At 30.9% G+C, this 144,179-nt stretch overlaps 13 protein-coding genes and 2 long non-coding RNA genes across 19 annotated transcripts; 7 read left to right on the forward strand and 8 right to left on the reverse strand.

Moving 5' to 3' along the window:
• The first annotated feature begins 4,709 nt into the window (after positions 1-4,709).
• On the forward strand, positions 4,710-6,418 carry LOC108487550 (uncharacterized acetyltransferase At3g50280-like). Its single transcript, XM_017791923.2, has one exon. It carries the CDS (start codon positions 4,785-4,787, stop codon positions 6,225-6,227), a length of 1,443 nt encoding a protein of 480 aa, XP_017647412.1. The 5' UTR covers positions 4,710-4,784; the 3' UTR covers positions 6,228-6,418.
• An 8,640-nt stretch (positions 6,419-15,058) lies between these two features.
• On the forward strand, positions 15,059-16,680 carry LOC108487220 (uncharacterized acetyltransferase At3g50280-like). The gene has a single exon (XM_017791514.2). The coding sequence runs from the start codon at positions 15,135-15,137 to the stop codon at positions 16,533-16,535; it is 1,401 nt and encodes a 466-aa protein (XP_017647003.2). The 5' UTR covers positions 15,059-15,134; the 3' UTR covers positions 16,536-16,680.
• A 15,910-nt stretch (positions 16,681-32,590) lies between these two features.
• Positions 32,591-34,129, reverse strand: LOC108488959 (WUSCHEL-related homeobox 5). Its single transcript, XM_017793213.2, has 2 exons — positions 33,669-34,129; positions 32,591-32,862 (listed from the first exon to the last, which is right to left on the reverse strand). The coding sequence occupies exons 1-2, from the start codon at positions 34,024-34,026 to the stop codon at positions 32,657-32,659; spliced, it is 564 nt and encodes a 187-aa protein (XP_017648702.1). The 5' UTR covers positions 34,027-34,129; the 3' UTR covers positions 32,591-32,656.
• A 7,210-nt stretch (positions 34,130-41,339) lies between these two features.
• LOC108487349 (eukaryotic translation initiation factor 3 subunit F-like) lies at positions 41,340-44,642 on the reverse strand. Its single transcript, XM_017791666.2, has 6 exons — positions 44,305-44,642; positions 43,248-43,327; positions 42,783-43,012; positions 41,872-41,993; positions 41,676-41,789; positions 41,340-41,590 (listed from the first exon to the last, which is right to left on the reverse strand). Exons 1-6 carry the CDS (start codon positions 44,527-44,529, stop codon positions 41,501-41,503), a joined length of 861 nt encoding a protein of 286 aa, XP_017647155.1. The 5' UTR covers positions 44,530-44,642; the 3' UTR covers positions 41,340-41,500.
• A 1,420-nt stretch (positions 44,643-46,062) lies between these two features.
• LOC128281629 (uncharacterized) lies at positions 46,063-47,854 on the reverse strand. The gene is made up of 4 exons (XR_008271880.1): positions 47,744-47,854; positions 47,119-47,196; positions 46,845-46,940; positions 46,063-46,363 (listed from the first exon to the last, which is right to left on the reverse strand). It is a non-coding gene; the product is annotated as an uncharacterized LOC128281629 (long non-coding RNA).
• Positions 47,855-52,601: 4,747 nt separating this feature from the next.
• Positions 52,602-54,148, forward strand: LOC108487155 (probable aquaporin PIP-type 7a). The gene is made up of 4 exons (XM_017791418.2): positions 52,602-53,068; positions 53,157-53,455; positions 53,538-53,678; positions 53,769-54,148. The coding sequence occupies exons 1-4, from the start codon at positions 52,735-52,737 to the stop codon at positions 53,859-53,861; spliced, it is 867 nt and encodes a 288-aa protein (XP_017646907.1). The 5' UTR covers positions 52,602-52,734; the 3' UTR covers positions 53,862-54,148.
• A 3,151-nt stretch (positions 54,149-57,299) lies between these two features.
• On the reverse strand, positions 57,300-58,717 carry LOC108487464 (probable aquaporin PIP-type 7a). Its single transcript, XM_017791819.2, has 4 exons — positions 58,242-58,717; positions 57,855-58,153; positions 57,632-57,772; positions 57,300-57,543 (listed from the first exon to the last, which is right to left on the reverse strand). Exons 1-4 carry the CDS (start codon positions 58,573-58,575, stop codon positions 57,451-57,453), a joined length of 867 nt encoding a protein of 288 aa, XP_017647308.1. The 5' UTR covers positions 58,576-58,717; the 3' UTR covers positions 57,300-57,450.
• An 8,020-nt stretch (positions 58,718-66,737) lies between these two features.
• Positions 66,738-68,465, reverse strand: LOC108487398 (probable aquaporin PIP-type 7a). The gene is made up of 4 exons (XM_017791729.2): positions 67,780-68,465; positions 67,392-67,690; positions 67,171-67,311; positions 66,738-67,082 (listed from the first exon to the last, which is right to left on the reverse strand). Exons 1-4 carry the CDS (start codon positions 68,111-68,113, stop codon positions 66,990-66,992), a joined length of 867 nt encoding a protein of 288 aa, XP_017647218.1. The 5' UTR covers positions 68,114-68,465; the 3' UTR covers positions 66,738-66,989.
• A 9,120-nt stretch (positions 68,466-77,585) lies between these two features.
• Positions 77,586-80,600, reverse strand: LOC108488685 (uncharacterized). Of its 5 annotated transcripts, none has more exons than XM_053020573.1 (3): positions 80,354-80,600; positions 78,231-79,270; positions 77,586-78,142 (listed from the first exon to the last, which is right to left on the reverse strand). In XM_053020573.1, the coding sequence occupies exons 2-3, from the start codon at positions 79,241-79,243 to the stop codon at positions 77,917-77,919; spliced, it is 1,239 nt and encodes a 412-aa protein (XP_052876533.1). In that variant the 5' UTR covers positions 79,244-79,270; positions 80,354-80,600; the 3' UTR covers positions 77,586-77,916. The 5 variants fall into 5 exon arrangements, with proteins under 5 accessions (XP_052876533.1, XP_017648461.1, XP_052876534.1 ...); XM_017792972.2 differs by having other exon boundaries at positions 78,231-79,267; positions 80,354-80,599; XM_053020574.1 differs by having other exon boundaries at positions 78,231-79,148; positions 80,354-80,598.
• A 2,726-nt stretch (positions 80,601-83,326) lies between these two features.
• Positions 83,327-84,972, forward strand: LOC128282633 (uncharacterized). Its single transcript, XR_008272974.1, has 3 exons — positions 83,327-83,405; positions 83,870-83,955; positions 84,770-84,972. It is a non-coding gene; the product is annotated as an uncharacterized LOC128282633 (long non-coding RNA).
• Positions 84,973-87,263: 2,291 nt separating this feature from the next.
• LOC108487555 (nematode resistance protein-like HSPRO2) lies at positions 87,264-88,995 on the reverse strand. The gene has a single exon (XM_017791927.2). The coding sequence runs from the start codon at positions 88,869-88,871 to the stop codon at positions 87,450-87,452; it is 1,422 nt and encodes a 473-aa protein (XP_017647416.1). The 5' UTR covers positions 88,872-88,995; the 3' UTR covers positions 87,264-87,449.
• An 11,687-nt stretch (positions 88,996-100,682) lies between these two features.
• LOC108489261 (60S acidic ribosomal protein P0) lies at positions 100,683-103,167 on the reverse strand. Its single transcript, XM_017793664.2, has 5 exons — positions 102,757-103,167; positions 102,588-102,656; positions 101,540-101,638; positions 101,057-101,449; positions 100,683-100,973 (listed from the first exon to the last, which is right to left on the reverse strand). The coding sequence occupies exons 1-5, from the start codon at positions 103,012-103,014 to the stop codon at positions 100,827-100,829; spliced, it is 966 nt and encodes a 321-aa protein (XP_017649153.1). The 5' UTR covers positions 103,015-103,167; the 3' UTR covers positions 100,683-100,826.
• A 2,027-nt stretch (positions 103,168-105,194) lies between these two features.
• Positions 105,195-107,694, forward strand: LOC108489260 (syntaxin-31). The gene is made up of 6 exons (XM_017793663.2): positions 105,195-105,614; positions 105,849-106,099; positions 106,185-106,330; positions 106,637-106,675; positions 106,954-107,151; positions 107,301-107,694. The coding sequence occupies exons 1-6, from the start codon at positions 105,203-105,205 to the stop codon at positions 107,458-107,460; spliced, it is 1,206 nt and encodes a 401-aa protein (XP_017649152.2). The 5' UTR covers positions 105,195-105,202; the 3' UTR covers positions 107,461-107,694.
• Positions 107,695-127,950: 20,256 nt separating this feature from the next.
• LOC108487480 (auxin transporter-like protein 2) lies at positions 127,951-132,153 on the forward strand. Its single transcript, XM_017791834.2, has 9 exons — positions 127,951-128,512; positions 128,597-128,763; positions 128,855-129,040; positions 129,141-129,253; positions 129,337-129,520; positions 129,592-129,689; positions 130,427-130,634; positions 130,713-130,970; positions 131,373-132,153. The coding sequence occupies exons 2-9, from the start codon at positions 128,599-128,601 to the stop codon at positions 131,577-131,579; spliced, it is 1,419 nt and encodes a 472-aa protein (XP_017647323.1). The 5' UTR covers positions 127,951-128,512; positions 128,597-128,598; the 3' UTR covers positions 131,580-132,153.
• A 2,457-nt stretch (positions 132,154-134,610) lies between these two features.
• LOC108487730 (uncharacterized mitochondrial protein AtMg00860-like) lies at positions 134,611-137,116 on the forward strand. The gene is made up of 2 exons (XM_017792098.2): positions 134,611-134,751; positions 136,763-137,116. Exons 1-2 carry the CDS (start codon positions 134,611-134,613, stop codon positions 137,114-137,116), a joined length of 495 nt encoding a protein of 164 aa, XP_017647587.2.
• Positions 137,117-144,179: the final 7,063 nt, after the last annotated feature.

Here is a 144,179-nt window from a genome sequence, read left to right on the forward strand (position 1 = left end):
GTGTTTTACTGGGCCACTAGGCTTCAAGTAGATGGATTTTTCACAATGTTCCAAGAATTGAGCCAATACTAATGGGTTCAGTAACCTCAATTTACTCAAACGATCACCTCGACTTGTTTTGTGCCCTTTGGTAACAGTTATATGCGCAAGCCATGATACATTCACGAAGCCTTTGTCAACAAATTTCTATCAACTTTCAACCAAGGGTAAAGTCAAAAAGTTACCTTTGAGGGGCCAGAGATGAAACATAAACTTTTAGAGTGGCAAATTGTAATTTTAGCTAACTTGTCTTTCATAAATTTCAAAAGTACAGACTGAAAAACATATTTACCATTTTGAGAATAGACAATTTGAGAGCCAAAACTAGTGCATGCCCGTTGTCTATTCCATTACTTTCAACATATCATTATCATCCAATGAATTTAATATTCAAATCTCACTTTTCATAACTATTTCTTCTATCCCCAAATTGCAACCTGTTGAATGTATTATAAAAAGAAAATGTATAAACATAGTTTTTAAATCAAATTACATTGAAATGCCTGTTAGTTAAAAGGTCGAAATCCTCACTCATTTCTTAAAGCTCCTCAAAAGGTTGGTACCCTGAACCAACACAAGGAGTAGGGCCGACCAGTCCCTAGTTCAAAGAACGTAAAAAGGGAATCCATGCAAAAAAGATAAAATAAAATTTATATGTTAGGTACATGAACGAAAGCTTACAGTGTAAACCCAATAATTATTGTGAACTAACATGAAAAGAAGTTGATACTTTGACTTCTGTTAGTAGTCGTGATAACAAATTAAATTAATTAATAAATTAAGCTATCAACATCAAAGTACAGGTACCATGAACAAAGGGGGCTTATTTGTTTTTGTTTTCATTTTGTAAAAGGGTTCACTGTCTCTCTTGCTTGTCATCTTCTCATGGGGGCAAACTCATTTCTCATTAATTTAATTTGGCCCATCACTGTTTTCTTCAATTTAAATACACATGTGTTGAGCTATTCATTCCAAATATTTTAAAAACCATTTTATTTACATTTTCATTGGGATGAGTCAAATTGGGTCGGGTCGAGTCAGGTCAAATGGGTCACTTAACCCATAGACAGGGTGAAGTTAGAACAATTTTTTAGGGTAGGTTAAATAAAATTTTAATTTTTTATAGTTTATATCTTTATAATTTTTAAATGATTAAATCGAATTTTTATAACTTTAGAGGGGCCAAAGTAAAATTTTACTTTTACTAATTAAAAATTTTAAAAAAATTTAAGGGCTTAAATAATAATTTTCCATTTTAGGGGAGGTCGGGACCCCTGCCAATTCCCTAGATTCGCCTTTGCCCATAGATAACTCTAATCAAGATCAAGCTTCGTAGACGTGCATATTTGCGACACGTAGAGCTCGTTCGATCTACCTTACTAAGGATAAGTGTGAACCCTCCTCTACATAGCTCACACGTAGAATCTTATCTAAGTTATTTCAATCTCATTATTGCTTATCTAGAACGTTATTGTACTACCTAAGCGATGAATCATAATGAGACCTATGCCAAACACGTGTCAAGATCTAACACTCTCTTACTACCTTTCTTCTTCATTGAACCCCACCATCCTAAAGCTTCTCATTCTTCCTCCCACAGCTCTAAATCGCCATTTCCTCCTCCTACCTCCTTTGTCCCCCAACATTGCCCTTTGACCATGGCAACTTGATATTTCTTTTAAATACATGATCAAATATTAAATAAAAATAAAGTGGGTCTTATACCATTATGTTGGAAGGAGCTCAACACATTCCAAAAATTTGAATGTTAGCCAAATTTAATGCACTTAGAAACATGTTTGAAATATGTATATGGCTGTTATTGAACTGTCATCTGCTGGTAATTTTGATGATGCCAAGGTTCACTGCTCAACTCTCTCACTCCATTAATAATCCCCCACCCTCTAGAACATAGTGATATAAAATATTTTAATATGACAGAACCAGTGAATCAAAGCAAGTGAAAATCCTTCATGGGTTGGTCTTGAACTGTCACACACGTGGCATATGTCAAAATGTCCTTCCAATTTTTAATAATTTAATTAGCTAATGAGTAAATTACCTTTAAAAGCACTCAATAATAAACTATAAATGAAATCCCACACGCGAGAAATAAAAAAAAGGGGTTAAATGGACCGACCATTTTTATAGAATAGTGGACTAAATTGAATAGTAAATTAAATGATTAGAGAAAAAGACACTAGTAATATAAATATTAAGGGTACTATAAAACAATAGATAATAAATAATTAAGGACCAAACTAAATCTGATGAGACAGTTCAAGATTAGCTAAAACAGTTGAGATTCTTAGCCGACTTTGCTTGGTATTAGGGGATGACAGCCAGTCCAATTTTTTCAACTTTAATTTAGTGGGATTCTTAATTTTTTCTTTATTTTTTATTTACTGTTTCGCATGAAAAGAAATTGATTTGCCATGGAATATGGAATCTATCTGAACTTGTGGATATAATATTTAAAAAAATTTTGTAGAGATAATAATATTTTTTAACTCGAGTTGATTGATTCTTAATTCGATTGATATAAGTATTGTTATCAATTCAAAAAGATTTGAGTTTAAGCACGTTGAAGCGTATTATCCTCTTATTTATGGATTGGGGAAGGGCTATAGATAGTCCAAGTTATTGTGTTAAAAAAAACAGATATAATCAGAACCTATAATAAAATTATTCAAAAATTATATTTTTTACTTTAAATTTACCAAATTTGGTTATCATATTGTACCAAAATATTGGTGAAAAACATATGAATTTTAAGTGCTTAATTTTACTAATTTGTTGTGTATAATTTATTAAACTGTTGACTTTTGTTAATTTCTTGTGTATATATATATTTCCTAAGTCAGTAATTTAAGAGTAGGATTTAATAGTATTACTTTAGTATATTAATTTTTCAAATTTCATAAAGTTTAAGGACCGAATCCTATAAATTAAAAGGACTAATTGCTTAGGTTTTATATAAGTAAAGGGAAAATTTAATGTATAAATCCTTGTGTTCGAAACTCATCATGTGTAATTATACGTGTAGGTTTTAAAGTCTCCCTATGTGTGGATTGTTGTTTGATTTAGCTGGTTTTGCCTGAATTTTTCCAATTTTTAATTTATTTGTACTGTAATAATTTGATTTTACTTGTTCGGACATCTTTATGCATGATTGTGTTGAAGTAGTTTAACTCTACTGTTTCGGGATTTATATTTATATTTTTTACTTTAATTTTACCAATACTATAAACTTTAAAAAAGACTCTTTCTTAAAATATATATACATAAATGTCGGTTAAGTTTTAACTCGATGGGCATGGGCATTGTTACCAATGTAGGAGCATGTAAGATTGAATGCATTGAAACATATTATTCTCTTTTTTATGAGTTGAGAAGGGGTTATAGGTAATTTTAGGTATTATGAGCCGATATATTCGAACTTATAATAAAATTATTTAAAATATATATTTATTTATGTGGTTCCTAAATATATATTGTAATATGATTATTTTAAAAACAAATTCTATGTTTTTTATATTGGGAAATGACGTCTTACTATATATGTTTTTTTTCTTAATTTCAAATATTGGCACAATTCATAATTCAATCTAACTTATGCAAATGAAATCTTAGTATGATTAAGGTTTTGAAAACAAAATAATTAATAAAATCTCATTAAACTATTATTAAATTTATGTTTTGGTTATTAAATTTTAAAAATTATAAAATGGTTATTAAACTATTCGAAAGTTTTCATTTATGTCATTGGGTTGTTAAAATGGTTGATATATAGTCTTTTCTGTTCAATCGTCTATACCAATCGAAAGCTCTCATTCCCTTTCTCTTCTACAATTCAATTTTTTTCATAAAAAAGTTTTGAATGTCACAATTCTATAAACCAAAATCCAAACAATTTTTTTCTCCAATTACCAACACTAACCATCAGATCGACTTGGATCTAATATATGTTTTTCTACTTGACAATAGGTACTAATCCATTGTACCGATTACCAAATAGTTACTTAAAGCTCACTAGCGCCAAATTTAAAAAAAAACACTTAACAGCCTAATAACTTACATAAAAAGTTTCAAATAATTGAGTAATCATTTTATAATTTTTTGAAATTGAGTGATTAAAACGTAAACTTACTAATAATGTTATAATGTTAGGTGCAGATTACCTTAAATATAATGCGTGAATTCTTTTCTAGATTTATTAAAAGTTTAATTCCTATTATACTAAATTCTATAAAATTTATTCTAATTTAAATTGAAATATATTTCAGTTTTCAATACGATTGTATTATGCTAATTTATTCAATTTTTTTGGATTTGCAGCTACATCTAAAACTTAATTTTAAAAAGAAATCTCATATAACCAAAATCCCATATTCACAAAATCACAAGTGATTTGAAATTATTGCAATTATTTGAGATAAAATCTTTTGATTAAATGGAAAAAATATTTCTTAAAAAAAAGATGGAGACAAGAGGATTGACTTAAACCTCAACTCACTTGCCAACTTACCCTACAAAAAAATATCCATTCTTTTTCCCCTGTCAAATTATAGAATAAAATAATCCATCTGATTTTTCAATCAATCAATTAAAAAAAAAAAACCAAACCCAAATCTACCATATTCATGCACCCAAATCTCTATAAATAGTTGCTCTCCATTCACAATCTTCAAATCCATAACCCAGTGAACTGAAAAAAGATAACCCAGAATTTTAAAGACAAAAAAATGCCTTCTTCTCCGTTGATTCTTATCTCAAAAACCATGATTTTCCCAGACCAAAAATCAAACCTTGAAGATCTCAAGCTTTCAGTTTCAGATCTTCCTATGCTATCTTGCCATTACATTCAAAAAGGTTGCCTCTTTACTCGCCCTTCAATCCCCATTAATTCACTGATTTCCCTTCTCAAACAATCCTTGTCCAAGACGCTGTCGTTTTTCCCTCCTCTCGCCGGCCGTTTTTACACAGACACAAATGGTTACATTTACATTTCTTGTAACGACGCCGGCGTTGAATTCCACCATGCCAAATGTGACACCAAGTTCATCCGTGACGTCATCGGTCCAGTTCATGTACCGGAGTTGGTTAAAGAGTTTTTCACCTTTGATAAAACGGTGAGTTATCAAGGACATTATAAACCGATCATGGCGGTCCAATTCACTGAGTTAGCTGATGGGGTTTTTATTGGGTGTTCAGTTAACCATGCGGTGACTGACGGTACGTCGTTTTGGAACTTTTTCAATACATTTGCTGAAATTTGCCGGAAAGTTAGTAACAACAATAATCAGAGTGTTGAAAAAATTTCCCGGCGGCCGGATTTTTCACGGGAATCGGTTTTGATTTCGTCGGCGGTTTTACGAGTACCGGAAGGAGGACCCAAAGTTACTTTTAACGAAAGCGAGCCATTACGTGAGAGAATTTTCAGTTTTAGCAGAGAAGCTATAATGGAACTTAAAGCCAAAGTTAACAACAAAAACGATGCGTTTCAACTCACCGCCGGCGATTTCAACTTCAACGCCTTTGAAATTATGGGGAAACAAAGTAACGACAAGTATTTACCGGGAATATTCGAAAATTTTTTCAAATGCGCCGCCGTTTCAACTACGCCCGAGATTTCATCGTTTCAGTCACTCTCAGCTCTTCTATGGCGAGCAGTCACACGAGCAAGGAAAATTCCGGCTACCAAAACGACGACGTTTAGGATGGCGGTGAATTGCCGTCACAGGTTGAACCCAAAAATGGATCCTTTATATTTCGGAAACGCAATTCAAAGCATTCCGACATACGCATCAGCCGGTGACGTCACGTCACGTGACATACGGTGGTGCGCCGAGCAATTGAACGAAAGCGTGAAAGCTCACGACGACGAGACAATTCGTCGTTTTATTCGTAATTGGGAAAAGGATCCACGGTGTTTTCCGTTGGGGAATTTCGACGGTGCGTCGATGACGATGGGGAGTTCACCGAGGTTTCCGATGTACGACAATGATTTTGGGTGGGGTCGGCCGTTGGCAGTTAGGAGTGGCGGAGCTAATAAATTTGATGGGAAGATCTCCGCCTTTCCAGGGCGGGAAGGGAACGGTAGCGTTGATTTAGAGGTGGTTTTGGCGCCAGAAACGATGGCCGGGATTGAGTCGGATCACGAGTTCATGCAATATGTAACCGTTTAAAATCGAACGGTGTAGATGTATTTTTATGTTATTACGTGTTATGTTTTAGACCGTTGGATGGGTTGGGTTTTAAGTAAAGATGGGTCCAGGATTATGAGATTGGTGGTTGTCATAACGGTCTTGATGTTTGTGATCTAATATATGTAACATAGTAATTATCGGTTAAATAAATAATAATTTTGGAATTAAAATTTCATATAATTATAATTATAAGTTATAATTAATCAAATGTGTATACAATAATCAAGTCTTTCAGAACTGGATTAATTGTTAAATCGATTAGATCACCAATTCTCGACATGTTCAATTTAATAAATTATTAAAAATAAAAAAAATTAATTCAGTTGGTTTGACTGTTGGTTCAACCGGTTCACGAGTAAACCAATTCAACACCTTATTTTAGACTGGTATTTTGATCGTTCCAATTTTGAAAACAATGATGAAAATTAAATCTATTCATGAGTTAGATTATTTGTTTAAATCTAAAATTAAATTTGATATTCAGAAAAGGTAGAAAAAATTACTAAGCTCAAAAAATAAGTTCAACAAGAAAATTTAGGCCTGTTTAAAATATTACTTGGGGTTAGATTCCATCATTCAATGTTCAACTTCTTGACTCGATTTTCTAATTATGTATTTTTATATATATAATGTAATTTATATAAAATAAAAAGTAGATCTATACTATTATATAACACTATAATATAAACTAGATTACACGTGGGTGAAAAAACTTACATAAATATATATATATATATAAAGAGTTTATATTTACAAAACGTGACCTTGATTAAAATGGTTAAATTTTAAAATTAGTGTTTTAGGTTCAAAATTCATCATAATAATATATATTTTTAAGTGTGATAAGTTATAAATACATGTTTGAGTACCCACAAGTATCAAACAATTACAAGAAGACTATTTGAGTAATCACAAAATAGAAACAAAAACACCTTCATATTAATATCGGTTACTTTATAACGTAAGGGGCTTTTAATCATTTTCCTACTGAATTGGTATCCAGTTGACTCCGGACACCAACTCAATCAATACCTTCAATAATAGTTTAAATATTAAAAATAATAAGCATTTACATTAAAAAATTTAATACCCAACAAAATAAATTATTAAATATTAAATTTAAATACCACCTTAGGTGCAGCGGCAAATCACATAAATCTCAAGAAAATAACACAGTTTCAAATTTTAGAGACGAAATTGTTGGAATGGGCAGCTACAAGTCCAAACATAAACAATAAAACGAATATAAAAAAACAAACTTAAATTAATCATTTGTAAATACAAACAAACTTTATTTTGAATCCCACCGAACTTAAACAACTATAAAATGTGTTAATTTTGTACCTAAAATTTTGGTTTTTCTTTCTCTTTGGGTGTAAATTAATTAGTGAGTCAATTGTTGGACAAAAGTTGGCATGCATTATTAGAATATTCTTCTAAAAAAGTGACTTGGTTCATTGATCATTTATACGTACGTAGTATATAGCTCAAAAATATAGGTTTAATTATATGATAAGTTGAATTAAGGGACTAGTTTGGTGAACAAACATATATAATTACAACAACCCTTCATTATTTGTCAACAAATAAATCATTACTTATTAAAATTTACGTGTGACATATGTTAAATTAAAGAAATTCAGAAAACATATATAATCAGGAAATTTTATATTTTGTTTGGTAAAATTCCACTTTCAATTGAATCAATTAGAGTCCATATTAAATTTAGGAAAAATAATGGTTGATTCGAGTTTAATCTAATTTTATTTTTAGAATTTCAGTTCAATTTTATAGGGTTTACTCGATTATACTTCATTAAACTCTTTAATTATTGTTGATTGAGTTTTAATTCGATTAACATTATTATTATTATCAGTGCAAGCGGATATAGATTCGATCATAGGTGAATCCAGAAGGGTTGGTAGGGCCCCGACCCCCCTAAAATAGAAAATTATTGTTTTGGTCATTTAGAAAATTTTAAAATTTTAAATTAGTAAAGGTAAAATTGCACTTCGGCCCCCCTAAAATTATGAAAATTTAATGTAATCCTTTAAAAATTATAAAGATATATACTATTAAAAATTAAAATTTCATTTCGGCCCCCCTAAAAAGAATTTCTAGCTTCGCACCTAGATTCGATTGCACTAAAGTACATTATTAAGGGTGAGCATTCGATTGAATCGAGTGAAAAAATTTCGAGTTAATCGAGTTCACGGGTCCTATTTATCATCCTAACTCAATTTGATTTTTTTTTCAAATAGAGTCGAATCGAGTGAAATTAAAAAATAAACATATCAAATAAAAATATTGTTATAATATAACTAATTACATGTTAGAGCACATAAATTTGAAACTAAATATATTTAAAAAATTTCAAAACAAAATAATAATAAAAATACTTGAGTATGATGAATTTGAATCATTAATTAGGTCCCAAAATTATTATTTTAGAATTTTTTAAATTTTTATTTTATATTTTTTAAAAATATAATTTTGAATTTTGAAAATTATATTGATCCTTTTTTTTGTAATTTTTGTTTGAGAGAAACCAATTTGCTTGTTTTCAAAGCTAACATGGACCAAAAGGATATTTACACCAATCTATTATTTGAATTGTGAAATTCAAATTGATTCGAACTCGAAACTCGAATCAAGTTATTCGATTTGATTCGAATAATTCAATTCGATTAACTCAAAATTCATTTTTTTTTTATTTTTTCGAATCAAATCGAGTTTTGCTCACCCCTATGCATTATCATATTATTTAAGGATTAGGAATATGGTATGGGTAGTTCTAGGCATTTATATAAAAAAGAGCAGATATGATAAAAACCTATAATTAGATAATATTAAAAAAAAAAAGGGTAATCTAGTGAAAAAATCTCAACCAACATATATTTGACTTTATACTTGATCATTTATGTTAGTGCTCGAGTTCAGATTGAGACTTTTCAATCTTAATTAAAGCGGAAGAAAAAACATAATAATAAATCTAATCCTCAACATTGACAAGATTCTTTTTAGTTAAATTTGACTATTAATATTTTAAATCGAAATGTTGTTTAGAAATTTTAATTTTTTTAACAATATTGGCGTAGTAACTCACATGATTGTTTCGAATACTTAATATTAACATGATATTATTTATTTTATATGCCATATTAATAAATATTCAAATTATTTAAATTAAGTATTAAGATACTAAACTTTACTACAATCAAATGAAATTTAATTTTTTAAAATCGAATTCGAATACATCATTAGAAAATTAAATGGTCATGGAAAAAAGAAAGATTAAAATTTTATTGCATGAACCTTTACATTAAAATTCCAGCAGATACCTGAATGTACCCAACATTATATGTTCACCGACTAAATAGTTGTTCTTGAACTGTCTAGCCAAGGTTCAGTGCAACAACACTCACTTAAATGTACTAATTAAACTATATATTAAAATAAACACCAATAATTAAATCATAAAATTCTTTATGGTCGGTATATATTGAACTGTCATACACGTGGCAAATTGTCAAGGCCTTTTTGTTTATGATTAAAATGACCCCTCCTCTCTTTTGGCATTCCATACCAATCTTTAATTTATTATTTCTTCAAGTCAAACAATTAAGTAAGCTACAAACATACAATTGGACTTCAATTAAAGCTTTTTGAATCACATGGTTTTATTATGCCCTTTGGTATTTCTACCTTTGGGGTTTTTTAAATTTAGTCCCTTTGTTTTTAATTCCATAAGTTCGCATTCATGGGACAGGCCAGTTGCTCGATATTTTGAAGGGTTTGGACAAAAATATTAGATCTAGGTCTAACATGAATTCTAACATTCAAGGCATCAAATCTGGCCTCAGGTCCGGACTTGGGGTTTGTTTGAGAGTGCAGTCATTCGAGACTCAAGCCTGAAAGGGGTCCAAAGATTATTATTTTTTCAGTTTTTAATGTGGGAAAAAAATTCAAACTAAAACAAATTAATTAAATGCCTAGAGTTTTCAATTTTTCACCTTAAATGCTTCATCTCCTAGGGCCCCCAAAACTTTTCAGCTTTTATTGTATTGCATTTTATAATCTTTTTAAAAACGGGGCTCAATTTATTATTTTGTCTATGGCCCCAAAAATGTCAAGAACAAGCTTGCTTGACCTTGCGTGTTTTTTAATTATATTATTTTGATATATTATGTAACTTATACCAGATAAAATATACAATAGTATTATAAAAAATGTTAAGTTGTCTATATTTGAAATTTTTATAAAAAATATTAAATTAAAAATAGCCTTTTATGTAAAAGAAATGAAAAATAATATGAGCTGGTATAAAATTAATTTGGGTTAGTCATTTATAAATATGAGCAGGTTTGGACAAAATTTTAAGTTCATATTTCGGGTTAGACCAGATTTGGGCAAGTATAAATGTTGCTAATACAATGCATAGATCCAAACCGAACCTGTCCTAACCTAACCTACAGACACTATACTCTACTTATCTGATTTAAAAATTAAAGTCCAGTTAATGATATTGCTAATGGAATTTAGTTAAATTTTAATTATTGACATTCTGATATTCGAAGGTCTGATTTAAAGATCAAATTCCAATTGATAACACATATTTAAATTTAATAGAAATTAATTAACAGTGTTATTAAAAGTAGAGGACTAAATTGCAAAGGTCCAAAGAGTACAAGGAGTGGGGCAAAATTAGACCTAAAAATAAAATAATAATCTCAGACGCCGACAAATCAGAAATGGCTGGATTTAAAGATTCTTCTTAACTTAATTAACCGACTTTTAACTGTAGATCAAACAATAATGAGCTAATAATTAAGAGTATATAAGATATTGTAATTATCAACATCATATTTTAAGAAAATTTTGATTAAAATCATTAGAGACAGTTCAAGATTAGCTAAAAACAACTGAGATTCTTTCTAATGTCTTGGGATTTGAAAAGAGTGACAACCAACATAGATAATTATGTTATTAAGACACAAGTGGGTGAGGGTGGATTCTTAGTATTTTGTATGAAAATATTTTGATTTTTGTTTTTATGGAATCTTTGAGAATGTTATGGAGATTTGGATTGTGCTTATTTTAAACCAAATTATTGTGAGTGTTTTTTTTTTTTTTAATTTACAAAATAGAATGATTCAAATCAATGCTTTACAAATAATATATATTCAGTGTTATTTAACCAAATATTAATGAGCTAATTTAATTGGTAAGAAGAAGGGATTGTCGAGATTTGAATTTCGATTATGGTGCCAACATATTAAAGTGTGTGCCCTTTAAATGGTCTTCAAAGGCGAGTCAAGTTAGTTTTGGATTCGGGATTTTATTATTTGAGTTCTGATTATTTTAGATTTAAATTATTCGAGTTTAATTTATTTGTAGTTCAGGTCATTTTTAACATGATCAAATCAGGTTGAGTTGAATTTGAAATTGATTTTTTTTTAGTTATTTTGAGTTCAACGTTTGTGAATTTTGTGAATTTGGTCATTATTCCTTTTTTTTTTAAATTAAATTTGACCATCAACCTTTCAAAAATAGTTAAATTGTTATTTTTTAACGGAAATACTAGCTAAAACATTAAATTTTTTAACATGATAGCTCGAATGGTAATCAGATTTACTTCATGCTTTTTGTTTTTTATGAATTTTTAAATTATTTGTTGGTGTGATATATAATGCAAATAAAGTCCTGTCACTCTAAAAGTGCAATTGAATTGCCATGTGGATTGTTACACCAATATCGTTAAAAATTAATATTTTAATAAACATTTTTGTTTAAAAAAGCGATTTAAATTTTTAAAGGTTAATAGTCAAATTTACAAAAAAAAAAAATACAACTTGTAAACGTTGAGAGCTAAATTTGACATTATGTATATATCAAATACATAAGTCCAATATGAGAAAGTATGTACCCTTAAAATCATCCCAAAAAAAAAAACAAGATTTAATTGTACAAGAAACTGGGCGAGTCGAGTTGGTTTTGGTTTGATTTAATTTTGGGTTTTTTTTTTTGTATGACTTTTGGGTTTTTGTCATTTCGGGTTTTAATTGTTTTGAGTTCAAGTGATTCAAGTTTACCAATTGAATCTTTTGAGTGAAATTATCTCAATTTTAAGTCATTTTGAATTCAACTCGTTTCGAATTCAGATCATCTCTATTATAACTAAATCAGGTTAGGTCAAATTTAAATTCAAATTAATTAAATTGAATTCTTGAATTCGAATCAAAATTGACCGATATAATTATGTTATAAAAACAAATATATATATATATATGTATGATGGGGATACCCCTAGCTATTACCGACCAAATCAGTTTAAAATCTATATAAGATGTAATCTAAAACAGATATATGAGTCAAATCTTTGAGCAAAATGGCAAATTAGAAGAGATTTGGTATATGGATTTGGATGGATGGGGAGGAGGCATGCATATCTCGCATATGTGGGCTTTCTTTATGTATAAATCCAAGATTTATATAGTCTTTGATAGATTCCTCAAATATGAAGTAAAAATCTCCTCCCCATTACTATATCTATTTTTCTTTTTTCTAGTCAATCTAGAAGGAAGTGTTTAAAATATTCAAGATTCCAACTTGAATGTCATTTAATTTTAGAAAATGATTTCATAAATTAATTGAATTAAATTTTAAGTTTTATATATAAAATATAATATCTTAAATCTTATCCTTCGAACTTTGAAATTTAATACTCTTTTCGTCTCGTTAAAGTTGACACATTTTGATTTTGAGTGGTCAAAATTTTCTATCTTCGTCTTCAATTATTTCTAATATTTTAAAATTATTTTTAAAATTTTATTTTTAATAAAATTTAAAAATAAGATGCCGAAGTTAAAAATATTAGCTATTAAAAGTCAAAATATGACCAATTTAGTTTAATAGAAAGATTTATCAAATAGCTATAGCTTCCTTCAATTTTGAGAATTCTTTTCATTACCCACTAGCTACTCCCACTTGTTGAATAAGAAGCAAACTTGTAAAATCAAAAGCTTAAATTAATAACAACTTGAACTTCAACATTGAAAGAAAAAAGGGTAATGATCCTTTTTTACTAATTAAAAAAAATAATGAAACCTCGTGTATTAGCCTGATGATCAGGATGATCATTGTTTAAGGTGTGGCCTGGATTTGAGTCGTGTTGTTGTTAGTGTTCTACCCTCTTTCTATAATTCACCAAAATAAAAGTAACTCGACTAATATTATTATAGGTTCTTAATCGTATCTGCTTTTTTTGATACAACGTCTCGAACTACCCATAGCCCCTCCTCAACCGTTAACGCTCTCCTACACTAATAATAATGTCAGTACCAATACAATTTAACTTTTTTAATTATTTTAGATTAATTAATGATAATTTGGAAATGATTTGGACAAATATTATCTCTAAACTTAGCTTAAAGTGCATTTAATTAGTCTTGATAAAATCATCATTACTTTACAAATAGTGGGGATGAACCTTTCCATTATAGGCAGGCCAATACTACTATAAGTTTCAAATTCATGAACCATATTAACATTTGATAAAAAAAGAACATATTGATTTCAACTTTCTTAATTAGTAGAAAAAAAAAATTGATGAAGGATAGGCTAATAAAGGTCTTCATTAGCTGAGCGGTTCATCCAGCTAGGCCGGCCTAGTTCGCACGTCCTGGTCGAGATCGAGTTTAGTATCTGATTTGACTTATTTTACTATTTAAAGAAAAAGAATATAAAGAATTTTCAAGAAATTATTTATTTATATTGATTTTTTTCATTTTTTATATGATTAATATTTTAATTATTGAATTGTTGAATTTATTATTTAATTCATATAAATTATGCGTGTTAAATTTGACACAAACTAAAAGTCTCTAACTATTTATTTTATATAAAAAAATTTAACTGTTCAATAACTTTTCTTATATATATTAATATTTAGATTGGTATGATATAAGTATCGATCAGTTCGAAAATTTACATGCATGACAAGGATAATTACATTAATAAATTTAACGATATTCTTAAAATATTAATTGTACAAAAATAGAAAAAGAGAATAAAATTGCTTTAGACCTTATACAATAAACAAATTTTAATTATAGACGCCTTTGTAGAAATTATTGATATATCATTAATATTCTGAAAACTAATACCCTAACTTTTTCTTGAATCAACTAAAAATGATTGAGAAATTCATTCACAATAATGAAGCAAATCAAGGAAGAATTAATAATTCATGTTATTTCAACTATAATATTAACTTAGTGTAAATAGATCCTTCCTTATAATTTTAATATGATTTTTTTAAATAGAGAAAAGGGTTATTTGGGCGAACTAAATTAGCTAAACCCGAGTTTTAGATTAAAATTTTTTAAATCAAACTTAGACTCAAGTCGATTTATAAATACCACTAAATAAATTAATATTAACTAAAACTTAAACACAAATCCGATATCAATAACTATGATTGGGTCAACCAATTTTACAAGTATCTCAACTTGAGAATATCTTTTAAGAGATCAATAAACAAATATTTTAGTAAGATATTAAATAAAAAAATAAAAAGATCTGATTGAATTATTGTGATTAACATTATTTTATGAATATTATTATGAAAAACAGATAAGAAAATATTTAGCCACATGAGACAAAGAAGAACATCTAAAAGAAATATAAAAAAGCCAAACACCCATTAACATACAATTTAATACAAGAAATCAAAAAACAAAACAACATAAGCTTATATGTAAAAATGTATAAATGCATGCACCCCCTTCACAATTCCCTATAAATACTCTTTCTATTCACTTCAATTTTCCCTCACTTTCTATCCTTCCCAATCAAAAAAGAGTCAAATTTTCCCTTAAAACAAACATGCCTTCATCTTCTTCAACTTTCCCTGTTACTTTAGTTTCAAAAACCATGATTTTTCCAGACCAAAAATCAAACCTTGGCGAACTTAAGCTTTCAGTTTCGGATCTACCCATGTTGTCTTGTCATTATATTCAGAAAGGTTGTCTTTTTACTCGTCCTTCAATCCCTATTAACTCACTCATTTCGATTCTGAAACAAGCCCTTTCTAAGACGCTGTCGTTTTTCTCACCTCTCGCCGGTCGTCTTTATACTGATCGGAATGGGTATATTTATATTACATGCAACGACGCCGGCGTTGAGTTTCACCATGCAAAAGGTACCACTTTGTTCATCAGAGACGTCATTAGTCCACTTGATGTTCCATGGTTTGTGAAAGGGTTCTTTTGTTATGATAAAACAGTGAGTTATCAAGGACATTATATGCCGATCATGGCGGTCCAACTCACTGAGTTGGCTGATGGGGTTTTCATCGGATGTTCGGTTAATCATGCAGTGACTGACGGTACGTCGTTTTGGAATTTCTTCAATAGTTTCGCTGAAATTTGTAAAAGAATTAGTGATAGTTGTTGTAATCAGAGTATTGAAAAGATTACACGGCGACCGGATTTTACAAGGGAAACGGTGTTGAATTCGCCGGCGGTTTTACGATTACCGGAAGGAGGACCCAAAGTTACTTTCAACGAAAACGAACCGTTACGTGAAAGAATTTTCAGTTTCAGTAAAGAAGCAATAATGGAACTTAAAGCTAAAGCTAACAACTTTCAACTCAACGCCGGCGATTTCAACGCCGCCGGTGAACTTATGGGGAAACAAAGTAACGACAAATATAAACCCATACCGGAGATTTCATCTTTTCAGTCACTTTCCGCTCTACTCTGGCGAGCCGTCACGCGTGGGAGGAAGTTACCGGCTTCCCAAACGACGACGTTTCGCATGGCGGTGAATTGTCGTCACCGATTAAACCCAAAGCTTAATCCATTATACTTTGGAAACGCTATTCAAAGCATCCCAACATACGCGTCAGCAGGTGACGTCACGTCACGTGATCTACGCTGGTGTGCGCAACGATTGAATGAGAACGTGAAGGCCCACGACGATGAAACGGTGCGTCGTTTTATTAAAGAATGGGAAAAGGATCCACGGTGTTTTCCGTTAGGGAATTTCGACGGAGCGTCGATGACGATGGGGAGTTCACCGAGGTTTCCGATGTATGACAATGATTTTGGGTGGGGACGGCCGTTGGCAGTTAGGAGTGGCGGAGCTAATAAATTTGATGGGAAGATCTCCGCCTTTCCAGGGCGGGAAGGGAACGGTAGCGTTGATTTAGAGGTGGTTTTGGCGCCGGAAACTATGGCAGCTATTGAATCGGACGGTGAATTTATACGATATGTGTCGAATTAAATTTGGGTTTTTGGGTTTGTGTGTGTGGGTTTGTAATTTTGTAATATTTTTCAGTTTCTGTTTTGTTGGGAATAGCTTTGTGCTTTGAAGTTTGTACCTTTTAATCAGTAAATTTAATCTTTTATATGTTTTTTTAGTAAATAAATTATTATCATTTATTATTACTATTATTATTAGGGTAAACTAAGTGGAAGGTATCTAACAATGAAAATTTATAAAAATGATTATTCAGCTACTTAATTTTATTTTATTTTTATCACTAATTGGTTAACATAAAATTAAAAATAAAAATTCAAAAATTTAATATAATTCGATGACCAAAAAGATAAAATTGAATAGTTGAGTAACTAAAAAGAAATTTACTAATAATTAAATAATAGTTTTTGTAACTTTTCATAATTGAGTGATCAACAAAGAGAAAAAATTTCATAATTGAGTGTCATCTATTGTACTTTACCCAACATTAACCCCAACCCTTACATAGGAGGATAATGTACTTTAACGTACTTGAACTCATGTCTTCTTACACCGATAACAATGTTGATTCTAATTGAGCTAAAACTCAATTAGTGTTAATTTAATATTTCTTAAATGTTACTTAATTTATATCACTATTTTTTAAGGTTGGATATACTAAGCTATGGCTTTCGATTTTTCACTAAATTAAAGTAATTGATGAGAGAACCGGTTGAAAAAGTTAACACAAGGCATAATTTTAAAGTATGCTTGGACCAATAGTTCAAAAAGTGTTTCTCATGCAATAGAAGCAAGAGTCAAGCATATACACATGTATTTCTCTCCCCCACCTAGTAATAATTTATGTGTCATCATGAACAGACATATACATTTGTCCCAATCAAATTAATCAATAAATACAACAAGAAAGATATAAAGTGTGGTGCCTGAGCTATATTTTAATCACTGTTGGATCGTTGGTACGTTTTTTGACACAATGAAAATTTATTCTGTCAATCACAAGTCATGGATTCATGTATGAGAATAAAAAAATCAATCTGATTTTTTTTTCGCATCCTTCATTCGATAAGAAAATAGGTTAAATTCTATAAGATCAAACTTATGAGACTTAGGGAATGACGGAAGAGAATAAAATAAAATAAAATAAAAACAAAAAAGGGGGAAAATAATAAAAACAGTAAATAAAAATGAAGTAGAAGAACCTAGATACAAATGAACAAATTCAAACTTGAAAAGGATCTTTCTAATTATCGAAAAATGAGGAGCAAAGGGATTGATCGAGAAAGATATTTTGTTTTTATTATAAGATCGTGTAATTAGATTCGCAGATGTTTGGTGAAAATAATCTTCTCTTTTGAGAATAATAAAAAATACAAAATATTCAATTGGAACATGAAAACATGATTGAATTTGTCCTAGTTACCCTTCGGAGTAGAGTGAAAGAAAGGAGGAGATTCTCAAACATGGAAAAGGGCTCAATGACTTTGAAAGAATTGAATGAGGAGCCATATGAGGTGAAAATCTCATGCACAGTTCTACAGAGTGGCAGTAAGGATGACTTATCTATCATTTTTTCGCTATCACCCTAAAAAACTTATCTATCATTTTTTTGCTATCACCCTAAAAACCCAAACTCTGCCTTACATAAAGTTGATAGAGTATGATTAACCTCTACGTTTAAAATCACTACTTACATGTTAGATTTGTAAAATAAATCTAAAATAAAACTGAATAAATCTAAAATCGCTATAATGAATTTGTCCCAATGTGCTCTATAAATATTTGACCAATTTGCACTCTTTCTTTTACAACTAGGAACTTTATGTCAATATGCTTTGACTTAGATAAACTCTTATTGTTAATGGAATACAATACTACTGACTTATTGTCACAAAATAATTTGAGTGGTCTTTCTACATTCTCAAAAATGCGCAACCCTATGACAAAGTTCGGCAACTATATTCCACGGTTTGATGCCTCATAGCATGCTACAAACTCTGCTGCCATAGTGGACAAAGCTACAAGTGTCTGATTGACACCTTTCCAAGATAGAGCTTCTCCAGCTAACAAGTAAATATAGCTTGATGTAGATTTCCTACTATCTTGGCATCCAGCGAAATCAGAATCAGAATACCCTATGACCTCCAAAAGATCTGATCTCTTATAAGTAAGCATGTAGTCTTTTGTTCTCTAAAGATATGTCATAACCCTTTTGGCTGCTATCCAATGGTCTATACCAGGGTTGCTTAAATATCTGCTTAACATCCCAACAATGTAGGCAATGTCCGGACGAGTACAAAGTTGAGCATACATTAAACTCTGAACAGCTGATGCATAGGGAATCTTTTGCATTTCTCGAATTTCAAGGTTACTTTTAGGGTATTGAGTAATACTAAATTTGTCTCCTTTTTGCGACAAGGGTATCACTTGGTCTACAACTCTGTATGCCAAATCTTTTGACTACTTTATCGATATAGCTCTTTTGTGATAATCCAAGAATACATCGAGGTCGATCTCGATGTATCTGAATTCCTAAAACAAAAGAGGCGTTCCCAAGATCTTTCATCTCAAAATGTTAAGATAAAAACCTTTTGGTTTCGTACAATAAGCCTATATCATTAGTGACAAGCAAAATGTCATCAACATATAGAACTAGAAATATGTACTTACTCCAATTGAATTTGTAATACACACAATCATCAACAATATTCATCTCAAAACCGAACAAAACAATTATCTGATGAAACTTGTGCTACCATTGACGAGAAGCTTGTTTGAGTTCATAGATGGATTTTGTCAGTTTGCAAACCATATTCTTTGAGTCTTCTGACTCAAAATTTTCTAGTTGCACCATATAAATTGTTTCTTTAATGCCACTATAGAGAAACGTAGTCTTAACATCCATCTGATGTAATTCAAGATCAAAATAAGCAACAAGAACCATGATTATCCTAAAGGAGTCTTTTGATGAAACTAGAGAAAAAGTTTCTATAAAATCAATACCTTTTTTATGAGTATATCCTTTAGCTACAAGATGAGCCTTATACCTCTTCACATTACCATTTGCATCCCTCTTGGTTTTAAATATCCATTTACAACCAATTGATTTTGCACCTTCAAGTAATGGGACAAGTTCCCAAACTCTATGTCTTGCATAGATTATACTCATCTTTCATGGCATCAATCCATTTTTGAGAATTAGAACTTTTCATGGCTTGACGAAAGTTGATTGGATCATCTTCCATCATTCTATTATCATCCTTATGTTCTTGGAGAAATACAATATAATTATCTGGAATAGCATTTCTCCTTTCTCTTGTGGACCTCCTTAATGGCACTTGTTCTTGAGTTTGTTGAGTTTGTTTTTCTGGAACAATTACCTCATTTTGAATGGGGAGTTATTCAACATCATCTTGTAGAGGTTCTGGATTCACTTCTTGATCAATGATAGGTATAAGAGCCTAAACATCGTCAAAAGTGATAGTAGGAACTGAGTTAGAATCCAATTCCTTCTCAAAAGCAATGTCTCTAACTTTATTTCTCCCCCCCAAACTCAACATCCTCAAAAAGTGTTGCAGTTTCCGTTTCAAAAATATTCCTTATTATGGAATCATAAAATTTATAGCCTCTAGATTGCTCAGAATAGCTAATAAAGTAACTGCTTACTGTTTTGGAGTCCAATCTCTTTTCATGTGGCCTATAAGACATTGCCTCAATTGGACATCCCCGAATTTGAAAGTGCTTTAGATTAGGTTTTTGACTTGTCCAAAGCTCATAAGGTGTTTTTGCAACTGCTTTATTAGGTACTCTATTCAGAATGTAAGCTATTGTCTTTAATGCTTCTCCCTAGAGGGACTCAGGTAAGGTAGCATGAGCAATCGTGCTCCTTACATATCTTTAAGAGTTTTGTTTCGTCTTTCAGCTAAACCATTCATACTAGGTGATCCTGGCATGGTGTATTATGGGACAATACCGCATTTCTCTAGGAATTTCGCAAATGGTCTTGGACATTATTCACCTGAGCCATCATATCTACTGTAGTACTCACCACCACGATCAAATATGATGTTTTTAATCCTTTTGTTGAGTTGATTCTCAACTTTAGCTTTATAAGCTTTGAACATATCCAAAGACTGAGATTTCTCATGAATGAGATATAGGTACCTATAACGTGAGTAATTGTCTATGAATGATATGAAATATTATTGACCATTCCAATATGCCATAGCGAATGGCCCACAAATATCTGTATGAATTAATTCTAAGACATCTGAAAATCTGTTGGCACTCAATCTCTTAGTTTTGGTCTGTTTCCCTTAATGCAATCGACACAGACATCAAAGTCTGTAAAGTCAAGGGACTCTAAAATACCATCAGACACAAGGCGATTGACTCTAACTTTTGAGATATGACCTAAGCGCCTATGACATAATGATACTGAATTTTCCTTATTTAATTTACGTTTAACACCACGTGATTCCACATGCAAGGTTTCATTATAGGATGCAACTGTTTCTAGCAAATAAAGGTTGTCATAAGTATTTAAATAACCAGCTCCAATAACATTTGAATTTAAAGACAAATTAAATTGATTGTTTTCGAATGAACAATAATATCCAAATTTGTCCAACGAAGAAATAGAAACTAAATTCCGCCTAAATGACAGTACAATAAAATTGTCTTTTAAATCCAAATAAAAAGCAGTTCCTAATAACAACCTAAAATGCCCAATCGCTTCCACTTTTACCGATTTTCCATCACCGACAAAGATATGTCTTTCACCATCACTTGGCTTTCGGTAACTCAGGCAACCCTGCATAGAAACACTTATGTGAGTAGTAGCACCAGAATCTATCCACCAAGTGTTTCTAGGTACTAAAGCTAAATTAATCTCAGAACATACCAAATTAAGAATTATACCTATCTTTGCACGCCAAGCATGATATTTGGTAAAATCTTTCTTTACGTGTCCAGATTTGTTACAAAAGAAATAACTCTTTGTAGCTTGTTGTTGTTTCTTTTAAGCTGGACCCTTAGCAGCTTCATTCTGATATTTTGTTTTCTTACCTTGTCTTTAGGGGCATTGGCCAAATGAGTACTTTCAGAATTATCATACTTCAACCTTTCTTCCTCTTGCACACAATGATAATTGAGCTCATTTAGGATCCATTTCTCTTTTTGACAGTTATAACTAATTTTAAATTGGTTAAACTGTGCAGGAAACGATACCAAAACCATAAGAACAAACAATTCCTTAGGAAGTTCAATCTTAAGTGCCTTAAGCCTTGAAGCAATATAGAACATCTCCATAATGTACTCCATTACGTTTAGGCATCAAATAAGTCAAAAGTGATGTCATCTCAACCTTATCGTTTTAGCAAAACATTTTTCAATTTCATCAAGGTAACCCTTCGCCTGAGTAATCTCTTCAGATTCTGTGCCCCTAAAGGCTTCTAGAATGATATGTTTCATGATCATTAGACTCATGCGATTTGAACGATCCCGCCTCTCAAAATCTCTCTTAACATCAGGGGTGCTTTCCACAGTGAGAGGTGCAGGTTGTTCTTCCCTTGGTGCAAGGTCTATATCCATACAGCCAAGCACTATAAGTAAGTGCCTTTTCCATTCCTTAAAATTAGTCCCATTAAGCATGGGTATAGAATTTATATTAGTAGATATTGTGACAACAAAAAAATGAATTAGTTGAATATAGAACAAAAACAAGCTTAAATCAATATTCATAAGTAAACAATAAATTCAAGATAATGGCTAATCCCATCTCAAGATACCAAACACAATATTAATATCAAGTCTTTGGACAGTAATATTAACAGTAAGCGGTACTCTTATTATAGCAATCAAACATTGACGATAAATTATGTCAAACAATGAATTAATCTTTGGACTAACTTATTGCTCACATAAAATACCTTATAATTGTCACACATTTATCACCACAGATGTTTCGTTGAAATTCTGCCAAATATTAGCTTACCTTTGGGTCAATCAATAGACGCATGAATTACAAAAACATATAATCATCTTAATATTTCAAATAAACTAATCTACACAAAAGAAGTCACTTTGGCAACATTTTATTTCAACTAAATTAGACATCCTTAATTAAAAGAAAAATCTGAATTTATTTGTTTCAAAATATTTACCTTAATTTCATCTTTCAATCAAATTAAAAGATAATTATATATATTTATATAAATTTCCAAAACAACATGCATTAAACCAATCAAAACAGATATATATTATATATTTATATATAAACAAAACATATATATATGAATCAATTTCTATACTTAGAATTTTTTAAATGCCTTATATGATTAATAATAATAATAATAATAATAATAATAATAATAATAATAATAATAATAATAATAATAACTACATGTTTTGCAATTATATATGTATATATACATACAACAAATCGAAGCATAAATTAAAAAAATTAAAACAAAACCCTAAAATTTTTAATATGAATTCAAGATAATAAAGATCTAAAAAAAATACTTTAATATAAATCTTCAAAGATCAACATATATATCTGAAATATGAAACCAATGAAATTTCATGAATCAATCGTTTAAATGAAGAACCTTAATCAATTCTCAATGATTTGATATGACGAGGCTCGGATGCCACTTGTTTGATTTTTAAAATAAATCTAAAATAAAACTGAATAAACCAGGATCTATCATGTCAAGTCATCAAAAATAAATCAAGAACAAAACTAAATGCGAAAGCGTACTTTAATCCATGAATTCATGAATTCCTTGAAGTTTTACCGAATTTTGGGGATTTGATCTTCGAAATTAGCACACAAGAAATTCAGAGTATATCTTCTCTCTCTTCCCTAATGATGGGATATTAGAAAAGATATCTTGTGTATAATTTGGGGACCATAACCCTAATATTTATAACCTTGGCATATTAGTTTGTATCAAATTCTAATTAGCCTATCATTAATTAGAATTTTATTAGAACTCAATTACTAGAGTACCTACACATATTTGACCCATATTTTATTTAATAATTAAAGTCCAATAAAATTCTAACCAAATTAGATTGCTTTTAATTTGGGCTAACCTATCATGATAGTAAATAATAACATGTAATTATCCTTACTATATATGTGATGTCCATATTTTCCAACATTATATACTTGGTATTGGTCATAATTCACAAGAACATTATGTAGTCTTAGTAAGAGGGGGAAGAGTTAATGATTTAACCGGAGATATCACATTGTTCGAGGAACCCTAGATGTTGTCGGAGTAAAGGGTCAACAAGGGAGTTCTAGTGCATTGTAGATTCTTATCCAAGGCTTGTATCATTTGATGATGCCATGTGAACCAATAGAAACATGTGAAGTGTATGGCTAACCCAATAACAAAAGTTTCGTAAGGGGATTGGAGCAGGCTACCATGAGACAAAAGGTATTCTTTCTAAAGAGATTCAATTCTGAACTATTATGTGTCCAAGGTCCAATATTAAAATAATTTTAGAAGTTTTCCTTGACTTTGTTCGTGTCAATAAACAATTTGAAATGCCTCGACTCTTTTAAAACAAGTTTGGTTCAAATAGAAATGATTTGAAACACTTTTTTTACACTATTTCGAAAATCCAGTAACTCAATCATATGGATATGTAAAATACATGATTTCCAATCCTAGCAAGAAAGAGAGGGAAATGGATACTCAATTTAAAGTGAGAAAATAGAATTCCATACTAAACTTCATAGATACATATGGAATTAATTGGAAATTTGTATTCGATGAAAGGTGTATGTACGACTTAGAGGGAGATCTTTCATGTGTTTCGAGATCCACCCTACAATGTGGGGTCAAAAGGTCAAAATAAATTATTTTAGCCATGAACTAGGGTTGAGAAAAGGTAAAAAATATACCTTATGCAATCTGAAAACAACACAACAACAGGGTGGATTCCATTACTAGTGTCATAAGCCTCAACCACAGTGAAAAATTCTTGACTTCTATGTGATCCACTTGGCAGAGAATGATCAGAAAAACTTTTAAAAATTTTAAGAGAGAAACGAACTTTGCTACTAGTTAAAGTTTTTATTCGGGTAACCTTATTTGGATTAGTCTTTCCTTTTATTCAAAACAATTTTGAATAGTCATTAACCACAGAGAGGAAAAAAAGGATCTATATTAAAATGAGATTTTCTTTTACTTAAGGAGATATCGATTAAATTTAAATCCTAACATCTTTTTCTTTTCTTTTCTTAAACAAATTTTTTTATTAAATACAATATTTAATAAATTTGAAAAGCTAGATTTATGAATTAAAATATGTGAAACATATTTTCACATTATTTTAATTTAATCCTTTATATGTATGTGCATCAAGTATGTACATATATTATGATTAGTTTTAACATGTCAAATTAAATTAATTATTTGAATATTTCTATAATTAATTTAATTTTTATGACATGTTAAACATAATCTCAATTTTCATTACATTCTGGTCGTCCCAACCAAATAGTGTGAACTTGTAGGATTCTGTAACGTTAGTAATAACATTAAACTAAAATATTAATGCATCTTTGAATAGCACAACTAGCAATGTTGAAGTTGGCGATGTTGCCCATGATCATTGAGATTGTTGGGTTTGGGGATTCACCAAGTTTATTGGTTCATGTCCTATTCTGGAAGTTAAGTTGTGGGGGACTCTTGAAGGTTTGATGCTAGCTTAAGAGAAAGGCACTAGCTAGGCGCATCATCTTGGAAATGGATTGTTTGGAGGCAGTTGAGCTGATGACTAGCCAATACGATGAAAGGTAGTTGATTACCAAAAGAATTAAAGCTCTTATGTCATACCCTTGGGAAGTTAGGACTACTCATATGGCAATAAGCATAAACCAAATAGTCGATGGAATGGTTAGGCTAGCGATGAAACTCCGACCTGACCGACATGTTTTCAATGTTCCTCCTTGTTCTATCTCTAATATTTTGTTAGTTGAGTGTATTGATCCTTTAGATTCCATATTTTAATCATTACTGTGAAAAAAATTAACATTTTGAATTTAGGAGTTACTTGAATACTATCCTCTGTTTGAACAAGACTAGTTTTAGACCATAAAATAAATGATGACACGTGTGGTTATACAAAAAAAAATATTTTGAATTGAAAAATTGCAAAATAACACTCTTAATAAGATGATACATAAATTGCAGGCCAAGGGTGAGGGTGTTGGAAAAATTGTAATTTTTGAAAACTTTAAAGCATATTCTTGATTGATAAATATAGAGAGTTGAGTAATAAAATTATAATTTTATCATATGTTAAAAATAGTTGAGTGATGAATGAGAAATTGATGCTCAAAGTAAATTACTTGTGAATATTTATTGAAAAAAATTTAAATTTTATATTAATTAAATATCAAGTATAAGATACATATATATATATAAAAATTCACTTAAAAATTATTGAATAACTAAGCTTGAAATTCAAACCCATTGAGATTGGGGACTGGGCATGACACATAATTGATGACATAACAAATACAATTTTTTTTTCTTCTATTATTCTCTTCAAGCATTCATTTCTTTTTCATTTTCTAATATCAAACCCTAGTGCCGCCACCTTCTCCACCGGTGCCTGTTACTTTTTTCGGTGACAAGTGACACCATGGCTAACCTCTTTCACTTTATCAGTCCAGATTAGCCAGAAACGGCTAGAAATCCCTGAAAATAAGGCCCACTTTCGAACTCTTCTTTCGCTAGATCTCTGCCACCGACGGTTAGATCGCCTTGGTTTTCCGGTATGTGATTCTCCTTGTTAGTGGGTACCTTTCGACCGTTCAGATCTCCAAACAGAGACCCTAAACCCCAAGTCAATCGGTGCTTGAACCTGGTAATCTGCCCAGCGACGCTTGATTGGGCGACGAGAATATCAAAAGCCATGAGCTCGTGGCAGGTGGGGTTGCTAAAGCTGAAAGAAGAGCGGAGCTTTAGTCGGCACCCGTGGTTGGCGTATGAGATGAGGAAGAGGATTAGAAGAGCTAAAGTAATGAGTACAAGGCTGTAACTTTCCCCATATCTGGAAAGTACCCAAAATTACCATGTAATTGGTTATGTGTTATGCCATGTCATCCATATCAGCAACTAAGGTGGCATGCCATGTGACCCAAAAATGTAGACCTTATTTGAATTTTTTTGCAACATTGTGGGTGAGATTGCAAAAAAAAAAAATTAAGGGCTGAAATGAAAAAGCCCCAAAATATTGAGGGTGGATTTTGTAATTCTGCCAAATATTTGTATTGCTTCAGTGATTGTAAATGAGGAGTTTATAACTTTCTTGATTATTAAGACAAAGGTTTGATTATTCAATTAATATGTAATAAATAATTATGTTCGTTTTTAATGTATGTGATTGTCCAAATAGGTAACTATTGAATAGTTATGCCTTTATGAAATACACGGAAAAATTGTATAAATAAAAGTGAAATTTCATTTGCATAATACATCAAAAAACTTAGAAATTTTTTTTCGTTCTTCTCTTCTAACGTTCAAAAATTATTCTATAAAGAATGATTGTAGAAAATTTTTATAGAATTTGATATTCTTACTATACTCCACTTAATACTCAGTGGACTATTTTAGTCAATGCAAAACACAGTCAAATTATTGAGCTTCATTATATCCTCGAAGTTCATTTATCGATAAATATTTTACACATAAAAATATAGGTAACAGTGAATAGAACTTTTAAAAAATAATACAATGATTACACATCTTGAAGTATTCATTAATTTTTCATGAATTTAATTTTATCTCCACGCACCAACAATTTTAAATTTAAGAATTACAAATTTACACTCCCAATAAAATGATACATAAATTGGAGTACTAGAATTGAGTTGTTAAGAATGGAAATCAACAATATAATAAAAATTTATTTATAAAAATTGAGAACTTGAAACCTCTAAGGGGTTAACAATAAAATGAATGTTAGAATTCCTATTTGAATAAGTTATTGTTAATGTTATAAGTATTCATAGGTCGGGTGAATAACTTTTTGATCTAAACTCTTTTTTTAATAATTTTATTTTAGTTTCGGATCATAGCCGCTATTTTTGACACAATATTAAGAATTATTCATAGTCTCTCTCTAACTCATAAATAAGAGAATAATGTGCTTTAACGCATTTGAACCCACACTCCTACATTGATAATAATATCTATACCAATCGAATTAAGACTCAACCGACTGATCCAAACCCTTTTTATAAAATTTAATATTTTGTTGAATTCCTGATTTTTTTTTTGTTCCAGATTCAATTATGAAACAACTCTTACTTTTGTATTTATTTAAAAAAAAAATATCCTTCTGTGTTATCACTGAATCTCAAATCCCAAATTAAGTTTGTTATTCAGTCACTAATTCCCAAAAGGAGTGAAAAAGAAATTGGGTGAGCAGAGGGAGCATTTTGGAAAAGAACAGTCACATGGTTTGATGATGCAATCAACAACAACAGAAATTGTTGCTTCTACAATGGGACTGACTCAATGGCACATGAATATAATTTATTGCTTTTGGCCTACTCTTGCTATGCCATCTCACCACCATTTCAATTACCAATAACTTTCAAATATTGTTGGAAAAGGTTTATTGGTTTCATGTCATTATTTATAGCTTTCATTGTGTCATGTGTTACGTAGTAAAAAATTCGATATCTTTTAAAAAAAAATGTAAGTTCAAAATGGAATAAAAATAGCATCAAGTTGATTTAATGAGAACCTTTGTAGTCATGGAAATTAAAAATGTTTATGAGTTGAGTAAGGTTTAAAAGTAATATTAACACATTTGATATTTATTCAAGCCTAATCTGATTCGATAACCGATTTAAAATTTATTTAATTTATTTCTAGATGATTAATTTAAAATTATTTTAGGTTCAATTGTATTATTTTTAAAAATATTTATATCATTTTTAATTTAACATTTAATAATTTTATATACAAACAATTTAATATTTTTTATTTGTTATAATTTATATAATATATAAATATAGGGATGAATCCACTTACATCGGTGTAAAACTAATGATGCTTTACACCCTTTCTTATATTTTTATACCACTAATATTTTAATGATTTAACCTCTGAGTTTATCGATATAATTATACTTATTTTGCATGTAAGTTTTCGAACTGGTCGATGTCTTTATCGATTGGTCGAAAATTTTATTATATTAATATTTATTGAATGATTAAATTTTTTATATAAAAAAGTTAAAAATTTACATCAAATTTAACATACATAATCTATATTAAAATATTCATAATACAAAATATACGAAAAGATGTAAAACAATATTAATTTTACATGGTGTAGGTGGATTACCCTCATAAATATAATATAATATATTACAAATTTAAAAAAAAAAGTTAAATCGAGTCAAGTTCGAGCATTGAATGCTAGAGCCTAAACTCAACTGTATTTTAAACATATTTAAAAAATGTTTTATCTGAATTCATTTTTCTAACCTAATATTTTCACTAAAATTTCAAATAGACATTTAAAATTAGACTAATAGTCGGAGTTTGGGATAATTCTAACACCCACTAGACAAAACTACATCTGATGCAGAGCAAATGATATTTTGGGCCCAACAGAATTAAAGATAATGGACATTTATTCCCAAATTGGTTCTTTTGTGATGAGCCTAAAATGGAATTGGACACGAACCTCCTTTGGGCTGCTTTGGTATTTAAAACAATGTTGCCTAAAATAATTTTTTTTGGTGGACATAAATGTATCCCTATCCCCAAGTGAACAAACAAGTGTTTTTATTAAAAAGTTGGACCGACCAAGTTTTTACATTTGAAACGTAAATTATTAAAATTTTGATTATAATGCTAACAGCATGGGTATTTTTAAACCTTTCGGTGAGCTATTAATCTTACTTTAAAAAATTATTTTTGAAAAATTATATTAATAATGTTTATATAATATTAGTAATGTTTGTAAGAATGTCGGATATTTACTTTTTAGTTGCAGTTCTTTTTTCTTATAAATGTCACTGTTGTTTTTTGATTAATGGCCATTAAATGTTTTTTTTTTTTTGGCGGCATTTCAAGTAACAACATCGCTAATGCTAAATTGATATGCTCCTAATATATATGGTGACAATTTTGCGTAAAATGCCACAATAAGTTTTATTTGGAACTAGATCTATTTAAGGATCGGATGGCTTGACTTGGATAAAATTTTTTTTACTTTGGTCTGACCCAACTCGAATTCAATTTAAAGAGTAAAAAATTATTTTCAATTAAAATTTAATTATAAAATATATAAAATAACAACTACATGTATATATATATATATTTATATTTTATTGATTTTTGAATAAAAAAAGCTTTTTGGATGGTCTGACCCAGCCTGAAAACAGGCTTGGGCTTGAAAATATTTTGACACTGAGCCTTGACCAGACCAAGTCTGGCCCATAGACATTTCTACTTCGAAGTGATTCCTCTGGAAATTCTTTCACCTTTGTATATTGATTTTGCAATATAATTTTATGCACCGAAACTGAACTATACACTACTATGTCTTTAAAATCCATTGAAAATAAATTTAGATAATTAAATTTTTTAACACATGAAATCACATAATTTATTATTAGTATATAAATTTATACTAAAGATGTTCATGGGCCAAGTCAGATCAGGTTCGAGTCTGGTTTAAGTATGATATTAATGTACTTTATAATTGTTCAAGGTCGGCCTAACATCAAATATGAGTCTAAAATTGTCTAAACCCACTCATATTTTTAAATAATTAATCCGAACCTATTTCAAACCTAATCATGTTTTTTTGAAAGTTTTTAAAAATATTTATATTAGTTTTACTTTAATATTTAATAATTTTGTTTTTTTTCATTTGTTAAAAGTTTGTATATACTGAATCTTAATGTTATTTTAATATTTACATTATAGTATTATAGATTATTATAGATTTAATTTTTATGTGTTATAAAGTATATAATATATTATAAAAAAATATGTCAGTATTAGGCCTTAAATATTTGAACTAGAGCTAAACTCATATTTTAAACGGATCTATTACAATGTGACATACTTTGATCTTCGAGGTATATCAACCAATGACCTAGCTTTCGATCAGAGATGAAAATGCAGCAATGTGATTGGTTGCACTAACATAGAAATGCAAATTTCCAACTTTTTCACCAGGTGTTCATTCTTCTACAACAATACTCATGAAACTGCCTCTGCATCAGATCCTTGCGTTCCATGCTTGTCTTGAATTTCTTTGACAATCCCTACCATAGCAATGCCTTTTGGGCTTATGATCTTGGCATGGAATGTGTTTTTTGGCCGTTTTCTCATGTTTAAGTTCTCTGCTCATGCTCAGGGGTCTTTATGGTTTCTTTATACTATGAAGTGTTTCTTGTTGTTGATTGGATATTGCCTTAGCAATGTTTCCTTTCGTTTTTTAATAAAAGACTTTCATAAAAAAAAATGTTCAAACTTTCTCAAATTTCGAATAGATCTTTGAACTTGATCAAATAACCCATATCATAAATAATTCTAATTTGTTCACTGAAAACACATTAAATGTAAAACTTATAAATATTTTTTTCAGCTAAATCAAAGTTTTATTGCAAAATTAACTGATAACAATAAATTGAAACATATTCTTACAGTTTTTGGAATTAAATTAAAATTTTATTAATCTTGGAGAGGGTCTGCTAACTTAAATATTTTCAATTTTAAGAAGACGGGATCTTGGTATTATGTTTTGAGGTAAAACGCGACGAAATTAATAATTTAAGTATAATTTTTGACAAAAAGAATTGTAGGTATCTAAATGAGAAAAATGGTATGACCACCGTTTGACGGAATTTTCGAAATTATCCTTGATCGCAACAATGTCTTATGTTTAATATGGTACCAGTGCACTTTTCTTTATTAATAAAATGTATTTTCTGAGAAAAAATAAAAAAAAAATGTATTTGCTGAGAAAAAATCAAAATAGTGTCACAAAGCCAAAGAGCATCAAACAATGACATCTCTTAAAACAATTTAGTTAAGGGTTAAAAAATTAATTTTTTTTTATTAGTTTTAATGATTTTTAATGAGATGTCCAAGTGTAGTACTATTTGTTAATGTCACATCGCTAGAACTTTATGCTAATAATTTATGCTATCTTATGAGATTTTTTTGCTTTAAATCTATTTAAGTTAGTCTAATTCTCAAGAAGTGAGAATACACAAAGGAAATTTTATAAAGCACTGAAATAATATAGAAGCAAACTCTCAAGAAAGAAACTAAGGACAAATAGAAAAGTCACAAGAAACCAAATGCTCATAAATGTTTGAGTAAATGCTTTCAAAGTGTTTCTATTACTTTGAAAAATTACAACTGAATGATTACAAATAAGGAGAAAGGCCTGTATTTATAGTTGAGCTCCGCTAAATCTAACACAGTACATTTTAAATTACATTGACGATTGAGATTAATGCCTATCTACAAGATGAGATTCTTAAGAAATTTAAGCACTATACAATCTTATTCCTTAAGATTTATAATATTCACCACGATAACACTAGTTTTACTGAAGTGCTACATTAAACTATTAAAACTTCAAATAGATTTATGAAATTAAAAAACTATATTACTAGAATACCAAAACAAAATTTAAATATATATTAATGGATGTACACATACATGAAATTCAAAGATTGGAAGCAAAACCAAGGCAGAATCTAATCTTATAGAATACATTTTTATGCATCTCAAGGAAAGACAAACATTTTTTTTTTTTTTGTATGAGAGGAAGCAAAATTCCAATTTCCAAGCAATTAAAATTTCATTGAAAACTAAATCTAAACATTATAAAACATGGAGAGAAAAAAGTAAAAAGAACTAAATCATTTTATGAGCATATAGAGGAGGAATGTCTTAGCATTGATATAATTTTCAATATTTAACATAATTTTTTTTTAAAAAAAAGAGGAGAAATTACCATTACAAACGTAAAAATTTCCAAATTACAACATAAAAATTAATTCTACCCCTAATTTCATCATTGCATAAACCTAAAATTACTTTTTTTTTAAACATTTTTATGATTTTTTTTTCACAGGGAACTTAAACGAAGATCCAATGGTGGATGATCCATTTCTGGGTTATTGATTGTGTATGGAAATGATGATGTTTCCCTACATTCGTTTGCATGGAATCTCAGCTTCTCTTGCTCATTTTCATCAAAGGAATTTAATGGAAATAGTTGTAATGTCTCAATAACCCTTTGATCTGATTGATATTCCTTAACCTCAAAAAACCCTGCAAAAATTTAAAGAAAAAAAACCCATTAAATCAAATGAAATATGTGTTATAATAATATATTTTTAAAGTCCTCTTAAAGATTTGTCATCCAATAATGCATTTTCCTTAAGTTCGAACTTAAGAACTCTTTATATTCTAGTCATTTTCACTACTATATAGAACTCTTATATGAGGAGTTCCTGTATTTGAATCTAACATGCATTTTCGAGTGAGAAAACCTTAAAGAATCAGTAAGTACATAAAAAGAACAATATCATCTTATAAACATGACTTAAGTTGACCCAATTTTAAAAAAAACTCATCAAATCAAATGAAATATGTATTATAATGCCACTTTTAAGTTCTTCAAGGATTTGTTATCCAATAATGTACTTCCCCAAATTCAAACCCAATACCTTTTCATATACGAGTCATTTTTACTACCACATAAAACTCTTATATTTGATTATGAAGTGCAACTTCAAGTGAGAAAACCTTAAAGAGTTAGTGAGTACACAAAGATAACAATATCATTTTACAATCACGACACAACATGATCTGACCCCCAAAAAGAGAAAACTATAGTAGAGGCTATTAAATTATGAAAAATTATAAAATAATCTCTCAATTATTTAATTTTATCTATTTTGATCATCAAATAGCTATGGTAAAAATAAAAACACCAAAAATCAAAGATAGTTGAGTGAAAAAAAAATTGAGAATTATTATTCTATAACTTTTTGTAATTGTATAACAAAAAAGAATTCACAGTTGAGTGACTATTAATATAGTTTAAAAGAAGAAGAAGAAGAAGAGAAACCTACGTTTCGAAGAAGAAATCTTGTTGTTGTTATTGAAGATGTTGTCTCTAGAAATGAAATCATTTTCATCAATAGAGACCTTTCTACGCTTTTGTCTTTCCCTAGCTTTATGATTCTGGAACCAATAAAACACATTCTTACTTTCAATCTTCCCATAAAAGCTAAGCTGTGTAGAAATCTTCTGGATTTGATCAGTACTCGGTGTTCGGAGTCCAGACCTAAACAGTTCGGTTAACACCTTAACCTGTTCAGTCGTAGGGTTCCATCTCCCACACTTAGTTCCACTACCACCATTGTTGTTCCCATTATTACCACGAACATGACTCCCTTTAATACAAAACCCCGACAACCCTTCTTCCATATTTTCAAATAAAAACACCCCCCAAAATTAAATCTAGAAAATACCCAGAAATTTTCTTTGTTTTTTTCTCACAAGTCTGAACAAATCTGAACTGAAATGACAGTAGTTCGTTTATTACACACATATATATATATATATATATATGAAGGAAAATAAAATGAACAGAACAACATACATTAAATAAACCTTTTATTTGTTTTTTTTAAAACACGTAATTTATTTGATTATTTAAATCAGTTGTGCTTTGATGTTAGGGTTCATGAGGTTGATTTTTATGAAAATGTTTGATATGATCGTCTGGTTTTTTGTGCAAAGAGTGAGACATGCGTAAAAGCTGCCACTGTTCATAACACTCTGCACGTATAAAAATAGGGTTTAATTTTTTGTGTGTGTTTTTCAGTAAAGTGAACACTTTCCACTATAAATAAATATTAAATTATGGCTTTTTTTTTCAATTTAATTTAATTTTTGTTGTGTTTGTGTGCATGCTTTTTCTTTTAATTAATGGAGATCTCTATTAAGGTGTAATAAGTCCAAAACCCACCACGACATGTGAATAATCCAAGATTTAAGATTAATTTAATAAATGTGTTGCTAAAGAATGCAATAATTAATGTGTTTTCAACATTTGTTAATACTTCAAGTGGTGACTTTAGATAGCTAAACAAGTAATTTGTTTTAATTAGGTAAGGGGGGAAACAAATCAAAGTGGTATACTTGTCAATGAGTTATACAATTATTCCTTTTGATAAGAATTAGTATAATAATATTTGAATATTTATATATATTCGATTATACCATATCAATAATGTGGGTGAAAAAATTATGTAAAAACATATATATTAAATCTGGTTGAAATAGATGATTGAGTCTTAATTTGATTGGGGAAGGATTATGGGTAGTTCTAGACATTGTGTAAAAAGAGATGTGATCAGAACCTATAATGAGATTGTTCTATAAAAAATATAATTTACTTTGTAAAAATCTTAATTTTTTAGTCATTTTTAACTGAATTGGTATCAAGTTGACTCATGACACCAAATTCTATCAAACTCAAACAAAAACTTTATTATAGTATAGATTATAAAGTTTTATTTTATTGTTATGAAATAAACCTTATACATTCTTCAACTATGGGAAGAAAGGGAGAAGGGTTTTCACACTCAAAGTTGGAACCTTGGGCAGGAATGAAGCCATGAACTTTGTATAAAAGCTTGACGGAGTTAAAGTTAAAAAATTTATTTTAAAAGGGTTTGAATTAAATAATTAATTTTTTAGGGTAAAAGATTTTAATTATATCCAAAGGATGAAAATACTTAAAATTAAATTATTAATATGTGAAAGGGACTAAAACTGAAGTTGGCCAACTTAGTTAGGAAGCTAACGCACTTGCTTACCCCTACGTTTCGTCCCTCAACATCAACAAGCCTGAAACCCACACGAAATCTTACCACTAAATTAATTAGTAGTTTATTAACATTCATTTTGTACTGTTAAATTAAAAAGTAAATTAATTTTTTCTATTAAAAATTTTATCTATTTTGTACTATTAAAAACTAACGTGACTGATGAAATAACTAAGTAGTGGCGTGCCACATGTACCTTATGTTGACATATAGGAACTAATTTTTAATAATAGAAATGAATGAATTTTTAATAGAATAACTAATTTACTCTTTAATCTAATATACATGAACTAATTTACCCATTTTTATAAAATAAACAAAATATAATCTAATTTTTAATACCAGAACCTTCATAATAACTCTACCTCAAATCTAACATTCATACTTCTGGTATGAGTATAGTTTAATATTTATGTTTCATGAGAGACAAAGAATATAGATGTAAGTGAAAGTCAAAGTTCACATTGTTTGGATCCTATTTGGAGGGTTGTGATCGAAACTACTGACAAAGATAGACTGAGTTAGGTTGACTCAATGAGTAGTACATTAACTTGTCAGTAAAAAAAACATAAATAAAAGGTTGTTTTCTAAGATGGATTGTAGTAATTTGTAAATATTTGTAATAAAGAAAAACCTTCTTTTAAGGGAGTGGGAACACCAACTATAAGACAGTAAAGCCTACCAAAATTGAGATTCGGGAGGGACAGACAACTCATGACCAGCCAAAAAGTTTAACAAAAAATTTATTTATATACATACGTACATACATATACATATATATACATATACATATACATATCAACCACTTGGGTTTTTCTTATGTCATTGTGCTTCCTGTCTTTAGGCAACTAATCTTTAGTTTCTTTAAAAATAACCTCATTTAGGGATTAAAGAGGGGTTGTGAAGAATTATATTCGAATTTCATATAAAAAAAATCACCTTTGATTTTATAATTGATTGAGTTTAGTTTAGGATTAAACTACTTCTTCATTTATTTGTTTATTATTTTTTAATTTTTAATATAAAGTTCAGAGGCTAATTCAAAAATTTATTTAGTGGAGGAATTGAATTGTAAAATTTTTAGCGATTAAAACATAATTTTATCATAGATGAACTTATGATTTCATTATTTTTAAAAAATTAAATAAAATTCTTTTTATTTTAACAGGATAGTACAATCCGATTATTTATAAACTTTTAATTTCATTATTTATGAAAGTACTAAAAACCAATTTTTCATTTTTAAGAGTAAAGATTTAAATTTCGTTCCTTTGGAAATTTTAAAAGAAAGTTGATGAGTTTAATTGTAGGCAAGAGGAGAGAATGGTATAATAGTAATAATCAAAAAAGAAGAGTGATTGGTTTGTAATTTAGGTTTTGTCCTCATGCAAGGTTTTGAAAACTTACCAAGTTTTGAAAGAAAATTGGAGATTTTTGCATGGCATGGGAATTGAAAATCATTTTTTTTAAAAATTGTCATATCTTTTTAATTGAGATTTTTAAAAAAAATTAGGCATGCGATTAATTCTTAACTCCAGCTCGTTAAAAAATTTCATTATCAATGTATCAACTAATAATCCTTTCGAAATATGATATAAATTAAGATGAGTTTTTAATATTTGTCGAAATTCATTTTGGAAGAGATCCCCCTTAAGACGAGTGTAGACAAGAAGGGAGCAGACAACGAGTTTAGACCCCTAAAAATGACAAATCTATCATTTAACCCTTTTAGAATGATAAAATTATGCTTTATTCCCTCGTAAAATTATGATTCATTATTGTCTCCTAAACAATTTTCTAATTTCACCTACTTTAAGATAAAAAAAAGGGATTACATATTCAAAAACCAATTTTTTTAGTTTTACCTCGGTAACATTCATCAAGATTAAACTTAGATCAAAGTCTAGCTAGATTGAGATCACATCTTGATTCAGTCAAGGACTAGAGGGCAAAGAAAATTATTTATTGGGTTTTTTTTTTTTTTTGGGTCTACAATTCCCAAAGGTGTTTGATAAACAAATTGAACATAAAAAACTTTTGTCCCATAGCACTTGACAGTGTTCTAACTTCAAGGCATCATGTTGAAAGTAATTTAATAAGATGTTTGTATATATATAATTTAGAGTTAGAAACCTAATCCTTTTCTTTGAATTTCCCATCCCTTCTTTAGACTTTCTACCCCTTTTGCTTTGAGCACTGCCGTCACTTTCTCACTCCAACATAATTTAAACCACTTCGTTTTAGCCTTTTTCAATTCATTACTTGTGTTGGATATAATTTAATGAGTTGCATTTTAATAGTATAACATTATTTCATCCATTCACCTTATCTATCTTTTTTTTTTTACATTTATTCTATAATTTTAAATTTAGATGTACCAATTGAGTTTTAACTCAGTTGATATTAGTACTATTGTCAATTTATTCTATAATTTCACTTAGGAGTAGAACTAATTTTACTCAAATTTAAGACGAGGTTATTATAAAGAACTAATTTAGTAAATAGTGTACTTCATACTTTAGGGATGTTGCTGTTGTAAATGGAAAGCTGTTATAAAAGGTAAAAATAAAATATAAAAGATTAGTTTTGCAACAAACTTGACTGTTTTAACGGAATACTGTTATAGAGGGCGGTTGTTATAAAGAGAATTGGTTGTATAAGATTTAACCTTTAGAACTAAAAATTTAACATTTTATCAATAGATCACATTACAATGTTTGGATTCGAATATTTGATTTAATATATAAATTTGATATATGATCTTTGATCATGTTCAAGGATAAAAAAGAAAGGTCAAATTTTGGTATCAATTCTTCTGTAACTTCTAAATTTAATCTTTATATTTTAATTTGATTATATTTTAATTCTTATATCTTTTGAATTTTAAAACTTCAATTCCAATCCATACAGCAGCCATGAAATCTTTTATGCAAACAAAATATTACATTTGTAATATCATATCATCTTTCTATTTCCACTTACTCACAATAAACTTACATTATTTTACTTAATAGATTTAACAATTATTGAACTGAAATTTGAAAATTCAAAACTGTAAATACTAAAATGATCAAATTAAAAACAGATTAAATCCACGACTTACATATAATTAACCTAATATAAATTAATAGCATATTTAACCTAATAAATTTAATCATTCATCGAATGAATTAGAACTGAAATTTTAAAATTCAAAAATTTAGTAAGGATGAAATTAAGTATATAAACTAAATACTCAATTCAAACCTAATACAAACACTAAAAGTGAGATTTGGTCAATATAAATATATTGAATAAAACTAAACAAGCAAGCCAAAGGAGTGAGATTGGAAAAAGAGCTAAAATGTGTATGGTATGAATGTCGGGTATTGATGTAATCTGATCCTAAGCAAGTAAATCCAACCTCCAAAGACAAAATGGGTCTAAAAAGAAAATGTTAATCAGTGAGAAACTTAACCCTAAACCCCTAGACCTAACCCCTATAAGCCCTATAAAGAGATTTTACGTAGAAACAGAAAGAGCAATAGAGGGTGGGGGGCACGCGTGAAATCTAGGTCATCCCCGAACCCAAGTTTTTTGCCACTTCTTTAAATTTTGTTTTGGCATTTTTTCAATTGTCTCCACTCATGTTTGTCGGTAAATACATGAATGAGTTCTTTCTCCCCCCACTAAAAGGAAGATTGTATTTTGGAAGATGATTAAAAAGGTGATTTCAAGTAAAAGACAAAAAAGAAGTGGGTTGATCAATCTGATATCCGGCAGTGTAATCAGGGGCAAAAAGAAAACATTTTTTATATATTGGGTTAATTGCGCTTGAAGTCCTCAATTGGCTTAGATTTCAAACTTGTTCAAAAACTTCAAAATGTTCGAATTGAGTTCTAAAAGTATCAGTAATGTTGAGTAGTTCATATTTAAAGCATGCAGGTCAAATAGGGAAAACGTTAGGGGGCGAGCAAGGACCTCCCTCCAAAATGGTAAAATTTAGTCCTTTTAAATCATGCAATTATAAGTTAATACAATGATATAATTGTAGTTTGACCTCTTCAAAAATTTATAATTCAATTTTATCAGCTCCTAAAAGAAAATTCTAGATTTGTCCCTGCATTCAAATTGTATACACAAGTGTATCTATTTTTTAATGATATTATATGTTTTTTAAACATGTCAAATATAAGTTATATGTATAGCAAGTAAACACATGACTACAATTTAATCCACATGTTTTAAAAATAGTTCATGTCAAAGCCGAGCTGGAATTCAATGGCTAAACTACCCGCTAGAGTGATACAATAATTTGACTGTTATGATATTGAATTTTGAGGACTCAATTAAGAGGCTTTGAAGTTTAGGGGACAATAATTTAGAATTTGGGTCATAATTTGGGGACGTTTAGTGAATTAACCCATAGATATTTACGCGTGTGTATTTTATTGTAGTTGATCACCCAATCATGGAAAGGAAGCATTGTTGTAAAGCAATAACAAAGCTTAAATGGTGGGAATGAATGTGTAATGGGGACATAGGTAAACATGGGATGTTGATGATGACCATTTACAAGACAACTTCCCCCATGCTTCTTTTTTTAGCTCGAGGCCTTGTTTCATGGATTTAAGTGCTCTTTTTTATTTTTTTGGGTTGGTCATCGAGCACTTTAGGAGAGTAGATATGGTGTGGAATGAATCAAAAGGCAAAGTATGGTTAATTTGTTTGTTTGTTGAAACTTTCCATCTATAATTGAGCTAAGTCATCATATATTATTAGGTTATGCTATTTACAAATTATTCAAAAATATTTATTTAGAATAACGGTTAAAATTTATCTAATATTTAAAAAAAATATTTTTTAATTCTTTGAAACAACTCAGACGCCATTAATAAGAATAAATCACTATCACGCATACATATCATAAACAAATAATTCTATAATTCGAACCCATGATATAAAATGCCAAATGGATATATATGATTAACAAACCAAAGATTAAGGTTTTTTTTTTTTATCATTATCCACGCTTAACGACCCATCCATTGTTATCCAAATTTAATCACTCATCCATCTTTTAAAATATATTATTCATGTAATCTTAAATTTAGATGTTGAAAATAAATTATAATAAAATATAAATTTTTTTTAAAGTGCAAAACAGGACAACCGGCCCATGAAAAAATTGCATATATTAAAATTGAATTCCTTACCTTGAATTCCCAGTGATTTATATCATGTTTATATCAACTCAAAGTTTGGTTTAATAATTAGAGCGTTTACCTCATGGATTCGTATTTAGCTTAATAGTTATGAGCTACAATTCACATCGTGAATTCGAATTGCAATATATAAACAGTGATTTGTTCTTGTCAAAAGTACGTAAATTGCAAGAAATACATTATATTTATATATACCTTTTGTGTCATAATGATAATAAATTATTTTATACCTATATAATTTTAACAAGTTAATAATCTAAATATATTTGTATAATTATCGATTGAATCTTAACTCAATTAAATTATACTAAAACGTATTATCCTCCTATTTAAAAATTAAAATAAATATGATAAAATTTATAATATAATTAATGTTAAAAAATATATTTATTTTATACGTTCATAATTAATTAATACAATAAATGTTTATAATTCTTCATTAAGAAAATTGTCACTCCATTTCATTTTTGTCATAATTGAAACATGCCTAATTATTTTTCCCAAGTTTGAGTTCATATAATATTATCATCTATTTTTAAATATTTTTATATCTATTTTACGATTCACACTTGAAATTTGTAATTGTTTCTTTCAACAATAACACTAATAATATTTGGTAAGAAACTTTTAGTTCAGCCTTAAAAAGATTATCCCATTTTGCAATGAATAGAAAACTTTACAGCAAATACTAAACAAAGAGGAATTTAAAAAAAAAAAAAACAATATATGGTAATTTAGACTCGCTGAAACAAAGGTTATTCGTTAAAGGAAAAGAAGCATCTTAGCAAAACTACAGGCTATTAGTTAAAAATAAATAAAAAACTGAAAATGCCAGATCCAAAAATTAATCACTTGGAAGTAAGTTTACAGAATCTGAGCTGCCGTATTCAACTTTTCGGCTAACCCGAGTTGAGTCCTAGCGATGCTCGATAAGTATAGTAACAGCAATTGATCCTGCATGAGAGGGCAAGAGTCACAAGAATTAGAGTCAAACATCATTTCGAGATCATTGGCGCTGAAATTTGAAACTTGAACTTACCTGTAGGCTATCATTCATGAGTTTATCGAAAGCTGGGGGAGATAGTTTAGGTAAGGAAGCTACTGTTTCTGCTATAAATCTACCTATGTTGTTATCGGCTGGAACACGGCCTTCCTGAGAATGAAACAAAACCAACATTATATATAAGGCGGCAGTTGAAAATAAGGTAATGAAGATGGAGAAATGTTTTACGTACCACAACATCGTCAACGTATTTGTAGACATCGTCTATCAAAGCCAATAGCCTTCCCATTGTGACTTCCATTCCTTCCAAATCATTTGGAAGTTTGTCGACTGCTGTTTTCTTGAGGATGTCAACTGTTTTTACAATGAATTAATTTAATCAGATTGTCAACACAAAATTGTCGATGTTACATTGCACCAAGATTACTCAACAAGTAACATATACACACTCCTCTTCACTGAACACACACTAGAGGGTAAAAGTACCTTAGAGGCAGATGTACTAAGAGTTAGTTTGCATTTTGCTTCCTTTACAAAAAAAATGGACAATTTAGTCCCTATATGTTAAATTTTAAAAAATAAACTTGATCATTTCTATTAAAAATTTCATCAATTTCTATTGTTAAAAACAAGCATGGCTGACAAAATAATAAGACAATTACACGTGACATGCAGCGTGTACCTCATTTTGAGGTATATGGACCAATTTTTAACTGAAGAAATGGATGAAATTTTTAACAATGACCAGGCTGCTTTTTAATCTAATGTATAGGGACTACTTTTCCCATTTGTTGAGTAGAAAGGGTAAAATACAATCTAACTCCTAGTATAAGAGCCTCCATGATACTTTTACCCACTCTAGAGTTGAAGAAATGTCTAACTTCGGTACCGAGGCAGTTTAGTTATCATTCTAAACACCCAAAGAGGAAAAAAAAAACAACATAATTCAAATCACCTGACTGATCTCAAACATTAGGCATTCCATTGCCAATTGCATCCACATACATTCTTAAACATGCATTGAACTAGGGGTGAAAATGTGCTAAGTGAACATGCATGTGTTTGTGTTTTGTTAAGAGAAAGAGAGGACAATATATTAATGGAAATAAGGTTGTATATATAATATGGTTTGCGTATACATACATCCAACTCGCTCAGCTTCAACCATACATAGATCAAGAGGAATTTCTTGAAATTGAGCAGCAAGTTGTCTGTCTCCAAGAGCTAAATTGACAGAAACAAAAGCCTTTACGGTACCCTCTCCATTCCTAAACCCCGTATCCACCGTCAAATGAATAGGGTTAGATACTTCCCTAGAATAAAAATCATGGATCAATGCACTGCCGCCTGTGACTCCTAGCCCGGTAGAATACCTGCGAAGTTCAACAGAATCAAAGGCTAAGTTGGTACTAGTATGGAAATATGCACACTAGCAAAGATAGTCAATAAGTTCAACTGTGACAGTGTAAGATAGAACAGATAGAAGAGACGATTTTAATACTAGTATTACGTTTGCACAAAACATAAAAGACTGATGAGCATCAAGAACTATTAATTTTTACTTTTCCAAGAGAAAACAATAAAACTCAGTAGAACTATGAGAATTACCATCCAACAATGACTTCTTTAGGATTCACTTTTTGGTGGGAGACTAACATATTATGATGGTATTCAATATCCAAAGCAACCTGCAGCCATACCAAACTGAAATTACCCAAAGCAATTAAAAAGAAGAAAACTGAGTGATGCCATTGCCAATAAAAACACATAACCTATAGTCTTACTTAGGCTTTGTTTACCATTGAGGTTGAAAAGCACTTTTGAACACAATCCTTAATTTTAAACTGAGATTTGAATCCAAGCCAAAAAAGACAATTTTTAGCTTTTGGCTTTCAGATAAGTGCTTTTCAATGAAGTTACCTTTTTATCCCCCATTAAATCTTCTACTTTACAATGTTATGTCTAAAATTGATAGTTTTATCTTCTCAAAAGCGCTTTTTGACAGCAGTGGTAAACATTATCAAACATTTCAAAAGCACTTTTCAACCTCAATGGTAAACTAGCGCTTAAAAGACTTGAGAGTTAACATAACCATACCAGATCACTAAGAAAAAATGAGCAGTGAATAACATGAATACAAATCAAACAAGCAGATTACCAAATGTAAAAGATTCTAACTTCATCAGTCAGCAAATGCTAAGACAAAATAACTTAACACTTTGATTTCGGTACAAGACCCACCAGTTTCAATCCACTAAACCCGAATTCATATCACCATAGAATGAAAACCTAGCTGGAAATTTCAATTATACAAAGCCTTCATATTATTTATGAAATTATTTCAATCCAAAGTAATTTACATCATACTGCAATTGAAGCCTATCCTTAACATTCATATTTCTAATAATATTAAGTATTAAGAAACAAATTCAATGTACAAAGAACAATTAAAAAGTTAAAGACATTAAATTCTTATAATTCACTTAAAAATACCTCAATATTTGCACCATTAATTTGTTGTTCTTTTCCTAAATTTCAGCATATTGTTCTAACAATAATACCTAATAATGAGATGAAACATCCACATTCACTCACAAGCTATACAGATCTTAAGCCAAATTAATCTAAAAAATATACAATTTTTCAACGGAAAAATTCAAGAGACCTGTTCAGCGGACTCCGTGTGAGGAACTGCATAGGAGTTACGGATATCAACGGTTCCGTCAGGGAGGACGGAGCCGAGAAGCGTGCCGATGACGCGCTCGGCTTGGTCGGGACGCCTGACGTAGCAATCACAGATGTTAAATATGACGAGAGGGTGAACTTTCGCTGACAGGCTCGCCGATGACGGTGAGTTAAACTGCAAAACGGTGCGATCGCCGGCCGCCATATTTTCTCTCCGATCTTCTCCTTACGGTTTCAGTGAACTGAGTGAAGAAGAGCAAAGAATTTAGGGTTTTGGAGTGGAATTTTAATATAATTTGTATACCTTAGCCGAATTCTGGTCCCTTTTATATTGGCCTAATAATAGGCCTAATATTATCCATCTCAGCCCAATTATAACCCATTCTCTGGCCCAAATATTATTCAAAATATAAGGGTAAACTACACCCAAGGTCTACTAAATTATTAGTAAGTTTACGTTTTGATCACTGAACTTCAAAATGCTATAAAATAGTCACTGAACTATTTGAAAGTTTTTATTTAAGTCACTGAATTTTTAATTATTATTATTTTTTATAAATTTGGCTAGCAAGATTCGAGCGATTATTCGATTATCAGTATGGTGGATCACTACCCATTAATGAGTAGAAGTACATACCTTAGATCCAAGTCAATCTAACAATCAGTGCTGAAAATCGAAGAAAAAAGTTATTCAAATTTTAGCCCGTAGATTCATGACGTTTAAAGTTGTTTCATAAAAAGAAAACTAAACTGTAGAAGATAAGAGGAAGGACAGATTTCAACTGATACAGGTGGTGTGTGAACAGAAAAGGCTATACAAAAACAATTTTAACAACCCAATGACTTAAATGAAAACTTTGAATAGTTTAGTGACCATTTTGTAACTTTTTGAAGTTGAGCGACCAAAACGTAAACTTACTCATAATTTAGTGACCTTAAATGTAATTTGCCCAGATTGTAATTTGAGTAAAATTTTATAATTTAAAATTTAAATTGAATAGTGGCAAATAATGTAACACCCCCAAATCTTTCTCTGTCACCAGATTAGGTTGCAAGCATTACTGTACAATTGGAACATTTATAATTAATTTCATTCAAAAATCATAAAATAACTTAAATCATTCCTACATACACATATCGTCCCTAAATCGAGCCCTTGATGCCTTAAAAATACTTTAGAAAGAAGTTGGGACCAATTTGAAATAATTTGGAAAGCCTAGGAAAAATTCACAAATCTTGAAAACAGGGTTCACACGGCCGTGTAGCCAGGCCGTGTGCCTTACACGACCGAGACACATGCCTGTGTCTTAGGCCATGTAACCTTCGAACTAGGGACACACGACCGTGTCTCAGCTTGTGTAACTCACTGAGTAGGGTCATACGGTCGTGTCATATACTCATGTACCAGGCTGTGTAACTCTCGAAATAACCCACACGCCCGTGTGTTAGGCCGTGTAACTAACTGACTTGCACCTTAAGCATTCAACAAGTGACATACGATTGTGTCGCCAAACCATGTGTCTTACACGACCGAGTCATACGCCCGTGTGGACCTAAAATGTACCTTAAACAACAAGTTTACCATTTCAAGCTTACTTGGGCCTTAAGAAATTCAAATATAAATCATTTAACCTATTCAAAATACGATTAAACATGCTCAAAACATGCCAAAACAATCATCCTAAGTGCCTAGCCAATGTACCCTCATTGGTACCACATCTTATATCATCAAAACACATCAACAATGCATTATCCAAATCAAAGTTTAAAGTATGTCAAAATCACTCAATTTAGCTTAACATAAAGCTACTTAAGACATCAAGCTTTAAGTTTCATACACATATCAAGCCTTTGGTCAAAACACATACTAAAATTTAGCTTCAAATATAAACATATACTTATAACTCAAATTACACCACATTCACAAAACAACTAACAACCAAAGACACCCTAGGTATATGCCATTACAAAATTAAACATCACCTCACTTGAGATTGGGATTGTTGTTGGATGCTGAGTCAGTGATCAAAAGAGGGTACCTAACCTCCGCACGGAAAACAAAACAACACGCTGAGTAAACTCAGTGATATTCCTATAATCCGAACATTTTAAGATATAATATGATACATGAATGCTCAAATTGAATTATATCATTATACTACTATTTAAACATACAATTACAAGATATCACCATTTCAATTTCATGCATTTCATCACATGATTTCATGCTCTACTAAATTTTCACAAGTATTCACATTTAGTTAGTTTGAACAAATATCTCAATTCACATCACTTGCTATATAAATAGCTTTGCATAGATCAATCAACAATTTACTTATATTATGGCACAAAGCAATCCATATTAAGCAACTTCACTTATTCGAATAACCACAAGTATATCTAAAGCATTTGAATTTATTTCACAACTTTAATAATCTAACTCAAGAATATATCATATCTTCTAATGAATAAATATATATAAGTAAATACAATTCTTCCTTAGTAATATCTATAACCAACCTTTTTCAATGGTTCATATAACTTTGATGTATAGTCCAATCGATACATGACACCTGATGCGTAGCGGATAAATCGTGGAATAGTTTGCACCTAGCGCTAGTCAGATAAACCGACGAATAAATAATTATTTATTTATTTTCAATTTCCTTATTCATTAATTAACATCATCATTCAAATATGACCGTAAGATTGTATATCGAGTATTTAAATAACATCTAATTATCAATTAAATAAATGATTAATAAAAATATTAAGTTTGAGACTACGAACTTACCAAAATACGACAGATGCTACGAATTGAAGACGTCTTCTTAGTAATCTTTTCCTTGCCACGGTTGATGCTCGATCTATTCTTCTCATTATCAAATTAACAAATTAATTCCATTATTTAATTTAAATACCATACTTATTTTTATTTAAATCAATTAACCTTATATCATAATTTATACTTTTACGCTCAACAATTGACATTTATATATACATATAATTTATAACAATCCCTAAATTTTTTAATTTTATAACTTAACACCATGCTAGTTTAATTTATAACATTTAACTCTTTGAAAGCTAATACTAATAAAACTCATAATACTAAATATTTTACTTGCTCACTAACCTTAGTAATTCAACTCAAATTTCCAGCACAAAGAACAATCCACAAAAGCAGTCCCTAGACTTTCACAAAAATTAACAATTTAACCCCTAATTCTATCAAAACAACTTCAAACATTAGAGTTTTTCAACAATGGCAACTTGCACAAATATCACAATTTCTCTAAATTTCCACATAAGTAATCTACTACTTGGTTCCAAAAATATAAAGTTTAATTGAAAATAATCAAATCATACCAACAAAATTAAACTTCAAAAATGGAACTTAAAGCCCGAATGGTACTGACCTTTTTCTTCTCCCAATCGGCATGCAAAAGAGATGAAGCTTTAATTTTGTTTCTCTTTCCTTTTTCTTTCCCCGCTACTCTATTTGTTTCTTTTCTTTTATTCATATTTTTATTTCATTTTCATTTTATTATAACCTAACACATATAATACTTATAATATTTACCAAAACCGTCCACCAGTACACACTTATATAAATAATGGCTTATTTCTTTAATAAGTCCCTTAATATAGATTCACCTTATACTTTAGTATTAATTCTTACTTTTATCACTTATTTGATTTAGCCTTTTTACTTTGATTAAACACTCATTCGTCAAAATTACATAACTAAAAATTTAATTCACTTCTAATGTAACTCGGTAAATATTTATAGTCTGGTTCAGGAAAACGAGGTCCCAATACCTCAATTTTCAAAACCATCAACTTTAGAACCGATACACTTGTACCTTGCCTAACTTTCTAATAATTAAAATTATTAGATCAACCTCAATATAATATATTGTAATACCTTCGTAACTATGAATAAATAATATCCACTAATTCTATCTTTGAAAAATAACATTCCGAAACCAGCATTTTCGACTCCACTAACTTTTAGGTCGTTACAACAAACTAGTATTGCATTGATGTAAGTCATAATTCTTCTGTTGTGTGTAGAAAAATTATGTACTAATTAAATTTGCTTATAATTATATGTGTGAAAATCATTGTAATTAGACAACACTTTTTTTTTGGGGGGTATAATGAGAAAAAAGGATTATTACCGTTTACACCTCTTAGCATTTTTTTGAAGTAATTAGATTGGATATAAGTCTAGAATAGTATTCAAATGGTTAGATAATAAATCGACATGAATCAATTGAACTGGCTAAGAGACTTGTTGAATCAACGATTGAATAATGTTTTTAATTTTTTTTTTTTGTTTATGATTTTTAATTGAATCGATGAACCGATAATTTGATTGGTTCGATCACTAATCTAATTCTAAAAATATTGATTAAAATTTCTTTCATTTCCATTTGCGTGCATACCCTAATCTCCTTCCTTTTCATTTATTGAGGCATCGAAGGTAAATTGTAAAGAGGTTTTCACTTACTTGAATCATGTACACTACACTTTTAAGAAGAGAATTTAGATTTAAATTTCAGTGACAACATTATTAAGAGTAATAATTACGAATTTAATAAAATAATCTTTATAAACTATAAAAACCTACATGAATAATATGGTAATGCCTAAATTTTATATAATGATGCCTCTAACCTAAAGGTTTTGCCAGCTTATATACATAAAATGATGCAAGCTAAAATATTATGAACTTGATTAATATGTTACAGTAGATGCCCATTATTTTATGTTATCCTTTATGTCATTACAATGACATAAACTATTTAAATAAATGGGATTAGGTTAAATAATTAAATATTAATCCCCAATTAGTCCATCATTATCTTCCAAAAACGATCTAGCCTGGATTACATGTTGCCATCTTTTCTGCATTATTTTGGCACGTTTAGGTCAAAATCATTAGCTCATATAAAACCAAATGATCACGTAAACAACAAAAAAATTTGTTAATTTTGATAAGAGCATGATCGAAATTTTTATATCACTTTTATCTTATTTATTTTTAAAAAATAAGTAAATTAAATTATATATATATATATTAAATCAAAAAGTAAATTAGTTATTTCTATTAAAAATTTAATCTATTTTTACTGTTAAAATCCGGTCCCTGTATGTCTACATGAGGAACACATGGCATGTCATGCGTCACTGTTTTGTTATTTTGTTAGCCATGCCGGTTTTTAACAGTAAAAATGAATAAAATTTTTGATAAAAATGATCGATTTGCTCTTTGATCTAATGTATAATAAATAATTTTTCCATTTTTTAATAAAGAGGGCAAAATATAATTTAACACCTAATACATAAGCTTCTATGATTTTTTTACCATTAATTAAATAACCAAGTATAAATTGATCTGTGGACAACCCTAGGGTGGTAAAAATGGTAAAAGTATTAACATCGAAGAAGCTGGAAGTATATTTTTAATTAGAGATGTATATTTGATTTGAGTTAAATCAGGTTTCAAAACTTTTAGATTATTTCGAGTTGATAAATTTTGAGTTTAGATTGTTTTAAGTTCAAGTTATTTTGAGTTCAAATTATTTTAGTCGGGTTATTACAAATTCAAATAATTGTGTCCTAATCACTTCAAGCAGTAAGGATGACAATTCAGATTGCAGATTTAGATATATGTATATATTTAATCCCTCTTTTTTTGTAAACTCATATATTACAGTTCAGATTTTAAAATTATTATCTACTTTAAATTCAAAACCGATGCGGATAGATACCCCATAATCCATTATTCAAATCCACATTGCTTATTTGAATAATGGTTGTGAATTTAGATATTTGAATCCATTAGTTATACAAAATATTTATAATTTTGATTATATATATAAATTTTGGGTAAACTACACCTAAAGTCACTAAACTAATAGTAAGTTTATATTTTGATCAATTAAATTTAAAAAGTTACAATATGGGCGCTTAATTATTCAAAAGTTTTCATTTAAGTCACTAAACTATTTGAAATTTTTTATTCAAGTCATAAGATTGTTAAGCTTTTTAAAAAAAAGTCTGACTAGTGAGTTCCAAGCGACAGTTCGATGATTGGTACAGTGGATCAATATCAATTGAGGAGTAGAAGAACATACCATAGGTTTAAGTTGATCTAACGGTCAATGTTGGAGATCAAAGAAGAAAATTGTTTAGATTTTAGTTTGCAGATTGGTGACGTTCAAAGCTGTTTCATGAAAAAAAATTGAATTGTAGAAGAGAAGGGGAATGATAGCTCTCAATTAGTGCAAGCAATACGAATAGAGAAAGCCATACACTAGAAATTTTAAATAGCCCAATGACTTAAATGAAAACTTTCAAATAGTTCAATGACCATTTTGTAACTTTTTGAAGTTGAGTAACCTAAACGTAAACTTTATTTTTTGCTCAGCAATAATAATATATTTAGAAGCTACCTAAATGTAAACTCACTAATAGTTTAATAACTTTGGATGTAGTTTACCCAAAATTTTTAATAGATTCAAATTTGAAAACTTATATCCAAAGATTATCGAAAAATTTAAAAATTCGAATATTTCAAGTTTCGACTATTTCAAATTTAGATCGTTGCCGAATTGAGATGTTTGAGTTCGACTTAATTTGAATTTGAGTAAATTGATGTTGAAATTAAGCATATTTAAATTATTAATTTTTATGATTCAATAAATTGAATTAAATTTGAATTAAATTTTGTCGAATGGAATTTTGGAATTTTCAAATTACTAACAAAATTCTAAAATCTATCACAAGGCATTGAAATTAAGGAAGGTGGTGAAATGAAAAAGACATAGGACAAAATCATAACCATAAAAATAGGAGTCAAATCGAAAATACACGCCAGTTCTTCACCACCCCCACGAGCTAACCATGGCGATTTCAACACAGCCGAAAAACTTGACCATCTTTCAATGGAACTATAATGGCAATTATCCTATTCTCACCATTGTTCACTTCTCAATTAATTGTCCTTTAACATTTTCACCTGTCTCCCCAATCCCATGGTAATGCTGCAAAGGAAAAAACACACAAGGTTTTTATTATCTATAGTTTATTTATGGTATTTATATTTAGTATTTGTGTTTATATAAAGGGTAAATTACTCATATTAATATTTAGGTTGTTATTATTTTGGTCATCGAAATTTTTTTTTTGTTAATTCCGTCCCGTATTAGGTTACTCTCAAATTTTAATCATTCTATTATATTAAAATGCATTTAGTCACTAAACGGAATATAAAAGTATTGTTTTTCCTTTGGTATAATAGCAAATTTAATGCTTAATGCTTATATGTTTGTTTAATTTGGTTTTTTTAATCAACAAATTTAACTTTTAATGCTTATACATTCAACCAATTTAGTCCTAGTTCTAAAAATTCAAAAAGAGTTATAAATAAAATTTTTATTTTTAAAAAGTATATATTATAAATTTTTATAATTAATCAAATTGATAGAATGTGTAAATAATGAGAGTTAAATCTATTAATTTTTTAAAATTTAGGACTAAGTTAACAAAAATATGTAAACATTTAATACTAATTAATTTGTTACTTTAGCAACAAAAGGTAATGTCAACGTTCTCTTTGAAGATCAAAACATTTTAACCATAGAGTGATTAGAATTTAAAATTGATCAAATAGAGATGAAATTATCAAAATAAAAAAATTTGATGACTAAAATAGGAACATCCAATTCAAATAACCTAAATACAACTCTCTTTATTTTAGCCAAAATTAAAGTATTCGTTTTCAGTAACAATGACTAATTCATTCATCGTGGATATTTTTAAAAAAATTAAACAACTAAACACGAAAATATTTCATTCCCATGAACAAAGATAAAAGGAAGTGAGTTACCACATAGTGTTTAAACACAGCTAACTTAAACTATATTGTAAGTTTCCAATTTTTTGACATGATTTTTATTCAAGCTTTCATCATTTTTAAACACACAAAAAACACTGTCCAATCATTTACCCTTCCCTCGGTCTGGCAATGGGGCGGTAGCTATAAAAATCGTCAGCTCACAAATTTGTGGCCAAATTTAAGCCAACTAAACAAAGGTGTCTCACTAGCCACCCCACCATTGTCTCATTCACATATAATAAGCACTCCAATGAATTTTATTCATGTCATTTTCCCTTAAACAAAAAAATGCCAGAAAACAATTGGTCGGCCATAATTCATTGTATTTAAATATCCCAAAAAATTAAAATTTCAACAATTAATTTATTCATTTATACTCATCCATTTTCCTATATAAAAAACACCCCATTAACTCACAAAAGCCATAGGGAATCTGGTTTCTTTTAGCTTACAGCTTCCATTGTTTTTCAGTAGTGAAGAGCTAAAAAAGAAGGGAAACCAATGGAGGGGAAAGAAGAAGATGTTAGATTGGGAGCGAACAAGTTCTCAGAGAGGCAACCTATTGGGACAGCAGCCCAGTCCCAAGATGATAAGGATTACACTGAGCCACCCCCAGCACCCTTGTTTGAGCCCAGTGAGTTGACTTCATGGTCGTTTTACCGAGCTGGTATCGCTGAGTTCGTTGCTACTTTCCTATTCTTGTACATCTCGGTGTTGACTGTGATGGGAGTCCTTAAGGACAAAACCAAGTGTACAACTGTTGGGATTCAAGGGATTGCTTGGGCTTTTGGTGGTATGATCTTTGCTCTTGTTTACTGCACTGCTGGGATCTCAGGTAACTATATGATCTTCTTTATCACTCGTTTGTTTCTCCGGAAAATGATAGAAAAGTTTAGTATTGATGAGTTATGGTGGTGTTGTAGGTGGTCATATCAATCCAGCGGTGACATTTGGGCTGTTCTTGGGAAGGAAATTGTCGTTGACAAGGGCAATATACTACATGGTGATGCAGTGCTTGGGAGCCATATGTGGGGCTGGTGTGGTTAAAGGGTTCATGGGGAAGACAAGGTATGGTGCTTTGGGTGGTGGAGCTAACTCTGTGAATCATGGCTACACCAAGGGAGATGGGCTTGGTGCTGAAATTGTTGGCACCTTTGTGCTTGTTTACACTGTGTTCTCAGCCACTGATGCCAAGCGCAGTGCCAGAGACTCTCACGTCCCTGTAAGTTCAATTTTCTTCAATTGAATCATTCGATTGTCTAAACCATATATGAGATTTTTAACCATAACCATGTGTTTGGTAGATTCTGGCACCATTGCCAATTGGGTTCGCAGTGTTCTTGGTGCACTTAGCCACCATCCCAATCACAGGAACCGGTATTAACCCAGCTCGTAGTCTTGGTGCAGCCATCATTTTCAACAAGGACAAGGGCTGGGATGACCATGTAAGCCCAAATTCTTTCGCCATCTTCACTATTATTTTTTTCTAACTATGAATGATGTACTTATCTACTTTGGGTCATGTTTTGCTGCAGTGGATTTTCTGGGTGGGTCCATTCATTGGAGCAGCACTAGCAGCACTCTACCACGTTGTTGTTATCAGGGCCATTCCTTTCAAGTCAAAATGATCAAAATCAACGGTCCAAATGATCATATGATCTCAAAAAAATGAAAAATTTCACCCATGCACCCTTTCAGTTTGTGTATTTCCCATTTTATCCTTTTGTTTTGTATATGTAAGAATGTGTGTAATATATATTATTTACTTCAATGGGGGAAGAGCCTTTGTGTCCTTTTTTTACTTGCTTTTTTTTTTTAAGCTAAAAAAAGGAGAGGGTGCTGATGGCAAATATTGGACCCATTTGTAATTTGTATGGCTATGATTTGTGAAAAAAAAATGTCATTTTCATAATAACACCGACCAATACCTACTTTCAATGGCTTTTTGTTGTAAATTATGGATTTGACTTGGCATGATTTCTGTGTTCCTTGTATTATATTTGCTGCACTGAGGTGTGACAATGATATAATTATATGGTAATAATTGAGATAAGGAAAGGGACTGCTTTGCTATACTTTTTATATAAAAATATTGTCACTATTTTCTTGGTTAAGATTGTTAATAGTCATATCAATTTTATAAGTAAATCAAATCATTATATCAAATACATTTGATCTTAAAAGTGATAATCACTTGAACAAACTGCATTTTCACATAAATTTCGCATTTTTTATTAATTTATTAATTAAGTTTTTATTAATTGGGTATTTAAAATTTTAAAGTATTATACAAATTGCCCCAAAACATTAATGGTGTTATTTTTTTTATGAGAGGCGAAATAATTAATGTATGATCAATGTGTAATGAGATGATGTGAAATTTAATAGTAGAAACGATTACATTTATTTGAAGTTTCTTTTGTTTAGCTAAAAACACGTTCAAAATTTACTTCTCGTAAGAGTTAAAATTATTTTGACGATTAATGGCACGGACGCTCAAAATACATTTTATAGAGTTACCTCACCAAAGCATGTTGGTACAAGAGAAATTATTAAGTAGATCTTTCCTACCACATCAACCATGTTCCCATCCAATAATTTAATGGCACTTAAAAGTATTTTTCATTGGTACAATGTACTAGTGTACCTAAACCCCAATAGTAACTCGGCATGTGGTGTCTTGGAATTAAGGGAACTCATGTATAAAAGCTAAAGCCCCTAATGAGAGAGGCAAGCAACCTAACACTAAAAACTTATTTCCCAAAATCCTCACATCTAACTTGAAGGATGTGCTTGGTTGGATAGAGAAAGAGAAGGTTGGGAGGATGAAATGGAAAAGTGAAAAGAAAATAAATTTTGAGTGTGCAAAGTGAGAGAAAAGAAAATAAAAAAGATGATCATTTTCCATCTTAATGTATAAAAATTAATCCTTCTAAATTAGAAAATAAGAAAGATGTGAATGTTTGTTCAAAATTAAACATTTTTCAAATCTTCTATTTTATTTTATTTTATTTTTCAACTCTATCAAGCAATGGAAGGAAAGAAATTTTTCCTACCAAGCACACCAATTGAAAGAAAATTTATGCTTTTCATCCTTCTAGCTTTCTACCACTTCAATTTTCCATCCTTCTAAGTTTTTTTTTACCCTACCAAGTAAAGCCTAAGCTAATTATATACATCCAACCACCATACGACTCTTCTACCAATCCTCTGTGCATAAACAGAGTGTGATAATATTTCAATGGTAGTATGATACATATTATTTTTTTCAAGGAAATTTTATTTATAAATTAGAGTTCTTATTTCAAACATAATTGATAAAAAGTATTACATTGTTGAAATTAGGGGTGAGCAAAATCCGATTCGATTAAAAAAATTCAATAAAAAATTTAAAATTTGAATTAAATAGTTCCAGTTATTTGAGTTAATCAAGTTATTCAGATCAACTCGAATAAAAAATTAAATTTTTCGGTTTAACTCAAATATGAATTACACAATTTGAGTTATCCGAAAATCCGAATAAGAAAAGACAAAACTACGTCGTTTTGATAAATGTTCACCTTTTCTAAAATTAAAAGTCAAAATTATTAAGTTAAAAGACAAAACTATGTTATTTTGATAAATGTTTACTCATTAAGTTAAAAGGCAAAACCATTTTATTGTTTATGTAGTTAAATAATCTTGTAATTCATCTACTAGTTAAATAATCGGTCCATGTAAACGCAACATTGGGTATAAATAATAGGATTCATTAATTCGACTCGACTCGACTCGAAATTTTTTGACTCGATTCGATTCGATTCGAAAATAATTCTATTCGAGTTCGGTTGCTAAAATAGGATTCGTCAACTCGATTAACTCGAAATTTTTTGACTCGATTCAATTCAATTCGATCAAATACTCATCCCTAGTTGAAATACTAAAAGTATGATATCAAATGTATAAATATATTATCTTAAAAGAAAATATTATTTTTTGGAAGAAAAAAACAACTATGGCTATAATTTTGGTCCAATCAATTTGATTAAAAATATATTAAAAAATAAAAAAATTAATAAAAATAATAAATCCGATTTAATTGGGTTTTTAGCCGGTTCAACTAATTAGTACCGGTTTTCGACCTAATGGGTTCTATTGAGAAAGCTGCTGCTACTCGTTCCATGTCCTGTTATAACAAAACTGTTTCTCTACTTGAGTCATCAACTTAGGCTTTAAATAGGTTTCGTTTGTATTGAGTTCAGTCCATTTGAATGTAACATATTTGACAAAACTAGAAGCAAGGGTTGACTAGGTACTAAACCTTCAACCTAATCGCTTGAAATGATTGGATAAGTATGAAAGTCTTATTATTAAAATGCTATTTTTTAGAGATGAATATTAGATTTATTCAAGAGAGTTTTTGAACAGTTGAAGATAGATTTATGAAGACTTTATGTGATAAATACTCAAGATAATTAATATGATAATTTTAGGTTTAAATAGGAGTTTAAAGCCTATCAAAATATTGTTGATTGACCACTTGAAAAGCCCTATGAATAGGCTGTTTTGTGCGCATATTTAGGAGTGTAATTGTTGATAGCTATGAATATTGAATAGGCTTGAAAATTATGGGATAATTTCAGGATAAATTAGGCTTAAGCTAACAAGTAATCTGGATGATTGTTGAATAAAATCATTTACTAGGCAATACTCCACAAATGTAGGAGCATTGTACATGTTTGAATTACGTTAATAAATATCAATTGTGTTACACTGCCTATTTTCATTTTAATAATAATTTTTTTAAGTACAAAATCATTCTCCGAACTAATATCCTGATTGCTTTCCAATTTGACCAGTTGGTTTAATCGGTTCAAACATCCTTGGCTCTGGTACAGTAATGGGGGTATTTGCATGGCATGGTTCTCCCGCATGAAATTAAATTTTCCAAAAAGTTGTGTGACAGCCATTGAAGCTAAAGCTTAAAGGTGTTCCATATGTTTAGCTTATTGTGGTTGTCTTAAACTAGGGTTCATATTCTTCAAAAGAGAATATATATATATATATATATATATATATATATTGCATTTCACTTAAATTGGAGCAATATATTACAAATTCTTACACACAAATACAAAGGGAAACAAACAAAAGAAAAATGGTGAAAATAAACAAACTCAAAGGGTGCATGAGTGGAATTTTTCATTTTGTTCAGATCATATGGACCGTTTATTTTGATCATTTTGATTTGAAAGGAATGGCTCTGATCACAACAACATGGTAGAGTGCTGCTAGTGCTGCTCCAATGAATGGACCCACCCAGAAGATCCACTGCAGTAAAACATGACCCAAAGTAGATAAATATCATTCATAGTTAGAAAAAAATAATAGTGAAGATGGCGAAAGAATTGGGGCTTACATGGTCATCCCAGCCCTTGTCCTTGTTGAAAATGATGGCTGCACCAAGACTACGAGCTGGGTTAATACCGGTTCCTGTGATTGGGATGGTGGCTAAGTGCACCAAGAACACTGCGAACCCAATTGGCAATGGTGCCAGAATCTACCAAACACATGGTTATGGTTAAAAATCTCATTTATGGTTTAGACAATCGAATGATTCAATTGAAGAAAATTGAACTTACAGGGACGTGAGAGTCTCTGGCACTGCGCTTGGCATCAGTGGCTGAGAACACAGTGTAAACAAGCACAAAGGTGCCAACAATTTCAGCACCAAGCCCGTCTCCCTTGGTGTAGCCATGATTCACAGAGTTAGCTCCACCACCCAAAGCACCATACCTTGTCTTCCCCATGAACCCTTTAACCACACCAGCCCCACATATGGCTCCCAAGCACTGCATCACCATGTAGTATATTGCCCTTGTCAACGACAATTTCCTTCCCAAGAACAGCCCAAATGTCACCGCTGGATTGATATGACCACCTACAACACCACCATAACTCATCAATACTAAACTTTTCTATCATTTTCCGGAGAAACAAACAAGGGATAAAGAAGATCATATAGTTACCTGAGATACCAGCAGTGCAGTAAACAAGAGCAAAGATCATACCACCAAAAGCCCAAGCAATCCCTTGAATCCCAACAGTTGTACACTTGGTTTTGTCCTTAAGGACTCCCATCACAGTCAATACCGAGATATACAAGAAAAGGAAAGTAGCAACGAACTCAGCGATTCCAGCTCGGTAAAAAGACCATGAGGTCAACTCACTAGGCTCAAACAAGGGTGCTGGTGGTGGCTCAGTGTAATCCTTATCATCTTGGGACTGAGCTGCTGTCCCAATAGGCTGCCTTTCTGAGAACTTGTTAGCTCCCAATCTAACATCTTCTTCTTTCCCTTCCATTGATTTCCCTTCTGTTTTTTGCTCTTTACTACTGAAAAACAATGGAACCTGTGAGCTAAAAGAAACTAAATTCTCCGTGGTTTTTATGAGTTAATGGGGTGCGTATTTTATATACTATGTTTGGATGAGTAAAATGAATAAATTATTTGTTAGAATTCAATATTTGGATATTTAAATATAATGAATTATGACCGACCAATCGTTTTTGGAAAAATGACATGAAATAAACACAATTGGAATAATTATGATTAGTGAAGGACAATGGTGGGGTGGCTGCTGGGAGACCTTAGTTGGCTTAATTTTGGCCACAAATTTGTGAGCTGACGATGATCACAGCCACCGCCCCATTGCCAGAACGAAGGGAGTGTAAATGATTGGATTGGTGTTTCTGTGTTTCAAAAATGGCGAAAGCTTAGTCAAAAATTGAATAACAGAATTCCAAGGTTTAGTTCGATATAATTTTTTGGAAGAAAATTTTTTAAGTAAAAATATAATATAAGTGTAAGTCTAATATAATAATTACAAGTACTGAGTAAGTAAATGTTGGAGTAACTTTAAAATAGTAATGTTTTTTAAATGGATTGATGGTTGAATTGGTTAGATTATTGATTTATTGATTTAATCGGTTTGATTGGTTTAATTAAAAAATATTAAAAAAATTTAAAAATTCTTATTAAGCCGATTCAACTATCGGTTCAATCGATTTATACTAATTTTTAATCTAAGCAATTCAAAACCACTTTTTAAACCGATCCGATTCAAACAAAACTGAAAAATAGAATCAAATCATTATTAGTTTACTACACACAGACAGACGAAGAACATCTAGGCTAAAACTCACTGATGGGATTAGAGACTTACACATGCACAGTTATAGGTGATAGGACTTAAATATTTAGGATTCAGGGCCTTGGCCTTTTCCAACAATGAGAAGACTTCATTGACTTAATTTAATATAAATTGGTTTTATTTTATTGAAAAAATATTTGACACACTATGAGACTATGAGTAGAGTTTTTAGACTCCAAATGAAAAGTCAGGATGATAATAAGTGTACTATGAGTAGAGTTTTTAGACTCCAAATGAAAAGTCAGGATGATAATAAGTGTACTACAAATTTTAGTAAAATATTAAAAATACATATAAAATAAATAAGACACATAACAATTTTTAAATCTATTTGTGAACTGAGTGAATCAAATATTAATCTTTATTTTATTACTAATATATATTTTAAAAGATTTATTATTAATATTATACCTTACCATAACTAACACTTTTAAAAAAAAAATCCAAATATTGAGATTATAGGGAAAATCTTGGCTTTATATGAGCCAATGATTTTCACCTAAAATTGGAAAAGGAAAAATGCAGAAAAGTGAGAATCTGTAATCCAGGCTATACTGTTTTTGGAAGATAATGATGGAGTAATTGGGAATTTATTTATAATTAATTTCCTTAACCTAATCTTGTTTGTTTAATTTTGTCATTCTAAAATAATGGCTTCTAATGACTAATGTAACATATTAATCATATTCAGAATCTTTCAGCTTTCATCATTACATATATATATATATATATATATATATAAAAGCTGGCAAAACCTTTAGGTTAGAGGCATCATTATTATCATCTTATAGTTTATATTTAAGGTTTATAATCAAGATTTATAATCAAGAATGAAAAGAGAAAAGTTATCTTCATTTTAGAGTTTATATTTAAGGTTTATGATCAGAGGTGGAGGAAGGGGGCTAGAAGGGGCCTTGACCCTCTTAAAATATAAATTTAATTTTTAGTTTTTTTAATTTTATATAATTTTAAGTTGATAAATAGTTAAATTACACTTTGCCCCAAAAAAGATAAAAGATAAATTTTAATTTAGTCCTTTAAAAATTGGAAAGGTATGAGCTATTAAAATAGTAAAAATGCATTTTAGTCTTTATTCGTGATTGTTTTTTTCAACAATATTATTTTCAAAGTTTAAACCTGTATTTCTCTCCTTCAAAGAGCAATGTCCCTTACCATTACAACCAACACTTGTTAATAGAACACTTTAATTTTGAAAATGCCTAAGAAAATTAATATCATAAATCATAGTTTGAAAATCAATTCATATGTTTGAATATATATATATATATATATTATATTTGAAATTTGAAAATATGTAAGAAAATTAATATCATAACTTTCAAATTCAATCCATATGTTTGAATACATGTGTTTGAATTAATCAAATTCTAATATATGAAACTTTTTAATAAAAAGAAATGTTATATTAAAAAAATTAAAAACTATAAAACATAAAAAAATTCAAAATTTCTTAAAATTATAGAAAATAAAATCATAAATTAAAAATCATAAAATTTTTTAAAATAAACAAAATTTTCCTAGATTTGAAATTTAGTCTCTCTACTTTTATTTCGAGGAATTCAATCACTATTTAAGTCTATTTTTAGCACCATTAAAAATTTTAAGCTAAATTCACTGGTTTGACATTTTAGGATAAACAAAATATTCATTTGGTAATCATGTAACAAAAAATGATGTTGTAATGAATCTAAATTTAACAAAAGAATTTTTAACGATGTTAACAATTAGAGTTGCATTTTATAATTTGAAAAGTGAAGGGACTAAATTTCAAATGTATAACTATATTGTCTTAAAAGAAAATATGATTTTCAAAAAAAAAAAAGAATCATGTTCACATTAATTATTACGTGTTAATGTAATGTCTACAATTGTGACATCATAATTGCAATTGGATACTATGGTTCCAACACAATAATAGGGGGAGCCATATTGCATGGTTCTTCGACATGAGTTTTGTGGAAAGAGAAAATATGATAGAGGTAGATGTAGTGATTCACCCTATAGGCGGAGAGTTGCAAAGTAAAGATGTTGAAGCTGGTTATAGAGGAATGAAGAACCGATGAAAGGAAGGCTTGGAGAAGACGAGGAGAGAGAAGTTGAGAACTTGAACCAAAAATGAGAGAGAGGTTCCCCATCATCGAGGAGTAAGAGGAGTATATGAATAGGTTGGCCCCCTTACCATGTGGCGTGTTTTGATTGGTCGACTTGTCATTCAATGGTTAATTGTTAGGTCAACAAGATGATCTGATGTTTTTAAATTGCAAGGTGCATGGATGATAAGTGATAGGTGGGTTGTTAGAGTGGTTAGGCTATCAGGGGTAGCTAACTTATCTACTCCTAATAACCTTGTGGAATAGTTCTATTGGTGAAGGATGAGGACATGGCGAACTAGGTCAGACGACGAAGGTGGTGGTCTAATGGAGTTCAGTGTCATTCACCTTTTTGGCGAGGGAGTCAGTCGTGGAGAATGAGGCCTTAACAAGGTATATATAACAATTTTCCCTAGTCGAAAAAAAGGTTGCAAAATGGCCTTCCTTGATACATGAATGCATGTAAGGCAAATATTACTTACCCATTTTTGTGGGACATTTTCATCAATGCAGAGTACAAATATTCATAATTTTCAAATTTTTAAATTTCAAACTTTGTAACAGATGACTTAAGTGTTAACTTGATGATTAAGAGTGATCTAAGGACGCACTATTTAAGACATTGCTTGAGTCGTGTGCATTTTTAGGATGATGATAAAATGTAGGAGACAAGGCAATTCTTGTATTGGTATTGCAATGGTTTCTTGAGAAATATGTACACAAGTGATGTGTTTAGCAATAGTATTTTGAGAAACATGCATGTAATTTATGTATTTGACAAATGGAGGTTAGCTAGGTTCTTTTGGAAATAAGGTAACAATTTTACCTTATTGGTTCTTCGATGTGAGTTTCTTTTTCACTTTCCTTTTTTGATTCTTTAGTTTCTTTATTTGTTTTAATGTTGGGAGTTTTTGAGATTCTTTACTTTGTAGAATGGTCAACGATAATAGGTATAAGCATATTGTTAAGAAGAAAGGTAGTAGGAAGAAGAAGTCAATTGACATATTTGTCAGTATTGACAATTTTGAGTGCACACAATGGAGGAGATGAGGGTGTTATTAAAATGTTGTGGTTTGCAATTGGACAACTACCAATATGAATTTTTGATTCCAACCAAGGAGAAAACTTTGAGTATGATGTTCATAAAGGGTAAACGTAAGCTAGCCTTTTTATACCATTATACATGTTTGAGGCTGGATTCCATCTTCCTTGCATCCATTTTTTTGTGAAGGTTTTGAGCTCTTATGGAATTGCATGGGGTAGTTAGTGGGGACCTTGTGGTAGGATCTTATAACATATTTCCTTTATTGTTAATGGTGAGGTGAATAACTTTTGGTGGGAGTGTTCTGGAAGATTTATATTATGTCTCCCATTAGTGGAAGGTATTAGATAGGGTTTGTATTCTTCATGGCACATAAAGGTTGTCAGGTCATGTTGGATAACACTAAGAGTAACATGCATTTAACGAAGGAAAAGAATATTCTGAGAAAGGATTGTATGAAACTGTGATTCCACATCATCCTTATCCTTTTCCAATAGGAGAATGAAAAATTAGATTTTTCCTCCTAATTTTTAACATTTTTAGTTGAATTTGAAATTTTTCAAGAGGAAAAATCTGATTTTTCATTCTCTTATTGGAAAGGGATAGGGATGACATGAAATCACAGTTTTATACAATCCCTTGTCGTATATCCTAGTCTACCACTACTTTGTTAGGAACTTTCATTTCCTCAAAAGGTAGGTGTTACCATCGAGTGATATGTATACGACTAACCCTAATCCACTCTCGAAAAATGCTCGTCAACGATACCTACACCTTAAAAAAAGTTTTTTATTAAAGGTTAAAGGGACAATTGCCCTTCATAAATTAATGCTATTATTTGGAAGAGAAGAGTTCTAACAAGTTTTGAAGAGTTAACTTATGTTTGGACCTTCAAACAAGCGAAGGTTTAAAATCATGTGGAGAAAGTTGGATGCATAGGGGCATTGATGTTGTTGGAAAGATTTTCCCGGGGCAGAAAAATAACTTGAAGATATTGTAACGCTCTAAAAATCTAAGCAACAATTTTTGTATGTTTTGTTGCATAAATACATGTCTGCTTCAGTGGTTGAGTGTCTTGAGGAGTGTTGGAGAAGTCCTGAGTTCAAGCCTTAGCTTGTACAAAATTTTATTTTTGCCCCATTATGCTAATTCGGTCATAGGCTTGTGGGTGCCGAAATTGTGTGGTTTTTTATTCCCACTTTTGTTAGCTATTGTTTCTTTTGTTACTTTCCTCTCTATTTTCCTTTCTTTCGGGTTTTTTCAATCGAGGTTCTTTTCTTTTGTTTCTGAAGCCGAGTTGTGTTTTTGAAAGTACCTTTCAGTCCTAGTTGCTTGAGATTTTTCTTCTCCCTCATATCTTTTCTCAAACGGCTTCTCTTTTGGCCGAACACCTATTGCTTTCCTATCTCTCAAATCATTTCGATTTAGCCTGGAGTGATCAAGTCTTTCCTTTTCTTCTTCCTTCTTCTCTCAAGTGCAATTTACTCTTTGTTGGCTGAATATTGCTCTTACATTTATCCTTTGTATGCCGACTCTTTCTTGTGCTTATTCTCTGTTGATCTTGGTGGTAAGTGCTGCTATTTTGATTTTGTTTTTGTTCACCATTTTTTTCCCTTTCTGCCGAATCTGTAGTTCTCTTTTAACACTTTCTTCTCTGGTTGGCGATTGTTAGTAGAGTGATTGCGCTAGTTCTGCCTTGTTGTAGTGGCATTTTTGGGGAATTGTAAACTGATTACTTCCCTTCCCTAGTTTCGGTTCTACAATTTCGGTAAGTGGTTGTGCGATTGGTTAAATTTATGTATGTGTATTATGTTAGTTATATGTTCGTTTGAAACGTAGGTATCTCTAAAGGAGTTTGTAATCGGGTTCGTGTATCGGTTTAAGGGTGGAATCTTTATTAGTTCAGTAAAGGCAAGTGTTAGTGAGTTGGTTGTGATAAAGTATAAGAAGGGATGTTAATCCTATTGTTATTGATTAAATGGAGTATTTTGGTTGAATGTAGGCTTTGGGCTCGTGGGCTACTTGCGCATCTTCGTTTAAGGTGTGTAATCACACTGCTATTAGTATAGATCAGCAAAAGCTGGAAACGTATGACTATTAACGCTACACGAGTGTACGCTCACTCGTGTGGTGATCCAAACGCATAAAACGTGGGCGTTTGACAGTAAAGGCCACCATGAGCGATTTCATGGGCTTAGGCCGGTTTAGGCCACATTGGGCAGAAATGGCCATGTGGGCCCCACGGGCATGTGGAGATTATTGGGCTAGGCTGTGTAGTTTGCACGGCCAAGGCCATGTTGGGCTTATTGGGCCACATGGGTGTATGGCCCACATGGGCCGTGTTATAGGTTTTGAGACCATTTTCACTATTTGACCATTATGGTTGCACGGGTCGCCTGAGACGATTGTGGACCTGCTGTTGGGTCGATAAGTATACTTGGACCTCATACTAATGAAATGACTGTTATACCCCTAAGAGGTAAAATGACTGATATACCCCTATGATATGTTATACTGTATTTGAGCATGACATGTTGCATACACGTATGATAATATGACATGACACATTGCATGGGGGATGGGTTTGATATATTTGGAGGAAGTGTATTGTACTGGCAGCTCTGTTGCAAATACTGTTTAGTGTCGCAACCGGTACTATATTTTGGAGTGTAAGGATAGGTGGGTCGATTTTATCCCCACATGGAGTGTATGGCTAGACGGAGTGGAGTGTAGAGGATGGATGGGTAGGACTTTTGATTGCATTTACATTCTTTATTCTTGTAATGGGCTAAGGCCCACACTCGCCATCGACATCAGTATTGGGCTAAGGCCATAACTGTTATTGGACTGTTACTAAAATGGGCTTCGGCCCAAACTGTATTTGTCTATGGTGTGACTGATTGTTTGCTTAATAAGGGATTACACACTAAGTTTTCATAAACTCGCCCTTCTGTTCCCTGTGCAGGTAATCCTTAGGTGGGTCGGTGCTGCGAGGGACTCGATGGAGGCCACGCAACAGCTATTGCTATTGTTTAAAAACTTTTAATCCTCAAGCTATTTAATTTTGGTTTTGTTATGTAATAAGGCCTCTTTAAAATTTTACTTTGGTGTGGGGTTTTACTATTTTGATTTATATTTGCTAGTAATAAGTCGCAGATTTTCAAAAAGATAAATGTTTTCAAAACACCACGCTATTACAACATATCTTTCCGCAACAAACTTTAATTTTAAAATGTAATAACAATCTTAAACAATTAAACTCTTGCTAAACCTACTTGAATTCTTAACAACAATCAAGATACTTAAAAGTTTTGCAAAAAGATCTCTACGAGGGATTTAGTAAAGTATGAACTTTTCAAACAGAACGATGAATTTCAAAATACACTTTAATGTGACATCGTAGATTCGGCGATAACGTCTAGGCCGGGTTTGGGGTGTTATAGATATGTTGGTGAAATATGACCATTGCCCCTACCGAAAATGAGAGTGTAGGAGGAAGAAGGAGCCAATCTAGAAAAGGAAAAAAGAAAGTTGGAACCTCTAGTTTGTAGAAAGAGAAAAGAGAGGTATGTGAAAGCTTGAACCAAAATACAAGAGGTCCCTCTTGTTGAGGAGTAAAATGAGTACATGAAGAGGTTAGCCCCTTACACGTGGTGCATTCTGATTGGCCAACTTGATATTCAATTATTCTTAGCTATGTCAACAACATGATGTGTTATTACTAAGATATAAGATATGTGGGTGACCAATGATAAGTGTCTTGTCAGAGTGGTTAGGTTGTCATCGTAGGAGTACATAAATAGGTTAGCCCCTTACACGTGGTGCATTCTGATTGGCCAACTCGATATTCAATTATTCCTAGCTATGTTAACACAATGATGTGATATTACTAAGATACAAGGTATGTGGGTGACCAATGATAAGTGTCTTGTCAGAGTGGTTAGGTTGTCATGGTAGCTAACTTGCGTACTCTTGGAGGAATAGTTCTCCTAGCAAAGGATGGATTCCTTGGTGAATTAGGTTATGTAGTGAAGATGGTGGTCTATCAAAGTTCAATGTCGTGCATCCTTTTGGTGAGGGTGTTAGCCATGGTGAAGGAAGTCCTTGCATGTGATTTGTAACAAGTTTAAACTTCAAAAAAGAAAATTGTGAGTCAACCATTGAAGTTCAACCTCAAAGTTGTTCCATTTGTTGTTTAACTTCTCAAGGCTGCCTTAAACTATGCTTCAAATTTTTTGAAAGAGAGCACATTTATATTGGACTTTACTTAAATTTGGAGCAATATATTACAGATTCTTACATCCAAATACAAAAGGCATGCAAACAAAAAAAAATGGAAAAACAAACTGAAAGGGTGCATGAGTGGAACTTTCACTTTCTTGAAATCATATGATCATGACCATTGATGTAGATCATTTTGATTTGAAAGGAATGGCTCTGATCACAACAACGTGGTAAAGTGCTGCTAGTGCTGCACCAATGAATGGACCCACCCAGAAAATCCACTGCAATCAAACCAGACCCAAAGTAGATAAGTATATTATTCATGATTAAAAATAATAATAGTGAAAAATGGTGAAACAATTGACTTACATGGTCATCCCAGCCCTTGTCCTTGTTGAAAATGATGGCCGCACCAAGGCTACGAGCTGGGTTAATACCAGTTCCTGTGATTGGGATGGTGGCTAAGTGTACCAAGAACACTGCGAACCCAATTGGCAATGGTGCCAAAATCTACCAAACACATGGTCATGGTTAAAAATCTGGGTTTTTAATGGTTTAAACAATTCAATCATTCATTTGATGAAACTTACAGGGACGTGAGAGTCTCTGGCACTGCGCTTGGCGTCAGTGGCTGAGAACACAGTGTAAACAAGAACAAAGGTACCAACAATTTCAGCACCAAGCCCATCTCCCTTGGTGTAGCCATGATTCACAGAGTTAGCTCCACCACCCAAAGCACCATACCTTGTCTTCCCCATGAACCCTTTAACCACACCAGCCCCACATATAGCTCCCAAGCACTGCATCACCATGTAGAATATTGCCCTTGTCAAAGACAATTTCCTTCCCAAGAACAGCCCAAATGTCACCGCCGGATTTATATGACCACCTATAACATCACCATAACTCATCAATACTATACTTTTCTATCATTTTCTTGAGAAACAAACAAGGAATAAAGCTGATCATATAGTTTACCTGAGATACCAGCAGTGCAGTAAACAAGAGCAAAGATCATACCACCAAAAGCCCAAGCAATCCCTTGAATCCCAACAGTTGTACACTTGGTTTTGTCCTTAAGGACTCCCATCACAGTCAACACCGAGATGTACAAGAATAGGAAAGTAGCAACGAACTCAGCGATTCCAGCTCGGTAAAACGACCATGAAGTCAACTCACTAGGCTCAAACAAGGGTGCTGGGGGTGGCTCAGTGTAATCCTTATCATCTTGGGACTGAGCTGCTGTCCCAATAGGTTGCCTTTCTGAGAACTTGTTAGCTCCCAATCTAACATCTTCTTCTTTCCCTTCCATTTTCCCTTCTTTTTCTTGCTCTGATAAACAATGAAACTTGTAAGCCAAGGGAAGAAAACTCTATGGTTTTGGTGAGTTAATGGGGCCGTTTTTTATATCCCAAGTAGGATAAGTATAAATGAATAAATTAGTTGTTGAAATTTTAATTTCCAGGATATTTAAATATAATGAATTATGGCCGACCAATTGTTTTCTGGCATGGGAAAATGACATGAATAAAACCCATTGGAATGAGGTTGGCTATTGAGACACCTTAGTTTAGTTGGCTTAAATTTTGGCCACATATTTGTGAGCCAAAGATTTTTAGCTACCGCCCCATTGCAACAACGAAGGGAGAGCTAATGATTATAGTGTTTTTGTGTTATTTTAAAATGATTTCTCTTTAACCAATAAATAAAGGATAGTATATTTTCACATATTTGAGTTTATATTTATTTATCTTGATAATAATATTCATTTCAATTGAATTAAAACTCAATCGACAATAATTTATGTATTTTAAAATGATGAAATCTTAATAAATTTAATCATATATAAATATTTAAGGTTAAATTTTATTATTATATCAATTTAAAAAGTTTACAATTTTTCTTGAATGATTAAAAATATATTAAGAGTGAAAAATTTTGAATGAAACCTGTGTAGAATATTTGTTAGGGAAATTAATTGAGAAGACGACAATGATGGAACCGATCCCAAGTATAGAACAGTTGCCATTAATGTTGGAGCAAAGTTCCATGAATTTGGCTGTGTTGAGAAACTGGGAAATCAACCATGTTTAGCTCGTGGGGCGGTGAAGTAGTACTGTAAAATTCAAAGTATCAATTCTTGATTTAAATCAATGCATAACTTAATCGGTTTAATTTTTTATTTCAATTTAATACTTCAATTAACTTTTAATTTAATTAATAAATTGACTGATTCAATTCAATTCTTAAAATTAGTGATGAAATTATGATTTTTATCTCTTAAATTCAAAATTTTATTTCAACTGATTGACTCAATAATTAAAGTATCACAATAAAAATACCACATTATATTAAATCAAAATATATATAAATACTAAATTCTCCAATTAATATAACACAAGGACTAAACTATTAACTTTTTAATTTTAAAGGAGATAAAACTAAATTTGAAATTTAAAGAGATAAAATTATTTTTATCATTGAATTAAATTAAAATTTTATAATTTTAAAAGAATTTAAAAGAACAATTCTTATTTTGGGAGCAAAGTCTCCTGAGAGCAACTCTAGTGTTACGCTTAAAATCTTAAGACTTCACTTTTTTCAATAATGTCAAGGATTTATTGACATCATGCAGGGACGAAGGCGGAAGAGGCAGTAGCTTAATTTTATAATAGTAAAATTACATTTATCTCTAATAATTTATGATTCATTTTAATTTTTTTAGAATAATTTTTTAATTTCGCGATTGACGTTATGATCAAATTTTATTTGATTATTTAATTAACGAAATTTTGATTAGGTTTTATATGAGCTAATGATTTTCACCTAAAAGGGCAAAAGAAATGCAGAAAACTGACAATCTGGAATCCAGACTATATTGTTTTTAGAAGATAATGATGGACTAATTGGGATATATTTTATTAATATTTACTTTCGTTAACCTAATCTCATTTATTTAAATAATTCCTGTCATTGTAATACATGTAAAAGGATAACATAAAATAATGGCATCTAATGTAACATATTAATCAAATTCAGAATCTTTCATCATTTTATATATATATATATATGCTGGAAAAACCCTTTAGGTTAGAGACATCATCATATTTTATAATTTTTGGATTTATATAATTTGTTTGTAAACATGCAAATTTGGTCCCCACTCACCCACCCTTTGCAAAATTTTAAAGTTGAGGGATTGATTTGAACATTAAGCTTAATGATATTAAGCATTCATTCTAAAAGTTTACATTGTAGGTTCGAATCATAGTGGCAACCCTATTTATTGTTGTGAGTTAACTATGATTTACTTTCTCGTCAGGAGTGTAAGTAAATTGCAATTGATTTTCCTTAGTAATTAGTCACAAGTGTAGCGATAAATAATTTATTTTACTTAAATCTTGGTTAACATTAGATTTTGGGTTTAAACTTCGACAACCCTTTCTTTATTTCTCTCGATAAAATAAACTGATAATAAATTTAATTTGAATTCAACATTTAACTTGAACTCTTTTTTTTTTCGATTTTATTACATTCACTAAACTCAGTATCACTATCAATTTTTAATTCAACATTCTGATTTTTTTTTTTGATTCAATGAGTGTTGTTGAAGCATTTGGGTTGTATGAGAGGATTTTTTTGCATTTCATGGTCCTCCAACATGAAATATGTTTCAAAAAAAGTGGTGGGTCACCTTGAAGCTCAAGGTTGTTCTCTCTTGTTTAGCTTCTTCTCAATGTCTTAATCTAGGGTTTCAAATTCTTTCAAAGATATTATATATATAAGTTTTTTTTTTGAATAACCTCATTATAAATTTTGATCAATATCTTCTTTTTTTATACAATATTTAAAATTATCCATAACCCTTCTCTAACTCTTAAATAGGAGGATAATATATTTCAACGCATTAAAACCCACATCCTCCTGACAACAATATTCATACCAATCGAATATTTCTCTTAAAAAAAAGACTTTTTTTTTTAAATATTGTATCTTTCACTTACGTTTGGTTGATAATGGCCACTAATTAAAGTAAAAAAAAATTATTAATTTCTATCTATCTTATTATTGAGTAGGATACAAGCTAAGACTATAAGAGTATGTACTTAATAATTGAGAACATGCACTTTATTTATGTTAATCTACTAATTAAAGTGCTACCATTTCTAAATAAATTAGTAAAAGAAATGGACCAAATAAATCAGCCCCAAAAATGTATGTAAAGAAATATTTGGGTGGCTAGGTGTTCATTCTTCAATGATGATTTCATACCTAAAATCATATTATATACAAAAGAAATTTAAAATTGTTTAAAAAATAGGATAAGATTAAATATCAAACCCCAACCGCCCATTTAATTAAGACCACAGTTTATGTTGATGGTATGTCCCAATCGTAGAGCCTCACAAAATGGCTGCTGATGATTTAATACTTTCATCACAAAAAAAGCTAAAAAATTAAATAATTAGAAAAAGGTGTTCAAGTCCTTTTCATTTCAATAAATAAAGCCTTTTGAGAAAACGATAGGTTTGAAGCTTAAATGGAATTTAATTATTCTGGAATAAATGTAGTTTTGTACCACAACTTTAGATTGAAATTCCATTTGTCAATGGGTCACATTGTTTCCTCATCATGATGGGTTAAAGGAAATTATAATTCGATTATATGAGTATTGTATTTAATGTAAAATGACATGAGTTTAAATGCGTTAAAACGTATTATCATCTTATTTATGGTCAGATATGGTCAGAAGTTATAAATTTAGTAAATTGGGTTTTTTAAATTTTTGAAAAATAACAAATGATAACATATTATCTGAAACTATGTTAAGTGAATTTACATTTAAATATTTTAAATGATGTGTCATCATCGATTCTAACCTTTCAAAGAATCATACACTATTAGTGTGACATGTTTACATTTTATTTCAAATAAATTCTTCATATCGATTGTTAGAATTAAGTGACCCAAATTCTTATTTAAATAAAATACGATGGAAAATAAAATAAAAGTAAAATCCATATAGAACTAGACTTCTTTTATTTTATTTTAGAATAAGGTTTTAAACCTTATTAAACTCCATCTATTTTATATTGATTAGGATAAGGTGTTTCAATCCTACTAGAATATGGCTTTGCAAGCCTATAAATAGACATAGTCTATTCCTCTTGTATTTGAGTAAAAAAATTTTTCGACATAGTGAATTTTCTTCTCCTCTTTGCGTGGTTTTTTCCGAAAGGGTTTCCACGTAAAATTTATGTGTTCTTTATTTTTATTTATTTTATTCTATTTTATTTTTCACAAATTGGTATCGAGCTTAGGGTTATTCATCTCGATCACGGTAATGGCGTCTTTGAAGTATGAAATTCATTGTTGGATCGCAACACCGATTTGCGTTGTGGCAAATTAAGATGCAAGCGATTCTTGCACGATGGATCTAGAGGATGCCCGCTAGGATAGATAAGATGCCTTCGACATTAACAGATGAAGAGAAGAAGCGTAAGGATCGAAAGGCATTAACACAATTACATCTGCATTTGTCCAACGAAATTTTGCAGGATGTGATGAAAGAGAAAACTGCCGCTGCATTATGGAAGAGGCTAGAACAAATATGTATGTCGAAAACTCTAACAAGCAAGTTGCATATGAAGCAGCGTCTTTATGCTCATCGTTTGGAGGAAGGTGCGTCATACACGAACACTTAACAGTGTTTAAAGAAATTCTCTCAAACTTGGAGGCCATGGAGGTTCAGTATGATAAGGAAGATCTAGGGTTGATTCTACTTTGTTCGTTGCCCCCGTCTTATTCAACCTTTAGAGACACGATTTTATATAGCCGCGAGTCTCTCACAGTTGATGAGGTTTATGATTCTTTAACCTCGTATGATAAGATGAAGCATCTTGTGGTTAAACCCAACTCTCAGGGAGAGGGTCTCATTGTTCGTGGGAGACAAAACCGGAATGTTGATGATGATCGTGGTAGAACACGAGGCGGAATCCTCGTGGTAAATCTAAGGGTAGATCGAAATCTTCAAACAGAGGTAAAACTTGCAACTTCGCAAGAAGAAAGGGCACATTAAATCGAGTGCTATAAGCTACAAAATAAGATTAAAAGGAGGCTGCGAATCAAAAGGAAAACAAACGGAAAATTCGGTGAAGTGATGTTGTAGAAGACTACGACGATGGTGAACTTCTAGTTGCTTCATCAATGATTCTAAAGTGGCGAGAGTGGATACTTGATTCAGTTGCACCTTCCACATGAGTCCCAATCGGGATTGGTTTACAACTTATGAAACGATGATCTGAAGGTGTTGTTTTGATGGGAAATAATGCTTCATGTAAAATCGCGGTGTTGGAACAATTAAAGTTAAGATGTTTGATGGAGTTGTCGAATACTTAGTGACGTGCGGCATGTTCCGAATTGAAAAGAAATTTAATTTCGTTGAGTACTCTTGATTCAAAAGGGCAGATACACAAATTGAAAGTGGGGTTTTAAAGATTTCAAAGGGTCCCTTGTTGTGATGAAAGGGCAAAGAAAGATTGCCAAGTTATATGTTTCTGAGGTTCTCTTATTCGGTGATGCAATTGTCGCTTCCTCTTCCTTGTCGATGATGATATTACTAAACTTTGGCATATCGCCTAGGGCATATGAGTGAGAATGGCATGGCGAAATTAAGCAAAGAGGACTTCTTAATGGGCAAGGAATTTGCAAACCGAATTTCGTGAGCACGTGTTTTTGGGAAGCAAAGAGAGTTCGATTCACTAGAGGAATCCATAACACGAAGGAAACGTTGGAGTATATCCATTCGATCTGTGGGGGCCGTCCAGAGTGCCTTGAGAGGTGGAGCTAATTATATGCTAACCTTTATTGATGATTTTCCGAAAAAGTTTGGGCGTTCTTCACAAGCGAAAAGCGATGTGTTTTCCACATTTAAGTCTTGGAAAATTATGATTGAAAAAGCAGACGGAAAAGCAGATAAAATACCTCCGTCATGACAATGGCTTAGAGTTACATTACGATGAGTTTAATAGATTGTGCAAGTCGAAGGATCATGAGACACTTGACGTTCGTCATACTCCACAAAGAAAGCGGCGTTGCGAACGAATGAACGAACGATCATGGAGAAGGTTCGATGTATGTTGTCAAATGCCAACTTACAAGTCATTTTAGGCGAAGCGACCTCTCTTGCATGTTTTTGATCAACCGATCTCCATCCGTTGCCATTGAGAAAAGACTCCACAAGAGGTATGGTCCGTAATCCCGCTAATTATTACGATTTAAAGATTTTTGGGTGTCTGCGATGCTCATGTTGATAATGGAAAATTGGAACCAAGATCCATTAAATGCGTTTTCTTGGTTATAAAGTGGTGTAAAAGGCTATAAGTTATGGTGTCCTGAAAATAGAAAAGTTGTGATTAGCAGAGATGTTGTTTTTGATGAAACTACTATGCTACCTAACTTATCTCTTAAAGACTCTTCCAATAAAGAAAACCAAAAGCGGTGGAGCATCGATTAATACGAATCAACTCCTCAAGCCAAGACAAAATTGAGAATAGAGTTACTTCTTCACCGCAATACTCTATCGCCAAAAACAGGACAAGAAGAGAAATTAAACCTCCAAAGAAGTATGCCGAGGTTGATCTAGTTGCTTATGCTTTAAATGTGGTGAAGATATAGATGCGAATCAAGAGCCATTTAATTATTCGAGGCGATTAGTGTGAAGACTCGAAAAGTGGATGTTTGCTATGCAAGAGGAGATGGAATCACTCCACAAAAAGCGAACATGGGATCTTGTAAAACTTCCTAAAGGTAAAAAGGCATTCGTTGTAAATGGGTGTTTAAAAAGAAAGAAGGGACTCAGAGTTGAAGAACCGGATATAAAGCAAGGCTTGTTGCAAAGGGTGACGGTCAGTGCCATCTTTCTTACAAAAGATCAAATGTTTCATGAGAGAACAAAACACATTGATATTCGGTATCATTTTGTTCGTGATATTATTGCTCGTGGTGATATTGTTGTGAGCAAAATTAGCACTCATGAAAATCCTGCAGATATGATGACTAAGTCACTTCCTATAACCAAGTTTGAGCATTGCTTAGACTTGGTTGGTGTTCATTGTTGAAGTTAAACCCTTAAGGGGTTTTTTGGAAGAGGTGAAGAACTTGTTTATTGAAAGTTCGCGATGAAGAACTTGTTCATTGAGAATTTGTGTCAAGGTGGAGATTGTTAGAATTAAGTGACCCAAATTCTTATTTAAATAAAATACGATGGAAAATAAAATAAAAGTAAAATCCATATAGAACTAGACTTCTTTTATTTTATTTTAGAATAAGGTTTTAAACATTATTAAACTCCATCTATTTTATATTGATTAGGATAAGGTGTTTCAATCCTACTAGAATATGGCTTTGCAAGCCTATAAATAGACATAGTCTATTCCTCTTGTATTTGAGTAAAAAAAAATTTTTCGACATAGTGAATTTTCTTCTCCTCTGCCCGTGGTTTTTTTCCCGAAAGGGTTTCCACGTAAAATTTATGTGTTCTTTATTTTTATTTATTTTATTCTATTTTATTTTTCACATCGATTTAATACATAATTTTATATTTGACGGAATATAGATAAGGGGTAAGGCCACTGCTTGCAAAAAAAAAAACTTTTTTGTACTTTTGAAATTTATGAAATTATAAGTTCACATAACGATAAATTTACAATTTGGTCACCAAAAATTTATAATTCATTTTTAGTCCATTTAAAACAGTTTTTTAACTTCAGCCCTAATTTGATGTGCATAATTCTATGCAATATCAATGACTAGATTATGACATCATCAAAAAAAATTTAAAACTCCAATTTCATTTTTAATGATGTCTTCATCATCTAATTCATTAACATTGCATCAAATATTAATTAATTTTGAGATTTTATGATAGAAATGCTGTTGGTGACAAAGCAATGCAATAAGATGAGTAAAAACTTTATATATTTCATTTCTCCAGCTTTTGCTTGCTATATTTGTCCCTTCTATAAATCCCAGTTTGAAGTAACCTTGCTTTAGTTTCCATGGAGTTCAATGATGGTATCTTTGATATCTCAATCTCTCTGCAGCCATTTATATATACAGGAAAATGGCTAATCCAAAATCCGAGACGTGTACGACCAAGACATCGTCGAGAAGGACGTTGGAAAAGCTTTAGATCGTGAGACGAACAATCGTTGTCTCGCAAACATGATGAAGGTAATCTATAGCAATGTCTTTAACCTTTAAGAACAAAGTTCAAACACTTTGATTGATCATGTAACTAGCTTTCTAAGCTTCCATTAGGCATGAATTTGGAAACTAAAGCCTTGAATTCATTGCCTTGTAATCAATGCTTAAGCAACAAGTTACGACTCGAGAAGATTCCGATGTCAAACTTTTCCGTAAAGCATTATATTTCGTTAACGAAGCTCTTTGAACAATAAATGCAAGTTACCGTCGACATACAAAGCTAAGGGAATATAATTAAGTTTTTGATCGGCAGATATATGGTGCTGATTAATTTTAAGCTACGTTCAAAAAGACTATTCTAAGGTGCCAACAACCATATTGGCCACCAAGGGCGAGTGCTAGAAATTTTTTTCGAGGGAGGGGCGGAATTAAGTTACATATTTTTAGGAGAGCTAAAATGTAATTTTACCATTTTATTAATTTATATTTTATAAGTTTTAAAGGACTAAATTAAAATTCTATCATTTTTGGAAGGTTAAAGTGTCATTTTACTATATACTAAATTATAATCTTATAGATTTTAAAGGACTAAAAATGCAATTTCACATTTTAGAGGCTAAGGCCCTTAACAATCCTGGTTGCCACTGTTGACTACCTTGCTATTGTCAGTAATGGAGGGAAGCCCAAAAAAAAGTAAAATGGGTACTTTTTTATCCACAAGCCCAATCCGCCCAAATTTAAATTAAATAATTTTTAAAATATTTTATTTAAATTTAATTATAAAATATATAAATATTAATCTATTTTCTTCATATTTTATTTTTAAAAAATAAAACAAGCCACTTGGCTAATCGGTATGGACCAAACTTGAGCTTTTGATGTGAAATTTTTTTTTAGAATCGAGTTATAGCTCACCTATGGATACTTATACTACAAATTCTTTTAAGTTTTTACCACCTTTTTGTATTTTTATAAGTTTCGGACCTTAAACATAACGCTCAATTTTGTGTGCTTCTATATGTTTTGAACACTAAATTTAACTCATAAATTAACGTACTCTGCGAAAATAATATTATTTAATAGATCAATAGGTTACCGTTCAATAAAAGTATGTTTGAATATGTGAGTTCGAATCTATAAAAACGAATCGGAAGCATTCAAAAGAAACAATTTACATTATGCTCTCATGAATGTGTTCAACGAGTTGAATCGAACTATAATATAATTTGAAAACCATGTGTATCTACATATAAGTCAACACCTAAAACTAACTAACTTGCATGATATTCGCTTTACCTATAATTAACTCAAAGCTACAATTAAATAATATTCAAAACTTTTATTTCATTTAAAATATTTGTATTAAACATACACAAAGAATTCTTTAAATATATGTAGAAACTTAAAAAGATTAATGCTCATATTGAATATATACTCGATTCGACACTCACCCAAATTGAAGTGTATATATATATATTATCATCAACACAAACAAAAACAAATTGAAGTGTATATATATATATATATTATCATCAACACAAACAAAAAAATTTAAGGAAAGTTTCAATATTGCCAGATTTTATCCCAATTAGACATCTGATATCTCCTTGTTTTATTAGTTCCAAAAGCATCAAAGTACACAAATTTCTTTTGGAAATTTCTATCTTTTTCTTACATATTTGGCTAACTACATTTAAATCTAAAGGATATGTTTTATGGGCATTTGTCTGATGCATACACTAATATGAAATAAACAAAACAACCCATGAAAAAAAAAACACTTAGTAAAGGGTAGAAGTTATCCACGGATTGAACCTGAGACTGGTAAAATCATTTGTTGCTTCAACTATGATTTAGTCGACACTTACCATAATTTGTAGTTGTCCCTTAGATTAAACTTTATTATAACTATCTAAGAGGATAACAAGTTTCTTCACCACCAGTGCTCCTTAGGAAATTAGCATACTTCGATGCACGAAAAGGGTTTTCTATATCAACGGCGGTTGCTTGTAAGTACCATTCTTCGGCCTCAGGGAGGTCGTTCCTCACCTTCCATAAGAACTCCGCGTATAGCTCTAATGCCTCCACCTCTTGCGGTTCAACCCGAACGGCACGTTTGAAGTATTCCTCCGCCCTATCGAGTTCCAAACATTGATAGCCGAACAAAATTAGCAAACTTTTTTCTATCAATTAGGCCATCATATGCAATGTAATCAAGTTACCTATCATGGTTCTTGATAACGAAGGAAAGAAACTGAGCATAATTCGAGAGCAGAAAAGGATTATACGGCTCCTCGGCGATACGCATCTGATAAATGAGGTTCATTCTCAAACGCATCCCATGGTTATCATCTAGTTTCAACCGCATGTTTAGAGGAGACACCATTACCTTATAATATACCCCTCCTTGCATCCTTGAAGCTTCAACCACCATTGATTTCCATAACCCTAATTCATCGATCTCCGCCACGACCACATTCTCGTAGAGTCTCGGATATGGGAAAACGCCGATGAAGGCCTTGTTAGTCATCGAATGGACCGAATAATTAGCCAAAAGGAGCATCACATAAACCATGAGAGTAGGTGTTGTGGAAAACACTTGTTGAAATAGCCACACAAATGTTATTGTCATGTCCCTTTGCATTTTATTCATAAGATCTATTAAATCTTCACAATTTAGTCCTTCCTTTATAACCAATGTGTAACTTTGAAGCTCTCTAATGATCAACACAAGTGAAGAAAAAGCCTTTTTAACAGAGCAATATGCAAACTCCCCTGCATCAACAAACCCTTCTTTCCATCTTTGCTTCCGCTTTATCATCTGCAACGAATGGGGAATACCGAAACTGTTCGCTTTCTGCTCGATACTAATCTGGCAAACCTTGTCTTTTTCAGGCCAATCCGGCCATATTCCAAGCAAATTAGGGTCAAGTAACTCAACTTGCAATGAAGAATCCATTCTTTGTTCATCATTGGCATTGGTATTGGCATCATCGAATGGATGAACATCGGCTCCATCAGAGAAACCGTTGAATTGGGCATGGCGAACGAGTTTCAGGGGATGCCATTCGAAGTTTCTTGAGCTAAAAAGAGTTGAATGATGAACCAAGCTATAGGTCAAACGTTGTTGGTTGAATCCACTATGAGTTGCTAACCATAGACCAGAGATTAAAGAAGCTGATTTTAGTGGATCTTTGATTATGAACATACTTTTTGGTGCAAAATTTAGTGTCATATTTTATAAAATATGGTCTTTTATCTGCTAAAACAAGATCAAAAACCAAAAAAAGAAAACACCATTAAAGCTATGAAGGGATTTAAGCTAGCAAATAATAAGAAATTGATATATCAATTTTTGTATCAATCAATTTCTTCCATTAATTTATGTCAGTTTAAGCATTAATTTTCATTATAAATCTAACCTGAAACTTTCTTAAAATTTATTGATCAAATTGTAAATATAAATTCATGTGTTTAAGAAAACATACCTTATTTTTAAAATTTAGTAAGACTACTTCTTTTACACCTTAATTATATTTAGACTATACAAATATTTACAATTTTGATCCGTTTCAGATTTGAGCTAATATTTAATACTTTAAACTATTATATGATTGATATACTATTAGAATACCTTAAATATTTAATTAAAATATTTTAAATATTGAAATCAATTTAAAATTTAAACTATAATATAGAGACGGAATTAACCCTATGATATAATATCAACCTACAACATCAAATGATATTAACAAGACATATATGGAGAAGTCTCCATTGTTTTTCTTTCATAGTTGTCATTGCTTTTCATGCAATCCAAACCTAAAAGTTGTGATTGTTAAGGAAGTAAATTTTTTCGTGAATAGCTTACGAAATATGTTTGCTGAGTGGTCAATCAATTTCCAGTAATCGAAGATATTGTTTTTTGGTAGAGGATTTGCCTCCCGTACCCTATCGAGAGTCAATATGTTGTGAGCAATTATCTTGAAATTTTGGTTCATAAAGTCGAGAGCACCTCAATTGTATATGGGCATATGACCACCTATAAGGAGATATGCACTCTTAACGCTGTGAACCATGCTATCAGGGCAGTCACTCATGACACGCTAACTTTTGATAGAGCACGAAAGATAAAACCCTCCAACAAGAGATAAACCTTCGAATATAAGAGAGTGATCAATTGCCTAACCGATGCCACTTAAAAGATTTGTTCAAAAAAACTAACCCTTCAACATTGATAAAAAAACAACACATCACAATCTTCAAATCAGACATTTTCGAATCAGATCAATTCAAACAAATCGAGCATTTATTCAAAAACGTTCAATAGAGTTGAAAAGCTTACCAGAATGTGAAGATTAAAAACCAAACGAACATCGGGTTTCAATTATCAAAATAACAGATGGGATTAAAGAATCACATCAAAAGGATGAATAGGGAGTTTCCATATCTAGCAGTGGTTGTCCAAGGTCGTGAAATTCGGTGGTTTGAGAATTTACACCACGTGGGTTGAGTTCATGCTTTGCTGATATATGTGCTAGAAAGTCGCAGGAAAAAAAGCTTTGAACTTTGCAATCAAATAAATAAAAAAATTAGGATTTTGATGTGTTGACACTTGGCATTTTACCAAAGACATGTTGTTGTTGGATTTTTATGTATTTGATTACAAAAATTTGGGATTTAACCCAAGTAGGGTAAGTGGCGTTGTAATGAAACCTACGCTGTGTGACTCGAGCGATGATGACCCGTCAATCAAGAGAAGTACGTGACTTGTCGACATTTTAAATACATCTATGGAATTAATGAAACCGATAACTCTCCCAACTACCATCTTCCTCCTCTTTAAAACGTTTTTTTTTATGATTCTCAATTCATTGAATACAGTTGCGAAGTCATAAAATTTTTAGAGAAATTAAAATTAAATTATAGTTTTCACGATAATAAAAAATATAATTTTATTATTTTAATAGTGATTATTTTTATAATTTTTAAAAATTAAATCAAATGTTTATCATTAGACGGGTTAAAATATAATTTTATTTTTATTAATTTAAAATTTTAAAAATTTAAATAAAAATTTTCCATTTTAAGGGGTCGAGACCCTACTAGCCCTTTAACTACACTCCTGATTGAGTGAATTGTTTCTCTGAACTCTTTCATTTATGATATATAGTAGAAGTTTTAGCAAATTTAGATCTTGAAATTTTGGAACATCCATCTTTCTTTTTTTTTTTGAAAATTATTTCGGGTCTAGTTTAGTCTATGAATAAATCTACTTTCTATTAGAGGTGTTAATGAGTTGAGTCTAAACATGACATCAATATATTTTATACTTGTCTAAGCTAGCTCAACCTAAAATATAAGCCTAAAATTTTACTTAAACTTACTCATATCTGTCAAACCCGAATCCAACTCATATTTTAAATAAATTTAATTTTTGTCCAAACCTATTTTTCAAACTTTCAAAATGAGTAACTTGAAATAAATCAGGGTTAGGATTATACTAAATTCATATATAATATCAATACTCAAATTTTGATAAGTCCATCTAAATTTGTGAATTATTTTCTTTTTCACGCGTTCAATTTTTTAATCTAATATTTTCATTCAAATCTTATTAAATATTAAACTCAAATAATTTTGAAATGGGCAAACCACGTTTATATCTGACAAGAAAAGCAATGTTCTTTGGAGAAAGTTGTGTTGAGGATTACCATTTTGATCCTATTTTTTCAATACCATAATGTTTGCGTGCTTTAATGTGATGTCTTTTAAGCTGTTTTATTATCCATTTATAGTAATTGGTGGAAAACTACTGCCAAAAATTTAAAATTTCACATGCAACAAGATACCTTGTTTAGCTCTTCGAGTTGGAAAATAGGCCAAAGGAAATTCAATGTACATTACTATGATAAATGGTATTAGGAAATAAAACGTTTTTTAAAAAAATTAGCCACGTGAGTTGAATTCTAAGGAAATATCACATGAAAATAGTCACATTTATCTAAAATTCAAAAGTTTTTATTTAAGGGTGAGTTTGGATGAGTGGTGCATTTATCTGTGATTAGAGTAAAAACAATGGTGGTGGAAAGATTAGATACTGTAGTTAAACGCACCCCACTGTTAATCCAAACCTACCCTAAGTTACTATACTATTAAAATCGTTGTTATCTAGTTTCTATGCTCGCACTATTTGTACCAATTGAAAGCTCACATTCAACTTCTTTTCTACAATTCAATTCTTTTCATAAAACAATTTTGAACATTGCAAATCTGTAAATTAAAATCTAAACAATTTTCTTTTTTTAATTTACGACATTGACCGTTAGACCGACTTTATCTAAAGTATCTTCTTCTACTCATTAATAGATATTGATCCACCATACCAGTCATTGAACTGTCTTTTGAAGTTTGCTAGTCAAATTTAAAAAAAAAATTAACAGTTTAGTGACTTAAATAATTTTTTTTGAATAGTTCAATAACTTAAATGAAAGTTTTCTAATAGTTCAGTAATAGCTTTATAACTTTTTTAAGTTGAGTGACCAAAATAAAAATATATTAATAATTTAGTGACCATGAGTGTAATTTACCAAAATTCTATTATAGTGATATTTGTGGGATCTTTTTAAATCAATCGTTGAAATAAAATAAAAAGAAAAAGAAACAACAATCCACCCTTAATCATGCTATGTAGTATTTGCATTGAGAAATGTGAGTATATCTTTTAACTAATTCAACCTGTTTCCACACTAAAAGAGGAGAAATTATTTTTTAGAGAAAAGCAATGTATTCGGTAATCGATTTAACAGGTTTCAGGTCACCCGCACAATTTTCTAATTTCTAAAGTGGCTTAGGCTTCCTTTGGTTCACCATTTAAAGCCAGTGAGGTGCAGTTGGACTCCCAACCTCACTGGGAAGCTGTTTGGTTGAGTGTTTCTGTAATATCCCGAATTAGGGCCTAATCGGAATAGTGGTTTCGTGACCATAAATCCAAGATAGAAATAATTATTTTATAATTATTTTGAGGTTTATGATATGATTGCATGATTGTGTGAAAATTTCGTGATGAAATTCTATGCCTAAAGTGCTTAAATTGAAAGTAGGGACTAAATCGAATAAGTTGCAAAACTTGCATTCTAGAAGTTTTTAGTATGAAATTGTTTTGGAATATTAATGAGGAGGTCTTAAATAGCAATTTGACCAATTTTAAGTTCATGGACAAAATTAGGACATGGAAGGAATTTTTGGAAAGTTTAGTAGTAAGGGTATTTTGGTCATTTAGTTATTAAAATGAATTAAAACAAAATTAAAAGCCAATTTTGTCCATCTTCTTCATTAGGCCGAAATTTCAAGGGTTCTCCATAGCTAGGGTTTGTTTCAAGCTTCCAAGCTCCATAGTAAGTGATTCCAAGCCCGCTTTTAATGATCTTTACGTTTTGAGATCCCGATAACTCGATAAAGCTTATGTTAGCAATAATTTAACCTAGGGTTTATATTTGAAAAAATACCCATAGGTGAAATTTGTGTATTTTGATGTTTTATGATAGAATATGAAGTTTTAAATTATGTTAGACAACTTGTACTACTCGATTTTAAGCAAAAACGAGTAAAAGGGCTTAATCGGTAAAAATACCTAATAGTCACAAGTACATGTTAGAGTGAGAATTTGATGTTGCCATAGAAGAGAAAAGTGATCAGCATGTTGTAAAACATAAGAATAAGGAATAAAGTTTAATCCAGAGCCTAGGGGCAAAATGTAAATATGTAAAAGTTTAGGGGTAAAATTGTAATTTTGCCAAAATTTGAGTTAAGGATTAATTTGATAATGTGAGTATTAAATAAGCTAAATGTGTTATTTTAGATCAAGAAAGACGTGGAATCAACCTCAATCGAGGAAAAGAAAAGATTGTGGACTAAATTGCAAAATCTTTGTATTTTGGCACCAAGGTAAGTTCATGTGTAAATAATGTAGCATAATGGTTATTTTTAAGTTATTGATGTTAATTATATGTTATGCTGAATTTTATTATGAAATGTATGCTTTGTGTTTAATTTCAAATAATATGTAAATTATGTGAACTACTTGTTAAATATAATTGTTACCGAGTATTGATTTCGGCATTCTACGGAAGACGGCAAGGATAAGTGTTCGAGGAAAAAGCCCGTTTGAACCTTAGGAATAGATTAGGATACAAGTGACATGTCACTAGGATGGTTGAGCATCCGAACTCGTTGAGTTGAGTCCGAGTTCACTTATGGATGCGAATGTCCGAACTCATTGAGTTGAGTCCGAGTTCGTGAGATGTAACTAGGCATCCGAACTCGTTGAGTTGAGTCCGAGTTCACTTATGGATCTGAACGCCGAGCTTGTTGAGTTGAGTCCGAGTTCGCTATGGGCGGGTTACATGATTGCTTGATTGCATATATGGCACTTATGTGCAAGTTATCCATGTATCCGAATTATATTCGATGTGTTCAACGGGTAAAGTTCTACTCAAATGGAGGAATATTCGAGATGTAAAGAGACGTATTGGTAAGTGATGTGAAATGGATATTTTGGACAGGTATGTATTTAACCCTCGGGTTAAGTATTGATACAACCACGATAAGGTAATAAGATGATGAAAATGATTAAAATGTGATATGTGTTTTAGTGATACATGCTAATGTTGATTGGTATGACTGTTTGTTATGTTACTTATTATTTGCATATGAACTTACTAAGCATTTATGCTTACTCCCTCCTTCTTACTCATTGTAGTTTTGGACAAGCCAGCTCAGGAGTCGGGATAGGTCGAAGGCTCAGTCACACTATCCGGAAGACTTTTGGTAATGGCTTGTAAATTTAAGTATGGCATGTATAGCAATATACCTTTTTTGTGTAAATGATCTTATGGTATGGTGATGGAATGGTTGAGGAAATGCTTGATAATGATAAATTATGAAAATAGTTAGTTTAGATTATATTTGATGTTAAGGAAAATTATTAAGATACTTAGTGCATAAAAACTCATAAAAGGGATGAAATTTGCCATAAACAGAATACTGCAGCAACACTGACGCGAGTTTAAAAATTTACTAAAAATCATAGAAATTGAAATTGGTGATGAACTACATATAAAATTGAAGCTTATTATGTCTAGTTTCACATGAAACAAATGAAACAGGTAAAGGAATTATATGTTACAAGATATTTGAATTTTAGTGAAACAGGGTCATAGCAGTTTCTGAATCCCCTATTCCAACTTTAGAAATTCACCATAAATTGTAAAGATATAATTAGGTAGTTTATTTTATATTCTCAGAATCCTTATTGAGTCTAGTTTCAGTAGAAATAAACCTCATAGTCATATGGATTTTTTACAGAGAGAAATGTGGTTCGTAGTAAACAGAGGTCAGACCAGTCAAGTCCTGAAACAGGGGTAACTTTAACTAATAAACTGTACTAATTGGCCCAACCAAAAATTCTAGAAAAAAATTAGTATATAGGTATATGAGTCTAGATTTAGGGAAAATTTACGGATCTTGATTTCGAGTTTTGTAACTCGAGATATTATTTTTCTTGTGACTGTGATGCAAGTAGCTTAAAAGCTGTGAATGTAGAAATAAATAATCCAAAGTTCTAAATATGTTAAATTAAGCTTAGTAACACCTCATACTCGACTCCGGCGACGGTCTCGGGCGTGGGGGCATTACAGTTTCAGTGCAACCAAAATCAATTCTCACCACACTGCTATCCCAAAAAGCAACTGGAGCTTTCAGCAGCAGTAAGCTCACTGGTTGAACTTCCATTTATTATTTTACCATTTTATCCTTAAAGTTTCTTTATCAATCATTATTTTTTCAGATTTGGCGGCCAAATTCTGCTATCTATGTTGGAGTTTCAACACACTTTAACCGGGTAAAGTAAGAATTTCAAAGCGAGCACCAAAGACAACGAATTATACCGGGTAAAATATGAAGGAAAAATGCTTGAAGTTCAAACTTTTAGCTCTTGTCAAGAATGGAGAATGAACTTAGAATTTTTAGAAGGCAAAGGAAGAATGGAGCATATGGAAGAAAATCGATGATTTCATTCGTTTTAAACATTGGTTATATAATAAAAATTAAAAATTAAAATTATTATCATTTTATCTAATAAATAATTTAAATTGATTATATAATTCATTAAAATATTTATAATAAAATATTAAAAGATACATTTTAATATTTTATTAAATAAATTTATAAATTCACATATTTTAATAATTTTATATAAGTAAAATAATTTAAAACTTCTATTATATATCAATTCTAATATGATGTCCTTAATAGTCATTTTCATTTTCACCTCACTGCTACAATTGCGTTTGAATCCAAACACACACTCCACCATTGTTTCTAATCTCACCGCTACAGTATCCAATCTCACCGCTACAGTAACTAATCTCACCGCCACCGCTGTTTTTAACCTCACCAGAGGTAAACACACCGCCCATCCAAACTAAGCCTTAATCAAATAACTACCCAAAAATAGATTCCCTAAATATTTTTCATATCAAAGAGAAGCTCAACCAATTACGAAATTTGATACTTATTATACCAAATCATGATTAAAATAAACATGTTTAATAAACAATATACTATGTTATACTCACAATATAAGTGAAAGAAAAAAAAAGTTAAATTATAGGTGGAGTGGTAAAGTCTTCGTCAATTTGGGATACAATCTTTAGATGTTTTGTTTATATATTTGATACGATGATATGTGTGGGGGATGGGAGTAAAATGATTCAAACCCATGCTAAATGAGTATTTAACAAAAGTTTTAACCATCGCTCTATATTAGTCAAGATAAAAATATCAAAACAAGGAGAAGAGAGCCACCTTAAAGGGTATTCCAAGCTGAGATGAAATTAAGGTAAAGTAAGAAGGTTGAAGGTAAGGAGAGAGAGAGTCCCTTTTTTGTGGAAGTTAAAGATTTTATACTCTTAGCTCTTTAAGTACCACATGTCACTTCCTTATTAATGGGGTAAGGGACAAATAACTATGTGGTGCCATTGTGGATTTAGATAGGGTAAAGATTGAACGTGCTTTCAATCATTTCAGATGAAACATGACAATTGAGGAGGTCAAAAGTGATGATTGTTGAATGGAATTCACATGAACCTACATAAATGTTAAATTGAGTATTTTCGAAGAATGTGCTTTAAGAGCAAGTCCAAGAAATATGTTCGAAATGATGTATATGAGGATTGAAGATATAACAATAACAATTTTCTAGTAATTTAAGTTGAATTTTCCATTTTAATTGTACAAAAATTTTATGATATACACAATAATTGACTCCCAAACATCAACACTACAAAGAATAATTAATTTTTTTTTAATTTTTGTTTTATCTCTTAAACCAAATTAAAATTTTAAACTTTCCAAAATCAAAATGAGAATGCCAAAGCAACTCACTTCTTAATCCACCGAGTCAACCCAGACCCACCCTGCCCACGACTCCAAAACTCGCCCAAAAACGTCTTGGCCGCATCCAAACTAGGGAAATAAGTAGGCTCCAAGAATATCTGACTCAACGAGTCACCCGAGTCAGAACTCGTCACGACTCGGTTCCCTTTAGCTTCCAAGCTCCCCATAACCACCACCAGCACTTGCTTGTACCCATAAAAGAACCGTTTCAAGGCTCCTTCGATGGCTTGCAAGGCTTGTACCAAAAACACCTTATTACCCTCCTGCTTCTCTGCGTACAGTTTCATTGCAGCTTCTTGAATCCTGGGTCCACCTTTAGGGTCTACTTCCACGCCCAAAATAAACGGAACCTTATGTTTCAATTCCTTGGACATTTTGGTAATTTCAACTAACCCTTTCGATCTGAAACAAAGCGCTTCCGTTTCGTTCACCGATTTTATCATTAATTGGCTTTTGAGACGAAGGAAATCGTCAGGGTCCATTAACAAGTGGAGATCTTCGATTTCCGATAGAAGCTTCCAGATCTTTTCTGTTAAGTAACCGTCGTTCGCGGCGGTTTCGAAGTTACCGGCGTCGATTCTCAAAACGATGCGTTTCAACACTTGTTTCGCCGTTTGGATCCACGCTTCGAGGATCTGGTGTACGGTGTAAAGCGTCGCGTTCTCGTGGTTGTCGACGTGATCGTACGGACTCTTCTTCACCGCGTGGAGTTCGTTCGGCTTGCAAACGGCGTCGTAATCCAAGTTGGGTTTACCGGATAAGTTCGGTTCTCCTAATCCGAGAGTGTACGGACACCGCCTCATCTCACACTCAATGGAGTAAAGGATTTTCTCCGCCACATCCTCGGATTTCTGCCACGTGGCGAGCCGCGGTAGCAAGCTGGATTCGCTGGTCCGGTTCACCACCGTGGTTTCTCCATGGACCTTCCAAACCTCGGTGGAGCTACACTCACGAGCAAGCACACCGTTCGACGATGTCAAATCAACGATCGGAGCCGTTCCCGCCGTCGTTTTATCTTCGTTTTCATCTTCACATATCATAGCGATGAGTTCGATCTGACTCGTGGCAAGCGACTCAAGTCGACGCGTCCACTCCCGGCGATTCGAATACGGTCTTGGATCCGATAAAACGATCGAAATGAACCGGAAGGTAATCTCCAAAGCATGCAAAGCCGGTTTCAAAACGACCTCGTTCTGCCAAGCTGGAAACTCCTTTGCCTCCCATAACATCCTCAGCTCCGGTAAACGAAGATAGTACTCATAAGCCGATGAAGCCGAAGCCGAAGTCGAAAGCGGAGACGACATATTCAACAACCGAAGCGGCGTCGGAATGGACAATTTCGAGGATTTGTTGCTAATATCTGAAGAAACCATCTTTGCTTTCCAATCTAAATCAACCATTTTCATCAGACGAACAAAAAATGGAAATTTTTAGAAAATTAATTATTTGTGATTTTAAGGTTTTGTATTTTTTTGACTTAAAGAGATGAAGAGAGATTGGGTATTTATAAGGCAAGCAAAAAAGACAAGGCGTGTGGAATGCCAGAAGAACAAGGATTTCTCCAATTTATTTTAATTTTTAATTAATTTTAATTTAATTTTTGAAATGAAGCTTATCCAAAATTGAATTTTCAGACCGAACCTTGGAACTGAACAGTGGCCGTGTTAGAAAGTGATGTCATGAGGTGTGTTCGGAAAAGTGGAAGCGAACGGTTCCAAATTGGACTTTGGTCGTTTTATTTTGTTTATTTTTAATTAATTAATTAAAAGTCCGCCTTAATGGCCAAGAAATTCAAAGAGTCAGGCTTTTTGGGCTAGTCGATCAACTACATTTCTACTTGGCTTATCTCATTTGTCTCTCCACCAATTTTCTTTTGCCACTTGGTCTTTATTATTTCAATTGATAATAAAGATTTAGTTCGGTTGACACAACTATTATTACGATAGAAAAGATATAATTTCATCATTCTAAAAGCCTACATCTTTATAAATTTTAAAGGATTAAATTAAATTTTTATCATTTTAAGGACGATCAAGTGTAATTTTATTTTTATTAATTTAAAATTTTAAAAGGCCTAAGTAAAAAAATTTTCATTTTAAAAAAGGTCCGGCCCTTGCCATAACTACGCCCTTCTTTGAGGTTTTAAGGGTTTATGAATAGTTTCGTAAATATATCGAAAAATAACTTATTTCTTTAACTAATAATGTTTTGCTCAACGAGAAGTTTGAGGCCGTAAAAATTTAGTTTCACCCTTTTGTTTTAAGTTCAATCACGTGAGTCGTGTCAATATTTATATTTCTAACTTTTTTTTTCGTTGTTGCAAACAATAACTTAAGTTTCATCCCTACAATTGAATAACTTAATTTCTTCTACAAACTTAAAGTTTTTATAAAAAATTAATTTTAAAAATAAATAAGTGATCAAAATAAAATTTATTAAAATTGGACAATTAAAATGAAAATGATTATTAGCCGAAATTGCCCAAAATGGAAGTTATAAAGTTGAATAAAAATTGTATAATTTATCTCAAAACAAAAACGTGGGACTAACAATTATTTTCAGAAAAGCAAAGAGGATTACAAACACATATTTCGCATTTTGTAACTTGATTTTTTTTTTTCAATTTTGAAATGTTTTGATATTACATCAAATCCAATTAGAAGTTCTATATTTGTATAGTTATATTATTTGAGTCTAATATTATTGATATAATTAGTCAAAAATTTGTACATTTGAATATTTTCTTATGCTTTATATGAAATATCCACATTTGTTGGAAAACCCCAAATTAACATTCAAAAGAAGAGTCAAAGTAATAATTCCCAAAACATATAATTCAATTAGATATTATTTTTTAAAAAAATAAAAAAATTATTATGATAAGCATATATGAAAAATATTCGGTATTAAGAAAAAGTTAAAAGGTTGACAGATGCCGAGTATAATAAAAATGAGGATAAGTTACTAGGAGGCATAACTTCGCCTCATCACTAGTTGTTCTTGGTATGTATCAGTAAATACTGCTTAACCACCTACCATGGTGGTCTTGAATGATTATGCTTGATCATGCTATACTTGGATTTTCAATCGACAATTTATCAGAGTTTAGTTTTGTCCAACCTTGATACCTACATCAATTGTGATAAATAAATCTACCGATAAAGTTATAAAAGTAGAAAAATTAAAATAAGAGGATTAAATTTCATATTTTAGGATAGTAAAAGGACTAAAACCAGAATAAGACCAAACATTTATTCCTAAGCAATTCATGGGATTGCTTCCTCAATCTTCGGTCAGTGTTCTCGCAAACAGACACGTCCTCCTTTGAGTCAAATGTCAACCACTTACCTGCTGACTTATCCAAAAATCATCCAATCTTCATCAACTATTTACGACTATGCCATTGCCTACCTTATTTATTGACTTGAAAGCTGCCTAATAAATAACACAGTTCATATTTTTGTTTTTCTGGCAAACGAACAAAGTTTTTGTAGCTAATATTGGACCAAATAAATGATGAAAAGTCAAATTCATAGAAGATTTAATTGAAAGGTTTAATTGAAGGCCAAATTAGTCAAATAAGATTTAACTCGCAAGTTGATGTTGGCAAACTTGGAGACATTTGTAGCATGGATTATGACATTGTAATTCATCAAATATTGCATGGATTAAGAACTAGTGTGTTGACCTGATAATCAAAGTCTTTACCGTCTCATGTATAGTTTGGGTTTGAATCGCGTTACTGTTAAAGTTTTACCCTCCTCTTATAATTCGTCAAAAAAATATTACATGCATTTAATTCATCTGTATAACACAAATAATTTTTTAATTCCAATTTGATTCTAAATTAGCACAGATAATAATTATTTTTGAAAGTTTTTTTTTTGAAGAATAATAAAATCGAACAAAATCCATCCATGATAGTAAAATTAGAATCTCAACTTTTTTTCCCTCAAGTTATCTGTCGGAGTGAGTCTAGTAACTAGTTATCTACATTTTGTAGGCCCATTAAAGGGTAAATGCTAACCACGAATTTTAAAACTACTTTATACTCAGAGCGAGGATCGAACTTTCAAATTAATATTCGACCCAAAAAATATATTATACAAGCTTAGGAGAATCTAAAACTAATCCAATGCATTCAAAATTCTAACATGTGATTTTTTATTCATAAATGGATTGGATATGAAACAATTTGTTTATCTACTAATTTTGGCTTATTTTCCCATTTTAGCTCGAAGAAAAGAAGAATAATGAAATAGCCTTAAAAGCATGGACCAACCCCCACACTATTTTGTAGTGTATTAGTTGAATTGCATTTGGAATATGTAAATATTCTATGATGTATATGTTTGTAAATGGTGTTCAACCACCATAATGACTTGCCCAATTTTTATCTACAAATTCCCATACATCCTAATATTCTTGTGTGATAAGTTATGCAAATAAATTACTTGATGCTCATTGTTACCATGTGTTGCACGTTTAATAAGTTTGACATGATTTTGTTCATTCATAGTGTTAGAAGGGAATTTTGATTCTTTACAATGTATTAAAAAGAGTTAAAAAAAAATTCTATTTCTAACCATTGGTTTAAAAGTAGGATGAATGATTTAATTTTGATAGATAATAATTTTTTGTTTTGAATAATTTCATTATAGTTTTTGATCATATCTGTTATTTCTAACATATTAATATTAAGAACTACCTATAATCCCTCCCCAACGCATAAATAAGAGGATAATGTATTTCAGCGCACTCAAACCCACGTCCTTCTACATTGGCGACAATGTCTCTGCCAATCGAACTAAAACTCAATCAACAATAATACTTAAATACAGCAGTGAATGTAAAAGAGATAAGCAGAAGCTCTGGCCCCTTAAAAATGGAAATTTTCGGTTAAGTCTCTTTAAGAATTATTAAATTTATAAATTTATATATGGTAAATTTATACTTTGAGCTCGAAAATGAAACAATTATGTTTAGACATTTTTGAAAATGATAAAATCATAAACTAATACATGATAGAAATATATTTTAACCTCTTAAAACTTATAATTTAATTTCGGTTCCTACTAAAATAATTTCTAAATTTGCCCTACTTAAATAAGATTTATATGGTAAAAATTAGTTATATATATTAATTTTGTCAAATGTTTATTAGTCATTAAAGATATTTAAAATTTTAATCTTTTAGCTTTGTATTAAAATTATTCAATTTGCAAAGGTGTCTTGAATGTCAAGTTCGAGTCTTATTATATTATGTGTGAGGTTTTTTAGGTTATTCTAAGTTTATGATATATTTTAATTTTTAATTCATTATATTTTTGCATTGAGTTTATTTTAATCTAATTAAATTTGCTTTAAAATAAAATTTCATTTATTATCTATCCAAATTAATTAAATTATCCTTTAAATATTAGAACGTGCTAAATATTTGTATTTGCTAAATAAAATTTATTTAAATAAATATTTTAAAAGTGAAATAAATAAGCATTTAACTTTTAGTTCAATTGACACTATTGTAGTATCTTAGAAAACATGGGTCAAAGGTTTCTGAACTGAAACAGTGATTGAACCGTCAGTTTACCGGTTCGATTAAATAAATTATTAACAATTTAAAATATTAAAAAATAAAAATATCTGATTCAATTAATTTTTTTCCTATTCAATTAATATATATAAATTTTCAAATCAACTTATCTAATAACTTTCTTCAGATCGATATCCAATCCCAATAATTGATTTCATCTGATTCAAACATTGATTTGAAATATGGTGGATAAATCATCCACCATTCCATTAGTTTATTTGCCCAGTGAAGCTTCCATTAATTAGACTCAATCTCCGCGTTTACCGCCTCAAAACAGCCATATCCGCCCAAAAGCCACCGCCTTTTACTCAAAACACGTGTCTTTTTCTTATTGCCCTTTCAGGAGCCGACTCGGCCCCGTATTGCCCTCCAACTCAGCCACGCTTTGTTTCCCAAATTACCACGCGCCGCACTACACGCGGTCGCCGTTTATATACAATGGGGGGCAACGTTTGATAGAAAAATATGTGAACGCACCGCCCACTTTTTCTTCAATTATCCACTTTAAAATTTTAAAAGAGAAATCTGTGGACTATTACCGCATTCTTTTCTATAATAACTAAATGGATAATATTTCGATTAATTTTTAGCACAATTAAATTTTAGTACGATTGATAACCTTTAGGGTGAAATCAAAAAAAATTTTTAGAGGAGTTCGAAATTAAATTATAATTTTTATGATAATAAAATATAATTTTACTTTTTGAATAGCCTATATTTTATAATGTTTAAAGGATTAAATAATTATTTTAGTATTTTTAGGGGATAAAGCGTAATTTTATATTTATTAATTCAAAATTTAAAGGACTTAAATGAAAAAAAATTCTATCTTAGGGGCCCCTGTCAGCACCCTTAGATATACCCCTGAATAACGTTATTGTACTTACGTCTTAATTTAATTAGTATTCTTGTTATTTTAATGGTTAAAAGAATACGAGTATAAACATATTTAAGCACACACTATCCTTTAATTTAAATGTTGGGACAATATCAAAGATAGAAACTTTATACAGAAGGATGAGATATTAAAATTTTGAGAAACGGAAATAAAAAATTTATTCTAAAAAAACTTAAATTATATTATTTATTTTTGGAAAGACCAAAATTACTATTTTTTTCATTTATTTGAATGGTTAAAACATGCAAAATGAAAAATCAATACTCGAAAAGGATTATTAGTTAAATTATAAGCATCGATTATATATGTTTTTTTGACACAATACCTATAATCACTCGTAGTCTCTCCCAACCTATAAAGAGGATAATGCGTTTCATCACACTCAAACCCACATCTTCTTACATTGACAACAATACATATATATATATACCAATTAAACTAATACTCAATTCGAAATACATAATTAAACTTAAATCAAAAGAATTCTAAATTAAAAACCTTCATCTTATTCAAATTTAGATGAGGAAGAATAAAAAAAGAGGGGTTATAATTCACTTATTTATAGATGCTTTGCTGTGAGGTTAAGCAAAGGCTCCAATTTATGGAAATTCATATTTATTAACTTTTAAAAAAATTGTCTGAAAAAACACAAAGATTTGGCTTAGCCGTCATTACATTTTTTTAAAAGAAAAGAATTTGAATCTTCTCACCTTTAATAAAAAAAAGAAATTACAAATAATAATAATAATAATCTGAAAATTGGTTTGCAATAAAATAACATTATGATGAAAAAGACTTAAAAGCAGAACGGCTAAAAGAGCAACATGATTATCAACTCAAATGTTTTGCTTTACTTTTATTGTTATTTTTATTAAATTTAATGTTGTTATTATTATAATAATATAAGAGAATTTTATGTTTCATGTTTTATCGATTTTCTGTCTGATTTAGTTCCCATTCTTGCTAACCTGTCTCCTTTATCCAAAATTAACTTTGTCGTGTTAAAGTTAAGTTTAAACTTATCAATTATATTATCCATAAACTTTTCTTCTAATTTGCTGCTTTTTTAATTTTTTAAAATATATAAATATATAAATTAGAATCCTTAATGGATTGATAATTTTAATTTTAATTTGAGTTTTAAAATTTTGAATAATTTTAGTTTGAATTAATTTGAGTTTATATAATTTTGAATCTAATTAAGATTTAAATTTGATTTATTTTGAATTTGAATTGTTTTGGGTTTGAGATATTCGGCTTTGAGGTTTGGAACTTTCGGTCATGTTATTACGAGTTTAAAACATATCAAGTTTCAATCCTTTAAATTTCAATTATTTTCAATATAAGTTATTTTGAGTTTGAACAATTTTAAATTTGAATTTAATATGCTATTAATTTTATCTTAAAATAGAATTAAATCAAATTTTTAAATTTAATATTTAATTGAAACTAATAAGATTAGCATATTTATTGTCAATGAAAGAGGACATAGGTTTGAGTGCGCTGAAACGCATTATCTTCCTATTTACAGATTAGGGAGAGGCTATAAGTAATTCTAGACATTGTATTAAAAAGAACAGATATGATCAAAACATATAATAATTTAAAAAAAAAACATTTGAATATTAAGGTTAGATTAGGGTTTATTTCAAAAGGAGGAAATTTTCATTGGAAATCGTCTAAAAACAACAAAAGCAAGCAAACTATATATATAATTAATATTGTTTTGGGGTTTGATTTGTTGATGCTTTCAACAACCAAAAGATCTAGAAGTTTCTTTTGAGTCAAAATTCTAAAAAAAAAAAGGGAAGAAGAACGACTTGTCTTAATGTTGAACACATCCCGAAGTTAGATGTTAATTATACTTATCTTGAAGTAACCTAAGATGAGGTTAAGCATGAAATTTAAAATTAATTAGGAGAAAATTTAAATAGAATTCGAGATTTAATTAATGTGATCTTCCTCAATTCATTTGTAACTTTAATGCCCCTTTGGTTAGGTCAGGTTGGTTTTCCTCCGAGTAAATTTGGGTTGAGTTAATTTTAATTTTAATTCTAAAATTTTTGGATTATTTTTGTTCAGGTCAATTTCGGGTTTAGTTTTCTCCTTTTAGGTTCAGGATGTTTGGGTTTAAGTTATTTTTGGTTTCGATTATTAATGTTTAAAGTTCAATTTTTTCATACTGATCCATTACGGATTCAAGTCATTTTACCTGTGGTTAGTGTAAAAACGGCGGTGATGGTGAGATTAAATACTGTAGCGTGAGACAAAAAATAAGCTAAACGTATCGTACCGCACCCTATCGCCCATCTAACCCACGCTGAGTTTTGATCAATTTAGGTTAAAGTCTTTTTTTAATTTAAGGTAATTTCTGATTTAGGTGAATTTGACTTTCAATTTGAATTCTTAATTCTTTTTATAATCAAATCAAATTGATGAGATAATTTTGTTTAAAAATTAAGATTTACTGGTGGATAGGCATTGAAGATAAAATTGTTGCGATTTGCCTCTAAAATCTTAAACAATTTTAAATTGATGGGACCCAAGTGTTAGTGAAGAATTAGGCAAAGAGCCCATCTCTTTAGCAGGCTTTCTATAGGTTATGCACTTAACACAAATTTGAACTTTAATTAGTGTTGTTATACCGATTAAAATCAAACCAAAATAATTAACGTGCTTAATTGGGGTTTAATCATAATTCTTCTACACCCTTGAATTAAAACTTCATTATTATGCGCCAATAAAGAAATCAACTAAAACCCAATGTTTAATTTAATTAATGGATTTGATAGATTTGGCAAAGATTTCGAGAAATTATACTGGGTTTAAATCGCATTATATGTGGGTCATGTTCGAATATATTGCGATTTTTAGTTTGTTTTTCTTTGTATTGAGTTAATTTTAATTCTAATTGATTAGTCAGTTGAGTCTTAATTCAATTGGTACTGTTGTTATTACAATAATCAGGAAGACGATAGTTTAAACACATTATAGATAGAAATAAGTATGGTATTAAAAGAAACTAATTAATCAAACATGTAATATTTGTGATTTGTACTATACTTAGGGTGGGTTTATATGGGCAATGTGTTTACTTGCGGTTAGTGTAAAAATATCGGTGGTAATGAAATTAGATACTGTAGAGATACTATAATATGAGATAAAAAGTAAACAAAGCACACCTCACCGTACCCCACTGCCTATCCAAACTCACCTTATACTTAAAAAAATAAAATTAGTCAAATATGTTTTTAAATTCTAACCTCTCATATGCCCAAAGTCCAAACTACCACTACCCTATTATGTAAAAAATGAAAATAGATATGATCCCACTTTGAAAATTTTGCCCATCCTCACAAATAATTGGTAAGTTGATTATCATAGGATCAATGCCACTTGGTAAATAAATTGGGCCATTAGGAAGCTAGACTTGTAGGACAAGTGTCCTAATTAAGACCTAGAAGATTATTAGTATAATTGGACCAAACTTTAGCCTAATCAATATTAATGAGCAATTATTTTAATCCAAATCAAGTTGATTATTGGTTATGCTAATTTTCAATGTTCTTGATCACGGTTTGATATCCAAATCAAGGTTTAATTTCAGTGGACTTAAACCACTTATCAAAATTAATACTATGACTTGAGCTCGAATTGAAATTCGTTGATTGATAGTTTAATAATATATTAATAAAAAAGTATCATTTAAATTTAAATTTAATTAGAAGTTAATTTAATTATTCAAAATTGGCTCTCTTAAATGTTAAAAATACATTTATAAATAATGATAAAAAATTCAACTGGACTCATTTATTGTTCAAACTGAATATTAAGATACTTGAATTTGGCTAACTCGATAGCTTTGGTTGCTTATCTTGAGAATGAATAAATAGAATTTCAACTCTCTTTTTTAATCGAACTCAAGTAATTTTCCAGCATAAGATTCTCATTTACATCCTTACTCAAAACTATTTTCTTAATTCTTATAGTTGCTTAATTTTATGTTCTTTCGAGAGGTTAAAACTAAATAAACATTATTTACATAATTTCTAATTCGAATTTGAATAATGTGTAGAAATTTAAAAAAAAATTAATTTGAGTTTGGATCATGATCCAACTTTTTAAATTTATGTATTAAATAATAATGAGTTGGATTTGATCTATTTGTAGGTATTTAGAGCAAAAACATTGTGTTTTAGGCTGGTGGGCAATATGGTTTGGGATTAGATCAATGTCTAGCTTTGAGTTCATATGTGGAACCTTGTGGCCAATAATTGCCCCTTTCATGCCAAAGATTATTTTAACAACTTGGACAAGTGGTTCAAGTCATCTCTTCTTCTTACGTTCCACCAAGTGCTTCTATTACTTTATAATGATATATTTCGATTATCTTTTCATAAATACAAAAATAAAAATAAAAATTCAGGACTTAATTCTATTTATTATAATTATTTATAAGGGATGATTATATATATATTATCCGAGAGATGATTTTTAATTGGGTTGATAATATTGAGATTCCGAATCTTTGAGCATTTAGGTTTGAGTTTTACCATATGTGAGTTATTCTCAGATTTTTTCTGGGTTTAAATCCATCATGTGTGAATTTTATTTGGATATATTATTTCACATGTATTATTTGTGATTTTACCTGTAATTGTACTAATAAAAAAACAAATTAAAAGCTATTCTAAAATTAAAAACAAACCAATCCCAGAGTTTATTTCTTAATCTAAAACCTAAAAAAGAAGTTATAGATTGATTTGGATTAAACCTGCCAATTGAGTATGTCGAGTTGGATTTGGATCAAGTCAATTTGCATTTTAAAATTTCCGAGTCAATTTCAAGTTTAGGTCATTTAAGTTTGAGTCAATTATGAATTTAAATTGTTTCAATATCATGTCATTTTGAGTTTAGAGTTATTTTGGATTCAAATCATTCAAGTATGAGGCTCGAGTATTCTAGATCAAGTCATTACAGGTTAAAGATCATTCACTTTAAGTTTGAATCATTTCAAAATTAAATTATTTTAAATTCGAATCATTTCATATTCCAATCATTTACCTTTTATGACCAAATTGGATTGGATGGAGTTGATTGAATCAACTTCCTTTTTTTTATAATCCATACCCATGCATTAGATAAACAAATGTAGCCTAGGACTACAAAAACTCATCATCTATTACCACAAAAAATAAAGGATTAGAGTTGTTGGGGTCACTACTTCTTAATTCAAAAAAAGGCATCAATAATGCAACATATCATAGACTTTTTTGAACCAAATGAAATAAAATTTAGGACATTGCGTCACCTTGCTTGCTTGCTTGCTTCCTTGTTCCAACTTTGTTCCTAGATTTTGTTATTTCAACTTCTTAACTTATGGGGTAATAATAGATGGAGACTTTACAATTATTATTATAGTAAGTCACGAAAGGCCCAAATGCCATGAAGTTAGGGATGGATGGCAAAATAACCCGGGCCTGATGGGCTTTAATCCGACTTGATTTTATAGGATCGACCTTTTAGAAATGGAGTTTCGGTGATATGTCGAGACGGGTATTAATTCTTCAACTAGTCAAGTCAAATCTCGGTCAAAATTAGAAAAAAAAAAAACCCATTTCGCCTTAAGATATTTACTAAAATACCTTTTATATAATTTAAGTTTAAAATATATGATAATAAAATTAATGTAATATTTGCTTTAGCATAATTATATCTAAAAAGAATTAATAGTATCATTAGAAAAATTAGTATTCTATTTTGATAAAATATAAAAAAGTTAAAAGTCAAAGTAACATATCAATTTAATTTTTCGGGTTATTCAAAACGAACAAATTAATATTTAAATTTGAATTAAATCAAAATTGAATTGCTAATGATAAACACTTAAGTTGTCAAAATTTGATTTCTAACATTGAATTTAATTTCTGAATTTTTATCCCATTTTAATAATTTAAATTGTCTTCAATACTCCTAGGTACTTGAAATGAATTTTTTTTTATGCTTCAAGATTATAGTTCCCACTATTAATTTGTTACTTGAATTTTTTTTTTTAATTTGCAAACAGTGGTTGCTCATCAATTTAGAATTAGTACAAAGAGGGATCGACCAAAACACTTCTTATTTGGCTTTTTTGGGTTGATAGCATGCCGTATATAGAAGAATAAGAATTTATTTGTCTTTCAAAGTTTATCATGGAATTTAACAAAGATCATTAAAATATCAGTTTGTTAAACAAGACAATATATTACTATTCTTGCGTTGGATCCGTATAAAGATTCAAATAAAGAGTCTAAGCAAATCTTAGAAGTTGGATCCATCTAAAGATTCAAATGAAGAGTCTAAGCAAATCTTAGGAGTTGGATCGTCTAAAGGATAAGCCGATGGATATAGGTTTTGGTATGTTTATTTAGTTTTCTAGGTTTTCCACCAAAAATAAAATAAAATTACATGATATTGGTTGACATTATTTAATCTAACATTAACCCTTCATTATATATACAAATTTTAGAACACAAAAACCCACCATAATCCTATAACTCAAACCTGACACAATAATATTTGATCATAAAAAATAAAAAAAACTTTACCATCCTAAACCCTATCTGACAAAAACTAAAACTAACAATATAACCCAAATCCAAAGCAATCCACGCAGTTGACAGATCTATAACATATTATGTAGGAAACACTTTAACAAAATGGAACCTGAGATGTAGATAGAACTGGCAAAAAGACTAATTTAAGACTTCATAAATCATCCAAAACTTAGAGCAATCAAAGTACATCAACGAGAACTACGAGAAACAATAAAGCAGATAATGTAAACTGTCAATAATCCTATATGTTTATGCTTTAATACAAATAACCTTAGTCGAAGAGACTGAATCCCATATCGTCATCAGACTCTTCTTCAGGTTCAGGTTTCTTTTCCTCCTCGGCAGGGGCAGCAGCAGGAGCAGCAGCACCACCACCACCAGCAACAGGGGCAGCGGCAACAGCAAACTTACTTGGATCCTGGATTTATGCAGAACTTAATTTAGATAACAACATTATGGAATTCCAAAAGTATAAGACGAGATAAAGGGTGAATTCCATACCGCCAAGTACTCCTTCACTTTATCAGCCTGGGGGAAGGAATACTCAGTTGCAACAGCAACGGCCAATACATTCTTGTAGCCATTGATGAACATGTGTGGTGCAGCAGCCAGGGTTGGGTACGAGATGGCGAGAGACAATGCCGTAACCATGGAGACACCACTAGCGAATTTCTCAATCAGGTCATCCTCAGTAAGGTCAAGCACCTCAGGGCTAAAGACTGACCCATTGTCATAAACAGACAAGACAACAAGACCGTATGAGAATGGCCTAATTCCGAGCTTGGCAAGAAGTGCAGCCTCAGAAGAACCAACCTTGTCACCCTTCTTGATAAGCTCAACGGGAGTGATAATTTCAACAGTACCTTTGTTAATCTTGGTGGGAATATTGAGCACCTACAACGTAATCAAAAATTGATAATAAGAATTAAGCAATCATGAAGAACAGACATAACAAGCAAAACACTACCAGGATATAGCCAGTACCTGGAAGAAAGAGGTCTGTGATGGGTCAAGACCAGTGTTGCCGGGTGGAACAACCACATCAATAGGTGCAACCAGACCAACACGAGCAGGAGCTCCAACCTGTTCATAAAATAATATGATATTAGAACAAACACACAAAAGTGACAGCAAGAAACAACTACTAGATCAAGTAAAATTGAACTTCACAACATCAAACATCAAAAATCACAATTGCAAAGTTTATAACTGTGAAAACACACAGAATACAACTCAACAATGAGAATGGAGACTTTATCTGTTGGTTAATTCAAGCATAAACAAGTACACTAATGAATCAACTTATAAATTCAAAATAACAGCGGGCCAAATAGCATAATATGAGCTTCCATTGATAAAAGTAGCATGAAAGCTCATTTACTAGAAGTCAGATTGCATTTTGCCCCTTCTAATAAAAAAATAGGCAAATTAGTCCTTATACATTAAATCAAAAAGCAAAAGAGCCCTCTTAAAAATTTCATTTCATCTATTTATCCCTTTTGAAACTGATCCATGCACGTCAACATCATCAACACATGGTCCAAGTAGCACATCATGAATACTTGTCTGGTTAATCCCTCAACCATGCCAAATTTCTTACAGTAAAAATGGATGAAAAATTTAACAAAAAAATCAGTTTACTCTTTGATCTAAAGTACATGTACTAATTTAGCTATGTTTTGAATAAAGAAGGCAAAATGCAATGCAACTCCTAGTGCAGAGTCACCATGATACTTTTACCAAATAGCATAATATGAGCTTAAATTCAATCTTAAAAATTCCAAAAAATTGATTTTTATCAATGAGAAAAACTATAAATCCTAAACCATTCATTTAGCTAACCATACTAAATTATAAATTACATAACAATAACTTTAGCCTCCTATGACTAAATGTTCTACAGATATAACAAAATCAAGTATTCCAAATTTCCACCAAGTATATAGACCCTAAAAGAATTGCCAAAACAATCCTAATATCAAATATCCAAACTTCCATTAATGAATAAAAGATTAACGTAAAAGTAATATACCTTGTATTTAGCAACTTCCTCACTGACTTCCTTCAAATCACCCTTAGTAAAGATCAAACCCACATTTCCCTGATTCAAAAACAACCAAAAAAGGGGTTACTTCAATTCATTCATTAAACACTAAAAAACCCAAAATTTATATACAAAAAGATTGAAACTTTTGAAGTACCTGAAGCAAAGGGATAAGGTTAAGGAAAGCTTGGTTCCCAGTCTTCTCAGCATGCATCCTAACAGACCTTTTCATCATAGTGTTCTTACCCATTAAAACAACTGAGTCGCCTCGGAGACCTTTCCGAATGTTCTGGAGCTGGTTCGAGCCAACATTGTCGGCTGCGGCGATCAAGATCTGCGTGTACTCATCTAAGAGCTGGCACAGTTTCGCGTCGTACGCGATTTTCTTTTCGGCCTTGGAGGGTTTCACTGCCATTTCGGGAATTGGTGAAAAAAAGGTTTACAAAAGGGCAAAATCGAGGGCCAAGACGATGCCGGACGGTCGGTCAAGGCGGACAGCTGATTGGCGCCGTCTCTTTAACCTCTGATTTTGATGTTAGTAAAGAATGGAGATTAGGGTTACAGTTGGTTTATATAGTAGGACGGGAAATGAAAGGGGAATTAGGGTTTTGGGGGTTGTGATTGGATCGAACGGTTGAGATTAGTTCCGGGTATTTTTAATTGTTGGATTTGGTTCGGGTTTTGGGGACTTTTTGTTATATGGGCTTGGGCTTGGTTTTTAGCGTTTGGAGTAAAATAGGAAAATGACATGTTAGTAAATTTGGTTTTAGTCCCTCTAATATATATAGTTTTTTGTGGAAACCCATCCAAAAATTAAAGCTGCAACCAACCTACACAATGTTAGTCCTTGACCGTTTTCATTAGGGATGCAATTGAGTCAAGCCGAGTCTAAAAACTGTCAAGTTTCAGCTCGAAATTTAGAATTTGATACTCAATTCAAGTGAGCTCAATCGAACATTTGTTTTTGAGCTCGAGCTCGATTAAGTTCGTTTATTAATTTTTATACTCGATCTCGAACTAAAGTTCGAACTCAACTTGATAATTAAGCTTAGGTTAATAATATATATTGAGGCTTATGAGCTATTCGAGATAAGTATTACTAAGCTCATACTCAGCTCGATCGATAACAAGAGCTATTCAAACTCGAGCTCAGCTCAATAATTACGGAACAGAGTTTGAATTTCTTTCGAGTCAAACTTTAATATCTTGTGAGCACTAATACCTCACTTACACTTTTACCGTTATATGCTCCCCATGATTCTACTTCCACTATATTAAGTCCATCGAACCATATTGGCATCTTTTTATTTACAAAACACTTTTCTAGAATATTGACATAATTAGCCCAAGTTGTTAACTTCCTTAACTATTTTAATTAAAATATTGACATTTATTTATTTAATAAACATCTTTTTTTAGAAAAAGTCATGCATGCATGATGAGTTAGAAAATAAAAAAAAAATTATGTAAAAATTTTGATTGAAATAATTTAGTGTATTTACCAGGGATTTAAATTGCAGTTACGGCCATATTTTCGGTTGCGCTGCGTTTATTGCGGTTGCGGACATAACGGATTCGATTGCAGTCATTGCGGGTATCGCGGTGTAAATTTTTTTAAAAATCGCACAACTTATTGTAAAACATAATAATTATAATTATAATTATAATTATAAAAAGTCACTTTTAATGATTTTTAAAGTTTTCTAACACTTATTGTAAAATAACGAGAATAGCAGCCCGTTATTGCCTCAATTGGCCGTTACCCGTTAAATTGCGACTGCGATCTATCGCTATTGGTGTGACTCTGCTTCACAAAGCTATTTTCAACAGTAGTGGTTTCGGAAGGCGCCGCTACTGCTATATAGCAGCCGCTATTTCACTACTCGACCGCTATTTACATCCCTGTTATTAACTATTTAAGTTAACTAATACCATTATAAATATCGAGGAACCAAATGATACAAATTAAATTATAAAATTAAAGCTTAATTTAAATTATAATAATTTGATATAAAATGTTAGACGACAAGTCATATTCATCGAGCTAACATGGCATCATCACACCAGACCATGTTAACATTGGAAGATCGCACTAAATCAAGGTTGTTTGAACTGGATTAGATCACGAATTAGTTAGGGTGTCAATCTAGAGAAGGGCATTGAACCGTTGACCCGGAAATTGATACAAATCGATTGAATTTGGCCAATATGGTTGAACCATGCGGATAAACCGATTGATCCGAATTTAAAATATTTTAATATTTTTATTTTTTATAAATTTTTTAATATTTTATCTAATCAAACTAGACAGATCGATGAATCGGTGACTTAACTGATTTGATTAACTATTTAATTATGAAAACCTTAACTAAAACTATCGAAAACTACCTATTGTTTTATATTATCATTAGTTAGACTGGATAGTTAATGCCGTGAATTAGAATGAGTATTATTTTTCTTTAACTTTCGGAATGACATCATAGAACTAAAAATTAAATTTCTTAAAGTATAGAGATTAAATATTAAAGTTGGGCATAATAGAGGGATTAAAACCTAAATTTAACCAAATATTGTAAGATGGCGGGCAGATTCATGAAGCTGACATGGAAACATCTCATTGGACCACGCTAACAAAAGAAGAAACCACCCAAATGAATTTTGTTCTGATTTTTTCTCAGGTAACCGTTTCTCTCCAATTCCTTAATATAAGTCCTTTCACCGGCAGCCGCCAACCAAATCTCCCTTTCTCCGGCCGACTTAAACGGCGCCGTTTCCCTCCGCCCATGGCTTCCCCGTACAGAGATCGGACCGCCGAGTTCCGATCACTATCCCAAACGCTTCAAAAGCTCGGCGGAGGGATCTCAATCGTCAATCATAATAATAATCATCTCCAAGACGACCACGTTTCTAAATCACTGCCGTCTCTATCCTCCAGATCTGAGTTCAATAAAAAGGCTTCTTTAATCGGGTCGGGTATCCATGAAACCTCTCAAAAGATTGGTCGACTTGCTAAATGTAAGCCATTTCTTTTAATTGTTTTCTTAGCTTAATTTTTTTAAAAAGTTTTGCTTGTTATTCGATCCAATTCAAAAATATAGTAATCCAGATTTTAGCTCTTAAGATTAAAAAAAAGTTGATTAATTTATGTGCTATAGGTATAAATCCTAAGGATCAGATTAGTAGCTAGTTTTCAATTGGGATTTTGAAATGTTGTGAATTTTTTTATTGTTTTTAATGTAATTGTTGCAGTGGCGAAAAGGTCATCAATGTTCGATGATCCGGTTGTTGAAATACAAGAACTGACTGCGTTGATAAAAACTGATATTACCACCTTGAATATGGCACTTTCTGATTTACAAACACTTCAAAACATGGAGATTGCCGATGGCAATTACTCCGAGGATCGAATTGTTCATTCGACCACTGTTTGTGATGACTTGAAGAACAAGTTAATGGGTGCTACAAAGCATTTTCAAGATGTGTTGACTGCAAGAACTGAGGTTTCTTTATTATCTTGACTATCCTAGAATTGTAGTTTGTCTAATGAGAGTAGGAACTAATGAAGCATTACTTGTGGTTATGCAGAATATTAAAGCTCATGAAAATAGGAAACAGTTATTTTCTAAAAGTACAATAAGAGAGAACCCGTTTCAACATCAAACGAAATCCGTAACTGAGCCACCTCCTTGGTCTAGTTCTTCAAAGGTCCCCACGAGTTCACCACTGTTAGGGTAGGTACTCTCATTTCTTGGTGCTGCATTTAGGATATATAAATGAACATTGGAATAAGAAACTACTACGGTAGCTTTTACCCTGTCTTCATGTATAGGTGGCTGGATCAAGTCGTTTTCCAGCCATTATTTCTGAATCTAAAAGAATCTTTTCATTCGGCACAGTGCACTACAATTTACTCGATAACATTGAATATTATATTTCGTTAGACATTTAAGTTTGCTGATGTGCCAGTTTTTGCCAGTGCTAAATGATAGCTACTACTCTTGTTGTTTGACTAATGTATGTATTTTGTTTTTAACCAGACCGCCACAAAATGGAGTTCAAGCTGGAAGCCAACTGAGGTGTGTGTATTTGTTATATTTGATTGAAGTCCGGAGTTTATATATATTTTTTTCCCATAAATCAAGTGTTCTAGTTATTGGTCATAATACTGAACTAGTTGCAGCAACATCTTTATGTCATCTTATGAAATTTAGACGTCTTGGTACTTATCCTTTACCACGCATTCAGATCGAACCCATGCTCCCTTTTTTAACTTTTATTTTATTTTATTTCTATGGAATTGATTATGGCTTTGTGTTTTCCCTATTTGTTATATTTTCCTCTACGAAACTTGTAGACGAAGGCCAGCTGTGGATGGCACGCCTTCAAACCACATGGAAATGTCTATGTTGCAACAGGTAGTTCCCAGGCAAGAGGAATACTCTCAAGGTAGAGCAGTTGCACTTCAAAATGTGGAATCTACAATTTCAGAACTTAGTGGGATCTTTACACATCTAGCTACAATGGTTGCACATCAAGGAGAACTAGCTATCAGGTCTCTGCTCCTTTTACTCATATTTATTTGCTTATTTCCTTAAGGTTTAGAAATGGCAGTTACTACATCATTTCTCTTAGCATATCATTAGCTTGATATGCATTTTTAGTCGTTCAAGAATCTGCCTAATCGATATGACTTGTGAGCAGGATTGATGAAGATATGGATCAATCATTAGCTAATGTCGAAGGTGCTCGTAGTGCTTTATTGAGGCATCTTAACCAAATATCATCAAATAGATGGCTTTTAATCAAGATATTTGCTGCTATCATCTTTTTTCTAGTGATCTTCGTCATCTTTGTAGCTTGAAGTGGTAACTTTGAGATTCCGACGCATACTTCTTATAACCACATGGCTTCGAGATTCTTGTAAGTGTTACTTTGTCATATTTTGGATATTCAATTGGCTTTGCCGTGATTTTCATATGGTCCTAGCTTGTAAAAAGTTGCAGGCATCTAGCTATGTTGAAAGTAGCAAAACTCCACCATACCTTAGTGCTTGTAACCATTCCATCTTGTGCTTAAAGAGGGTTGTTCGCGATAATTTGATATCATGTCATATGATTATTATAATCCAAAATGATTAATTTTCTTATCCCATCTTTTATACTATTTTTTATTGATCAGTTGTAGGTACTTGTTAGTGTTATATCTGACAATAGGTGATTTGTAGATATGTACCTTTGGAAATCCTTTTGCCAAGGGTGTCATAAATTGAATACACTATGTTCTCATTGAATAGTAAAGATGTCTAGGCATAAAGCCCCCACTGCCAGTCAAAGAAGCCAAAACCTGTCAACCCCGAGGTAGAAGATTCCTTTCTCGAGGCTGTATCAATATGTTCGGTCTTATGGCTGTAGAAGAAGAGCCTTTGCCTATATCCCAAGAACAAGGAGCTATCACCCAATGAAAGAATCTTCTCCCACTTGTGATCATGTTTAGTTTGAAAATCATAAATTCAACCACCATTAGTTCTGATGGTTTAATTACAATATTGTGAGACGCCACACAAAGATTTCCAACCAAATAAAAAAGATATTTCCTCTCAGAGGCATTACATGAAATCGGTGAGACAAAATTTACATCGAAACATACAATTTTCCATTGAAATAAATGGCATCAACTACTAGACCAAGATTCGGATTCGGAGTCCATGCTTTATCCCCAGGTTTCGCAAAAGTTAAAAGGAGTTATAAAGCGAATAAATCGCTACAACTATACAATCAGTGTCGGACTCATCAAGACTTGAACATGATATTAGTTTGCTTATACAGAACTTACACACTTCTTCTAGTGAACAATTTACTGAGTAGGTGAAAGCTAGTGAATCAAGTGAAAGAAGGGAAAGAGTAGCTCTTGACAATGGATTAAACAATTGAACTTCGAGACTGATGTTAATAGTTACAATCCAACCAATAGGACTTCTCTGACATCTCTTTCATCATAACTCTAAAAAATCGAGCTCGACAAAGATTTCTTCCAATATACTACAGAAATAACGTTTGATATCACGAGAACAATTTGATTAATTTTAAAAAATTAAAGATAAAATTCAAATATTTAAAAAAAGTTGAAAGGCAAATTTAACTAATAAAGAATAAATACCAAATTGATACCCTAAACAAAATTAGATATTAAAATAAAATACAAAAAATTTAGGCGACAACAATGGAACTCAATGCTCCTCAAGGCAATAATGCACACGGTCCAAGATAAAAGGAAATTTGTGGAATTTTTGTGATCTGATAGTTCCATGTGAGACTGAAAATGAGAGAAGTAAATTGCAAAATGATAGGAAATCAAAGATACTTCTCTTTTAAAGTAAATTGCAGAATTTGTAAATAGTAATTTTTTGTTCATTAAATTGCAGCTTAAAAATGTATAAATTGCGAATGTTAACTTCTGAATCAGCAAATTTGGATCACGACGTCGCATCACATTCACAGGCATCTAGCCCCTCTAGGCTTTGCATTTTGACAAACTTTTTACAATAGAAACATAAAAGGACAAGCGAGGGCATAAAGGAACACTAGCCAGAGATAAAAATAAACAAGGGCAGCCCACACCCCACCTCAGGCTCACAGACCCTAAACCCCCAAACAGCAGAATAAAAAAGCAGAGTCTACCAGGAACAAAATTTGTCATGCTCCATTTATCCATTTATGTAATGAGTGGAGTACTATAGGATAGTGAAAGTTTGAGTTTCTTTGGTAGCATTTTATATGCTTCTTTGCATAATAAAAGATACCAATTACAAAACTCAGTTACCGATTTGATGATTTCTGCATGGATGGACAGCTCATGCAAATCAACTTTTCTGAAATCGAAGGGATATACATTGACGTGCTTAGTCTCTCCTTCGATATCATCCTTGTAGAATACTCTGACCAATTTTTCGGTCTTCAAACAATAAGCTGCAACATGGCTAGGTATTTCAAAATATGTGATTTTTAGGTCTCGTTAAAGGGTTGACAGATAGGATTGAATTTGGACTGATTTAAAAGGTGTCATATATCTCCTTATATAATTTAATGTAGTGCTGTGGCTTCCATTCACTACCATCTTTCTCGTATACTTGAAACCCTCCTCCTTGGTTACAAGAACGAAGGGGGAAACTCTTGTAGTTCTTTTTCTCCATTTCCAATGTTTTGAAGAAAATATCATATAGTTGGTGGTGGACACATTGTGAATGCTCTTGCCTTTCAAAATTGCTATTATACATTTATACCTCCAATCCCTTGTCAAATCTCCACTCATTGAACTCGAATTTTCGTCATATCCGTATTGGTTTACTAATTACCTGCCTATAATCATTATTATTTAACATAATTAAATAAATTCTTCCACAAGTTAAACAAATAAAATAACAAAAACATGAAAAGTAAAGTATTATCTACTCCCATCGTCTTTCGACTAATATTGTTCTTCGGAAACAACTAATTTAACAATACATTTACACTGTTATAATCTTCGACAATGGTGCTAACAACTTCACCGCGTCATGACATACGTACACCAAGTAAAGAATTAGCATAAAATATAAGTAACTAAAAACGATTTTTACTACAAGTGTAACTGATCAGTTGTAATATTTATAAGTGTTACAATAAAACACTCCGAGTATTTTAAGATTAAACCCAATGAATTGCTAAATTGGTAAATGCATTTATCAAGTTATTACAAGTTAAGTAATTACTAGTATATTGAGTTAGAAATTATTAGTGCAAATTCAAATATAAATTGTTTATAAACTAAATTTAAATTATCAATTAAACTAATTTTTTCCTATATATTGTTTTAGACAATGTAAATGATTAAAATGATAGGTACAATTGATTCGTTAATCACTAACTAAGCTAATAAACATATATCGATTATATTATTTGTCACCCTTAGCTAGAAATTTCCTCTAGATCTCACCTAGGCATGTAGATCTCCTCTCGGTCTCACTATTCAACACAATTATATCGAACTATCTAGTGATAAATTTTCCTTTCGACCTTGTTTCTCTAGATTTTTCACTAGAGACATCAATTCTAACATATGAAACATTTCGATATAAAAGAACAACCAAACAATTAAGCATAGACATTAACTTAATTTAACAATCGATTCATCAATTAACCAACAAGCAATATCAGCACATAAAAAAGCTTAACATCCAAATAAACATTTCATTGAACAGTTGATATGCACAATTTAAAGGTAAGAAAAAGAAATATTCATTTAGATGTGAAATCAATGACATCCAAAAGTTTAATTCATCTCCATTTACAAAAGTCTTTAACAAGAAAAAATGATTAAAACAACAAAAAATAAAATTGATTCTAAAAAGAAAGGAAAAATCTAACGAAGACAATTGTGCCCTCACTTAAAATCTAACTTAAGCCTTGTTGGATTGCAAAATTTCCTTCAGAATTTTGGTCTTGTCAAAGTCGATGTCACGACACCCACATACTAGTGTGTCGCGACATCAGCAACAAATTACTCTAGGGATGCTTTTGGGCTTCAATGTCGCAACAACAACCCTTTGGTATCGCAACATTGTCTTCAGGTAACTTGACTTCTTCATTTACAAGGGCTGTGACTGGTGTTCTGACCTTGCTAGACCACCGTTGCGACCTTAGGAGCTAATGTCGTGACATCAACACCTTGATGTCACGACTTCAAAGACAGTTCACTCAGATGTGCAATTTGGTGAAGTCCAACTCCTCAATTGATAGTAAAGTTATTGGTGACGCGACTTCAACATCTTGGTGTCACGACTTTAACTCTAGTTTAGGCTCTACTCATTTTCACATCAATCAAATGCTTGAAACAAGTTTAACTAAAAGGTTAAGTTCTTAATGGCTTAAACTTATTATTTTATTCCAAAAAGCATAAAAATACAATAAAAACTAAAATTAAATATAAAATCTAATAATCATGGAAAAGTAATAAAATACAATGTAAAATACTCAAAGATAAACTCTTTAAACACTAATTTAACGTACATAAATACGACAAATGAACAAACAACAGGCCTCGCAAGCTAATCTTCTTTCCCTTTTTTATAATGATTAGTTTGACAATTTTGTTGATTAAAAAGCGAGAGTATCGGTGGAGTGGGGAGCCAACATTGAAGGGGAGACGAACTATTAAGTATGTTTTTTTTTTTTTTTTGGGGGGGCGGGGATTTCTTTGGGATGCTTGCAGTCGTAATTGCTACTATTTGCTCCACCATTATGGTTGATATTGGTTGATTCTTCTTTTAATGGATGGATATTTCTATTACTATTGATGCATTATTTCTTTATTTCATTTGCTTTCTAGTTATAATTATTATTGATGCAATTCAACTTCGCATTCATGGTTAATTTACTTAATTACTTTTTAAGTTAAATTCTTGAAACTAATGGAATGTGTTAAAAGGGAATTTAAGGTTACTTGTTGATATAATTTCTCGTGTTGTATTCATTCATTTCAAAAAATTATCAAATGAGAGATTATTAAGAAATATGTAAACTCCTACGTTATAATGGCTTGTTTCTATATTTGTGGTATTGACAATTTACTGAAACAGATATTTGGGCTGTGCTGAGATTGTAAATCATAACTAGCCCGTCATTGATTACTTTAGGTAATTTATATGGAGGATCAGATAGGATTAGATCAAGTCTATCTAATCCCTTAAATCAAGAAAATTGAATTGGTTTGGAGTGTTGAAGACTAGCTATCAACTATCCTTGTTTATTTTTACTCTATTATATTTGGCTAGTTTAGTTGCTATTTAATAGGGATTGATATGGATGTTCTTTATTTTAGCAAGTCTCAAAATATCTATATAATTGAGAGGCTTGTACAATTTTTTATATTGAGAGATATTACACTTAATCTATTCAAGTAAGAAACTTTATTTTATGAGTGTATTGTGATAATAAAACTTCTTGTGTTATGGTTTTACTTATTAAGTTTATAGAGGTTGAAAGATATAAAGGTGAAGAAATTTTCACGAGTGTGTGATAGACTTAAGTTTACTTATTGTGAGTGTTGCTGATAGTAAATGTTTCTCACTGAACTAGACTTCATATACGTAAGAAAATTAAACTACATAAATAATTTTTATGCTCATTATTTTTATTCCTCGTATCACAGTGTTTAAAGAAGTACATAATCCTTTTTTTTCACTCTTCTGGCACGTAACTTAAATTTAGCAACAAATTGGGCCAACACATCTTCATTTTCAAATTTTGTATACTTTTAGGAGTAAACATAATTGAATCTTATTTTTATACATCATAATTTTTTTCATCAAATATTAAATTAGTTCTTTAGATTCAGGCCATGGCTGTAATCTTCAGTTTGTTTGACAAAGCGGTAATGGAAATCAAAACAGACCTATTAAGTGCTCAGTAAATCCATGGAGACTTTGCACGGTTACGCATGTTAAGGAGCTATAAGCTATAATTAGATTGCTCCCATGTAATAAAACTGTAGTGTAGGAAAGGTAACATCGAAAGGGCAAGGGCCCAAATTTGGTGAAGAATGGAGTTTGTAGTGGTGGACATATCAGCTTGTTGAATGGAAGTAGAATTGATCATAGGTCGGATTGAGTTCAGATCAAGTTGATGTATGTCGAAACCATTTTTTGGAAAAACGGAAATCGACTTAGATTTTGAAAAATGAAAATAAATAGAGGAGTCGCCAACAATCTTTTTTTGATGAGGTGTGATCGGGTCATCTCGTAAAAGTGATTATTTTTAATAAATGGTTTGACTTATTTAAATAACGATTTTGGTCTGCGCAAATCAAGAAAACAGGTTCGGGAGTCGGTTACGCAAGAGGAAGGATTAGCACCCTCGATACGCCCAAAATTGGTACCTAGTTGATTAATTAGTGTCTTAGTGTCGAAGATTTGAAAACTTTGAAAGAATTTAAACTACGATCCCTCTTTGTACTAATGCTAATTTAAAAATGATCGAATAAATTAAAACAGATGTTAAGGACTCTCTCATCTCGAAGTAATAAAATGTCAGGCCCAGTAAGTTAGGACACGGCATCTCGAACTTTGAGAATGAGCTTGCTTTTATTTAAAATTAATGTATTGTAATTTTTTAAAAGGATGTTCGGTTATTTAGGGTAAACGAGAAAAGTCGAAACCCAGTAAGGTAGGGCACGTTTTCTCGAATTTCTTAATACCGAATATTGCCTTTATTTGCAAAAGCTCTTATCTCGAGGTAACAAAATGTCATACCCGGTAAGTTAGGACACCACATCTCGTATCTCCGAGAATAAGCATTTTTTTAAAACTCGTATTGTGATTTAAAAGAATATTCCGTTATTTAGGTTAAATGAGAAAAATCAAAACCCAGTAAGTTAGGGTACGATTGTCTCGAATTACCAAATACTGAATATTACTTTTATTAAAAAATTATTTTGGGTTGGGTAAAAGTTAGTATAACATAAGTTGTAACAAAATGGGATAATAAAGGATGCATAAACAAATACAAATTTTGGTATTGATAGGCAAAACAGAATAAACATAGATGCGGATATAAAGAATAATGATAAGAGCAAAAATAAAATAAATGAATAAAACGAATAAAAGGAAATAATGAATAAGCTAGGAAATATTCAAATTAAAAGGAACTAGTAACAAATAAACAATCATTATGTTAAACTAAAAAATGATAGTATGGCAATGATAATAATAATATTAATAGTAATAATACAAATAATAAGTATTTTTAAAGTTTGGAATGATGTATGAAAATGTACACATGTATGTGTATATATAAATAAATAAATAATAAATAATGTGAGTGAGGAATAAAAATAAAATAAGTGTATTTAAAGAGTAATGGGTAAAATATAATAATAATAATATAATAGTAGTAATAATAATAATAATAAGGTAATAAATAATAATGATAATAGTAATAATAATATAAGTAAAAATATAAGTAAATACGGAGAGAATATATATAATAACATAATAATAACTATATAAAATTAATTAATCTAATAACATGATGATAATACTAGTAATAATAAAGTGGAAAACAATAATAATAATACATTAGTAAGAAGAAAAACAATATATTTATAATAACGATAAATAGTAATAATAAATAATAATAATAAGTTAAATTAATTAACAATGAAGTAACAAGTAAATCAATATAAAAAGGAAGGTATATAATATGATAACTATATGAAGTTAATTAGTTTAATAATAAGATGATAATAATAGGGATAACACTAAAATAAAAGTAATAACAATATGTTAAGTCATAGTAATAATAGTAATAATATTTAATATATATATATATATATATATATAACAGTAGTAAACGGATATGTATAATAATAATAATAATAATAATAATAATAATAATAATAATAATAATAATAATAATAATAATGGAAATAGTAATAAAAATGGCATTCGAATAAAATAAATATAAGTATAAATATAATGATAATAATAATAATAATAATAATAATGATAATAATGATAAATATAGAAATAATAATAATAATAATAATAATAATAATAATAATAAAATAGAGCAACAAATAATAATAATAATAACACATTAATAGGAATAACAAGAACATGTTAATAATAACAAATTGATGAATAAACAATAAAATGAATAAATAAATACACAAAAATAAAATATAATCATAATAGTAATATTAGCAAAATAATAACGATAATAATAATAATGTTAATAAAGATACAAAATGATAATAAGTAAGATGCAAATGAAAAATAATATATAAAAAATAGCAATAGTAAAATAGTAATATTCATACGTAAATATAAATATAGGTATAATACATAAAACATAATAATAATAGAAATATAAATAGATAAATAAAATTAGATAAAATAAATACAGATTAAATATAATAGTTATAATGATAACAATTCAAAAATAATACAAATAAATAAGTATAGAAAAGAAATGTGATTTTAAAGGTAATAATAAGGAAAATAATAACAATAGTACAATAATAATAAAGTAGTAATGAAAATAAAAATAACTATAATAGTAAAAATATAATAAAGAATAGTAAAGGAAAATAATAAAATTAACTAATTTAATAATAAAGGAGTTAAATAACTAAACTAGGGACTAAATTGAATTTAAAGGAAGAGTTCGGGGCAAATCCGGAAATAAATAAAAGAGGAAGGGACTGATTTGAAAGCGCGAATAATATACGGGGTCCAAAAGTGAAATAATCCCCACCCTCCTAAAAGACGTCGTTTGAAAGGGGCCAAATTGAATTCCAAATAGATTACGGGGTCAAAGTTAAAAGGAATAAAACTTAATTACAAAGTATCAGAAAAGCTGAAGGACTTATTGGGAAAATATCCCATCAAAAAAAAAACCCGCGGATCCCCTAGCCTGTCGGGTTGCCTGCGCAGGTTAGCCCCAAAACAACATTGTTTTGGGGCTCTTCAGGGCACTTTAAAACGGCGCCGTTTTAGAAGGCTATAAAAGCCAAATTTTTGAGAAAAAAAAAACATTCCTGCTATCATTTTTAAAAAAAAAACTCAGAAGCTCTCTCACTCCCTCTCTCTCGCCCTCTGGTCGGAGTCGAAGTCCGGCAATCGAGCCGCCGTCAGCCACCGTCGCCGGCCATCACACGCGATGGCCGGAACTCCAAAAATCCCTCTTTTCGGCCGATTTAAAAACGAAGTGAGTTTTTTTGCCTTCGTCGTATGTATATTTCGATATATTTATGTATATAGGCAATAGATTTGAAATAAAAAAAATTGAGAAAATAAAAGACCTTTGTAACCCGATTCTTAATCTGATTTCCTTGTTTTGTTTCTGAATTTTTGTTTGATTCTCGGTCTATACTCTATCTGCTATTTTCATTTTTTGTTTTGTATTTTTTAAAACCTTTTCATTCCAGAAAAAAAATCTTCCCTCACAATCTGATCTCTTCGGCTTTTATAAAGCCTTTACATGTATTTTTATATTATTTCCTATTGTTTGCGTGTTCCTTTTGCAGGAGCAGTTGGGGGCAGTGGATGTGACGTGGTGGTAGCAGCAGAGGCGGTGGCTAGGCTCTGACAGTGGCTAGGGTGCCACTTGGGGGTAAGGGGCTAGGGTTTATTTTTTTTTTTTCTGTATGTTAAGGTCTTGGGCTGGGCTAGGGTTGAAATTAGGTTTGGGTTAATGGGTTTTGGTTTTGGGTAGGTAGTTGGTCTATTGGGCTTAGTCAAATTTGGGCTTGTACAATGTAAAATTTTAAGTTCGTTTTTATATTTAAGTCTGTAAAAAAAACCAGACTTGAAATTTTGCCCAAACTTGATTTAGATAAAAAATACTAAACTCGAGCTCGACACTGTACATATTAATTTTTTATATAAAATAAATTTTAAAAATATAATACATTAAATACACTAAAAATATTAATATAAATGTTTTCTAACAAATTAAAAATACATTAAAAAAGTCTTTATACTTAAATAACATAAGATAGTTGCAACTTAGCAAGTAATTACCTCTAAAATAGTAGCAAAATCAACAATAAAATAATATTTATATAATATCCAAACAATAACAACAAAATAGTAACAATATAATAGTAAAATGATAGTAAAACAATAGTAAACAATAACAGAAAAAATTTTAGTCAAATTTTGGCCCGGCTCGTTACTAGCTTTATTTTCTGTCCAAGCCTATTTTTTGAATCTATATTTATCTAAATTCTCTTATTTTTTGAACATACCTTCAAATATGGACAGATGATTCTGCTTATGATTAAATCTAGGTGGAAGGATAATTAGGATTTTGTCAAGGATTTCAGTCAGTTGATGGTCTCTTGGCCTGCTTTGTTGTTTATCTCTTCATGCTTATCAAACTTAGCATTGTTGACTCTTTTTATTCATTAGTTGCTTACAATATTGAGAGATGGGATGGTATGATTTGAATTTGTATCATTTAGATGTCTGACATGATTTTAACCATCACTCTGATTTTGTTATATGCAAAAAAATATTATATTTGATAAATTGAAAAAAATCTGAAAAATTAAGTACTAAAATCAGTTTGGTAAATTATTTAAAATTAAATACTGAATATAGTGAGATTGTTTGATAAAGGATAATGTAATCTTGAGTGTATTAAAAAAACAATTGAATTTATTTTCTATTAAGTGATAAGTAGATCTTTATATCTACTTATCATTACACTTTTTGTAGGCAAAAATTATTTAGTTGTTTTCATTGTGCGTTATCAAACATGTCTAAAAAATTTACGAAGTTGAAAGTATTAATTTTCATGTTAATTCAAAATTTTCAACATTTTATCAAACAAAATCAAAGTTAGATTAGAACGCAAAATTAACCTAAATCGAAAAAAGTCTAAAAAAGATCAAAATTGAAATTTACTCCTTTTTTAATTGATCAGACTTAAAACTAATATCAACAGTTCAATTCACAGGTCTAGTTGGAGCCCTCTAAAATATAAACTCCTAATAGGATCAAGAATGCAAGTCTACAACGATGGGATGGGATGGGAATAATCATCGTTTTATAAATATTGGGTAAACTTAGATAGGTGAATAAATTATTAGTAAGTTTATGTTTTAGTCATACAAAATGGTTATTGAATTATTCGAAAATTTTAATTTAAGTCATTTGGCTGTTAAAATTATTGTATGACCTTTTCTGTTCGCACTCTCTACACTAATTAAAAGCTCTCATTTCTTTTCTCTTTTACAGTTCAAATTTTTTTCATAAAATAACTTTAAACATCACGAATCTACGAATTAAAATCCAAATAATTTTTTTATTTGATCTTCAACATTGACCATAAAATCAATTTGGATCAGATGCATGTTCTTTTACTCGTTGATGGGTACTTATCCACGATACCTATCGTTGAATTTGTTTGAAGCTTACTAGCCAAACTTTAAAAATAAAAAAACTTAAACTTAGTGGCTTAAATAAAAGCTTTCAAATAGTTTAGTAACTATTTTCCAACCTTATAAGTTAAGTGACTAAAACATAAATTTACTAATAATTTAGTTACCTTGAATGTAGTTTATCCATAAATATTTGGATATCACATTTCTCGAGCTTCATGTTGCTTTTGAATTTATTGGTGAGTTTGGATTATGATAATTTGACCAAAATTTTAAAAGACGTTGAACTTTTGAAATAAATTGATTTTTCAACAAATCAAATCAATAATTGGGTGTGTGTTTTTCTTTTAATGAAATTTTTTATACTTGACTCCTCAAACTGGATAAGAAAATATTTTAACAATTTTTTTTTTAATTACAGAAGGAGGGTAAAGCCTTAAATAATAACGTGATTAATATGATTCGAACTTAAACCATACCTAAAATAGTGAACACTCTAACCATCACGCCAACACACGAGTTCAACATTTTAAGGTTTTTTATTATAATTTTGATTAAAACAAATAAATAAAAACTATCTATTAGCCTAAACTTTGAAATTTTATATTCCAGATTTATTTTATATAAATAATATATAACTTTTTAGATATATTTTTATAATTATAATCGTGTTTTTATAATATATATCAATTTAATTGTGTTTTATAATGATCGATTTTAATTATAATTATTTGAATATATTATTTGTAATTTCAATAATAATAAAGATTTTTATAGTATTGCAATATAACATGGATTGGCTTTGATGATGTTTGAAAATGTGAATTTGTCCTTTTCCTTGGCAAATTCAATGTTGACACATCTTGAAGTCCCCTTGAAAAGGAATTTTGCTCCACTAAGTTAGCTTTTATCTGATTAAAAGAGTAATGCAAATAAATAAAATAAAGGTTTGACCCCATCAATAATAATATTGTTGTTGTCACTTGATAGTATCTACCATTAGTGTTCCAATTACATCATCTAAATTGGGGTCCAACACTTTTGGCCAAAAAATAACATGGGTCCAACAATCAAGTTTATTTATACAATATAATATTTACAATTATTCAATTTCAATCATTGAATATATTTTTAAATTATGGTTAGATTTTATTTTAGTTTTCAACTTCAGAATGTTTAATTAAATCTTCAAAGCACTAATATCGTATTAATTAAGTCGTTGCGGCGATTTGGTCGTAGGGGTGAAGTTAGAATTTTTTTTAGAGGGATTACAATGTATTATAATTTTTTGAAAGATCAAAATGTAATTTGATTATATATTAAGATATATAATTTCATCATTTTTAAAGGACTAAATAGAGCGTTTTCATATTTTAAGGGATTAAAGTATATTTTTACTATAAATTAACTTATAATTTTAAATTGAAATTTTTAAGAGGGCCAAAACCATTGTCAACCCCCAACCCCAGGCACTAAATACTAATTCAAATCTAACATGGAATATATTTAAAATTGTGAATACCTATTGCATGAACTATCTGTGAAGTAGGTACATATATATTCTAAATATACACTGTCAAATCTAAAATAATATTTTACAACCAAATATTAAATTAATAAAAAGACTTGTTTTTAAATTTGTAAGTTGATATATGCTTTTAAAACATATTAAAAAATAATTGAAAAGGATATATGATAAAAATATTTTATTTTATTTTTAGAATACAAAAGGTTCACCGATAATGTGCTCACATGGAACTCATGTATAAAGACAATTCAGATGAAATAATTGCAATAATGCATATATTTTCTCATTCTCATGATTAATTTTATTTTAAACCATATATTTATCTCACAATGGAAAATTAAGAGTGAGTAAAATTCAAAACAATTCAAAAAATTCGATAAAAAATTTAAATTTTGAATTAAATAGTTTGAGTTATTCGTGTCAACTCGAAAAGAAAATCAAATTTTTCGGTTTAACTCAAATATGAATTATACAATTCAAGTTATCTGAAAATCCGAATAAAAAATAAAACTATGTCGTTTTGATAAATGCTTACCTTTTCTAAAGTTAAAAGTCAAAATCATTAAGTTAAAAGGCAAAATTCATTATATTGTTTATGTAGTTAAATAATTTTGTACTTCGTTTGTTAATTAAATAATCTGTCCATGTAAGCACAACATTGAGTATAAATAATAGGATCCGTTAACTTGACTCGACTTGACTTGAAATTTTTTGACTCGATTCGATTAAAAAAAATTCAAATTGAGTTCAATAGCTAAAATTGGATTCATCAACTTGATTAACTAGAATTTTTTTAACTAAATTCAACTCAACTCGATCGAATGCTCACTTTATGAAAAATCCAGCATACATGTACATTTTAAACATTTTAAAAATTCTTTGAATATTAATTATTAATACTTTTACAAAATGGTGAAGATTGTATTTTTTTTGTCTATGATTACTAGACAATCCTAAACAATAGGTATGATAAGGCTATTTAAAATTAATTTTAAAATAAAAAGACACAATAATGTTTTATTTTTATATATTTCTTTGAAATTAATCAAAATGATTAATTAAGTTTCTAAATTATGTCTTAAGAAATGACATAATTAAAATCTTATGTCCTACATTTTTTCATGGATAGGTTTCATTGCAATTTTAATCATCACTTTTATGTGTAAAAAGAAATGTGTAGGGTACATTGCTTAATGTTGAATGTATTAAAAAACCTTTGTTAATTCAGATAAAAATTTTAATCAAAATATGGATTTTTTATAATAAGAAAATGATGACATAATATCACTAGGATTTGAAGTCATTTACATTTATAGCATATACTCAGAAGTCTGATGGAAAAAATAGGTTGAATAAGTGAAAAACAAAATTTTAATTGGTGTAGTTAATGTATCAAGCGGCATCCCATTAATTAAATAAATAAAAGAAATAGTTTTTTCTCTTTTTTTTTCTTTGAGTTTGGTTTGGTAAATGCAAGAAAAAGACATTAAAAGCTTGAAAGTAGAAGTGATTTTAGGAACTAAATATAGGGAAAATGCATTAAGACATTAAATGCGGAGAAAATGCTATTGTGGTGTTGGAATTACAAATTAAATTTTTAAAATTTTTATCAGTTTTTTACTTTTTTTTCCTATCAAACTTTATTTTAAAAATTTACCGTGTGACCAATATGTCAGACAATACTGAAAGTTGTTTTAGCCAATACCCCATTTTCATAATTAATTTATTCTCCACCTTATTTATGTAATTAATTATTTTTAATATCATTTTATAAAAAAAAGCCAATTATTTAGTAGGAGTCGGGTAAGGCTTGGCCTCTCTAAAATAAAAATTTATGCTTTGAGTCTCTTTAAAATTGTAATTTTATACGTGAACATATGATAAATTTACATTTTGACCAAAAATAATAATCTTTTATTTAATCTTTTTAAAAAATGTAAAATTATAAACTCATATTATATTAAAATACATTTTAACTCTCAACAAAATTTGTAAGTTAACTTCAATCTCCCAAATTTTTTGACGGACGTGATTAATATGAGAAATGGTGAAGCTAGAAAATTTTTTTAGGGAGGCAGAAATTAAATTGTATAATTTTACTATTTTAATATCTATATCTTTTAAATTTTTATTTTTATTATTTTAAATTTTTATAAACTTTAAAAGAACCTAAATAAAAAAAATTTCATTTTAGAGGAGACCGAGGTCTTGCCAACCTCCTAACTTACGAGAAAAACACGAAATGTGACGCACTAATTAAATTTATAATTTATTAAACAACCCCTAGAAAGTTAAGGATAATAGATAAATTTTTTTTATTGATTTTTACGTATAATATAACAAAAGAAGCATATGACAGATTTATTAAACAACGTCATAAAAAGTTTTCATAATTGCATAACTCATAATTAAACAAAGTTTTATATATTTCTAAGTTCAAAATATTATTTATATTATATGTATTGTTAGGGTTTATGATCACTACTAATTATTTTAAACTTTCTTAAGCAAAGAAAGAGGTTCCCAAATAGTCTTTTTCGATTCATCATTATCTTTCCCACTAACCACTAGAACAAGCTTTAAAGTTAAACCTAGTTAATTATTGGTGAAAAATGACAACAGTTTCATAACCTAAAAATTAAGAACCCTAATTTAAGAAATCAAAACCTAATTCAATCAATTCACATTAAAATATGATATTATCATTGTACCTAATATTGTTGTTAATGTGGTAGGACGTGGATTCGAGTGCGTTGAAACACATTATCCTCTTATTTTAAGGGTTGAGGACAGACTATAGATAGTTCTAAGCATTATACCAAAAAGAGCAGATATAATAAAAACATATAAAAAATTAATGTTAAATAAAAATTTTAATTAGTAAAGGTAAAATTACATTTCCGCATTCTCTGTAAATGATAAAATTTGATTTAATCATTTAAAATTATATTTTACTATCGTAAAAATTATAATTTAATTTTAACCCCTAAAAAATTTCTAACTTTACCTTAAACTCGACCTAACTTATTTTGATCATAAAAAAAATAATTCCTACTCATCCAAAACGAATTGAATTGATTTGAACCCAAACATTCAAATTGTAAATGAGTTAAACTCAAAATTATTTGAACAAATAATCAAAATGTCTTTAACTCAAAATGATCAAAACCCATAATGACTCAATAAAAAAATCCAAATCTTAAACTTAAAACCATCTTAAAATTTAAATTAATTGATTCAAATTAATACAACCCAAAAGTAATTCGAACCAATAATTGACAAGTGTACATGATGATGATCTTTTGGAAGAAAATTTTCGTATGATAAAAGAAATTGCATTACAAAGAAGATGTGATGCATAAACCATCCTTGTCTCCTTTAAATAACTTTTCCCATATGATTGGTTCCGAAATTAATGTTAAAAGCCAGTAAAATTTTGCTTTATCTCATTAAAAAAACTCAATTAATGACTTTTTCTTTTCGGGTATTTTAATTAATGACGATTAAGATTACAATAAATGGGGTAATATAAGATCACCAATGAAGGAGAAATAGCATATTAAGGCAAAAAGTTGGATAAAGTCTAGTGAAAGGGGAAAACAGGTCCCTCCACTATCTAACGAGACCAATGGCAATATTAACCATAAATAATTATATTCAATTAAGTTATTCGATCAGTAATTTAAAGGCTCTTTCGAATGTACATTTACTTTTAGTACAGTACGTTTAGTTTTTATATTAATCGTCATTGTTGTTTTTACATTAACTCCATCCACATGGTTAATCCCCTTATTGCAAATGCTTTCCAAAATATATTTCATTCTCATGAGTGGAATTCGAAACCCCAACCACATGATTAAGGGATGAGACGAGTAATTACTATACTACACCACATTATTAGTCATTATTGAAATTTTTTAAAAAATTACATCAATATTTTAATTGATATAGCTAATGGTATTTAACTTTTGAACTAACTAATAACAATATAGAATAAAAATGGTCTAAATTACGGCAAATTAAAGTACAAAGATTGAATTCTAAATTTAAATATAATAGAGAAATTAAAACTAAAATTAGACGTGAATGATTAAGTGCGTTAAATTGATGAGATTAGATGCTATTGGGAAACTTAATTTTCAAAATAGTACATAAGATATTCTCAAAATATGGTAATCAAGAATGGTAAAAAAGAAAAAGAAAATGGATAAATGATTTGAAGCGAACCGAGTTGATGGTCAATGGCATTTGAAGATATAATGATTCATGTAGTTGAGTGGATGAATGGCTTGGCATTGCACATTTGATTGCCTTTGGGCCTATGCTTAAAGTGGAATATTTTATATTGGCATCATAATAACAATTCAAACAAAAGTGGTAATTCCATTTCAGTATTTTTCATTAATCTAAATAATATAATACCAACATATGAATATACAAATTATTAAATTTATTTTGCTTGCATGCATACCATAATTAATATTAAGCAACACTCTAGTATTTGTGGGTTTTTTTTTTCGATACAGCATGTTTTTTTCTATGCTTAAATTTTTAATTTTTCTTCGTCCCGACGAGAAGGAAGTCCTCATCCCAACAATGCGATCCTTTTTCGTAACGACGTGTAATTTAAATTTTTCGATTTTTTTCTCAGTTAAACTCTAGTTTTAGTCTCACATTTAAACTCTTATTAACCTAGAATGATTCTAGTAAAATATGCTACGTATTTTAGTCTATAAATAAACTTTAGTTACTCTAGGTTTCATACAACAAAAAATATTTAGATCGAAAGAATTTTGTTCTTTATTTTAAAGGGTTTTGTTTTTAGGGCTTCGATTTTTTTTAATTATCTCTATCTTTTGTACCCACATTTATTATCTAGAAATCTCTTTTGTACGCAAAATTTACATGTTCGATCTTTTCGATTTTACTTTATTTACTTGTTCGTATTTTCTATATATATTTAATATAATTTACATGGAATTTTTAATAATTATTTATTTTTTGTATTTTCTAAGTCACTAATTCCCAAACAAAATTATTTGATTTAGATTTATATTTCTTTTGAATTAAACTAATATAGAACTAAATCCTTTAATCAAATTAATAAAGAACATTATTCTTCAACCTAAACACTCGAATCAAGTGGTTGGTAGAGAAGATTTATGAGATGACAATACTTCCTAATAAATCCTCTTTGATTTTGCATATCAACCAATTATGATTTGGTGGTTCACTTCTTAATATCTATTGATGTTGTACCAAATGTAAGGATTTAAGCCAAAATTTTCTATATTAAAATGATTTTTTGGTAAATTACACCCAGATCATTAAATTATTAGTAATTTTATGTTTTAGTTACTCAATTTTATAAAGTTATAAAATGGTCATTAAATTAGTAGAAAGTTTTCATGTAAGGCATTGAATTATTCGAAAGTATATTTATTTAAGTCAATAGGCTGTTAAGTTTTTTTTTTTTAAAGTACGGCTGGTGAGCCCCAAACAACAATTTGACCATCGGTATGATGAATCAGTACCCATCAATGAGTAGAAGAACATACCTTAGATCCAAGTTGATCCAATGACCAATGTTGAAGATTGAAGAAGAAAGCTACTTAGATTTTGGTTCGCCAATTCGTGATATTCCAAAGTTGTTTCACGAAAAAAATTGAATTGTAGAAAAGAATAAGAAAAAGAGCTTTTGATTGGTGCAGGCAGTGTAAATAGAGAAGGGCAAACCTAGTGACTTAAATGAAAACTTTCGAATAGTTCAATGACTATTTTATAACTTTTTAAAGTTAAGTGAAAAAAATGTAAACTTATTAATAATTTAATAACCATAGATATAATTTCTTCTTTTACCATTTTCAAGTGTAAAAAAGAAAATTAAGAGGTAAAATATACACTTCCATTCATCCTTATCGAACTCGAGACCAAATTATGCTATTTTTGAAAAAAGTGAACATTCCGTCAATAAATTATAACTCGGATTTTTAACTAATTTTTATTTTACAAAAAAAACCACTAACTTTTTTTTTTTAAATTCAGATCACCAAGATGTTCTTGACCAAAATACATTTAACACTGTATATCTATTTTGGCATATTGATTTAAATGGAGAAAAAAGATATCATTAATAGATACCTTAAATGGAAGCCACCGAATATAATATTTTATCCATAAGGAAATTGTTGAAAAAAGCTCTAATTTTCTTGGTCAATAATCTTCATTGCCTTTTTCCATTGCTTCCACTATTAATTGAAATTTTTCCTAGAAGTTGTCACGAGATCTTACCATATAATTCATCACCTATATTTGATTATTTTGTACACTTATACATTAATGTGTAAAAAATTTATGAATACCATATCTATTTAAAGTTATCGAGAATAGTCAATGAAGTTTTAACTCGATTGATATGTATAATATTATTCTCAATATAGGAGGACGTGAGTTCGAATATGTTGAAGTGCATTATCCTCCTATTTATGGGTTAGGGAGAGACTATAAGTAGTTCTAGATATTGTGTAAAAAAGAACAAATATTAACAAAACCTATTATGAAATTGTTCAAAAGAAAATTGTCGAGAATGATAACATATAGTTCGTGAACTCGGCAAATTTTTTGATTTAGTTTTTGAATTGTTTTTGTTGTCCATATTTGGTCTAGAACTTGATAAATTTTTTTTAGTTTTGTTCTTTGTGATGATGTGGCACTATGAACATCCTCACATAAATTTTTTTAAATAAATTATTTTGGTGATAACGTGACACAATTCAAAAGTGTTACACCATCACATAGGTCAAAATTGAGAAAATTTGTCAAATTTCAGGACTAATGTGAAAAAAAAATTCAATGGCTAAACAAATTATCTATTTAAAGACAAAATTTTACTTTATTCCTCTTAAATTTTGTTAACAAGAGGTCGATTTCAAACCCTCAAACAGTAGAGGTATTATGTTGGTGGTGTCTATGTTCAATTTTATTATTGGGTTTTATTTTCCATTTTAAAGGAAAACCTAACTGGATTCACAAAATTTAGAAAAGACTTCATTACCGAAGAAATATGACATTAATGGATAAAAACATTGATAATATTCACGAATTAAGTAAAATTACTAAATTTAAGGAAAAATCTTACTTTATTCCTATTAAAATTTATTACTAAATCCATGAATCCATGAATTAAATATATACAATGTTTCTTTTATCATTTTGTCAATTAAAATCTACAAATGTATCAAATCCTTTTGATAAACGAATTCAATCTTTCTTTACAAGGAATTGATTTTGGATTTGTTTACAATATGAATAATCAATTGGCTCAATTTCCCATATACACACTATCCACCTTTTGACAGTATTATTTCCCTTCAATAGCTTTTTATTTTTAAAATTAAAATGCTTTGAAATTTACTTATGTATTTTTATGTTGAAGTTGATGATTGATGGTTTGGCAATCATGGATGTAAGCTTTGTAGTTATGGAAGTTGCAGTGATTTACATTTCATTCATTACAATTGCTAGAAGCCATGCACTTCATTATCATGATGCTGAAAATTCTATGATGACATTTCTTTCATTTTCTTTTTAATTTCCTATATACATATATATATATATATATATATATATATATATATATATATAATAGCAAAAAGATAGAGAAAATAAAAGTTAATTTAGATTTATTTGATTCAATTTGATTCTTAATTCATCAGTTTAAAATTAAAATTTATTAAAAGAAATCAAATTTAAGGATTAATTTTTAAATTTATGAAAAGTATAAACACTTATATGATATTTTAACTTATTATATTTCTTTCATAGGCTCATTTAGTGACTGAGACAAACACCCCCAGAGGCTATGAAACAGTGTTAAAACAACAAGACAAAAGATCTTCCTCTGCCACTCTTATATATATACATATGTATTAACTGAAAACTCGGACACTAGCTTTTTAAAAATCAAAAAAGATTTCATCTTTCTTTTTGTTCTCTGCTAGTTCTTTTTTTTTTCTTAAGAAAACTGTAAAAAAGAAAAGCAACCAAAACCTTACCCTTTTTTCTATAGTTTCCTAGTTATTACCTTGCTTTCCTTTTTGGGTGTCTTCCTGGTTCTTGCTTTTTTCCAATGGCAGATTGTTTATGAATTTATCTCATCTTCAAAGTAAAGCTTTTTATTGTTTGTTGGACCTTTGAGTGTAAAAAGGAATGATTTTTAAAGGGTTTTTTTAGCTGTAATTAAGGCACTGCCAACCTTGGAATTATGATTTTTTTTCTCTTTCTGTTTGCATTTATAAAATCCTTTGAATCAGACCCATAATAATAAAGCTGTTACAGCCACCCTAAAAACTGAGGTTTCTTGCTCTTAAAGGTAAAAAAAAACGAGATAAATACACACAATCAGTTAAAGAAGCTTGCTATTTATAACATTTGTCAAGGATCTGTATTTTTCATAGCTTGTAAGGTAAACACATAGTCAAATATTTGAGGTTCATGTTCTAAAAAAACTTGGTTTTGGTTTGATTTTGTGTTTGTGTTGTGACTGAAGCAATGTCAAGTGAGAAGCAAGCAGAGGAAGCCATTGTTTCAAGCTTAAATGAAACTATGGAGCATGAAGAAGAAGATCAAGGAGATAATTCCATTTTTAGTGTTAAGAGTCTTCTTTGGCATGGTGGTTCAGTTTATGATGCTTGGTTCAGTTGTGCTTCAAATCAGGTACTACCCCAAACTTCAAAACTTGTAATAATTCAAACTAGTGTTAAAAAAACTGAATCTTTTTTATGTTTTTGATGATGGGGTTTTGCAGGTGGCTCAAGTTCTATTAACACTACCATACTCTTTCTCTCAAATGGGAATGCTTTCAGGGATTATCTTACAAGTTTTTTATGGTGTTCTTGGTAGCTGGACTGCTTATCTCATAAGTGTTTTATATATTGAGTATAGAACCAGAAAAGAAAAAGAGAATGTCAGCTTCAAGAACCATGTCATACAGGTTATCATAGAAAAAACCCTTTTAAAAAAAAACACAACATATGAACATAATCTAAAACATGTTTGGGTATGGTTTGTGACTTTGTGTCTTCAACATGCAGTGGTTTGAAGTGTTGGATGGTTTATTAGGACCTTATTGGAAAGCTATTGGATTAGCGTTTAACTGCACTTTTCTCCTCTTTGGTTCTGTCATTCAGCTTATAGCTTGTGCAAGGTCTCACTTTAATTTTCCCCTAAACTTTTTCATCAAATTCTTTCAGTTTTCATGGTGTCTGATTTTTGTTTGTTTTATTACAGCAACATATATTACATAAATGACAAGCTAGATAAGAGGACATGGACATATATCTTTGGAGCTTGTTGTGCTACAACAGTGTTCATCCCTTCATTTCATAACTACAGAATCTGGTCTTTTTTGGGACTTGGGATGACTACATATACTGCATGGTATTTAACCATAGCAGCTCTTGTTCATGGCCAGGTAAAAAAGCACAAGAAATAGTTGGTTTAATCTTGAAATCTTTCAGTTTTTTTACTTTTATTTGTTTATAGGTGGAAGGTGTAACTCATCAAGGTCCAACCAAATTGGTTTTGTACTTCACTGGTGCCACCAATATCTTGTATACTTTCGGCGGACATGCTGTCACAGTGTAGGTGTCATTATTATCATTATTGCTATTGTTTCAAAAGAATAAATGACTTTTTTGCTTTAATTTATTGAACAAGAAAAGCAGTAAAATTTGTAATAAAAATGGGGTTTTTACTTAGAATAGGATATCATTTGCAGCTTTTGTTAGCAAATTCTTGGGATTTGAGAAGGGGACAAAAGTTTTTGAAACAAATTCATTAATATCCCTTTGTTCACTTAGTAAAGTTACCATTGAGACAATGTTTCTGGTTTGGTATCTTTCTTGTCTCCTGTTTTGGTCAAAAAGTTCTAGTGAAATATCATCAATTCTGGTCGGTTGGTAATTTTACAAGTTTTGCTGTTAAATCATTTTTTTGTCTGAATTTGACGTTTCTTGAATTTTTTTAACAAGTTAAACTTTAAATTTAACTTTCGTTATTACACGGAATAAATGTTAAGTTTAGAGCTTAATTTATAAAAAAAAATGTTAAATTTAAACCTCAAATAATGATATGTAAATGTGTTCTTCGAAGTTTATCAAAATAATGATTAAGAAGTGAAATAATGATACTTGTAGGCTTTGTTTGAGTTTAGCTTTTTGTAATTGAGTGGGGTTTGTTTGTGTCATGATAATTGCACAGGGCAATTTGCTACTTTTAACCCATGGTTACATTACTCGAGTGGTGAGCGAACATATTTTCATATTCGTATCCGGATAAATGATAAAAAATAGGTGTAAAACAAATTAATCTTTTGCAGTGAAATTATGCATGCTATGTGGAAACCTCAAAAGTTCAAGTACATATACCTATTGGCCACATTATATGTGTTCACCCTAACCATCCCGTCCGCCTCCGCTGTCTATTGGGCTTTTGGTGATCAACTCCTTAACCATTCCAATGCCTTTTCACTCCTCCCGCACTCGGCGTGGCGTGATGCAGCGGTTATCCTAATGTTAATCCATCAGGTTTGCGGATTCGTCGGTTTTATGCTAGTATAGTCTTGTTTGATCAGTGAAATTGACTTGATGAACCGATTGTTGCAGTTTATTACCTTCGGGTTCGCTTGCACGCCGTTGTACTTTGTGTGGGAGAAAGTAGTGGGGATGCATGACACAAAAAGCATTTGTTTGAGGGCCGTATCTCGGTTACCTGTGGTGATACCTATATGGTTCTTGGCTATCATATTTCCATTCTTCGGTCCTATTAACTCGGCTGTAGGATCGCTCTTGGTTAGCTTCACTGTCTACATCATCCCTGCTTTAGCTCATATGCTCACTTATAAATCGGCCTCTGCAAGAAAGGTAAACTCGTAAAATTTCCTCATTTGCTGCCGGCCACTGTTTGTACTTACCTTATTAGATGATATTGATTGCTACAAACATAATTCCTAGTATAACTTAAGAGAAGCAATCATGTTAAGTCGCACTATTTTGCGGGGATACGATTTGAGACATATGATTGTAGGTCGGTTTCATGTCCTAAGTCACTACAGTTCTCGGATTCTCGTCCCCACTAATGGATCTATCAGTGAAAAAAGATGAGGTTGTTGGCATTTCCTTGTCATTCAGTAAATTTTCTGGTAGGCTAAACCATCATAGTGATCAAAACATAAAAAGTTAAAACTTTTGGACTTTCAAAAACTATATCATAATCATATAAATTTATCAACTTTACTCATTGGTCCTTGATGATGTATGAAACAGAATGCAGCTGAGAAACTTCCTTGCTTCCTCCCAAGCTGGACAGCAATCTATGCGGTGAACACAGCTATCGTGATATGGGTTTTCGTAGTCGGATTCGGATTAGGAGGTTGGGCTAGCATGACGAATTTCATCAAACAAGTAGATACGTTCGGATTATTCGCCAAGTGCTACCAATGTCCACCTTCACCATCATCAAAACATCACTGATATAAATACTCCAATTTGAAACTCGAACCCCCTTTTTGTAGCACCGGCATCACCGGAGTCCAGTATATTTCAGTGTGTCGTAGTTTCTTCTCTGTTTGTTCTACCTTGTTCTACAAGTAATCAATGATTGTGAAAGGGTTTTATGGTATTCCCTATATATATATATATATATATATATATATATATTGTTCTATGGAGGCAAAAAAGTAATCTTTTTTCAAGCTGGAATTTTCTTCACATGGCTTGTTTGGATCCAACAGAAAACAAATTAGTTACAGTCTATATGATCATATATTGCTTGGCTTATTTCATATGATTCAGTTGTTTGTATTTTTCTTTTTTAAATGAACCCACCACTAAAATGTCTTCTTCTTCAAGCTTAATTGGTTTCTTTTAGAAGCTCTTGACTGGTCAAGTTTGGACCTAATTGAAAAAAGGAACACTGATTTGTGGTTTTCCTAAAATGATTTTTTCAATGATTTGAGTGGGTGCATGTTACTTTCATCTTTATCCTCATTCCCTCACCTACTTATGGAAAATGGAGTTATCTTCGTTGGTTCAATAATAATTAAAATTTATGACAATGTTTATTTCTTGAACTTAGTAATTTTTCTAAATTTAGTCCTTGAGGTTTTTTATTGGTTCACATTAGTCTTGGTTGAACAATTCTTTTCCAATTTTAGTACATGTGAGATGGTGACATGGCATAATCCTATTGTGCCACATTATTATAAGGTCTAAATTTGAAAATAATTGTCAAGTCAAATGACTAATGCAGACTAGCGAAAAAATTTAGGGATTGAATTGAAAAAATTCAAAGCTTAGGGATTAAATTTTTTTTATTCCAAAAAATTATAAATCAATTTAACTTGTTCAACCTTTAGTTTTTATCGTTTCCAAATGTCTACTTAGAGGCTGGTTCAATCCTTTTATTCAGATTAATACACCGATCGATTTTCAGATCAATTGACCTGACAAACCGATCTAGTCCCAAATAGATAGAGGTGTCAAGGGTCAGATTAGGATCGGATTTTACGAAAGCCTTTTTTATTCAAGTTTGATTTGAGTTGAATTTGAATATTCATTATTTTTATAATAAAATTTAAATAAAAATATTATTATTGCATAAAAAATTTGGTCTGCATTTCTGAATCTTTACTGTTGATTTTGACTTATAATGGAACTTTTTTTTCTCTCCTAATTTCATTGTTCCCTTCTTCTTTCTTTCATGGTAAACTTTCATTTTCACAAGACTTGCTTGCCTTTTTTTTTTTTTTTTGAGAAAATAGAGAACTTGCAACTCTAAATACAATTAGGTATATATCTTTTCTCAACTGTCAATTTTCACTAGAAGTGACTAGATTGAATAACTGATGAAATGGGAACTAAAATTTTCAAATAATATCACTTTTTAAAGCCGGGTAAACTGCATCTAAGGTTATTAAACTATTAATAAACTTACATTTTGATCACTTAACTTCAAAAAGTTATAAAATTGTCACTGAATATTCAACCCATATAATAATAAACATTAATATATATGATAATAATTAATATATTATATACTACTCTACTATTATAGTATGTGATATAATATTATATAATGAAATAATATAATAAATAATATATTTTATGGGTATTAATATATAACTATTAATATATTAAAATACATGTTTATAATTATAACTAGTAATACATAAACTATTACCAAAATTTTAATATCTTAATAAAATATTATTTTATTAAATTAGATTTTGAATTGGGCTTTTAACTTTTACAAATTATATTTCAATATTGGTTTAATTTCTTTTATTTTGGACTTGAGATTTGAGCCGTATATAATTAGTTTATTTTGAGTTTAGGTAATAATGAGTATATTATTTTAGCTCGATCTAAGCCTGAATCCAAAAATACCCGAGCTTGAGAATTTTCGAGTCCGAAAAGACTCGAGCCCCTAATAGATCGAAAAAAATCTGAACTAGAAAAAGCCTGAGAAAACTCGAGCCCAAACTATGATGTATATTTCAATAGATTTGATTCTTCCAAGGTTTTATTATTTGCAGGTACATATTCATAAAGGTGTTTGTGTAGCATTCCATGCCAAAGCATTTCCTTGTGATAAACAATGGCGGCTAGGTAAACGAAGAGGAAGGATCCGATGGGAAAATATAATATAATATAATTGGACAAAGATGGAATTAATTGAGTAGTTATATTCTTTTGAAAATTTGAATTTACATACACGATATATATCTATATAAGATTATATAAAACATTGATGTTCATAATTCCCAAGTAAATCTTTAGTTGCAATTACCAATACCTAGTGTGAGCAGCAGGAACAAGCAATACCATACCATACCTAGATTAATGAAAAGGAGGGTGGATTTTGTTGCTTGGTATTATCCCCTTGCCATTGGAATTGCATGCATGCATAATGGATACTTGGATTCAATAAATTATTAATAGTGAGGAGATGAAACAGAATCAGCAGGCAAGAAAATGAGTCACCTACAAAGCGCAGTAAAATTGCCGAACAGTTAATTTCATCTCCTATTCAGTATGAAGGAACTGCACCTGCTCCTGTATCTGCATGTTCGAAGCAGCAGCCTCAAAATCATGTTCTTAATGCCTCTTCTTCATCATTTAATTACCATTAACCTCTAATTAAATTATATTGATGATAATTGGAGTAGTTTGTACTGCTTAAAGTAGAAGTAATTGGAATGGAATTAGGAGTATACTGATATGGATGTTTTCATTGGAAAACAATATCAAAGAAGGAATAGGAATTAGAGTTTTACATTTATTTAATTTGTTTAGGAGTTTTAGTTTTAATAGGTTTTTTATTTTCCTTTGTAATTAACAGCCTATAAAAAGGCTGCCAATATGAAATAAAGTAAGCAGTTTATTTTTGTCACAAACGTTAGTTTGGGAATGGGGTTTTAGTTAAGGACGAATCTGCCTTTTGAGTAGCCATAGGTCTAAACAAGAATTCTTTCTCGTCTAGACCTGTGATAGATCCTACGCCATGGCGCATAACAACTTGGTATCGGAGTCAGCTATCATGGGTGACGAAAAAACTTTGACATCCAAGTTGGAGACATTCATGGAACAAATGGCTACAAGGCAACAAGCATTAGAGGAGCAGATGGCCATGTTATCTCTTTCGGTCCAAAAGACAACGAAAGGGGATTAAAAAAAAATAATGAAGAATAGGGCAGCAGTGGAGGCAAGAAAAGAAATTCAAATTCGCAACACGGTGGGGACATGGTGCCACGATAATCTAAGATGGAATTTCCCACTTATGATGGTGTTGGAGATCCTTTAGAATGGTTAAAAAGATGCGAAATTTTTTTGGCAATCAACGGACCAACGAAGAAGAAAAAGTCGGCAGCTTCATTCCGTTTCTTAGGAGAAGCACAATTGTAGTTTGATCAAATCGAAGAAGAAGAGAGAAATCTAGATTGGGAGCGCTCGCTTCAAAGAGTGTTGTTATGTCAGATTTGGGCCACCTATGAGTAATAAACCCTTGGGGGAACTTGCAAACCTGAGACAAACTGGAAAGGTTGAAGAATATCAACGCCAATTTCAATTACTACTGGCTAGGACTACTGATTTTAAACCTCGACAACAAGTAAACCTTTTTACTACCGGGAAACCTTGGAGTTTCAATGAATATGGCTTGAGCTTTGGAACATAAACAAAAAGTCTCTTCTAAGATGTTATCTCAAACCAATCTAAACTGGTCAGCTTCCCAAAACGTTGGCAACACTTCAATTATTCCAACAACTAAGAGCTTTGCAAAGGGAGGAGGACAAACAATGAAACCAATAGGGAATAACAGCAAAATAGGTTCTTCCGCACCATTTATCAAGAGATTGACACGAGTAAAAATGGCAGAAAGAAGGGCTAAAGGATTGTATTAAAATTGTGATGAGTCTTACTCCATGGGACATAGATGTAAAAGGTTATTTTGAATAGAAGTACCAGATAATGAAGATGAGCAAGATGATGAGGTAGATGATTTTGAAATTTCTTTACATGCCATTAGAGGAACTTGCAATTTATCTACTATGCAACTAACAGCAAAGATGTCAGGAAAAACAATGTTAGTTCTCGTTGATTCAGGTAGTACACATAACTTTCTACATGAAGGTTTAGTGCCAAGATTGGGACTGAAAATACAAAAGAAATCTAGGCTACAAGCATGTATGGCAAATGGAGGACGGGTTCCTAGCATACGCATTTGTAAATCAGTGCAATTCGTTGTGGCCAATGACAACTTTCAAGCTGATTTTTATACAATAACATTAGAAGGGTTTGATATGATTTTGGGGGTTAAATGGTTGTGTACCCTTGGCCCAATTTTATAGGATTTCAGCTCCTCAACTATGCAATTTGCAGTAAATAAAAAGAAGATACTATGGCAAGGGCAGCACCTTGAGAAAGTTCCACGACTTAATTTGATACAAGGACATGATTTAACTAATATAGTATTAGATAAACTACTAGCAGAATTTGCGCATTTATTCTAGGAACCATTTGGGTTACCTCCTAACCTCAAATGTAACCATCGTATAACTCTTAAACCAGGAATGAGACTAATTGTAGTCAGGCCTTATCGATATCCACATTTTCAAAAGGATAAGATTGAGTAGCAGTGTGATCAAATGTTACAACAAGGAATGATCCGACCCAATAGATCACCATTCTCATCTCCAGTACTCTTGGTAAAGAAACATGGCGGGTCATAGCATTTTTGCATTGATTATCGTGAGCTTAATGTTTGCACTGTTAAAGATAAATATCCAATTCCTGTAGTGGAATTGTTGGATGAACTTTATAGGGCAAAATATTTTACAAAATTGGATTTACAGTCGGGATATTTTCAAATTAGAATGGCAACTACAGATGTGGAAAAGACAACTTTCCGTGCCCACTATGGGTACTTTGAATTTCTTGTCATGTCATTCGGGCTTATCAATGCCCCTTCTACATTTTAGAGTTTGATGAATGTCATTTTTTGCCCTCACTTGCATAAGTTTGTTTTAGTCTTCTTTGATGACATATTAATTTATAGCAAAACATGGACTGAACATATGCATCATGTAAGATTAGTTTTTGAACTCTTACGGGATAACATGTTGTTCTTAAAGAAATCCAATTGTTTCTTTGGATAGTCTCAGGTAACCTACCTCAGTCATGTCATCCATGGTGAAGGAGTCGAGGTTGATCACACTAAAATTAAAGATGTCACCGATTGGCCAACTCCTAAAACTACCAAAGCTCTACGAGGTTTTCTTGGGTTGGTAGGATATTACACAAAATTCATCAAGAATTATGGACAAGTTGTTACACCCTTAACATCTCTTCTAAAGAAAAATGCCTTCAACTGGACTAAGGAAGTTGATGTTGCTTTCACCCAATTAAAAACTTCTCTTTCAGCAGCCCTAGTCTTGCAATTACCCAACTTTAAGGAGGAATTTGTGGTAAAATGTGATGCTTTGGACAGCGGGTTTGGAGCTATACTGTAACAAAAGGGACACTGTAACGCCCCCACACCCGAGAACGTCGCCGGAGTCGAGTATGAGGTGTTACTAAGCTTAGTTTAACATTTTTAGAACTTTGAATTATTTGTTTCTACATTCACAGCTTTTAAGCTACTTGCGTCACAGTCACAATAAAAATCATATCTCGAGTTACAAAACTCGAAATTAAGATCCATAAATTTTCCCTGAATCTAGACTCATAAAACTATCTACTAATTTTTTTCTAGAATTTTTGGTTGGGCCAATTAGTACAGTTTATTAGTTAAAGTTACCCCTGTTTCAAGACTCGACTGGTCTGACCTCTGTTTACTACGAACCACATTTCTCTCTGTACAAAATTCATATGACTATGAGGTTTGTTTATACTAAAACTAGACTCAATAAGGATTCTGAGGATATAAAATACACCACCTAATTATATCTTTACAATTTATGGTGAATTTCTAAAGTAGGAACAGGGATTCAGAAACTGCTATGACTCTATTTCACTAAAATTAAAATATCTTCTAACATATACTTCCTTTACTTGTTTCATTTGTTTCATGTGAAACTAGACATAATAAGCTTCAATTTGATATGTATTTCACCACTAAATTCAATTTCTATGATTTTAGTAAATTTTCAAACTCGCGTTAGTATTGCTGCAGTATTCTGTTTATGGTAAATTTCATCCTTTTATGAGTTTTATGCACTAAGTATCTTAATAGTTTTCCTTAACATCAAACATAATCTAAACTAACCATTTTCATAATTTATCATTATCAAGCATTTCCTCAACCATTTCACAACCATACCATAAGATCATTTACACAAAATGGGTATCTTGCTATACATGCCATACTTAAATTTACAAGCCATTTACCAAAAATCTTACGGATAGTGTGGTGAGCCTTCGACCTATCCCGACTCTGAGCTGGCTTGTCCAAAACTACAATGAGTAAGAAGGAGGAGTAAGCATAAATGCTTAGTAAGTTCATATGCAAATAATAAGTAACATAACAAACAGTTATACCACCAACATTAGCATACATCACTAAAACACATATCACATTTTTAATCATTCTTCATCATCTTATTACCTTATCGTGGTTGTATCAATACTCAACCCGAGGGTTAAATACATACCTGTCCAAAATATCCATTTCATATCACTTACCAATACGTCTCTTTACATCTCAAATTTTCCTCCATTTGAGTAGAACTTTACCCGTTGAACACATCGAATATAATTCGGATACATGGATAACTTGCACATAAGTGCCACATATTCAATCAAGCAATCATGTAACTCGCCCATAAGCGAACTCGGACTCAACTCAACGAGCTCGGGCATTCGCATCCATAAGTGAACTCGGACTCAACTCAACGAGTTCGGATGCCTAGTTACATCTCACGAACTCGGACTCAACTCAACGAGTTCGGACATTCGCATCCATAAGTGAACTCGGACTCAACTCAACGAGTTCGGATGCTCAACCATCCTAGTGACATGTCACTTGTATCCTAATCCATTCCTGAGGTTCAACGGGACCTTTTTCCCAATCATGTGTCTCAACCATCTTCTACGGAATGCCGATACCGATACTCGGTAGTATTTCACATTTTCCAAGTATATCACATAATTTGACATATTATCAAACAATTATCACAAGTATAATATTTCATAATAATTATCATATCATTTAAAAACATTAAAACATTTAAAATAATAACTATGTTACCAACATTTACATATGAACTTACCTTGGTACCAAAATACAAAGATTTTGCAATTTAGTCCACAATCTTTTCTTTTCCTCGATTGAGGTCGATTCCACGTCTTTCTTGATCTAAAATAACACATTTAGCTTATTTAATACTCACATTATCAAATTAATCCTTAACTCAAATTTTGGCAAAATTACAATTTTACCCCTAAACTTTTGCATATTTACATTTTGCCCCTAGGCTCTGGATTAAACTTTATTCCTTATTCTTATGTTTTACAACATGCTGATCACTTTTCTCTTCTATGGCAACATCAAATTCTCACTCTAACATGTACTTGTGACTATTAGGTATTTTTACCGATTAAGCCCTTTTACTCGTTTTTGCTTAAAATCGAGTAGTACAAGTTGTCTAACATAATTTAAAACTTCATATTCTATCATAAAACATCAAAATACACAAATTTCACCTATGGGTATTTTTCCAAATATAAACCGTAGGTTAAATTATTGCTAACATAAGCTTTATCGAGTTAACGGATCTCAAAACGTAAAAATCATTAAAAGCGGGCTTGGAATCACTTACTATGGAGCTTGGAAGCTTGAAACAAACCCTATCTATGGAGAACCCTTGAAATTTCGGCCTAATGAAGAAGATGGACAAAATTGGCTTTTAATTTTGTTTTAATTCATTTTAATAACTAAATGACCAAAATACCCTTACTACTAAACTTTCCAAAATTCCTTCCATGTCCTAATTTTGTCCATGAACTTAAAATTGGTAAAATTGCTATTTAAGACCTCCTCATTAATATTCCAAAACAATTTCATACTAAAACTTCTAGAATGCAAGTTTTGCAACTTATTCGATTTAGTCCCTACTTTCAATTTAAGCACTTTAGGCATAGAATTTCATCACGAAATTTTCACACAATCATGCAATCATATCATAAACATCAAAATCATTGTAAAATAATTATTTCTATCTCGAATTTGTGGTCACGAAACCACTATTCCGATTAAGCCCTAATTTAGGATATTACAACTCTCCCCTTTTAAAGATTTTCGTCCCCAAAAATCTTACCCAGAAATAACAGTGTGGGTATTGGTTTCTCATAGTTTCTTCAGTTTCCCATGTAGTCTCTTCTACCCCATGCTTTTGCCACAACACTTTCACAAGTGCAACACTTTTATTTCTTAGTTGTTTGACTTCTCGAGCTAAAATCTTAATCGATTCTTCTTCAAAAGTCATATCAGGTCGCAGTTCAATTTCTGTCGGTGAAATTATATGTGAAGGATCTGAACGATACCAACATAACATAGATACGTGAAACACATCATGAATCTTTTCTAATTCGGGTGGTAAAGCTAGCCGATATGCTACCGGTCCAACTTTTTCAATTATTTCATACGGTCCAATAAAACGCGACTTAACTTGCCCTTTCGTCCAAATCTAAGGACTTTCTTCCATGGAGACACTTTCAAAATACCTTATCACCAACTTGAAACTCAATGTCCTTTCGCTTTAGGTCCGCATAAGATTTACGTCTATCTGAAGCGACTTTCAAACAATCTCGAATTATCTTCACTTTTCTTCGATTTCTTTTATTAAATCAACTCCATAAATCTGATTTTCCTTGAGTTCAGTCCAATACAAAGGCGTTCGACACTTGCGACCATACAATGCTTCATAAGGTGCCATTTTCAAGCTCGTCGATAGCTATTGTTGTAAGCAAATTCTACCAACGGCAAATATCTTTCCCAACTTCCTTGAAATTCCAATACACAACATCCGAGCATGTCTTCAAGAATCAATTACTCTCTCGATTGTCCATCGGTTTGTGGATGAAAAGCGATCTTGAAATTTAACCGTACCTAACGCGTCTTGTAACTTTTGCCAAAACCGCGAGGTAAACCTTGGATCTCTATCTGAAATAATCGATAATGGTATTCCGTGTAATCTAACAATTTCTTTAATATACAGATTCAGCCAACTTGTTAAGAGAATAATTAAATGCGTCATCGGGATAAAATGAGCCGACTTAGTTAATCATCAACTATTACCCGGATGGCATCTTTCTTTCCGAGTCAATGGCAATCTGAAACAAAATCCATAGTAATCGATCCCATTTCCATTCAGAACCATAATAGGTGGAGTAATCTCAAGGTACTTGGTGTTCACTTTCACTGTTGACAAATTAAGCATTTGGACACAAACTCGATATATCTCTTTTCATTCCATTCCACCAATACATTTTCTTCAAGTCATTATACATTTTCGTACTACCCGGATGAATCGAGAAATAACCACTATGTGCTTCTGTGAGGATCTTTTGAATCAATTCCTCATTCTTAGGTACACAAATCCGATCTTTAAACATTAAGCACCCATCGAACCAATTCAAATCGATCCGTGTCGACTTCACATTGCTTTTCTTTTGGCTAGCAAATCTTGATCATTTTTCCGAGTTTGAAATCTCTTCTAAAACATTGGTTTTGCTCTTAACTCGCTAGAATCGAACCATCATTTGACACTTTCAACCGAGTGTTCATAACTCTCAAAGCAAACAACAACTTTCTCGCTCAAAGCATCAAGAACCACATTCGCTTTTCCGGATGATAATCAATAACAAGCTCGTAATCTTTCAACAACTCCAACCATCTTCGTTGTCTCAAATTCAAGTCTTTTGTGACATCAAGTACTTAAGACTTTTGTGGTCGGTATATACCCGACATTTTTCACCATACAAATAATGTCGCCAAATTTTCAAAGCAAACACCACCGCAGACCAATTCCAAATCGTGAGTAGGATAATTCCTCTCATGAGGTTTTAACGCCTCAAGCATATGCCACCACTTTTCCTTCTTGCATGAGCACACACCCCAAACCATTTAGAGAAGCATCACTATACACCACAAATTCTTTACCGATTCGGGCAGTACTAACACCGGTGCCTCTGTTAATAACTTTTCAATTCTTCAAAACTCATTGACATTCTTCCGTCCATTCAAATTTAACATCCTTTCGAGTAATCTAGTTATAGGAGCAGCAATTATAGAAAATCCATTTACAAACCGCCGATAATACCCAACTAGCCCCAAGAAACTTCTAACTTCGCTACATTTTTCGGTGGTTTCAATCAACAATGGCTGAAATTTTACTAGGATCAACTCAGATACCATCACCAAACAATATGACCCAAAAATCCAACTTCCGGAGCCAAAATTCACTTTTACTAAACTTAGCAGACAATTGCTTATCTCTCAAAGTTTGCAAAACTATCCTCAAATGCTCAAAGATGTTCATCTCATCTTTTGAATAAATTAAAATGTCATCTATAAACACCACAACAAATTTGTCCAAGTATGGCGAAATATGCGATTCATTAAATCCATAAACACAGCAGGAGCATTTGTCAATCCGAATGGCATAACTAAAAATTCATAATGACCATACCTTGTTCTAAAAGCGCTTTTAGGTACATCCGACTCCTTTACCCGCAGATTGGTAATACCCGGATCTCAAGTCAATCTTTGAAAACCATGTCGCTCCTTTTAGTGATCAAACAAATCATCAATTCTAAACAGCGGATACTTGTTTTTGATTGTCACCTTGTTTAACCGCCGATAATCAACACATAATCTCATAGAACCATCCTTCTTTTCACAAATAACACGGAGCACTCCAAGGTGAAAAACTCGTCTCACAAAGCCTTTATCACCAACTCTTGCAATCTGCGACTTTAATTCTTTCAACTCTGTTGGTGCCATTCTATATGGAGCAATCGAGATCGGAGTCATTCTCGTATCAAATCAATACCAAATTCTACTTCCCACCGGAGGCAAACCCGCAATTCTTCCGAAATACGTCCAAAATTCACACACAACCCAAGATCGATTCAATTTTCTTTTCAACTTCTTTTGTATTAATTACATATGCCAAATAAGCTTCATAACCCTTTCTCGAGATATCTTTGAGCCGACATTGAAGAAATCACACTAGGCAATGCCTCGATTTATCCGATTCAACCCGCAGAGTTTCACCATTTCCACACTTTAATTCTATAACCTTTTCTTTGCAATTTACTATAGCATCATGCAATGTCAACCAATCCATACCCAAAATAACATCAAATTCATCAAACGGCAACAACATCAAGTCGGTAGGAAAGTAATGATCCCGAATCATTAAAGGACATTTCTTACATACTTTATCAACAATACACATTTGCCTAACGGATTCGACACTCTAATCATAAATTCTGTATTCTCAACAGGTATATTCATACTAGACACCAATTTCATGCACACATATGAATGAGTAGAACCGGATCAATCAAAGCAATAACATTAACATTATAGAGAGAAAATGTACCGGTAATCACATCAGGTGAGGAAGCATCTTCACGCGCTTTAATAGCATAAGTTCTAGCCGAGCCCTTCCTTCAGTCTAACCGTGCATCCTCAGCTACATTCTTACCGCTTGTTTCACTTCCAACTTTTCTGGATACCTTCCCTCGAGTCCGCACCACTAGCTTTTACATTCTGAAATTTTTCTTTCTCACTCTCTCAGGCGCTTCTAATAAAATGATCCGGAGAACCACATCGAAAACATTCATTTGCTCTGCACGGACCAAAATGATTTCTACCACACACGGCACTCGGGTTTAACAAATCTCGTATTTCCCACACTAGCCGCAGTGAGTAGTCCGAGATTTAGGACCCACATTTCGCTTCTTAAAATTTCCATATGATTGCCCAAATGAAACTTGGGAACGAGGATTCATATTTCTTGACTTTCCGGTTCTTTGTGAGGGTGCATTACTCATTGGTCTTTTCTTCCAATTTCGTGTTTGATTCTACCTTTTCTTTTCCTTCATAATTCTTCACCTTGCAAGCTCGATCGACAAGTACCACCATTTCTTTTAGTTCAAGGATCCCAACAAATACCTTAATGTCTTCGTTAAGCCCGTCTTCAAATCGTCGGCACATCTTGGCTTCAGAGGAACATATTCCCGCATACTTACTTAATCGAACAAACTCTCTTTCATATTCGAGATCGTCATATTACCTTGCTTCACTCAAGAAACTCTTTACATTTCGATCAATAAATCTTTCACTAATATATTTCTTCCAAACTCTTCTTGAAAGAATTCCCAGGTTACCCTCTCTTTCGGTACCACCGAAATCAAAGTCTTCCACCAATTATAGGCTGAATCTCTCAACAAAGATGTAGCACATTTCAAACATTCTTCAGGTGTACAAGATAATTCATCAAATACCCGGATAGAATTTTCAAGCCAGAACTCTGCTTTCTCTGCATCATCATCAATATTTGCTCT

Source organism: Gossypium arboreum, chromosome 10 (assembly GCF_025698485.1).
Source record: "Gossypium arboreum isolate Shixiya-1 chromosome 10, ASM2569848v2, whole genome shotgun sequence".
Lineage (NCBI taxonomy): Eukaryota > Viridiplantae > Streptophyta > Magnoliopsida > Malvales > Malvaceae > Gossypium > Gossypium arboreum.

What these genes read in the sequence shown, in the direction of transcription:
- LOC108487550 (XM_017791923.2), top strand. Translation starts at nt 4,785, where the DNA reads ATGCCTTCTTCTCCGTTGATTCTTATCTCAAAAACCATGATTTTCCCA.
- LOC108487220 (XM_017791514.2), top strand. Translation starts at nt 15,135, where the DNA reads ATGCCTTCATCTTCTTCAACTTTCCCTGTTACTTTAGTTTCAAAAACC.
- LOC108488959 (XM_017793213.2), bottom strand. Translation starts at nt 34,026, where the DNA reads ATGGAAGAAGGGTTGTCGGGGTTTTGTATTAAAGGGAGTCATGTTCGT. An exon ending in CAAGATTTCTTCTTCGAAAC is followed by an intron (nt 32,863 to 33,668) that starts GTAGGTTTCTCT and finishes AAATTTTTGCAG; the next exon opens with GGTTTTTTGAGGTTAAGGAA.
- LOC108487349 (XM_017791666.2), bottom strand. Translation starts at nt 44,529, where the DNA reads ATGGCGGCCGGCGATCGCACCGTTTTGCAGTTTAACTCACCGTCATCG. An exon ending in AATACGTTGACGATGTTGTG is followed by an intron (nt 41,790 to 41,871) that starts GTACGTAAAACA and finishes TTTCATTCTCAG; the next exon opens with GAAGGCCGTGTTCCAGCCGA. An exon ending in TCATGAATGATAGCCTACAG is followed by an intron (nt 41,591 to 41,675) that starts GTAAGTTCAAGT and finishes CCTCTCATGCAG; the next exon opens with GATCAATTGCTGTTACTATA.
- LOC108487155 (XM_017791418.2), top strand. Translation starts at nt 52,735, where the DNA reads ATGGAGGGGAAAGAAGAAGATGTTAGATTGGGAGCGAACAAGTTCTCA. An exon ending in CCAGAGACTCTCACGTCCCT is followed by an intron (nt 53,456 to 53,537) that starts GTAAGTTCAATT and finishes TGTGTTTGGTAG; the next exon opens with ATTCTGGCACCATTGCCAAT. An exon ending in ACAAGGGCTGGGATGACCAT is followed by an intron (nt 53,679 to 53,768) that starts GTAAGCCCAAAT and finishes GTTTTGCTGCAG; the next exon opens with TGGATTTTCTGGGTGGGTCC.
- LOC108487464 (XM_017791819.2), bottom strand. Translation starts at nt 58,575, where the DNA reads ATGGAAGGGAAAGAAGAAGATGTTAGATTGGGAGCTAACAAGTTCTCA. An exon ending in CCAGAGACTCTCACGTCCCT is followed by an intron (nt 57,773 to 57,854) that starts GTAAGTTCAATT and finishes TGTGTTTGGTAG; the next exon opens with ATTCTGGCACCATTGCCAAT. An exon ending in ACAAGGGCTGGGATGACCAT is followed by an intron (nt 57,544 to 57,631) that starts GTAAGCCCCAAT and finishes GTTTTACTGCAG; the next exon opens with TGGATCTTCTGGGTGGGTCC.
- LOC108487398 (XM_017791729.2), bottom strand. Translation starts at nt 68,113, where the DNA reads ATGGAAGGGAAAGAAGAAGATGTTAGATTGGGAGCTAACAAGTTCTCA. An exon ending in CTGCACTGCTGGTATCTCAG is followed by an intron (nt 67,691 to 67,779) that starts GTAAACTATATG and finishes GTGATGTTATAG; the next exon opens with GTGGTCATATAAATCCGGCG. An exon ending in ACAAGGGCTGGGATGACCAT is followed by an intron (nt 67,083 to 67,170) that starts GTAAGTCAATTG and finishes GTTTGATTGCAG; the next exon opens with TGGATTTTCTGGGTGGGTCC.
- LOC108488685 (XM_053020573.1), bottom strand. Translation starts at nt 79,243, where the DNA reads ATGACACTAAATTTTGCACCAAAAAGTATGTTCATAATCAAAGATCCA. An exon ending in GTTATCAAGAACCATGATAG is followed by an intron (nt 78,143 to 78,230) that starts GTAACTTGATTA and finishes GGAACTCGATAG; the next exon opens with GGCGGAGGAATACTTCAAAC.
- LOC108487555 (XM_017791927.2), bottom strand. Translation starts at nt 88,871, where the DNA reads ATGAAAATGGTTGATTTAGATTGGAAAGCAAAGATGGTTTCTTCAGAT.
- LOC108489261 (XM_017793664.2), bottom strand. Translation starts at nt 103,014, where the DNA reads ATGGCAGTGAAACCCTCCAAGGCCGAAAAGAAAATCGCGTACGACGCG. An exon ending in ACCTTATCCCTTTGCTTCAG is followed by an intron (nt 102,657 to 102,756) that starts GTACTTCAAAAG and finishes TTTTTGAATCAG; the next exon opens with GGAAATGTGGGTTTGATCTT. An exon ending in CACAGACCTCTTTCTTCCAG is followed by an intron (nt 101,450 to 101,539) that starts GTACTGGCTATA and finishes ATTACGTTGTAG; the next exon opens with GTGCTCAATATTCCCACCAA.
- LOC108489260 (XM_017793663.2), top strand. Translation starts at nt 105,203, where the DNA reads ATGGAAACATCTCATTGGACCACGCTAACAAAAGAAGAAACCACCCAA. An exon ending in TGTTGACTGCAAGAACTGAG is followed by an intron (nt 106,100 to 106,184) that starts GTTTCTTTATTA and finishes GTGGTTATGCAG; the next exon opens with AATATTAAAGCTCATGAAAA. An exon ending in CAAGCTGGAAGCCAACTGAG is followed by an intron (nt 106,676 to 106,953) that starts GTGTGTGTATTT and finishes CGAAACTTGTAG; the next exon opens with ACGAAGGCCAGCTGTGGATG.
- LOC108487480 (XM_017791834.2), top strand. Translation starts at nt 128,599, where the DNA reads ATGTCAAGTGAGAAGCAAGCAGAGGAAGCCATTGTTTCAAGCTTAAAT. An exon ending in TCAGTTGTGCTTCAAATCAG is followed by an intron (nt 128,764 to 128,854) that starts GTACTACCCCAA and finishes GGGGTTTTGCAG; the next exon opens with GTGGCTCAAGTTCTATTAAC. An exon ending in TCCTAATGTTAATCCATCAG is followed by an intron (nt 130,635 to 130,712) that starts GTTTGCGGATTC and finishes CGATTGTTGCAG; the next exon opens with TTTATTACCTTCGGGTTCGC.
- LOC108487730 (XM_017792098.2), top strand. Translation starts at nt 134,611, where the DNA reads ATGGCGCATAACAACTTGGTATCGGAGTCAGCTATCATGGGTGACGAA. An exon ending in TGGCCATGTTATCTCTTTCG is followed by an intron (nt 134,752 to 136,762) that starts GTCCAAAAGACA and finishes TTCTTTGGATAG; the next exon opens with TCTCAGGTAACCTACCTCAG.